This window comes from Budorcas taxicolor, chromosome 4 (genome assembly GCF_023091745.1).
Source record: "Budorcas taxicolor isolate Tak-1 chromosome 4, Takin1.1, whole genome shotgun sequence".
Lineage (NCBI taxonomy): Eukaryota > Metazoa > Chordata > Mammalia > Artiodactyla > Bovidae > Budorcas > Budorcas taxicolor.
In genome coordinates, this window is record NC_068913.1 from 78,629,858 (window position 1) to 78,759,233 (window position 129,376).

At 48.5% G+C, this 129,376-nt stretch overlaps 4 protein-coding genes across 7 annotated transcripts in view; 2 read left to right on the forward strand and 2 right to left on the reverse strand.

Annotated features, from left to right (window-relative positions):
• Nucleotides 1–10,232: 10,232 nt before the first annotated feature.
• ZMIZ2 (zinc finger MIZ-type containing 2) lies at nt 10,233–26,306 on the reverse strand. 2 transcript variants are annotated; one of them, XM_052638337.1, is made up of 20 exons: nt 26,213–26,306; nt 20,115–20,249; nt 19,837–19,951; nt 19,329–19,531; nt 18,898–19,090; nt 18,382–18,645; nt 18,054–18,230; nt 17,296–17,373; nt 16,923–17,091; nt 16,136–16,280; nt 15,848–16,058; nt 15,084–15,189; nt 14,716–14,873; nt 13,760–13,827; nt 13,427–13,495; nt 12,935–13,179; nt 12,264–12,433; nt 11,941–12,180; nt 11,585–11,620; nt 10,233–11,223 (listed from the first exon to the last, which is right to left on the reverse strand). In XM_052638337.1, exons 2-20 carry the CDS (start codon nt 20,162–20,164, stop codon nt 11,116–11,118), a joined length of 2,805 nt encoding a protein of 934 aa, XP_052494297.1. In that variant the 5' UTR covers nt 20,165–20,249; nt 26,213–26,306; the 3' UTR covers nt 10,233–11,115. The 2 variants fall into 2 exon arrangements, with proteins under 2 accessions (XP_052494297.1, XP_052494298.1); XM_052638338.1 differs by lacking the exon at nt 11,585–11,620.
• Nucleotides 26,307–38,154: 11,848 nt separating this feature from the next.
• On the reverse strand, nt 38,155–104,581 carry OGDH (oxoglutarate dehydrogenase). 2 transcript variants are annotated; one of them, XM_052639023.1, is made up of 24 exons: nt 104,494–104,581; nt 91,302–91,550; nt 77,145–77,336; nt 75,060–75,162; nt 69,157–69,201; nt 60,947–61,062; nt 57,816–57,970; nt 57,529–57,675; nt 56,928–57,018; nt 56,372–56,551; nt 52,188–52,316; nt 47,790–47,969; nt 47,300–47,452; nt 46,447–46,549; nt 46,157–46,285; nt 45,672–45,822; nt 45,276–45,403; nt 44,930–45,108; nt 44,396–44,467; nt 43,604–43,732; nt 42,909–42,981; nt 39,641–39,804; nt 39,302–39,456; nt 38,155–39,211 (listed from the first exon to the last, which is right to left on the reverse strand). In XM_052639023.1, the coding sequence occupies exons 2-24, from the start codon at nt 91,521–91,523 to the stop codon at nt 39,091–39,093; spliced, it is 3,117 nt and encodes a 1,038-aa protein (XP_052494983.1). In that variant the 5' UTR covers nt 91,524–91,550; nt 104,494–104,581; the 3' UTR covers nt 38,155–39,090. The 2 variants fall into 2 exon arrangements, with proteins under 2 accessions (XP_052494983.1, XP_052494984.1); XM_052639024.1 differs by lacking the exon at nt 69,157–69,201.
• Nucleotides 104,582–117,694: 13,113 nt separating this feature from the next.
• TMED4 (transmembrane p24 trafficking protein 4) lies at nt 117,695–120,473 on the forward strand. Its single transcript, XM_052638591.1, has 5 exons — nt 117,695–117,890; nt 118,083–118,183; nt 118,296–118,421; nt 118,852–118,998; nt 119,433–120,473. The coding sequence occupies exons 1-5, from the start codon at nt 117,764–117,766 to the stop codon at nt 119,580–119,582; spliced, it is 651 nt and encodes a 216-aa protein (XP_052494551.1). The 5' UTR covers nt 117,695–117,763; the 3' UTR covers nt 119,583–120,473.
• A 3,169-nt stretch (nt 120,474–123,642) lies between these two features.
• DDX56 (DEAD-box helicase 56) overlaps nt 123,643–129,376 on the forward strand; it is a 9,128-nt gene continuing 3,394 nt past the window's right edge. For both annotated transcript variants that reach the window (XM_052638693.1, XM_052638694.1), the window contains exons 1-12: nt 123,643–123,715; nt 123,806–123,967; nt 124,951–125,111; nt 125,257–125,427; nt 125,541–125,631; nt 126,136–126,380; nt 126,692–126,811; nt 127,263–127,376; nt 127,474–127,568; nt 127,988–128,061; nt 128,209–128,298; nt 128,993–129,098. In XM_052638693.1, the coding sequence (XP_052494653.1) occupies nt 123,656–123,715; nt 123,806–123,967; nt 124,951–125,111; nt 125,257–125,427; nt 125,541–125,631; nt 126,136–126,380; nt 126,692–126,811; nt 127,263–127,376; nt 127,474–127,568; nt 127,988–128,061; nt 128,209–128,298; nt 128,993–129,098 (1,489 nt within the window). In that variant the 5' untranslated portion in view covers nt 123,643–123,655. The remainder of the gene's footprint in view (nt 123,716–123,805; nt 123,968–124,950; nt 125,112–125,256; nt 125,428–125,540; nt 125,632–126,135; nt 126,381–126,691; nt 126,812–127,262; nt 127,377–127,473; nt 127,569–127,987; nt 128,062–128,208; nt 128,299–128,992; nt 129,099–129,376) is intronic.

Here is a 129,376-nt window from a genome sequence, read left to right on the forward strand (position 1 = left end):
AAAGAAGGAAAAAGAAAAAAACAAACAAACAAACACTAGGTAAAGTGACCCATCATCTAGAAAGATAACAGTCAATAGAACCAGACCCAGTGAAGGCCTGTGTCATAAGGCAGAGACTTCACTTATTTAAAGGTATTTATTTATTTACTTATTTGGCTGCTCCAAGTCTTACTTTCAGGTTTATGGGATCTGGTTCTATGACTAGGGACTGAACCCAGGCCCCCTTCACTGGAGTCTTAGCCACTGGACTACCAGAGAAGTCCTTGTTTTACCTTTTTTTAAAGTCAGTAATAATAACTAAGAATTGTATTTACAAATAATACATAAGATGCCAATTTTTAAACAGACTTTCTAAAAATAAACTATTTTTAAAAGCAGTTTTAGACTCACAGCAAAACTGAGGGGAAAGTACAGACATTTCTTGTATATTCCCTGTCCCCGCCCACCCATCCCCTGCTCTGCCAGCCTCCCCCATTATCAACATCCCTTACCAGAGTAGTGCATTTGTTACAGTTGATGAAACTACACTGACACCTTGTACTTCCCCAAACCCACAGTTTACATTAGGGTTCTCTCTTGGTGGTGTATATTCTATGGGATTTGGGGATTTCTTTGGCCATGCCTGATGTCTTGTGGAATCTTTGTTCCCTGACCAAGGATGGACCCATCTGTTCCGTCTACTTTGGAAGTACAGAGTCTTAACCACCAGAGCACCAGAGAAGTCCCTTCTATGGGTTTTAACAAACATATAAATACAAGTGTCCATACCTGACCTGCCTCTTGAGAAACCTGTATGCAGGTCAGGAAGCAACATTTAGAACTGGACATGGAACAACAGACTGGTTCCAAATAGGAAAAGGAGTATGTCAAGGCTGTATATTGTCACCCTGCTTATATAACTTCTATGCAGAGTACATCATGAGAAACACTGGGCTGGAAGAGGCACAAGCTGGAATCAAGACTGCCGGGAGAAATATCAATAAGCTCAGATATGCAGATGACACCACCCTTATGGCAGAAAGTGAAGAGGAACTAAAAAGCCTCTTGATGAAAGTGAAAGAGGAGAGTGAAAAAGTTGGCTTAAAGCTCAACATTCAGAAAACAAAGATCATGGCATCTGGTCCCATCACTTCATGGAAAATAGATGGGGAAACAGTGGAAACAGTGGCTGACTTTATTTTTCTGGGCTCCAAAATCACTGTGGATGGTGATTTCAGCCATGAAATTAAAAGACACTTGTTCCTTGGAAGAAAAGTTATGACCAACCTAGACAGCATATTAAAAAGCAGAGATATTACTTTGTCAACAAAGGTCCATCTAGTCAAGGCTATGGTGTTTCCAGTAGTCATGTATGGATGTGAGAGTTGGACTATAAAGAAAGCTGAGCGCTGAAGAATTGATGCTTTTGAACTGTGGTGTTGGAGAAGACTCTTGACAGTCCCTTGGACTGCAAGGAGATCCAACCAATCCATCCTAAAGAAGATTAGTCCTGGGTGTTCACTGGAAGGACTGATGTTGAAGCTGAAACTCCAATACTTTGGCCACCTGATGCAGACTTTGGCCACCTGAGCTGACTCGTTTGAAAAGACCCTGATGCTGGGAAAGATTGAGGGCAGGAGGAGAAGGGGACGACAGAGGATGAGATGGTTGGATGGCATCACCGACACAATGGACATGAGTTTGAGTGAACTCCGGGAGTTGGTGATGGACAGGGAGGCCTGGCGTGCTGCGGTTCATGGGGTCGCAAAGAGTCGGAGACAACTGAGAGACTGAACTGAACTGAACTTTTAAGGATTACACAGAACATTTTTATTGCCCTAAAAATCCTCTGTGCTTCACCTGTTCATCTCCCAGCCCCCAACTCCCGGCAACCACTGATCTTCTTACTGTCTCCATAGTTCTGTCTTTTCCAGAATGTCATATGATGAAAATCACACAGTATGTATTCTTTTCAGGTTGACTGTTTCACTTAGTAATGTGCGTTTAAGTTTCCTCTGTGTAGTTCAACTGCTTATTTCTTTTTAAAGATTTTTTTATTGAAGTGTAGTTGATGCACAGTATTATAAAAGTTGCAGGTGTACAACAGATGGCTCATTTTTTAGTGCTGAATAATATTCCATTGTCTGATTGTTCCACAGTTTATTTATCCATTCATCTATTGAAAGATATCTTGGTGGCTTCCAGATTTTGGCACTTGTGAATAAAGGTGCTATAAACATCTGTGTGCAACTTTCTGTGTGGACATGTTTTCCACTCCTTTGCATAAATATCAGAGTCTGACTGCTGGATTGTGTAGTAAGAGCATGTTGAGTTTTATAAGAAACCATCAAACTGTTTTCCAAAGTGAATGGACCATTTTGCATCCCCACCAGCAGTGGATGAAGGTTCCTGTTGCCTTGGTGTTTTATTTTTTATCATGAGTGTGTATTTACTGTACGAAAGCAGCATTTCCTGCTCGTGTTGCAAGAAAGTCAAGCAGACAGTGACGCTGTTGGGAGTAGGCAGCAGTTCCACTTCAGATTCTTCTTATATGGGCTCCTGTGGACAGGGTGGGAAAAAGAGCAGTCCCCAGCCTCTGGAGACCTCAGGCTCTGTGGTCCCACTCCGTCGCAGTCAGGAGGGATTTTGGCTACAGACTGGAAACACCAAACAACACCAGTTCAGGTCACATGGTTTCTTTTGACGTCAGCAGGGTTGGCTGGCCAGTCCATCTGGTGGAGCTTGCTCCACCCTCCTCCACCTCCTGGTCCAGTCCTGACCCCCGCCCACATCCAGCTGCAGGGGGGAAGAGCAGGACAGAGGAGACAGCCCCTTGAAGCCAGCCAGGGTCTCAGCACCTGAAGGGGCCATAAGGAGCTTCAGGGGAGCCAGGAAGGAAGCTGCTTCTCCAGGGGAGGGCAAGGTTACCGTGTCTAGGTCTTGCTCTGCCACCAAGCATCAAAGCAGAGGGCAGAACTCTTCCTCAATCAAACCTGCAAATGCCCCCTGGACACCTAAATGGAGAAGATGCCAACAAGAGCTCAGTGTGCTTGTGAGATGCTTAGCAATGGGGAGATGTGACAGCCCTTGGGGAGCGTGGGCCAGGCCACAGCACCTCCCAAAGGCAGCTTTGCATCCACTCTATTTGTTCCTGCCTTGATCTCTTTGACAAATGTTCTGGGCGTTGGAATAAATCGGGACACAGGAGAGATCTGGTCCCTGCCCTCATGGAGTTCACAGTCTTGTGGGGGAAGAACAGATAAAAATTATGATCTCCTCTGCCCAAAAATGTTTAATCAAGCTCTAGACTTCCATGGTAGGTGCCAGGACACACAAGAGATAAAGGAGAAAACTGAGCAATGGTAGGAGGGGACAGCCAGGTGAATGTGGGACATTCTATAATGTGGCTTGTCTGAACTGTTAAAAAAATATCAATGTAAGGGGAGAAAAGGCCAAAGACTGTTCTAGATTAAATGAGACTAAAGAGACACAGTAATCAGTTGCAAAAGTAAACCTTGATTGGATCCCAGATTGAAAAAGAAAGTGATAAAATGCTTTCAGGGGACTTCCCTGGTGGTCCAGTGGTTGAGAATCTGCCTTCCAGTGCAGGGGATGCAGGTTCGATCCCTGGTTGGGGAACTAAGACCCCACACAACCACAGTGTGACTAAGCCCACGTGCCTCAACTAGAGAGCCTGCACACCGCAACTGCTGCACCTGTGCGCTCTGGAGCCTGTGCTGCATAATGAAAGACGCCCCCATGCGCTGCAACTAGGGAAAGCCTGTAAGCCACAACAAGGACCCAGTGCAACCAAAAAAAGGGGTTGCATTTTTTGAGGGGGTCCTTTTTAAATTTTTAAATCGAAGGATAATTGCTTTACAGAATTTTGCGGTTTTCTGTCATACATTAACAAGAATCAACCATAGATAGGGGACACCCATGTCCCCTCTCTTCCGGACCTCCCTCTCCATCCAACCCTTTAGCCTGTTGCAGAACCCCTGTTTGAGTTCCCTGAGTCACACAGCAAATTCCCATTGGCTATCTATTTTACAAACGATATTGTAAATTTCTATGTTGCTCTCTCTATACATCTCTTCTCCCTCCTCTCCTCCCACCATGTCCATAGGTCTGTTCTCTATGTCTGTTCTCCCATTGCTGCCCTGAAAATAAATTCATCAGTGCCATCTCTTCAGATTCCATATATATGTGTCAGTATATGATATTTACATTTCTCTTTCTGACTTACTTCACTTTGTATAATAGGCTCTAGTTTTGTCCACCTCATTGGAACAGATTCAAATGTGTTTCTTTTTATGGCTGAGTAGTATTCCATCATATATACGTACCACAGCTTCTTTATTCATTCATCTGTCGATGGACATTTAGGTTGCTTTCATGTTCCAGCTATTGTAAATAGTGCTGCATTGAACATTGGGGTACATGTAACCAAAAAACTGGGGGCTGCATTTTAGGACAAATGGGACCTTTGAATGTAATAGGTGAGGCTGTGGAATTGCTGTTCATTTTCTTAGGTGTGATAATGGTAGAAGAAAACGTTTTTGTTTTTTTCAAGGTGCATGTTGGAGTATGTAGAGATGAAACGTTTGGAGGGGTGAGTTGGTTCCTTATATGGAGGGAGGGTAGGGGCATGTTCAGGGGTTGAGCTTGAAGGGTGGCTTAGGTGGTTTGCCTATCCCTTGGATGGTGTTGAGTGCAGGGGGCATATGCAGTACCCTGCTTTCGCTCCCAACACCCACTTTTTCCTCCCAGCTCTTCAAAAATGGCAGTTGGATTTTGGGGCTCTTTGTATCTTTTTGTCCATAATTTGCTCCAGCTGCACACGCACCCAGTTGTTTTTAGTCCCATATAGTTTCTTTGTATTTTGTTGCTCAAAGAGACGTTTGTCCAGGTACCAGCATTGCAGCGAAGGGCCCAGGATCCCAGCCTATCTCGCCCCAAGGTCCTTGGTGGTCCTTTCAGGATGGTAGTTTTGAACCCTTCTTTCGCAAGCTGGTTCTGAGTGGGTCACAGTCACCTGCAACTGGGTGGTGGCTAACACCCCATGGAGAAGGTTTTAATAGAGGAGCGCCCTGGCCAGAAAGAGCTGGGTGTCTCATTGGGGGAGCAGTGTCAATCACTGCTAGTCATAGCTAAGAATGAAGAAACAGGAGCAACTTACATGGAAATAAAAACATGAACTTTAAGGAAGGGGCAGCTAACCAAGGGATGATTCACTTATATCGGGCTCAAGTCCAGGCTGAATTAATCTCTGGTGAAAGAGGCCAGATCAGCGATAGCTGAGGGGGTGGGGGGAGCGGTAGAAAATTCTGTCTTCACTGCGACAGTGGATCCGCAGGTGCATGACCTTAGAGAACTCACTTCTGTATGTCAAGTTAAACAAATGAATCAGGCCAATGACTTCCAACACAAAAAGTAAACAGTAAAAAAAAAGAAAAAATCTTCAACAGTCCCTGGGCCGATGAAACACTTCCTTAATGCTGTCTAGACTTCTCCCTCCGACTATTGCCCTACCGTCCCTGCCTTCTCTTGTTGAACCTGTGGCAGGTAAGGACACTCTCAACGGCCACCCAAGCTTGGAAAGGCAGTGAGGCTGGGGCTGCAGTGAGTGGAGCTAAGAGGAACGAGGTGGCATGGCGGCCCCTCACTGCAAGGAGAGGACATGTGTGCATGCTGTGCGTGCTAAGTCACTTCAGTGGTGTCCAACTCTGTTTGATACTATGGAGTGTAGCCTACCAGGCTCCTCTGTCTGTTGGATTCAGCAAGAAAACTGCAGTGGATTGCCATGCCCTCTGCCAGGGGATCTTCCTGACCTAGGGATTGAACCCTCATCTCTTGCCTCCTCCTTCAGCAGGCAGGTTCTTTACACTAGCACCTCTTTGGAAGCCCCAGGGAGAGGACACAGACCACCAAACTTAGAGGGAGACAAGGCTGTCAACGGAGGGAGCCGCCTCTAAGAAACACTCTAAGTATTCCCTCCTTGTCAATGTTTACAGAAGTGGGAGGAACGTTGGTGTAATCCTTTACATGGTAGATTCACCCTTCAAGCCATGTGCCCCCACAACTTTTCTGTGTTGGAGGAGGTTTAATTATAGTTTCAATCTCTGGACTGGTAAGTCTGCTCATATTTTGTGTCTTGTTGGGCCAGTTTTGGTTATTTGTGCTTCTAGGAATTAGACCATTTCACCTAAGTTATATAATTTGTTGGTGCATGACTATTTATAATATTCTCTTACCCTCCTAAGGATAAGAGATCTTCATGGCCGAGATAGTCACGATGGTGTGATCACTCACCTAGAGCCAGACATTCTGGAATGTGAAGTCAAGTGGGCCTAGGAAGCATCACTATGAACAAAGCTACTGGAGGTGATGGAATTCCAGTTGAGCTATTTCAAATCCTGAAAGATGATGCTGTGAAAGCACTCAATATGCCAGCAAATGTGGAAAACTCAGCAGTGGCCACAGGACTGCAAAAGGTCAGTTTTCATTCCAATCCCAAAGAAAGACAATGCCAAAAAATGTCCAAACTACCACATAATTGCACTCATCTCACACGCTAGTAAAGGAATGCTCAAAATTCTCCAAGCCAGGCTTCAACAGTACATGAACCATGAAATTCCAGATGTTGAAGCTGGTTTTAGAAAAGGCAGAGGAACCAGAGATCAAATTGCCAACATCCACTGGATCATCGAAAAAGCAAGAGTTCCAGAAAAACATCTACTTCTGCTTTATTGACTATGTCAGAGCTTTTGACTGTGTGGATCACAATAAACTGTGGAAAATTCTGAAAGAGATGGGAATACCAGATCACCTGACCTCCCTCTTGAGAAAGCTGTATGCAGGTCAGGAAGCAACAGTTAGAACTGGAGATGGAACAGACTGGTTCCAAATAGGAAAAGGAGTACATCAAGGCTGTATATTGTCACCCTGCTTATTTAACTTATATGCAGAGAACATCACGAGAAATGCTGGGCTGGATGAAGCACAAGCTGGAATCAAAATTGCCAGAAGAAATATCAATAACTTCAGATAAGCAGATGACACCACCCTTATGGCAGAAAGAGAACTAAAGAGCTTCTTGATGAAAGAGAAAGAGGAGAGTGAAAAAGTTGGCTTAAAGCTCAACATTCAGAAAACAAAGATCATGGCATGTGGTCCCATCACTTCATGGCAAATAGATGGGGAAACAGTGGCTGACTTTATTTCTGGGGGCCCCCAAATCACTGCAAATGGTGACCACAGCCATGAAATTAAAAGACACTTCTTGGAAGAAAAGTTAAGGCCAACCTAGACAGCATATTAAAAAGCAGAGATGTTACTTTGCCGAAAAAGGTCTGTCTAGTCAAGGCTATGGTTTTTCCAGTGGTCATGTATGGATGCGAGAGTTGGACTATAAAGAAAGCTGAGTGCCGAAGAACTGATGGTTTTGAACTGTGGTGTTGGAGAAGACTCCTGAGAGTCCCTTGGACTGCAAGGAGATCTAACCAGTCCATCCTAAAGGAAATCAGTCCTGAATAGTCATTGGAAGGACTGATGTTGAAGCTGAAACTCCAATACTTTGGCCACCTGATTCAAAGAACAGACTCACTTGAAAAGGCCCTGATGCTGGGAAAGATTGAAGGTGGGAGGAAAAGGGGACGACAGAGGATGAGATGGCTGGATGGCATCACCGACTCAGTGGGCATGAGTTTGAATAGGCTTCAGAGCAGGTGATGGGCAGGGAGGACTGGAGTGCTACAGTCCATGGGGTCACAGAGTCGGACACAACTGAACAACTGACTGACTGACTGATTCTCCTAAGGTGAGCTCGTTAGTGATTTCTCTGAATTTCATTTCCTATTTTGGTCATTTGTTTCTTTTCCTTTAGTCAGTCTAGCTGAAGGTTTGTTCATTCTGTTGCTTTTCCAAGAAACAACTTTGCTGACAATGGTTCTCTATTGTTTTCCTATTCGCTCTTGTTATTTCCTTCCATGAGCTCTGTATTTAGCTTTTTCTACTGCCTTTGGTGGTAGTTAGGTTGACTGAGTCCTCTCATCTGTAGACATTTACAGCTATGAATTTCCCTAAACTGCTTTCAGTTTAGTCGCTCAGTAGTGTCTGACTCTTTGCGACCCCATGAATCACAGCACGCCAGGCCTCCCTGTCCATCACCAACTCCTGGAGTTCACTCAGACTCATGTCCATCCAGTCGGTGATGCCATCCAGCCATCTCATCCTCTGTCGTCCGCTTCTCCTCCTGCTTAATTGCATATTAAATTTTGGTGTGTAGGGCTACCCTGGTGGCTCAGTGGTAAAAAATCATCTGCCAATGCAGGAGACGACGGGTTAGATCCCACATACCGCAGAGCAACGAAGCCCATGAGCCACAACTATTGAGCCCATGTTCCAGAGCCCAGGAACCACGACCATTGAGCCCGTACAGCACAGATACTGAAGTCCAAGCGCCCTAGAGCTCGTGCTCCACAAGATGAGAAGCCACAGTAAAAAGCCTGCACACTGCAACAAAGTTTAGACCCCACTCGCCGCAACTAGAGACAAGCCTGTGCAGCAACAAGGACCCAGCACAGCCAAAAAAAAAAAAAAATTTTGCTTACAAAAAACAATTTGTGTAGTGTTTTATACTGTAAATCGTTTGTGGTTTCTCCTTTGATCCTTCAGGTTTTGAAGTGTCCATTTCCACATACTTGAGTTTTCCAGCAGACAACAGAGTCTTCTGTTATCTACATTTCACTGTGGTCAGACTACATTCTTTATATGCTTTCAACCTTTTTTTTATTGAGACTTGTTTTTCAGTCTAACACGTGGTCTCTCCTGGAGAATGTTCCACATGCACTTAAAAATAACGTATTCTGCTGCTGATGGGTGAACTGTTGTTAGGCCTAGTTGGCTTTTTTTTAAGATGTGTATTTGGTATGTACATTGTGCTTAGTCGCTCATTTGTGTCCGACTCTGTGACCCTTTGGACTGTAGCCCTCCAAGCTCCCGTCCATGGGATTCTCCAGGCAACACTGGAGCTGGCTGCCGTTTTCCTCCTCCAGGGCATCTTCCCATCTTCAACAATGCAGGCACATTCTTCACCTGCTGAGCCATCAAGGACTTACTGGGATATACAACATATGAAGCATGTGAAACTCATGAATCCACTGCTTCCCTTGAGGATCAGGACACCATTGATACTACCATTCTCCCTGGACATTCCCATGCTGTTCTGATGGGGAGCACTATGGCCAACATGTTGACCATCTTGCTTCATCACTGCCTCATGTGTGTGAATCCGTGAAATGTATATATTTGGTGTCATGTTTTATAGGAATGCCATCACATTTCATCAGCTCCCACACCTCAATTTCATCCTGCTCTGAGAAGATGCTGCAGTGACATTGGAGCTGGGGGCCCTGGTGGTGTGTACTTGCTCCTCAGACCCACGCCCCCCCCCACCCACCGTGGGTGGAGTTTGAGTAGCTAGTAGGTATCTTGGCTCATCCCCACCTCCTGGTCTCTCCACTCCACCCAATACCCAGAATGTTACAGGCTGAGGGTGCAGAGGCCCAGTGAGACCACAAGGTGGGACAACATTCCAGCTATGCCTAATGCCCCCCAGAACAGGTAGGGGAGCGCACTCCCCCACTCCTAGGGGTGGGCTGTGCTGGGCCTGTCCCTGACCCACTGCCTTCCTGTTCTTGGGGTGGGCTTCTGGGCAAACCCTGGGGGCACTGCTCCTCCCTAAGCCTTTCTCGCCTCCTGTTCCCTCGGGCAGAAACAGGGCTGCAGAGGGATAGGAAGGCGCACACCTGGGGTTTCAAGATGTCAGTGGGCGACTTGGCGTACCCCCATCCTGGACACTGCCCCGCATCCACTGTGGCCGGTCTCTGGGTGTGCTACCCCCTCTCCCCAACAGGGCTCATAAGCCTTTTCTGCTGGACTGGAAGGCCCATGGGGCCACGTGGGCAGTGAGCGCACAGATGAACCAGTGTCCAGCTGGTCAGGCACTCAGACCCTGCTCCTTGGCCCCACAGCTGGCTCCACGCCTGAGGCAAGCCCACACGGTGACGTGGTGGCAGATGTGTCTCCCAGTCCTGGTGACACTTCACAAATAGCTCTCTAGCCAGAGCCAACTTGGAAAATTCCAGGGACAAGGAAATTTACCACGGGTTACAAATAGCTGGGCCTTGCCTTGAGCAGGGAGCCCCGCCCATGTGTGGTAAGCAGGTTGAGCAGGAAGGAGGGACTGCCAGGCCCACCACGAGGGAGTCCTTTAATACAGACAGGCAGACAGGGGACACGACTTGGCCCTGCACCTAGAGTGTGGCGGCCCCTCCGCCCCGACCTGGCGTGGCCCCAGTGTGGACGTGGGAGGAGAGGTGGATTTAAAAAACACTGTGGGACCAATTCTTCACGCTTACAGAAAAGGGCAACTTGGGGGGAACAGGCTGCTGGAGAATCTGCACGTGGAGCTGAGTCTGAGCCCAACGGCCAGCAGGAGGGAGCCTGCTGCCCCCCACCCCTCCTGGCCTGCACATGGGTGAGGGCAGGAGCCCACGGAGACCCAAGCTGCACAGAGGGACCAGCCACCCTACATCTATTAGTGTTTCTACACTATGTACACTATTGTGCTTTAGAGCCCCCAACCCCCAGCCTCAGCCTGAAGCCCCTGCCATAGTGGGCTGGGCGAGACTAGGCCCCAGAACAGAGTAACCCACTCTTTGCTGGCCTAGGGCCAAATGGGTCATTGAAACAGAAAGGTCAACGCTGGACAAGATGCAGGCTGGTGGGAGCAGGCGGGGTGGGGGGGCCTGGGTGAGGCTGGAGTTCAGGGGTGGTGGGTATGCATGAACCAGGCAGGGCTGGACAAGCATGGGCTGGTACAGATGGGGGCAGGGCTGGGCATCTCCTCAAAAACAGTTCTGCAGCTGCAAACTGGGCCAGGGAGAACCCTGCCCCAGGGCTCCCCTCCCAGCCAGTGCAGTTCGGCCTCCAGCAGCCAGGTGTCAGGGGTGGGTCCCAGCTCCAGGTGTACACGTGGGGAGGGCCGCTGGTGTCAGGTGAGGCTGGGCTGGAAAGAATGGTGCGAGACATTGGTGGGCATGTCCCTGCCAGCCAGGTGGTCGACAGATAGGATCAGTTGTTCTCGAAGAGAGAAAGCAGGTCATCGTTGCTGTTCGTGGGGAGGTCGGGTGGGCCCAGGTAGGACAGCAGCTCATCGGGGTTAGTCAGTTCTGGAAGCAGCTGGGGACAAAGCAAACCTGATAGCAGCTCTGGCCTCAGACCTGCCACATCATCCCAATCGGGTCCCCAGGCCCAGCCGGGAAGTGGGGTGCCCCCCCCCCCCGCCAGCCTCCAACACAGGCTAGCACCAGAGCCCCTCAGTCTGCTCCTCACAGGGCCTCTTCCTGCCAAAGACTGCTCTGCAACCAGGAATCACTTGTGTTAAGCTGTCCAAGGACAACATGGGACACCCCAGCCCGTGAGGGGTCCTGAACACGAACAGCATGAATGCAGAAGGTGGAATTTTCTGCTTTGAGCTGTGCTTTCCACATTTTTTCACGTTGAACTTTGTATTCATTTATCAGGATGGAGGGACAATCACCTGTCTTTTATGCACTGGTTCTGGCTCGCACACCACCTGTGAGTCAGACAAGTCAAGTCAGACCCTAAGGCCGGTGTCATTGGCCATAAGCCAAGTCTTCCCGGGGACTCTGCATGTGCCACGTTGGCGCACAGGTCCCGAGAACCAGGTGCCTGGACACAATCACCCCATAGCTACTCTGGACACCTGACACTCAACAAAAATGCTGGCATCACCCAACCAGCTCTCCCCAAGTCTGGAAGCCATGGAGGAGTCACTGTCTTTGCTTCTATGAAGTGCACGGACCCTGGGGACAACAGATAAGCACCCCCGAGCCCCAGCTCCAAGTGCTCCCCAGCACAGGGCCCAGTACTCACGTCCAGAGCCGGTTCCGGGGCCTCCCCTGCCCCAGACATGGGGGCCCCCATCATGCCTGTGGCAGCACTGAAGGCCAGCTCGCTGAGAGGCCCCGAGTTCACTGGGCCCAGAGCTGGCCGGGATGCTGGGGGAGGGTTTGGATGATGCAGCTGGGGCCCTGGGGGGCCTCCAAGGTTAGGGGTGTGCAGCCCCGGGGGCCCGGGGTTATGGGCTGGGTCCAGGTGACCTGCTGGTGCCATCTGAGGAGGAGAGAATAACCTAGTAAAACAGCTCGAGGGCTCCCTGGGGGGACACCTCCACAGCCCCTCGACTTGACACTGACCTGGCCTGGGAGGCAGGGGCCGGGCTTCTCTGGCGTAAGGAGGTTGCTGGGAATGTCGGATTGGTAGGAGACAGGCGGAGGCCCTGGGGTGAGCTCAGTCAGGGTTGGGGTGCTGGGTGTGGTGGGTGGGAAGGATTCGGGGAAGGTCCCGGGTCCCAGGAAGCTGGAACCTGAGAGAGGAGAGCCAGATCCAGGTGAGGGCAGGGGGCTCATGCTGGCTGAGCCACGAGGGCAGACTGGCCACAGCACGGGTGGGACTCACTGCGCTCGCCCAGAGGATGCTGGCCTTTATGGAAGTTGCTACTTGGGAAAGGGCATTTCTTCTCGTTGTTGCTGGGGGAAGTGGTCATGACACTGCCAGGAGGCTGCGAGGGGACAGGAATGGGACCCACCACACCCAGATACTCCCACCCGCAGGGCTGGATGGGGCTGGTCTGGAAGTGTGCCAACACAGACCTCTGTTCCAAACCTCTGGGGAGGTGGGCACAGCCATAGCCTGGGCCCCGCTGCCCATCCCCCACAACCAGCTGGGCATCTGTACCCCCAAGTCCCCAACCAGGCCCCCAGGCTTGCGGACCTCAGAGCAACGTGTTCACAGGCGGCAGGCTGGTGGGAGAGGCTGGATCATCGCCCAGGGCCCTAATTTTCCAGGGCGAGTCCCCTGTACTCACCCTGGCTAGGGTAGTCGCCAGGGGCCGGGGCTGAGGCGGGTTGCAGGGGGGTGAAGGGTGCGGCACCCGGGCCCAGGGCGGCGATCATCTCCATCACGCTGGGCATGAGCATGTGGGCAGGGCTCACAGTGCGGCAGCGCTTCAGCACCGGCCCATCTGGCTCTTCCTTGACGTGTAAGTCAGGCTTCACCGGGACTGGCTTCCAGCTGCACGTGGGGTCGATGGTGATCTCCTCGTAGTCAGAGCTGGGTGGGGACAGTGGGGCTGGTTACCAGCTGCCCTGCAGCCTCTCCCGGCCCTGCACTGTTCCTAGGCCGACCTTCCACTCAAATGGTTGTGGCTGCCCAGCACACTCCACGTGGCTGTGGCATGCAGGTGGACATGGATTCTGTCCACGGCCTGGAGCCGAGCCTGCTCCATGCTGAGTCAGCACGGGGTGTCTCCGCGCCTGTCCCAGGGCTGCCCTCTGGGGCTGCAGGAAAGCAGACTTACTTCTGAATGTAAATGAGGATGCCCAGCATGTACTGGTCCACCTCCAGGCCCTCCAGCAACGCCGTCTTGCTGTAGGAAACCAAGGGGACACAGCTCAGAAGGCTGGCCCGACCTCACCTAGGGCACGGGCCCCGTCACATCTCCGACCCCTATGTGAAGTGACCCTGTGTGAGGTCGCTACCTCGAGCAGCACCAACCTTCCAGGCCTGTACTGTTAGCCCCACATCTGGGGCAGGCACTTCTCAGTGCTGATGGAAGGAAACGACTGTTAATAGTCCCTGAGGACGTGCCACCCACCCCCAGAGCCACGGGGACCGTCTCTGACACACTCACTTGCACACAGGGCACCTCCAGGTCCCTCGCTCACAGTTAAGCTGTAAATAGGACTCCAGGTCAAAGCACTGCAGAGAAAGGGGAGACAGTTACTCACACTGGGGCTGGGGGTAACCCGGCCCTGCAGTTCCAGGGACGTAGGGCTTATTTACTGCATGTTTGAGAAGGCGCATGTGCCCGGCTTTCACCGTGGCACCATCCTCATGTAAGAGATAGGATGCCTACAGAGCCCTCATGGGAATGACATGTGGCCAAAGCAAGAACTGGCCAACCCGTGCTGATAGGGAACAACCTCCAGGACATGGTGTGGAAGAAAAACATGACGTACAGCGATGGGTATACTGCTTATGTAACCAAAAGGTGGGGAGTGAGGGGGAGGGTGCGGGTACTTGTCTACCCAGTGCTTCTGCAGAAAGAACCTAAGGTGCTGCTCCTGGGGGCAAGGCAGGGAGCAGACTGTGCCCTGCATCCCCGATGCTGTTTGAAATCGGAGCCCCAGGACTTCCCTGGTGGCCCAGGTGGGTCCATGCTCCCAATGCAGGGGGCCTGGGTTTATTCCCGGTCAGGGAACTCTATCTCACATGCTGCAACTAAGAGTTCACATGCCGCAACTAAAGATTCTGCCCATAGTAACTGAAAGATCCTACATGGCCGCAACAAAGACTGAAGATCTGCACGCCACAACCAAGACGCAGTGCAGCCAAGTAAGTAAGTAAAAGAGCAAATAAGTAAAATACAATGAAGTCCCAAGAACCCAGTAAAATGGCTGTTACACTTAGGATAATATTAGAAGAAACAAAAACCCAGCCTGAGAGAAGAGGGCAGGGGAGCCAGGCTGCCCGTCCACTGACTGGCCTGCCCTGCCACCCACCAGCCGAGGTGCTCAGAGGCCACATCCGCCAAAAACAGTTAAACGGCAGCAAAAGCTTTGACAAAGCGCTGTGGTGACCACACACCTGTATGTGGCGACAGTCGTGGCCCCGGGCAGGGAGCTGGATCCTGCGGAAGGTGATGGGGCACTTGAGGGCCACCTTGATGGCCGTCTGCTCCACCCCATCCTCTCCGTTGGGCCCCGGGGTGCCAGGGATGGTTCCGCTGCTGAAATTCCGCTTTACTGACACCAACAGGGGAAAGCAGGATGTGAGCGAGGGCTGCCAAGCGGGACTACGCCACTGCTAGCTCAGCACCTCTGAGGACCATTCTGGGACTGACCGCTACCCTCTGCATGGAGCCCCGACCCAGAGGAGACAGCCTTGTCTAACACGGGGACGTGCCAGGTGTGGCAGTGGCCCCAGCAGAGCTGAGGAGCGCGAGGGCCACTCACTCTTGGTGATGCAGTGCTCGGCGGGCAGGAGGCGCTTCTTGAGGAGGCCCTGCAGCACTGAGCGGACGGATGGCCGATGCACCAGCTGCAGCACGAAGAGGTGGGACTGCAACGGGAGGGATGTGGTCAGCGAGGTGCGGCCCAGGGAGGCTCGTGCTGGCCCACTCTCCTCTCACAGCTAATGCACAGGCAGGCTACTGCCGCGCCTCCCCGGGCAGTCAGGAGCCCACACCCACACCTATCGGTAAAGCTCACAGTGTATCCGCACCAGTATTCAACCATGGCCTCTCTGTTGAAACACAATTATTCGAGAGGCCCCTGAGTGCACCCTGTCTGCAGCATCCACTGGTATCCTATGCTGGGTCCACGTGATACCCCAGGCCCACAGGGCCGCATTAGGGCTGCCTTGCCTCCGCTCCCTCCCACCTAAGCTGATCAGAGCTGTGCATCTAAGTGCCTCTTCTAGTGCTGGATCTGGAGCTGCCGGAACCCAGATGACTCCTTAACAAGAATTCAGGGTCAGCTGGGACTCGGGACTTTGTGAGCTTCTTCCAGGAAAGAGGCAAGCTTAGTTTGCTTCTCTTACATAATTAACATTTGATGCTTACATGAGCATCAAATCTAGTTACTGAACCTAACCAGAAAGCTGCCAGGACATTTTTAACTGAGACCCTTTTCTCAAAGGCCTATCACGGGAAGGAAGAGAGCCAGTGCCATCTTCTTCAGTGATGATGGCCCCATCCTGCCCTGCTATGGGCACTCACACAGCAGCAGGCGGTGACAGTGATCTGGATGGTGTTGCGGCCCGGCTGGCACACGTGCTTCAGGTAGAGGGGCTTGTGGGAGGTCTTGTTGTCACCGCGCTCGATGGTGAGCGGGGTGGCATTGACGCTGACCTGCACGGAGGCCGGCCAGTTGGTGTTCATCTGCCGGTCCTCGTGGTGGTAGCACTTGAACTGCAGTTCCAAGTCAGGCCTGCATGGGGAGGACGGACGCTGAGAGTCAGGGGGCGGCAGGTGGGGCCGCGAGCCGTGGGGCAGGCGTCCGCTCACCTCAGCATCAGGGTCTTGTAGACGGAGTCTCGGAGCTGGAAGGCATGGTTGCTCACCGCCAGATTGTGCTGCAGGCGGAAGGGCTCCAGGACAACCCCGTCCCGCACGGGGAAGGTCAGCCGCAGCTCGTCACAGGGGCCGCTGCCTGGAAGTAGGCCACGCAGGTGTGAGCAGGCCACCGGCCCTTGATGGCAACCAGGCCAGGCCTGCCCCTTCCCGCATCGTGGGGTCCATGGTAGAGGGGAGTGTGGCCCCTCCTCCCCTTCCATGGGGCTGGGGCTTAGGACAGCATCTCTCTTAGGACTCTGGGCTCGGCCTTCACCTCCAATGGCAACAGGATCTTGGTGTCCTGCTATTCTTCCCTGCCTCAGTCGCCTAGCCCAATGATCCCTGCATCATGACTCTAAGAGAACACGCTCCCCACCCAAAAAGGTGGTGCTTCTGGTGCTTTCAGAGGGAGCAGGAGGCAGAAGGGGTGTCAACGGGCCACCTGCTACCACCCTGGTGCTCAAGTCAGGGTTTTAAGACCCCAACTGCTGCTGCTGCTGCTGCGGTGGTCTCCCAGATATCAGGAGTGGGCTTCTGGGGGCCCATACATACCCTGGAACCATACCCAAAACTTTGGGTGTATGGCTATTTTTCTAGAGGTGATCTACACCTCGAATAGATTTGCAAAGAGTTCCATTAACAGAAAATAAAGGTGAAGCCTTCCCCTCACCCCTCAAGTTCCCTGGAGGACTCTCCAGAGCCCCCTGCCCACCTGTCCTGAGAGCAGACCTCAACTCACCGGGCGGCGATGGATGTAAGTTGCTCACATTGGGCTTGAGGTCAGGCAGGAAGGGAGACTTGACCTCCTGGCTGGTAGACATGTAGGGGATGCTGCTGCCGGGGGTCATGGGTGGTGTGGGGCTCCCAGGCAGTGGGGAGCTGGGGTAGCCAGGGATGGAACGAGCGGGCTGTGGGGTGGAGCAAACAGCGGAGGTGGACTAGTAAGGGGGTGCTTGTTCCTGGAGCACCCGCTGGGAACAGTCAGGCCAGGGATGGGCAGGGGACAGCCCCAGGGGGCCTTGGTTGGGCCTCCACATGTTCTCCTGCCTGAGTGCCCTCTCTCCCTGCACCCACCCTGTGAGCCTCCCGCCCACTTGCCCATCTGGCCATACCCCACTCAGGCCAGGCTGGCTGTAGCTGATGCTGCCCCCGTTGAAGCTGGCACCCTGCCCGTTGAACTGTTCTGCAGGCTGCAGGAGAGAAAACCGCGTGTGCCTGGGGCTGCTGCCTGCCTCTGAGCAGGGCCTGGAACTGATCCTAGGAGAGGGCTGGGGACAAGAGGACTTGGCACATGCATGGGTGGGTGTTGGCCTCTTTTCTTCTTTATACATTTTTTGGGTTTTCCAAATAGTCTACAGGGAGCACACACAGATTTCATAATTTACAGAGTCACCACTACAGAAAAAGAGCTGACCCCACACATCAAAGGGATTTACAGGGAAGCCACAGAGGCTGAAAGGACATAGGTACTCACATCTCCTCACCCTTCTCCAGCAGCACCTCTATCACTCAGGCCCTTCCTGACCCCTCTGGCCTGTCCCCTCGCTGGGCTACTTGGCAGCAAGCAAAGGGAATAGGGATACTTTTCCCTCAAGCGGCTTGGTACTTGCCTGATACTCCCTGGTACTCCCTATACCGTATCTCATGGTGCAGGAGCCTCTCACAGAGGCTCCTTTCAAACCTGAATGTCTATCCTGGAAGCTGCCCGACACTGGTCAGGACCCCTGTGAAGCTTGTGGCTGCCTGGCCACATGAGCACTCCGGGGCCCACTCCCCAGCCAGCCCTGGCTGCTTCAAGGTCTGTCTGTGTCCCACAGTGCTGGGCGCGGGGCCGGCTGGGGTCGCAGAGGCCGGGGTGAGCCGGCCCTACCTTGTAGTGTGGTCCCGCAGGGCTGGCGGTGGACAGGGACGGGCTTGTGCCCTGCTGCAGGGGCAGCCTGTGCCCGGGGTAGGAGGATGGAGCAGGGGGCTGCCCGGGGCCAGGTGCGTACTGGGTGGCAGCAGGTGTATACTGGCCTCCTGGCAGGTACTGCTGCCCAGGGTACACCTGAAGAAGGAAAGAGGCAAAATGCCAAGAAGAGGTGTTGGGGAAGCCGATTCCCACCAAGGGACGGCGGTGTCCCTCATCAGGCAAGGCCAGTTCTCTCACACACAACGCCTCTGATGGCCCTCGTGGGGAGGGAAGCCCAGCTACTCACCTCGCCTGAGTAGGCTCTCTTGACACCCTGTCGGGGCAGTGGCTGGGCCTGGGGGGGGCCCGGGTACCCTTGCTGGGGCAGGCGCTGCCCTGCATAGAGGGGCGCCATGCCCGCTGCCCGGGTGGGGTTCATGCCCATGGGGCTCATGCTGGAGGGGCCCATCAGCCCTCCCACGCTGGCCGGGTTCATGCTGCTGGGCACGCTGGGCCCTCGGGGACCACCGTGCTGCAAGAACTGGCTGTTAAAAGACTGTCCAGCCCCCATCTGGGAAAAGAAGACAAGAACCATCCAGACCTTACCCACCAATGTGGGCGCCACCCCCAAGCCCACCCCTTGCAGGCAGGCTGTCCCCAGCCCAGGTCCTCTCCCCTCAGCTCCCCACTCCCTTCCTGTCTCATCTCCATTAGCCCTGGAACACGGCCTGCGTGCCCCCAAATCCTCCACCCTGGTTGCCTGACAGGCCCGTCTTCTGGGCCAGCACACATGGGCCACACAGGAGGAGCAGCGGGGCCTCACCGCTCCGTACTGGCTCAGCTCCTGACTCTGCTTCTCCTGGAGGGCGGCCACGGTGGCGGTGGCTGTGGCGGTGGCCGTGGCAGCGGCAGCAGCCACTGCAGCAGCCGCCGCTGCTTGAGTGAAGTCGGTGGATGGCCGTGCGGCGTGTGAGGGGAGGCCCAGGCCCCCTGGACCCCCTGGGCCGCCCGCATACCTGCAAGAGACAGAAGGCTCGGCTCTGAGGCACTTCCCTGGCCTCTCCTGGGGGGCACACGGGACCTATAGGGAGCCCCATTCTTTCCCAGACACCCCATCATTAGCTCCGGAGCTGACACGAGCAGCAGAGTCACAGTAACTCCTGAGCACACAGTTCCCTGGTGCCCACCAAGCAAGAAGCATCGCCCCCCAGAGGGCTCCTGGCACGCCTGCCAGGGGAGGAGGGCCCTGCTTACCCGGTAGTGAAGCCAGGGCCCCCGGGGTAGCCCCCGCGGCCATACACCCCTTGTGGCACGTAGCCCTTGCTGGCACCACCCTCACCGAACGCCTGCTGTCCGAGGCACTGTGGGGAGCTCAGCGCGGAGCTGCCGCCTGCCATGCCGGGCATCACGGAGCTGCTGGGGGGGCTCCCTGCAGGGCCCATGGGGTTCCCCAAAACCTACAAGGAACCGAGAATCACTAAAGGAGACCATGCAAACAACCTGCTTTGTGCAGTGGTTCTAAAGCGCTGGAAAGAAGAGGCCTGGCAGGTGAGGAGGTGGAGGTGGGGACAGAGGGGAGGCGTGGTCCAGAGGGGTGGTGGGGAGCTGTGCACAGGTGGGGGTGTGGAGGCCAGGATCCCATGCCATGCATGGAAGAGCTACTCTCTGAGAATGTGGGAGACTCAGGAAGCCCTAGCTCCACGCCTCCAAGACCTGAGCTGGGCGGTGACGCCTTCCAGGGTGGGGCCAGGGCTGGGCTCACCTGGCTCTGTGCTGCGTTGCCGACTCCCCACACGGTTGTGACCACAGATAGCGATCCTGCTGGCTGAGTGGCACTCTGTTGCCAAGGCACCGCCTCATATGCGAATGGACCATCACTGCACAGAGAGGCACAGGTGGGGAGCCTGGGTCAGGAGGCCTCCAGTGCTGAGAACCCCACCGAGGAGGATCTGAAGGCTGAGAGCAGCAGGGTCCCACTCCACCACCACCCTCCCACGTCCTGAGGCCTGAAAGGGGAGGGCAGCCGGAGCCCCCACTCACCTGTGTGGTGCGGGGGGCAGGGCAGGTTTCATGGGGTTCATGGGGTTCATTGGCTTGGGAACAGCCTGAAGGCCAGGTCTGCGGGAGACAGGAAGCGGCCCTCACCGGTGCTCACGTGAGACTCGGCTGCTCTGGCTGCAGGGACAAGGGGGACAAAAGTGCATGGAGACACACCTGGGAGAACCAAGTCCTGTCCTGCCTCTGCTCTCACGGATGGAAAGTAGGGAGGGTGAAGGGGACCTGGGGGCCCATTGGGCGTGCGGGTGGGAGGTCAGGCCACCCTGGCATTGGCCCAACCTTACACTGCCCACCCTAGCAAACCTCTGCTCACCCCACCTCCCCTACATCTAGCCCAGAAGCCAGCATTAGCCTTTGCTGGTCAGGCCCTGCCACCAAGAGCCCCTGGAATACCTTTGGAAGATGGAAGGCGGCTTTCTGATCCCCAAAACCTTCCACATTCCCCCTCCCTACATGAAGGCGTGGATACACATAAAAGCCAGGGAGCATTCAGGACCCAACTGCCAGAATCCACCCCGGCCCCTCTGCTCCAACCACACACAAGGTCCCAGGGTGGAGGGCAAAGCCAGAAGCACATAGGGAGCCACCATGAGGCACTGCCCTGCCCCACGGTGGGCAGGCCGTCCAGATGCCAGAGTCACAGGGTCAGCTATCCTCCAGCCAGACTGGGGGGTGGGGGTGTGTGTGTATGGGACGCCTGCTGGAACTCAGGGTGGGGTCAGCAGCTCATCCTTGGCTGGCAGCCCCCACCCCGGGGCAGCAGAAGGGTGACATGTGCCCACTCCCTCGTTCTGAGGCCAAGGGGGCTGCCAGGGGCAGACCTAACCGCTACAGATCGCCTAACGTCCAGGGTGATGATGCAACAAAGCAGGGCCACACACAGTGCAGTGGGCAGAGGGCTGGTGGCGACCCTGTGGAGACACAGTGGACACTCATGGAGCTTGTGTGCCGATGCTGGAAAGGGGGGATGCTTCCCCCCACAGTGTGGGGCCAGCTCTCTTCCACTTGGCGCCTCAGAAAACCAGCGAGACAGTGGTCGGCTTCTCCTCCAGGCTGCCAACGCCTTCAGACACCGCTGCAAGCAAACCCTTCACCTACCAGGCCGAGGGCCCTTGCTGGCACTCCCAGGGCCACTTTCCACACACACCTCCACTTAGCCTAACCACCGTGGCCATGGTTCTCAAGGGGTCTCAGCCTCCTCCTCAGAACTCATATTGCCTCCCTCTGGCTCAGGAGTGAGAGGGCAGCCCTGGGACTACTTAAGTCCAGAGCTCACACTCCATCAGGACCTCACGGACAGGGCAGCCCCAGGGGAGGCAGGGTTACAATCACATCCTGTGCAAAATCCGTTCTGAAGGCACCTGGAGCTGGGGCTCCTCCACAGTCTTTCCACAGGACCCCAGAGCAGGTCAAGGAAACAGTGGGGACTATGACTTGGGCCCCAGGCCCCCCACAGAGCACTGGGGAAAGCAGGTTCTGGAACTGGAGCCAGGGCTGGGAGGGGAGGTGATGGATTAGACAAGCAGAGGAAGGAGGCATCTGGTGGGCTTGTCCACCTCACACCTGACCCTGCCCCCCTTCGCTATGCTCCTCCCCAGAGGAGTCAAGCTCCAGACCATGTGACAACCAGGAAGCAGAGGCCAAAAACGCAAGGGGCCGGTGGCTCCAGAAGGCTCAGGGGTCGCTGGACTCGGGCCTGGGAGCCAGAATCACCCAGCCAGGCAGGGGAAGGCTGATTGTCCCCAGGGGCGGCAACCACAAGGATGGTGATGCTGTAATGAGGGATGAGGGGGGCCTCCAAAAGATAGAAACTCCCCCCAGACCTGCTGAGTGGGGCCTGAAGCAATACAGGGGGTTTTCAGGACTTACAACATAGGCAAGCTACTGTAGACTGTGGTGTTGGCAGGGGGATTGACTCAGAGGTCAGTAGAACAAACTAGACAACTCAATAGAGACCCACACAAACATACCCAATGGACAAAGTTTTTGACAAAGATGCAAAAAGGAAGAAAGACAGTATTTTCAACAAATGGTGCCGGACCTATTGGACATGCAAAGGCAAAAGACAAACATAAACAAAAAACTCCCCTAAACTTAGAAATTTACTTGAAGTGGGTCATGGATTTTAAACGTATAGCACAAAATTGTAAGAACTTTCTTAGGTTTGACACCAAAAGCATGATTCATAAAAGGAAAAACTGAAAATTTCTGTTCTGCGAAGGACCCCACAAAGAGGATGAAAAGACAAGCTACAGACTGGAAGAAATATCTGCAAGCCACACATCTGACAAAGGACAAGTATCTAGAATATATAAAGAATTCTCAAAATGCAAAAGTTAAAATTAGAAGACAGGCAAAAGATATGGAGACATTTCACCAAAGAGGATGTACAGATGGCAAACAAACATCCGAAAAGATGTTCACCATCACTGGCCATCAGAGAAATGCAAATTAAAACCACACCGAGGTATCACTACACACCTACCACGATGGCTAAAATAAATAGTGTGATTTCTCTGGTGGTTCAGTGGCTAAGACTCTGCATTCCCAATGCAGGGGGCCTGGGTTGGATCCCTGGTCAGGGAACTAGATTCCACATGCTGCAAAGATCCCACAGGCCACAACTAAGACCTGTCACAGCCAACAACAAAAAAAGTGACACCATCAAATGCTGGCTAGGAGAAACTGGGTCTCTCATGCATGGTTGGTGGGAATATAAAATGGTACAGCCACTCTGAAAAATGATCTGCTAGTTTCCTATAAAACTAAGCATGCAGCCACTAGACAACCAGGGCTTCCCTGGTAGCTCAGGTGGTAAAGAATCCTCCTGCAATGAAGGAGACTTGGGTTTGATCCCTGGGTTGGGAAGATCCTCTGGAGGAAGGCATGGCAACCAGTATTCTTGCCTGGAGAATCCCCATGGACAGAGAAGCCTGGTGAGCTACAGTCAATGGGGTCCAAAGAGTCAGACAAGACTGAGCGACTAAGCACACAGCACACTATACAACCTAGCAACTGTATTCCTGAACATTTTTCTCGGAGAAGTGTAAACCTAGGTTCACACAAAAATCTGTATGTGAATATTTATAGCAGTTTTATTCCTAATAGCCAAAGAATGGAAATGCAGATATCCTTCAGTGATGAAGAGCTAACCAACTGTGAGCCTGGAGGCATAAAAAGGCAGGGCTACTGATACAGGCACCAACCTGCAGGAATCTCCAGAGAACCATGCTGCATGGAAAAAGCCAGTCCCCGAAGGTTACACGTTGTATGGTTCCCTTTACATAACATCCTTGAAATGACAGAATTACACAAATGGAGAGCACACGGGTGGCGGCCAGGGGTTAAACGTGGACAGCAGGGAAGCGAAGCCAGTGGGAATACAGAAGGTGGGCATGGAATATCTGTATCAACTGTATTGATGGAGTTGTACTCTCCTGTGATGTTGTGCTACACTTTTATAAGATGTTACCACTAGGGAAAAGTTACAGAGCTCTCTGTGTCATTTCTTGTAACATCTTAAGAATCTATAATTCTCTCAAACTACAAATTTATTTAATGTACAACCACCACCAGCTCTCTCTCCCCACAGAGATGCCCAGGGCCATCATTTCCCACACTAAAGCTGGCTGGATTGGCCAGGCCCACTTTGCTGTCCCAAAGGGAAGAGCAGGAAGAAGACAGACCCCCCTGGCCCGGGTCAGAGTCCCAGGGGAGGCTGTATTAGTTCACAAGTGCAGCTTCTCCAACGGCGGCTCACCAGAACTCGGCCCCACTTTGAGTTCAGAGGGTGGAGTGAGGCCCAAGACTTGCATTTCCAGTAAGTTTGCAGGTGCTGCTGCTGGTACCACAATTTGAAAGCCCCGGAGAGCTGGGGAGGAGGGGGGACAGGGCAGGTGCAGGGCGGGGGCCCCTGTGGAGGCTGCTGGTCTGGGGCCCAGCACAGCTTCCTACATCACGTGAGTCTGGGGAATTCCACCCCTATGACTTCTCTGCTGTGGACAAGACCACAGACATTTCCAGTTCCCCCCGCCCCCGAGCTTACTGAGCGGGGGCAGTGACTTCCTGCCAAGCTCCTGAACCAAGGCGGCTCTCTTCCCTGACAAGCCCCAAACTCTTCAGGTTGGGGACTGGGGGACCCTCTGCTCCTGACAAAGGGAGAGAGATGTGGTATGAGTGCAGACCCTCCTCCCACCTCCTGGCCGTGAGAGGAAGAGTTAAGAAGGAGCCTGGGTGTGTGCAGGGCCAGGGCCAGCCTCTGGCGGCTTCCTGCTGGTGGGGGGCTTTCCCTGTACATCAACTCTCACTGGAAGCCAGGACCTTGGCAGAAAGCCCTGGCGTGATGTCAGTCTAGAAGGCCACATGGCTTTCTGGGGGTCAGATCACATTTTCCTCCAGTAAAAGAGCTACAGACAACTCACTCCTCACATCCCCCTTTCCCAGGACCTCAGAGCATCTGCACTGCTGTCTCCAAAGGCAGACGTCACCATGGGTCAACCTCTTCTGCCCTCACTCCACGCTCCTTGCCTAGGCACCCAGCAGCAGCACGCCTCGCAACCACCCACCAGACCCCAGGAGGACAGTGCCAACATAGTCATAGAGCAGGGGCTCGCTGCCTTCTCTAGCACAGGGAATCCACAGTTCCCGATGACGGGCCCCAACTAGAGGAACACTGGAGTCAAACAGGCTCAGACGAGGAAAACGAACAGCTCAAGCGTCCCAGGAGGACATAAAAGTGGGGGCTCACATGCTCAAGTGGCTGAAGTCCTGCCCCTCGACTTGGAAGGCCACACACTGACTGGCTGAAGTATTCAGAGTTCATCAAAGGTGCCCAGGAAGGAGCATTGCTCAATGGCACAGGTGTGGGAAATTCCAGAGAACAGCTGAAGGGCTGCCCTGCCCTGAGCCTCAGTTTACAATGTGGAAAATGGGTATGTGGTGGCCACTCTAGGACTAAGAGAGGGGAGGGCACATGACCACCTTAAATCATCAGCCCCAGCTTCCATCCTGGATACAAGGGCTAGTGGACACTCCATGGGGAGGCCTGGCTGCCTCTGGAGATCAGTCCTATGATTGGGAGTCCTCCCCAGGCACAGCCTACCAGTCCTTCTGAATCTGTTATTCATTATCTCACCTTTCTCTTTCCAACCAGGAACCACCCTCCAGGTGTGACAAGTCCCCAAGGCCAGTACTCACTGGGTGAGGTTAAGAATCCTTCTCCTATCCTGTTACCTCTATCTAGCTTCTTCAAGGGAAGCCCTCTGGTTCTAGTGTGACAGGATTTGGTGGGTGAGTCTGTGATCGCCCTATCAACTGTCTTACAGATTGAGTCACATGTTCTGTGTATTTCCCTGTGAAATCTTCTGAGATAATACAAATGACTTAAATACATCACCATGGATATTCTGCAACTATCGGGAAGAGAGTATGGGGAACATGATGTAGGGGAGCAGGTCTAGGGGAGGCAAGAAAGGTTCGGAGGAGCAGGGTAGGGGGAGCAGGGTTGGGGGGAACAGGGCAGCGGGGAGCAGATGGGGGAGGCTAGGGTAGGACATCCCTGGGAAGGAGGGCTGGACACGCTCCCGCCTGAGCTTCAGTATGTCCTGTTGGGAAAACGGTATTTCCACCAAAATCTCGGCTGGGGGGCTGAAAGGTTAGGGTCGCCAGCCCCAGAGCACACCTTCGCGGGTCTCACATCGCGTGCCAATGGCACGCACGGCCCGGAGGGGCCCGAAAGGTGAGCCTTCAGGCCACAGCGCAGAAAGGAGGGAGCGGGGCCAGTTTGGGTGAGGGCCCGTGTGAGGCTCCTGCTCAGACACCTCGGGCGCTTGGACGGATTCCGGCCAGCCCCAACAAAGGCTCAGGTGAGGGGTGGCCTCGGCGCGCAGCGGGCCAGTCGGCCCAGGACCACGACGCACGCGCCGCAGGTGCGGCAGGTGGGCGGCAGGGGCGGCTCCAGCCCCGCCGGGGCCCCGCCGAGGCGATGCAGCCCCGGGCCCGGGAACGCCGCACCTGCCGCCTCCCGCACCTGCCGCACCTGCCGCCCCCGCCGCCCGCACCTGCCCGCCCGGTCCGCTCACCTCCTCGCCGCCCGGCCCGGCCCCTCGCCGCCGCGGCCCCCGGTCCGCGCTGCTCCATGCGCTCAGCCCGCCCTCAGCGCCGCCCGCCGCCCCGGGGCTGCCGCCGCCCGCGCCATCGCGCCGCCGCCCGCTCCGAGGGCACAATGGAGCCGCCGAGTCGCTCATGCATATGCATGACGCCGCGCGCCGGCCCCGCCCCCAGGCCAGAGCAGTGGAGCCCCGAGCCAGCGTTCAGGCGCGAGTGGCCGCGGGCCTGCGCAAGCTAAGGCGGCTGGCCGGCCAGGAGCGGGGAGGGGAGGGAGGACGGGTTGGGGATGATCTAGGCTCCCCGCCCCTTCCACACCTTTCCAGGCGCAGCGTCTGCGGAGTCACCAGCGCTTGCTCTCTGCTCTCCGCCGGGGCGGAGCAGAGGAGGCGGGGCCTGAAAGAGGGCAGATCCAGGAGGAGGGGTGGAACCTGGCGGGTGGGAGGCGGGGCCTGGAAGAGGGCGGAGTCTTGGCGGAGGCTGGGTCTGCGGAGGTGACCCCGTGTCAACGGGCCACTTCTGGGAGATGTCTTGTAGGAAAAACCACGCGGAATCACACAACTCATTCTCTTCACTGTTCTCTCATCTTCCTAGAGTGCGTCCTGTTGAAACATTGTTAGTCACTCGAGTTCTAGCCAGATGAAGCAACCTCTGTGGTCGGTTGGCATCATCATATGCTATTTTCAGTCTTTAAGTTATTCTCGGCTATTATCTACCCTTCCTTTAGGAAGACCACATTCTCCTGATTACCCACATTTTTTTTTACTGTAGTAAAATACAGTAACAAAGTTTACCATCCTAACCAGTTTTAAGTGTACAGTGGTGTTAAGCACATTCCCCACTATCACATATCCATCACCACCCATAGCTTTTTCATCTCCTAAAAGTGACACTTTGTACTCATCAAACAATAGTTCCCCATCCTCCTCCCACCCACATTCTACTTTCTGTCTCTGAATCTGACTCCTCTAGGGATCTGATAGAAGTGGAATCATACAGTATTTGTCCATTTGTGACTGATGTCATGAAAGTCCCTCAGTCATGTCCAGCTGTGACCCCATACTCTCTAAGCCAGAATACCGTAGTGGGTAGCCTTTCCCTTCTCCAGGGGATCTTCCCAACTCAGGGATCGAACACAGGTCTCCCATACTGCAGGTGGATTCTTTACCTGCTGAGCCAAAAGGGAAGCCCAAGAATACTGGAGTGGGTAGCCTATCCCTTGGACAACACGGTGATCAAACGAGTCAATCCTAAAGGATATCAATCCAGAATATTCATTGGAAGGACTGATACTGATTGGAAGCTCCAATACTCTGGGCACCTGGTACAAAGAACTGACTCATGGAAAAGACCCTGATGCTGGGAAAGATTGAAAGCAGGAGGAGAAGGGGAGGACAGAGGATGAGATGGTTGGATGGCATCACTGACTTGATGGACATGAGTTTGAGCAAGCTCCAGAAGTTGGTGATGGACAAGGAGGCCTGGCGTGCTGCAATTCATGGGGTCGCAAAGAATTGAACACGACTGAGTGACTCAGCTGAACTGAACTGAATGTCTCGAAGGTTCATTCACATTGCAGCTTGCATGATTTCTCTCCTTTTAAAGGCTGAACAGTATTTCATTTTTGTGTGTATACCACATTTTGTCTATCCATTCCTCCATTGATGGATGCCTCATAATTAACTTGTAATAATGCTGAAATTTCTTCCCTCAAGGCTACCTGAATTCTGTATCTTTGGAGAACCATTACTTCATTGAACAAATATGGTGGCCTGCTATACCAGGCACTGGGCTCTGAACACTCCAGTGACCATGATAGTAACTCCTCTCCTCCCTGCTCCCACTAGAAGGGACAAAAAGAAAGAAATGACTCACCAGGTAACAATCTGTCCATCAATGTGAGGGTTAGGAAGAAAAATAAAAGAAAAATGGAAGATGGGGGAATGCTGGGAAATAGGTTAAAGAGCAGAGGCAGATTCTCTGGAGAGCTGGCCCCAGAAGAGACCCACATGATGAGGGAGGCACACACCATGGAACATGACCTGCTTCTGCCTCCAGGAGGCTGTAAGTTTGGGGGAGTTACCGGCAAGTTCTGGGAAGAGGCCAGAAATGGCCACAGTAGGGTCCTGAATTAGAACTCTGAAGGCAGATCTGTTACCTCCCCAGTGTAGCAGCCCTAGGAGACGCTGTTTGGTGCCGGTTCCCTTCTGGATAGTGTTTTCATGTTTGACTATACAGATTGTTAGAAGATTCTCCCTTATTTACTGGAAAACATCTGCCTCCCTAAAGTCTTCCTTCTACAACTGTATAAAATGAGAATTTTGCCTTGGAATCTTCTGTTGAAAGATAAACATGCCCAGTTCTTTTCTTTTAAAAAAATATTTATTTTACTCTGCTGGGTCTCAGTTGAGGCACAAGGAGTCTTCCATCTTTGTTGTGAAATGCAGGATCTTTACTTGCAGCATAGGAACTCTTAGTTGTAGCAGGTGGGATCTAGTTCTCTTGAAACCATAGGTTCAAGAGTGGGACTTGAACCTATGTGCTGGGACTCAAACCCATGAGGCCAGTATTTGAACCCAGCCAAAACCCTGCATGGAATTAGAACCCAGCCAAAACCCATGGAACCTGATTTCAGGACCTAATGAAGCTCAGGTTCTTGATGTCTCATTGCAGAAAGAATCCAGTGAGAGACAAAGTGATAGATAAGAAGTGGATTTATTCAGATTCAGAGAGAAGCACACTAGACACACAGAGTTTGTGGGCCATTGCAGAGGGCAAGTGCTGCTGCAAAATGTGGCATAGTTAGTTTTTATGCACTGGGTAATTTCTTATGCTAATGAGTGGGAGGATTATTCCAACTATTTTGGGAAAGAGGTGGGAATTTCCAGGAACTGGGTCACCACCCACTCCTTGGTCTTTTGACAGTGCCTTGGAACTGTCATGATTTAGGTCATACCTGAATGGTCTAGTGGTTTTTCCCACTTTCTTCAATTTAAGTCTGAATTTGGCAATTAGGAGTTCATGATCTGAGCCACAGTCAGCACCCCATCTTGTTTTTGCTGACTGTATACAGCTCCTCCATCTTTGGCTGCAAAGAATATAATCAATCTGATTTCGACGTTGGCCATCTGGTGATGTCCATGTGTAGAGTCTTCTCTTCTGTTGTTGAAAGAGGGCATTTGCTATGACCAGTGCGTTCTCTTGGCAAAACTCTATTAGCCTTTGCCCTGCTTCATTCTGTACTCCAAGGCCAAATTTGCCTGTTAGTCCAGGTGTTTCTTGACTTCCTACTTTTGCATTCCAGTCCCCTATAATGAAAAGGACATCTTTTTTGGGTGTTAGTTCTAAAAGGTCTTGTAGGTTCTTCATAGAACCATTCAACTTCAGCTTCTTCAACATTACTGGTTGGGGCATATACTTGGATTACTATGATACTGAATGGTTTGCCTTGGAGATGAACAGAGATCATTCTGTTGTTTTTGAGACTGCATACAAGTATTGCATTTTGGACTCTCTTGTTGACCATGATGGCTACTCCATTTCTTCTAAGGGATTCCTGCCCACAGTAGTAGATATAATGGTCATCTGAGTTAGATTCACCCATTCCAGTTCATTTTAGTTCACTGATTCCTAGGATGTTGACGTTCACTCTTGCCATCTCCTGTTTGACCACTTCCAATTTGCCTTGATTCATGGACCTAACATTCCAGATTCCTATGCAATACTGCTCTTTACAGCATCGGACCTTGCTTCTATCACCAGTCACATCCACAACTGGGTATTGTGTTTACTTTGGCTCCATCCCTTCATTCTTTCTGGAGTTATTTCTCCACTGATCTCCTGTAGCATATTGGGCACCTACTGACCTGGGGAGTTCATCTTTCAGTGTCATATCTTTTTGCCTTTTCATACTGTTCGTGGGGTTCTCAAGGAAAGAATACTATAGTGGTTTGCCATTCCCTTCTCCAGTGGATCACATTCTGTCAGACCTCTCCACCATGACCCGTCCGTCTGGTGGCCTCACATGGCATAGCTTAGTTTCATTGAGTTAAACAAGGCTGTGGTCCATATGATCAGATTGGCTAGTTGTCTGTGATTGTGGTTTCAGTCTGTCTGCCCTCTGATGCCCCCCCACCTCAGCACCTACCGTTTTACTTGGGTTCCTCTTACCTTGGACATGGGGTATCTCTTCATGGCTGCTCCAGCAAAGCACAAGTGCTGCTCCTGACCTTGGATGTGGGGTAGCTCCTCTCGGCTGCTCCTGTGCCACACAGCCGCCGTCTAGTCAAGGCTATGGTTTTTCCAGTAGTCATGTATGGCTGTGAGAGTTGGACTATAAAGAAAGCTGAGCGAAGAACAACTGATGCTTTTGAACTGTGGTATTGGAGAAGACTCTTGAGAGTCCTTTGGACTGCAAGGACATGAAACCAGACCATCCTAAAGGAAATCAGCCCTGGGTGTTCATTGGAAGGACTGATGCTGAAGCTGAAACTACAATACTTTGGCTACCTGATGTGAAGAGCTGACTCATTTGAAAAGACCCTGATGCTGGGAAAGATTGAGGGAAGGAGGAAAAGGGGACGACAGAGGATGAGATGGTTGGATGGCATCACCGACCCAATGGACATGCGTTGGGGTAAACTCCAGGAGTTGGTGATGGACAGGGAGGCCCTGCATGCTGCGGTTCATGGGGTTGCAAAGAGTCGGACTCAACTGAGCAACTGAACTGAACTGAACTGGAACTGCCATATTGGGAGCTTACCAAACTGGGGAGTTCATCTTTCAGTGTTATATCTTTTTGCCTTTTCATACTGTTCATGGGGTTCTCCAGGCAAGAATAGTTAACTGATTTGCCATTCCCTTCTCCACTGGACCATGTTTTGTCAGAACTCGCCACCATGACCCATCCATCTTGGGTGGCCTTACACAGCATGGCTCATAGTTTCATTGATTAGACAAGGCTGTGGTTCATGTGATCAGTTTGATTAGTTTTCTGTGACTGTGGTTTTCATTTTGTCTGCCCTCTGAAGGATAAGGATAAGAGGCTTATGGGAGCTTCCTGATGGAAGAGACTGAGTGTGGGGGAAACTGGGTCTTGTTCTGATGGGCGGGGCCATCCTCAGTAAATCTTTAATCAAATTTTCTGTAGATGGGCAGGGCTGTGTTTCCTCCCTGTTGTTTGACCTGAGACCCAACTATGGTGGAGTTAATGAAGATAAGGCGACCTCCTTCAAAAGGTCCCGTGCACACACTGCCGCACTCAGTACTCCTGACCCTGCAGCGGGTGACCGCTGACCCACGCCTTCACCAGAGACCCTGGACACTCACAGGCAAGTCTGGGTCAGTCTCTTGTAGGGTCACTTCAGTATTCTTGCCTGGAGAACCCCATGAACAGTATAAAAAGGCAAAAAGATATGACACTGAAAGATGAACTCCCCAGGTTGGTAGGTGCCCAATATACTACCAGAGAAGAGTGGAGAAATAACTCCAGAAAGAGTGAAGAGACAGAGCCAAAGCAAAAACAATGCCCAATTGTGGATGTGACTGGCAATGGAAGTAAAGTCTAATGCTGTAAAGAACAATATTGCATAGGAACCTGGAATGTTAGGTCCACGAATCAAGGTAAATTGGAAGTGGTCGAACAAGAGATGCCAAGAGTGAACATTAACATTTTAGGATTCAATGAACTAAAATGGACAGGAAAGGGCAAATTCAGTTCAGATGACCATTATATCTACTAATGTGGGCAAGAATCCCTTAGAAGAAATGGAGTAGCCCTCATAGTCAACAAAAGCATTTGAAATGAAGTACTTGCATGCAGTCTCAAAAATGACAGAATGATCTCTGTTCATTTCCAAGGCAAACCATTCAGTATCACAGTAATTGAAGTCTATGCCTCAACCACTAATGCTTAAGAAGCTGAACGGTTCCATGAAGAACTACAAGACCTTCTAGAACTAACATCCAGAAAAGGTGTCCTCTTCATCATAGCAGACTGGAATGCAAAAGTAGGAAGTCAAGAGATACCTGGACTAACAGGCAAATTTGGCCTTGGAGTATAAAATTAAGCAGGGCAAAGGTTAACAGAGTTTTGTCAACAGAATGCACTGGTCATAGCAAATATCCTGTTCCAACAACACAAGAGAAGACTCTACACATGGACATCACCAGATGGCCAACGTCGAAATCAGATTGATTATATTCTTTGCAGCCAAAGATGGAGAAGCTGTATACAGTTAGCAAAAACAAGATGGGGTGCTGACTGTGGCTCAGATCATGAATTCCTTATTGCCAAATTCAGACTTAAATTGAAGAAAGTCGGGAAAACCACTAGACCATTCAGGTATGACCTAAATCAAATCCTTTATGATTATACAGTGAAAGTGACAAATAGATTCAAGGGATTAGATCTGACAGAGTGCTTGAAGAACTATGGATGGAGGTTTGTAACATTGTACAGGAAGTGATTTTCCCTAGTTTCTTCAGTTTAAGTCTGAATTTGGCAATAAGGTGTTCATGATCTGAGCCATAGTCAGCTCCTGGTCTTGAGCAAAGTAATGCTCAAAATTCTCCAAGCCAGGCTTCAACGTGAACCGTGAACTTCCAGATGTTCAAGCTGGATTTAGAGAAGGCAAAGGAAGCAGAGATCAAATTACCAACACCTGTTGGATCACTGAAAAAGCAAGAGAGTTCCAGAAAAACATCTACTTCTGTTTTATTGGATAGGCACAATAAACTGTGGAAAATTCTGAAAGAGATGGGAATACCAGACCACCTATCCTGCCTCTTGAGAAATCTGTATGCAGGTCAGGAAGCAACAGTTAGAACTGGACATGGAACAACAGACTGGATCCAAATAGGAAAAGGAGTACGTCAAGGCTGTATATTGTCACCCTGCTTATTTAACTTATATGCAGAGTACATCATGAGAAACGCTGGGCTGGAAGAAACACAAGCTGGAATCAAGATTGCCGGGAGAAATATCAATAACCTCAGATATGCAGATGACACCACCTTTATGGCAGAAAGTGAAGAGGAGCTAAAAAGCCTCTTGATGAAAGTGAAAGAGGAGAGTGAAAAAGTTGGCTTAAAGCTCAACATTCAGAAAACGAAGGTCATGGCATCCGGTCCCATCACTTCATGGGAAATAGATGGGGAAACAGTGGAAACAGTGTCAGACTTTATTTTTGGGGGCTCCAAAATCACTGCAGATGGTGATTTCAGCCATGAAATTAAAAGACGCTTACTCCTTAAAAAAAAAGTTATGACCAACTTAGATAGCATATTCAAAAGCAGAGACATTACTTTGCCGACTAAGGTCCGTCTAGTCAAGGCTATGGTTTTTCCTGTGGTCATGTATGGATGTGAGAGTTGGACTGTGAAGAAGGCTGAGCACCGAAGAATTGATGCTTTTGAACTGTGGTGTTGGAGAAGACTCTTGAGAGTCCCTTGGACTGCGAGGAGATCCAACCAGTCCATTCTGAAGGAGATCAACCCTGGGATTTCTTTGGAAGGAGTGATGCTAAAGTTGAAGCTCCAGTACTTTGGCCACCTCATGTGAAGAGTTGACTCATTGGAAAAGACTCTGATGCTGGGAGGGATTGGGGGCAGGAGGAGAAGGGGACAACCAAGGATGAGATGGCTGATGGCATCATGGACTCGATGGATGTGAGTCTGAGTGAATTCCGGGAGTTGGTGATGGACAGGGAGGCCTGGCGTGCTGCGATTCATGGGGTCGCAGAGAGTCGGACACGACTGAGTGACTGAACTGAACTGAAATGAAGGCCTTTGACTGTGTGGATAACAACAAACTGGAAAATTCTTAAAGAGTTGGGAATACTAGACCACCTTAACTGCCTACTGAGAAAGCTGTATGCAGGTCACAAAGCCACAGTTAGAACCAGACATGGAACAACAGACTGGTTCCAAATTGGGAAAGGAGTATGTCAAGGCTGTATATTGTCACCCTGCTTACTTAATTTTTATGCAGAGTACATCATAAGAAATACTGGGCTGGATGAAGCACAAGGTGGAATCAAGACTGCTGGGAGAAATATCAATAACTTCACATATGCAGAAGACATCACCGTTATGGCAGAAAACGAAGAAGAACTAAAGAGCCTCGTTGTCAAAGTGAAAGAGGGGAGTGAAAAAGCTGCTTTTAAATTCAACATTCAAAAAATGAAGATCATGGCATCTGGTCCCATCACTTCATGGTGGATAGATGAAGAACCAATGGAAACCATGACAGACTTTATTATGGGGGCTCCAAAATCACTGCCGATGGTGACTGCAGCCATGAGATTAAAAGACGCTTGCTCCTTGGAAGAAAAGCTATGACCAACCTAGACAGCATATTAAAAAGCAGAGGCATTACTTTGCCAACAAAGGTCCATCTAGTCAAAGCTATGGTTTTTGCAGTAGTCATGTATAGATGTGAGAGATGGACAATAAAGAAAGCTGAATGCTGAGGAATTGATGCTTTTGTACTGTGGTATTAGAGAAGACTCTTGAGAATCCCTTGGACTGCAAGGAGGTCAAATCAGTCAATCCGAAAGGAAATCAGTCCTGGATATTCATTGGAAGGACTGATGCTGAAGTTAAAGCTCCAAAGCTTTGGACACCTAATGCGAACAGCTGACTCATTAGAAAAGACTCTGATGCTGGGAAAGATTGAAGGCGGGAAGAGAAGGGGATGACAGAGGATGAGATGGTTGGATGGCATCACCAACTTGATGGACATGAGTTTGAGTAAGCTCCGGGAGTAGGTGATGGACAGGGAAGCCTGGCGTGCTGCAGTCCATGGGGTGGCAAAGAGTTGGACACTAAGCGACTGAACAACAACAACAACATGCATGTCCATAAAAGAGCTTGGGCAGTGGACAGAGTCCAGGCCTTAGTTGGTCGAACGCATGGGGGTCAGAGCCCATTCAATCCTTGGGTGGAAAGATCCCCTGGAGAAGCGAGTGACAATCCACTCCAGAACTATTGCCTGGAAAATCCCATGGACACAGTAGCCTGATAGGCTACAACCCATTGGGTCCCAAAGAGTCGGACACGACTGAGCGACTTCACTTTACTTTATTCTTGCCGGGAGAATCCCATGGCTACACAGTCCATGAGGTCACAAAGAGTCAGACAGGAGCAATTAACACACACACATGGGAGTCAGAAAAGGTTAACATTATCATTATCATCAACCTCAGGTTCCAGTTGATCTGATGGTTGAGTGCCTAAGGCGGGCTTAAATTCTGCAAAACAGCTCAGGAAAGTGCTTTCCAGTCTTTACCAGAGAACTAGAACTGGAAGTCTTCACCAGTGACCTGTTATCTCTTGCCTGATAACCATCAAACTTTTCCCCCTTGAAGTGAAGTGAAGTCGCTCAGTCGTGTCTGATTCTTTGCGACCCCATGGACTGTAGCCTATCAGGCTCTTCTGTCCATGGGATTTTCCAGGCAAGAATACTGGAGTGGGTTGTTTAAGGGCAAGCACTGTGACCAAGCTTACGTCACAAAATGGCTTCTGTTAGGGATTTCTCTGGTGGTCCAGAGGCAAACATTCCGCTCTCCCAATACAGGGGGCCTGGATTCGATCCCTGGTCAGGGAACTAGATCCCACACACTAGAACTAAGAATTAGCATGCTGTGACTAAAAGATCTGTGTGCTAATACTAAGACCCGGTGTAGCCAAAGAAAATCAGTTTTAAAAAAATGGCTTCTCTTATGCCAAGAAACCCATGCCTGGTTCATTTTGTTATCTGCTGTTCATTCTATCTTATCTGCTGACAGTAGTACCTGCTTCTTGTCCTTGGATGTAGCTCCATACGGTAGGCAAAATGGAAGTCCCCCCAAACACGTCCACATCCTAGTCCCTTGAATGTCTATCACCTCATATGGCAAAGGGTGTGAGCTATGAGAGGATGAGTTTATGCTGCGTTCTTCAGGTGGACCCTGGAAGCATTAGAGAAAGGCTGGGGGAGCTTAGACAGAGACACAGGCAGCAATGTGACCACAGAGCTGAGACAGCAGCGTGAGGCCACCGGCCTGGGAAGCTGGGACAGCATGGCAGACCCTGCCCTGGAGCCTGCGGAGGGAGCACGGCCCTGCCGACACCTCACTTTCAGACGCGGGCCTCCAGACTGGGTGTGAGTTCCCATGGTCCCCCACCCCCACTGCCGGTTTGCGGTACTGTGATTTGTCGTTACGACAGTCACTGGAAACTCAGATGCTCCTGCACTGCTTCTCTGGTTCTGGAAAGGTCTATCAGCACCTCCCACTGAAACCGTTCACCTCACCTTGGGACTCTAACCTCCATGGCTGGGACTCGAACCCCTTGGCTCCTCCTTGGCTCAGGCTCACCTGTCCTGGGTGCCCCTCCCAGGGACAGCCCCTCCTGCCAGGCATGCTGACCCCCTTCCGATACTCTCACAGGTGCAGATGGGAGATGGGCCTTTATATCCAGAAAGGCCAGGAATCTGCGTCAAGTGGCCCAGGCACACTCTCAGGCACACACATGCTTATGCACACACACACACACACACAGGCATGTCAGACACATACATGTGTGCACACACTGACATGCACGCTGGTCCAGGTCCCCTCGAAATCCCGTCTAAGGTCACAGGCTGCCCTCCTAGACTGTGAGGTTCCTTCCTTCCCACCATTGCTCTGATTTTAGGAACGAGGCAACTGATGACTGAAGCGGAACAGAGCTGACCAGAGTAGTCTCTGCCGAGTGTGGCCCAGCGTGGTCTGATTATGCCTCATCTTTCCAGAGCCTCAGGTCTGCTCTCCCTGGATGTGGGCAGGGCTGCAGAACCCCGCGGAGCCGTGGGAGTGGGAGAGACCTGCTGAATCCCTTGCCCCATTCCTGTGGCCCCAGCCCTGAAAGAAGGGCCCATGGTGGTGGCTCCCTCAGAAGCCCCGCTACCAGAAGTAACCAGACCCCCTGGGGCTCGACTCCCCTGCACCCCCTGACCAGACTGGAAGCAGTTAAGACATGAGGGCCCAGCTCCATCTCATGGCTTAGCTCTATGTGCTCTGGACTGGACTGTAACTCCCCAGAGTGCAGGACAGCTGCCCCCTCAGAGCATTGGGGGTCTCTCCAGGAAAGGGGCCCTGAGCCATTTGTTTTGTCTCTTTTGGCTCTAACCTGCCTGGCTGACCACATCAGATGGATGGGGTGCTGGTTTTGAAGCCCACAGGGACAGCTGTCCTGTCTCCCACTCCCTCCCCGCCACCTGGCTGAGACAATGGCAAGTCAGGAGGACCCTTGGGCAACCCCTGGACAAAATGAAGACATTCTGAAAAGGCTTCAAGGACAAGGTACCCTGGTGTGGCCCAGAAGATGGGGTGAATGTCAGGGGGCCCCGTGATGGAAGTTACCCTCATGTCCACACCCAGGCCTTTCCCTGAGCCCTCCTTCAGTGCTGAGACCTGTCCACCCTCCAGGGAACCAAGGCCGGTGTGGTGTAGTTTCAAGGCAGTGGGGCTCTTGTCAAGAGGGGACAAGGCCTTGTGAAGGCTAGGCTGGTATGATGGCTCCCCTCCCAAGGTCCAATGAGTGGCTTGGGCTCCTGAAGAGTGCTAACAGTGTCCTAGGGCGAGCCCACCATGCATGCTGGCTCAGATGGCTGAGTACTTTTACAGGTGGAGTGTGCTGGGGGACTTGGGAGCAGGGAACACTCAGAAATAAGGGTGCATCAGACACAATCTGCAACGGTAAGGATGGAGAGGCCAGGTGAGGAGGAGGACGGTGGCCAATCATCTGGCGCTGCTGGCAACCAGAGGTGGTCGGGAGGGGGGAGGTCCACCCGAGCCCAGCAGGGAGGAGAGCCGCTTCCCAGGCAGGGCAGAAATGCTGCGGTAGCCTTCTTCGAGGAGATGGCAAAGTAGAAAGAATGACACCATACACAGGCTCAAGGAGAACTCAGATTTTATGGGTCAAGCCAAATGCAATGCAAAGTTTCTTGTTACTTTTTTTAACCAAAATAAATAAATCAGATTTGTCCCTGTGACGGGTCAGGGGAGCTGGCCCCTTGGCCTTGTGCTGCCCTCACTCCTGCCCCTCCTCTCCCCCTCTGACCAGCTTTGGCACAGCAGAGAGAAGAATGCTTCGGAGTCTCCATCACGTTGAAGGGAAGAGGAAAGGAGGTGGCTTGGAGGTGAAGGGAGAGCAGGACCAGAGGAGCAGCCAGCACCCCGGCCCTGAGCGGCACTTTCGGGCCACAACCAGCCCCAGGTGGTGGAGTGTACGTGGCCCGCACGTGGCCGGGACCCTCTGGAGCAGTGGAAGTGGCCGCTGCAGAGTGGACCCTCCCGCTCTGTGCCAGGCCAGTCTCGGGCCATCTCCAGCAGCCGTCCCGCAGCAGTGCCCTTGGCCCACCGTGTGGTGAGGGTCCTGCCAGAGCCCACCCACCCCACAAACCCTCAGACAGTGATGGCTCCTGCGAGGGGTTGGGGGCTCAGCTTGGGGAGAGGAGGCCACCCGTGTCCAGGTGCGGGAACCCCTTGCTGGGTGACCAGGACTGCTGGCACAGGTGAGCTGGGGGGATGGGGTGGGGGCAGATCTCTCCCTCCCAGGACACCTGCAGGGGCTCCCTCCCCACCTCCCGCTCCCCACTGTCTCCATGAAGGCTGCTCAGCTGGACAGAAGCTGTAGAGCCCGGGGGGGTGGGCATCTGGCTTGGGGGGCAGCCAAGCACAGGATGGGGCAACAGCCTAGTTCCTAAGTGAGCACGGGGCGTGTGCGGTACGGACGGGCAGAGGTGTGGGCAGTGCAGAGGCACGATGCTTTAGTTGGAAGCAAGGGGCAGTCGTGAGGTGCAGGGCGGCCCAAGCAGCCCAGGCGGCATCTACGAGAAGTTCTTGAAGGCGTCCAGGTCGAAGGCTGTGTCCAGGAGGCGCTGCAGCTCCGTGAGGTGGGTCTTCTTGTTGCCGGTGGCTGGAGCTGCTGCTGGGTCCCGGCCAGCATACCTGAGGGCGGCGACAGTGAGCGGTGAGGGCCACTGAGGGGACCGGGGCTCGTCACCCTCCCAAGCCCCAGCCGACTGCCCGCGTCCTTACCACACAGGCTTGGCGCGGCTGATGGTGGTTCGCAGCCTGGGCTTCACGTAGTCGTAGTAGCCTTGGTTCTTGTGCTCCTCCTGGCACCAGGCCAGCTCAGCGTTGGGGTACTTCTGGACCTCCTGCAGCAGGAGGTCGAAGGGGAAAGGCGACAGCTGCGGGGAGAGAGAGAAGCTACTGTCAGGAGAAGATGCTCTGAGTGATGGGCGAGGCTGGTGTCCCCAGCAGGGAGCTCAGTGACCCCTCAAAGACGTCCATGCCAGAAACTCTGGGAAAGCTCGAGGGCCCAGACACCTGGAGGAGGACCGCCAGCACCGGTCTGGGAACCACACTCCCTACCTGCTCGATCCTGGTGATGGCCACCTGCTCCACCATGTCCCGCGCTTTGCGCTCTCGGGTGAGGTCATAGTACACTTTGCCGGTACAGAAGAGAAGTCTCTTGACGTTTCCTGGGTTCTGTGCCGCAGGGCCATCTTCTGGGATCACCCGCTGGAAGTGGGTTCCTACGAGAGAATCCCCATGGCCAGGGGGTTTGCTCAGGACTTGGCGGAGGGTGTCTAGGGCCTTCCCTCTATGAGGTGGGGCTGTACCATGGTTGACACCAGAACACAGGGTTTCTGAGGGTTAGGACACTACCCCTCCCACCAGCCTGTGATGTACTTGAATTAATCCACACTGAGAGAGCCTAACAGGCTTGGTAGCCTAACAGCCTTGGAGAGCAAGTGACATCAGTTCATTCTTCAGGACGATCTGCCTCAGACTTGGGGGACAGCTAGGACTAGTAGAGCACCCCATGACCGCTCTGCTCAGACTCCTCCTGAGTTTACAAACACCAAAACTTTCCACACTGGAAACTGGAGCAAATATTCAGATACTCATGGCCTGAACCATCCCTCTGGGAACAAGGCTGACTTCAGAAAGCTGCCCTGAAAATGAGGGGTTCACTTAGTAACACATATGCAGCACACGATATGCTCACACTCATGCTACACACGCAAATGCTAGGATTAGAAGGAAACTACCTTCACACACAAAAAGGCCAGATAAGAGACACCCACTGTGAACATCATACTCATTGGTGAAAAACTGAAAGCATTTGCTCCAAGATTACAAACAAGGCAAGATCCGTTCTCACCACTTCTATTCAACATAACACTGGAATTCTAGCCAGGGCACTTAGGCAAGAAAAAGAAATAAAAGGTATCTAAATTGTAAAGGAATAAGTAAAATCATGTTTGTTTTATATGTAGAAACCCCTAAAGATTCCACACACACACACACACACACACACACACACACACACACAAACTTGTTAAAACTAATAAATGAATTCAGCAAAATTATAGGATAGAAAATTAACCCTCAGAATTTAGTTGTATTTCTATGAACAATCCGAAAGTTAAAAAAAGAAAAAAAATCCTATTTGAAACAGCATCAAATAAATAAAATCACTTAGGAATAAACTTAACCAAGAAAATGAAAAACTTGTACACTGAAAACTACAGAACATTACTGAAAGAAATTAAAGATACCAATAAATGGAAAGTCATTTGTGTTCATGGACTGGGAGACTTAACACTCACGATTTTAATACGACCAAAGCAATCTACAGATTCAATGCAATCCTTATCAAAATCCCAAGGACATGGACATTTTTTTTCAGAAATAAAATCCATCCTAAGATTCGTGGTATCCCAAAGGATTCTAAATAGTCAAAACTATTTTGAAAAAGAAAAACAAAGTTGGAGGATTCACGTTTCCCAATTTCAAAACTTATTACAAAGCTACAATATCAGAGCATGGTATTGGCACAAAGACAGATATACAGACCAATGGAAGAGAAAAGTTCAGAAATAAAGCTTCATGTATATGGTCAGATGATTTTGACAAGAGAACCAATAACATCCAATGGGGAAAGGACAGTCTCTTCAACAAATGGTGCTGGGAAAACTGGATACCCATATGCAAATGAAGCTAGGCCCTCACACCACACAGAAACACTGACTCAAAATGGATGAAAGGCAGACCAAGAGCTGAAATTATCAAACTTAAACAATGAATTTGACAACGATTTCTTAGATGTAACTTCAAAGGCACAGGCAGCATAAGAAAAAAATAGAAAAAGTGGACTTTATGAAAATTAAAAAATTTTGTACATCAGAAGACAACACAGATAGAAGAAAATAGTTGCAAAAATCATACATCTGATAAGGCATCTATATCCAATAAATGGAGAGAAGTCGCACAACTCAACAACAAAATAAGCAACCCAATTAAAAAATGGGAAAGGACATATGACATTTCTCCAAAGACAACATACAGATGGCCAGTAAGCACATGAAGAGATGCTCAACATCACTAATCATTAGGGAGATGAAAATCAAAACTGCAGTAGGGTACTACTTCATGGTCACGAGGATGGCTATTGCAAAACAAAGAAAGAAACAGAAAACAGTGCTACTGTTGGCAAGTCGTGTGGAGAGACTGGAACCTTGTGCGCTCTTGGGGACCACCACGGAAAAGTGTGTACACTACAAGAGCCACCATACGACCCAGCAGTTCTGCTTCTTGGCATCTAGCCAAAGGGATCAAAAGCAAGGTCTTGAAGACTGGAACACCCTCGTTCATAGCAGCATTATTCCCAATGGCTAAAATGTGGAGGCAACCCAAGTGTCCACTGACAGATGAACAAACAAAAAGTGCGTATACCGTATACATACAATAGAATACTATTCAGCTTTTAAAAAGAAGGAAATTCTGACACATGCTACAACATGGATGAACCCTGAGGATATCACAAGCTAGTCACACAAAGACAAGTATTACACAATTCCACTTTATGCAGTTCCCAGAGGAGTCACCCCTAGAGACACAAGGCAGGATGGTGGGCGCCAGGGGCTGGGGGAGAAGGGGTGATGGGGGAGCTGCTTTTCTTCAACCAGGGATTAAACCTGTGCCTCGTGCGGCGGAAGTGCTGCATCTTAACCACTGGACTACCAAGGAAGTCCGGTGAGTATGTTTATTAATGCCACGTAAAAGTGGCTAAGATGGTAAACTTTATATAATGCATATTTCACCATAATAATAATAATAAAGGAAGAAAACCAAAGACAGGATTTGCCGTGATAGAAAGCTAAAGGGGGCTCCACGGCTGGCAGCAAGTGGGGATGTGCAGGGCTGCTGCATGCTGCCAGCCGCCTCCGTCTGCTGTCCGGGTGAAATTGCAATGCTGTGGGCCTCACCTCACACCACTGAGCTGGGTGTTATGGGGCAGGCCCTACCCAGCCAGTACCTTTCCTCTGTCCCTGGCTGCTGTCAGCCCCCAGGAGCAGTGCTTGGGCAGCAGGGTGCACTCTAACCTCGGACTCATTTCACTGCCTCTAAGAGAGACCTAGGGGTGCACCCAGCAGAGGCTGTGGACCCTGGTGGGACAAGAGAAGACATGCTGTTGGACCAGTCTGCACACAAGCTCTGACACCCTGGCTGTCGTGTTCAGTGCTCTTTACCCAGTAACCAAAAATGTGGCAAGGACCACAGTGAGACTGACAAGCCCCCTACAAAGCAGCAGTTTAGACCCCCTCCAAATGCCTAGCCCCCTCACGCCTACCTGGAAGCATCTCGTCAAAGTTGGACCTGGCCTCGGGGTGCCGCAGCAGGGACTTCGGGGTGAAGATGATTAACTGAAACACAGAAGCACAGGCTCATGACAGACCAGGTTCTAAGCATTCCAGAAGGAGGGCAGCAAGGGGCTTCCCAGGCCTGTACTCAGAACAGGCCCTCCTGCTGCCCTCCTGGCTCTGCAGTCAGGAGGAGTACAGGTCTGAGGTGAAAAGAGGAAGCAGGATGATGCTGTTTGCCCCTGGGCTCTCTTCCTTTGCCCTGAGATGCTGGGCTCTGCTCAGCTAGCCACCCTCTCTTCCAGGGCCCGGCCTAGTCTGCTCAGAACCTTGGCACCACTACCCTATACCTGGGAAAGACACCTGAGACTTTCCTGGGCGTCCCTGCCTGTGGCCAGGGCTGCCCTGTTCCATGGGACTGCCTGGCCCTGCACGGTGACCAGCAGCAGCAGGAGGCATTCTCTCCTTGGACCCTTCACACACACTCCCACTCACCCTTCAACACCCTGCCCAGGAGCCTGCTTCCTGAGGACCCTCTGTTCCTTCGGCCCCTGCAGGGGCTCACATCTCCTCCAAGCTCAACACACCACCTACAACCCCCCGCTCACATGTCCATCCTCCCATTGGGCTGGGGCCCTGGAGTCCTCAGGCCAGGCCTCTCTGAGCAGGGACACCCCCAACTGACCGGCTTCCGGAAGGGCAGGAGAATCTGGCGACGTAGCACGTGGAAGAAGTTGCCAGGGGTGGAGCAGTTGACGACAACCCAGTTGCAATCATACAGCTGATTTATGTCAAAGTTGGCTTCCTTAAGGTCCTAGAGCAAAGAGGGAAAAGGCCAAAGGCCCAAAGGCTCTAAGCACCCTGCTGTGGGAGGCACCGAGGCAGACAGCTTCAGAAGGCCCCGGGTCCCAGCCTCAGGCACCTCAGCTCCCTCTGAAATGCACACAAAGGGGACAGTGACGGAGCTCAGCCAGACAGCTCTAAGCTCTGAATGGAATTCTCAGTCCCACATTTATCCCTATGTCTCTGAAAACTACTGCCTGGCCTAGGACAGACACAGGGTTTAGCTAAAACCAGTTCAGACTTTCCTTAGAAACTGACTCCCAGTAATCTCCTCTCAGCTCTTGAAGTTTCACTAAAATCACCCCAGAGTTCTTTCCTCTAAAATGTTTGCCTGGGGAACTCCCTGGTGGTCCAGTGGTTAGGACTCAGCTGTCATTCCCGAGCGCACAGGTTCAATCCTCGTCCAGGGAACTAAGATCCTGAAAGCTGCAATAAGTAACTTCCCTGAATCAAAACACAGACAGCACTACTCCTAAAAGCTTCTGCTGCAGGAAGCAGCCTGGTGCTGTCTTCTATGTTCTGAAGAGGCCTCTCCAGGACACAAGCAGGCCTGGGCCCACCTGTGACTCCTGAGAGGGACAGCACACCGGTACCTTCAGAGGCACCCATAGACGCCCAGGTGGTGGCTGCTTACCGGCAGGACGTCTGGATCATCATTGCACATCTGCAGGAACCTCTCTGGCCTGGCGGAGGAATGTTCTGGGCCCTGGAACCAGACACACAAGTTACAAATCAGAAGCTTCCCCCATTCTGACAGCTGCATTCAGTACTTCTCTTCCTTAACCAACTTGCTCATTTCTGGTCTGAAAAACACCAAGGTATCTCTTTCCTGCCAATAGTTTAATTCCTTCTCCTGCCTACGGAGTGGAGGGGAAGTTTCCACATCAGGACAGGGCCCAGTACTCCTGGCTCCTCATGGCTTCCAAATCGGAGTGTTAAGAAAACCCCTCACAAGGCCTGGGGGAGGAGGGAGGGAGAGCACAGGGACTGCCTGAACCTGAGAGGGCCCCAGCCACACCCCCACTTCTTATCCAGAACAGAGCAGGGCCTGCCTCTTGCCTCCAAGGGAGGTGGGGAACACCAGCAGAGCCTGCACCGTGCCAGTCTCGGGACCAGGGTCCCAGACAGGCCCTTCCTAGGTCTGCCAGGGAAGGGGTAAGGGGCTCACCATGCCCTCCATGCCGTGGGGCAGCAGCAGCACGATGCCGTTCTGCCGCACCCACTTGGCTTGTCCTGGGCAGATGAACTGGTCGATGATGCACTGGGCCGTGTTATGGAAGTCACCAAACTGGGCCTCCCAGAGGACCAGGGCGTTAGGACTGGCCATGGCAAAACCCAGCTCAAAGCCTGCAGAGCAGGAGGAAGGGAGGAGACCGGACAGCAGTCAGCTGGTGGGTGGGAAGGGGAGGTGGGGAGGAGGGGGTGAAAAGGGAAGAAGGGGTGGTCGGGGAAGCAGTGGGGAGAAGGTGGCTGGGGAGGAAAGGGAGGAGGGCCTTGTGGGCCCCAGTGCTCACCCAGGACCCCGTACTCGGACAGTGAGCTGTTGCATACGGTGTAGGGGGCCTGGTTGGGCCAGAGGTGGTTCATGGGGATGCAGGTTCTCTTGTCCACGTTCTGGTCATGCAGGACGTGGTGGCGATGGCTGTGGCAGAACAGCACAGATTAGCAAGCAGCAGCTGGCCCTGCACACGGCTCAGACTAGACCCCATGCACAGCCGCCGCTGGGGGCACAGAGCCTGGTTCTTAACAGAAGCATCTAATCAGAGCAGGAATAGGGTGCTTCTGGGCCTGAGACAATGGGATCTAATGACGCTTCCTAGCAGTGATTTTCTTCTGGAAGACAAACACCACAGCCCTTCTTTCATGTCTCCTCCGCTCTGAAGGGCCCACAAGAACACCAAGGCCATTACCTAAAAGTGCCCCGCTCCACATCCTGGCCACTCAGCCGGATATGGATGCCCTCCTTCAGTAGGGAGCCAAAAGCCATGTATTCTGCCAGAGCCCAGTCCACAGTCCTGTTCTTCACCAGCTCCCCACGGGTCTTCAGGATCCGGCTCAGCCCTGCAGAGGCAGACAGTGTTCACCAGCCGCTCCGAACACCCTCTTAGGACAAGAGCTCCCTGTGGCCCCAGCTTCTGGGGTCCAGAGTTGCCACAAGAGTGGCGTCCAGACCAGGGAGGCTGTGACATCCCGGGCCTTCATCCACTGCTCTGCTGGCTAAGGACCATGACAGGGCAGGGGTGAGGTGGCAGGGTTACCCTCATCCAACCATCCTTGCTCGGCCTTGAATGAGGCAGGAACCTGAGCCAGGTGAGGACCAGTCTCAGGCCAGAGGGGAGTCGGCACTACTTCCGAAGGCCCGGGTGGTGGCAGAGGGGGCGCAGGGCACCCTCACCTCCGTGAATGGTGAAATCTTCCACAGGCACGGAGCTGGCCACGTTCCCAATGTGTGTGAGAATGTCCTCCGTCAGGCCTGTGGAGGGGCAGGTCATGCTCCTCGGCTGCCCATCCAGGGTGAAGAAGCCTGGGACAGAAAGGGCAGGCTGACATAGGAACCGTGGACATGTGAAATGCTGCTGAGAGGTGGTAGAGATCTTCTTCCCTTGAGAGTGGCAGTCAGGGGTCCGACTCTGGGACCCAGGGGGTGTGTGCGGAAGGGGTTCACCGGCGGCATGCCTTGCTCACCAGGCCAGGGGGAGTCCAGCCAGTGCTTGATGTGCAAGATCTTTTCATCCTTGGACCTGGTGAAGGCCTCCTCACAGATCTTGTCATACTTGGAGATCTCCTCCTAGAGGATTCGGCACAATGCAGCCGTCAGGGCCACTTTGCACAGGGCATGCCGGGCACCCAGCCAGCACACACTGAGGCAGCACACACCGGCACTTCCCCGGTGCAGAGTCCCTCGGACCCCATGGACCCCCGGGTTCTCCTCCCAAACACGCATCACCTCTGGGAGATCTGTGGGAAGCCTAGTACAGTGCTTCCATCCCAGTGGCTTCTTCTCCACTGCAGGCTGTGGGTCCTACTCACCTTCCCTCCAGTCTTCCTGATGAACTGGTCCAGTTCTCGGGCTCCAAGCACAGCCCCAGGAGGACTGAACCTGAGTGCCATCTTGGCACCTGCCCCTGATCCCAGCACCACCCTCATCCATAGGCCCCTGACTCTGCTTGCTCATGACCCACACCGCTTGTCTCTCTCCATCACCCTGCATGGGCCTTCCCTCTCATGACCAGCCAGAGAGACCAGCTCACAGCTGGGTCCCTCACCACCCTCTCACCCCCTCACCCCTCTGCACTGGGCTCCATACGCCTCAGAGGCCAAGGTGAAGTCCTCTCAGGTCCCACCTCCCTCATGTAACTAACTCCTCAGTAGCCTGGACCTTCCAGGTTATGTGCTGAAATACTGTAGTTGTAAATATTTCACACGTTCTCACTTGGATCCTAAGTGCTCTGCAGAATTGAGCACTGGCCCTGTGGCGGGTCTTCTCTATCCCTCCTTGGCTCCAGAAAGACCCACCAGGACAGAGCGAGGGACGCACCTCGTACTCAGGCTGGTTGACCACACCCTGCGACACCAGCAACTCTGCGTACTTCTGCAGCACAGGCTTCTGTTTGCGGATCTGCTTGTACATCAGCGGCTGGGTGAACATGGGCTCATCCATCTCGTTGTGGCCGTTGCGCCGGTAACACACCTGGGCACGCCGGGAGACCCCAGCATCAGGGCCCATGTTGGTCGGGACCCAGGACCTATGAGGACCTATCCCATTTCTCCTAGTTGACACCTCAGTTGACCTCTAGAAGTACGGTCCTATCTCCCTCTCCTTCACACAGTAGAATTGCTTTGACTGTCCCCTGAGATGAAACAAGAGTGACCTGGGACTATCTTGGGAAAGGACCCCAATTACCTTCTTGCCCAGGTTGGGTCACCCAAACCAAAGACATAGGAGCTCTTGGGAGGGGAAGGGAGGTGTACCCTGGCCCTAGGGAGCCCTAACCCCTCTCTCCAGGACACTAGCTAAGGTCACTCACCAGGTCCACCACCACATCCTTGTGAAAGGTGCTCCTCCACTCGGCTGCAACTTTGCACACATACATGACTGCCTCTGGGTCATCCGAGTTCACATGGAAGATAGGGGCATTCACCACTCGGGCCACATCAGTGGGGTAGGGCGAGGAGCGGGCCATGCGCGGGTCTGTGGTGAAGCCGATCTGCAAGGGACAGACAGCTTGGCCAGGGGGCTTGGGCACACTGATAAGCATGAGCAGGACAGAAGGAGGGTGGGCCAGGGCAAGCCTAACCCCAGGCCAATGGCACGGTGGGGACAGGGCTGGGGCGAGAGTGGATATGTCTGAGGGTGAGGGTGGGGCTAACGGCAGGCAGGGCAGAGCCGAAGGCCACCTGCTGGAGGTCACTTGGCTGCGTGTGGCCTACTCTTGAGACAGTCCCTAAAGGGCTATTTAAAAAAATATTTTTTTTTCCTATTCTGGTAACAAAATTCATACATGTTGAACAGAGTTTGGAAGAGAGTATGAAAAATTAAAATCATCTATATTCTACTGGTTTCGGTGTAAATATCTTGATGCTTTCCTTTCTAGATGATTTTCTTTGCATGCATACACATGCCAATATAAATACAAAATTTCAGATCCTACTATTTCTATAATTTTGCGCTCTGTTCACTGAGTATTTTTTCTTTGAAAAGAAAATTTAAAGGTCTCATCACTTAGCTACATTAAAACTTAATCATATATTTGTAATTTTATAATCTGCATTTAAAATTTATTTTTATGAACTACTTCAAACATCCAGAAAGTGTGATACTACATGGCCCTGAAAGTAGAGGACATAGTTTCCACACGTTGCTGGATGTATCCATATGTCCATAAACAATATATAGATAGCTTAGGTTTGTTGTTGCTGTTTAGTTGCTAAGTCGTGTCCAACTCTATGCAACCCCGGGGACAGTAGCCCGCTAGGCTCCTTTGTCCATGGAATTCTCCAGATAAGAATAACAAATGGATTGCCATTTCCTTCTCCAGGGGATCTTCCTGACCCAGGACTGTAACTCGAGTTTCTTGCATTGCAGGCAGATTCTTTACCATTGAGTCACCAGGGAAGCCCCTTCTTAGGCTTAGTGAAGTCGCTCAGTCGTGTCCGACTCTTTGTGACCCCATGGACTGTAGCCTACCAGGCTCCTCTGTCCATGGGATTTTCCAGGCAACAATACTGGAGTGGGTTGCCATTTCCTTCTCCAGGGGATCTTCCCCATCCAGGGATTGAAACCAGGTCTCCCACATTGTAGGCAGATGCTTTACTGTCTGAGCCACCAGGGAAGTCCTGATTATTAAAATTAAAAAGGCTTACTGGTATCATTTCAGGCTCACAAAAAAGTTGGAAGCTACAGAGAACTCCCAGATTCTTTATTCAGATTCAACAACGGTTCCCATTTTGCCCCTTTTATTACACAGGCTCTTTCCGTTACACACACGCACATTTTTTCTGAATCATTTTCAGGTAAGTTGTAGACCAAGACTGTCCCTAGTCCTTAAAACACGGACATAGCCTTACCAGCCACAGTGCAGTTCTCAGTTCACTCACTTTAATATTATAGAATATTGTTATAAGACCCCTCAGTATACACATTTCATCAACAGTCCTAATGATATCCAGCCTTTCCTGCCTCAGCCCAGTACTCAATCCAGCACTTCACTGTGCATTAGTTACCACCTCTCTGTGGTTGCCCTTAATCTGGAAGGCTCCTTACTGTTTTTGGTTTTCGTAACATTAACATTTTGGAAGAGTATTTCCATGTCTTTTAAACTATAGAGATATACATCCTATGTACCTTACATATGGTAGCATACTCTATATGCTGTACAGATTCTTTTCAACTTGCTTTCTGTTCAAATTTATATTCACGGTTCATCCAGGTTGAAACATGGACCTCTACTTTCCTAGCAGAGCTTGGTGAAATCTAAGTACTAAAGAGTACCACAGTTCATTTATCTGTTTTCCTGTCTGTGGATGTTATTTTCAACTTATTATTAATACACTGTTACTGTACACATTTCTACACTGGTTTTCTTCAGCAAACACTTGAGTTATCTGCAGTCCTCCTAGGAAGGGAAAACTAAGCCACAGGGTCTGAGCTCTACACTTGAATACCCCCAAGCGCTCTCCAAAGTGGCTGGGCCATACACCCTTCCCCAGCAGCAAGGATGCCTTGCATTTTTACTCACCATACTGTGACTGTTTCACCAGGATATTAAATACTTTAATGATTATATAATACTGTTTCCTACAGTTTTGCCAAAATTTATACAAAGACTTGTTGGTTTTGATAAACATTCTTATACAAAAATAGTTTGCATCTGATGGCTTCCTTAGGAGAAAAATGTAGAAGGGGAAATCCTAGGTGTGTTCTTAGAGAAACGAGAGCCTCAGCCAAGCAGGCCTCTCTTTTCCTGCTACAGATCTTAACTGACCTCACATCATGACAGATGGTACCAAAACCAGCAGAAAGACTGAAAAAAACATTAGTAAAACTGTAGGTTTTTACAGAAGTCTGAGAGTTCTTTATTTATGATGAATTGCTTTTACATAAACTCCTTTATCACACTGACTAAAGAAAAGATTAGAACTAGTCAGACACTGATGAGAACATTAAAAAATGATGTACCAGCGAGAATTCTGATGAACACTTACAGAGACCATGCACAATCCCATGGTCTATCTGGGACCCCCAAAAGGGAGATGTGGGCAGGCACCAGGTAAGATAGGAATCATAACATGCACGTTACAGCTAGAACCTCACAGAAAGTGAACTGCTTCGAAGTTTTGAGGTCTTCTTCCAATTCCTTTGAACGATCTTTGCTGTACTATTTCCAGACTGAAGACCATGCTGCTGGCAACTCAGCTCCTACCCAACAAGCACTAAAGACTATCTGTGCTTGGTCATCTGTATAAAACACCGTTCAGTGACACATTGTTTTTTAGACCTTTCTCTTTCTTTGGTGTTTTTCTAATAATGTTTTTTAAAAGAAGCAATTCAAATATCAACTCTCAAGCAAGCTATTCAACTCTCTGCTCAATTTTCTCCTGTGTAAAATGGAAATGATAGTACCTACCACATGGGTAAGACAGGGATCATGCTTTAAGTTACAGGATGTGAAGTCACTAATTTAGTCTGGCACACAGGAGGCACTCAATAAGCAGTAGCTGTTATATTGTATGTTACATTCATCCTTAATGCTCCTTATCTTGTTTGTGTTTGATATTGTACATTTTAAGTTCTTGGGCATTCACTATGTACTGACTACCAGATTTACTTTCATGTTTAAATTTTTCCTTCTTCCTTCCTCTTTCTTGCTGGGACAGTTGCAACTGTTTGTCTTCCTCTAACTCATTCCACATGTATCAACAAACCATCTTCATAAATCAAACTGTCTCGCCACTTCTTGGGTTTGGTCCTCTGAGGGCCTCTCAACACAACTGGAGTAAGACCCTGTTTCTTGGGGGCCATGCAGAAGCAGCTGATGGCTGCTTTCTCTCAAAAAAACCTTCAAACCTTAGATGTCACAGCTTCATTACCTCCCTTGGACAGAGGGGACCCTTCCCTGACTTGCTCTGCTGCCCCCTAACATTTGCCTACTTGACCTTGCATTTCCACCTAAAGGTCAAATCCTCAGAGAAACATCTGCAGGCTAACCCAATACCTGGAAGGCCTCCTGCTCCCCTCACCCAGAACTATAAGCTCTATAATGACAGGCAATGTGCCCTTTCTCTGCTTGTTACCTGACACAGCACCAGTACTTAAAGGAACTCAAATATCTATTATATGAAAGCTCACACAAGTTGGTGAGACGAACTCTCGGATGCACGGCACAGGAAGTAACAGATATAACGATGTTAAATGTTTTAGAGTTGGGCAGAGATATTTACTTATAAGAATGTTCAACAAGCGTTATTTGAAACTGAAAAATGAGAATCTTAGTTAAAAGTCTAACAACACAGCAATATGTTTTATGAAACCACCTATAGTGTATATTGTCATCAAAATTAATATTTTAAGAATATATAATGACATGAGAAAACACTGTGGTAAATAAGAAGTGGATGTAAAACTGTGTATGTAGAACCCCAGTTTTTTAAGAAAGAAAAGCCATCTATGCTTGTGAGTCTAGTAGAAAATATACTAAAATAATATCATGCTCTTAAAACAGCATAATTAAAAGCCCTCTACTTTAAAGAAAGTATCCTGTTTGTCCAAGTTTATTAATCAGAAAACAACAAATGTACTAAATGATAAGAACATGTCCCTGTAAGTAAGACTGATGTGAGCATAGAAGCCTCAGGACAAAGTCTGATTGCTGATGTGGCCTCCTTAGCCTTCTCTGTTGCAAAGACCCCAGAGCCACCCAGGTTACCTGGTTGTTGACGACCACGTGGACAGTGCCATGAGTCGTGTAGGACGGCAGGTCACTCAGGTGGAAGGTCTCGTAAACGATGCCCTGGCCAGCAAATGCGGCGTCCCCATGCAGAAGGATGGACATGACCTACAGACAGGCAAAGGAGAACCCTGATCTGACGCGGTCCTGGCCACCGTGTCCACAGGGCACGCGGGAGAGTGTATCATGACCCACTTTTCAAACAATGATGTAGTGTTTATTTATTTTTGGCCGTGCTGGGTCGTTGCTGCTGTGTGCGCTCCTCTCTAGCTGCAGAGAGTGGGAGTTACTTCCTGGTTGTGGTGCACGGGCTTCTCACTGCGGTGGCTTCTCTTGTTGCAAAGCACGGATTCTATGGCCCAAGGGCTCAGCGGTCGCGGCTCCTGGGCTCTAGAGCACAGGCTCGGTAGCTGCGGCACACAGGCTTAGATGTTCTGCGGCATGTGCGATATTCCCGGCCCAGGGACCAAACCCATGTCTCCTGCACCGCAAGTGGGTTCTTTACCACTGAGCCACCAGGGGAGCCCCAAAATGATGTATTTTGAGATCATTTCAAACTTAGGAAGAAAGTGGCAGGAAAGCACAGACCCCCAGGCCCCTCCCAGCCTCTCCCCTGTGATGTGCTCCAGGTGGTGTGCTCCATGTCCGCACACCTGCCACCCACCACCACCATCTGCTGCAAAGCCAGTGCCCACTGCCCCTGAACCCACCACGCAGGACCCTTTCATAAGGAAAGCAATGCTGGCCCAGAGCCCATCCTCCCCAGATCCCATGCAGACACACTCTCAGGGCCTCGCCTCTTCGGCTTCTCTGACCCGGAGCAGCCCCTTGTCTCTCCTGTCTCCACATTCTGGACAGGCCTTGGGCTCCAACGGTCCTTCGTGGACAGACTCAGGAATGGTGCATGCCATACCTTGGACACCCGAGGTGGCCTGCCCCATGTGAAAGCAGACAGGTAGTTGTCCAGGTTTCTCCCTTTAAACTCACCATTTCTCCTCGGTAAGGAGCACAGTGAGGAGAACCTTTACATCCTGCTCCTCACCACACCCCCACCCACCCAGCAGCCTCCGTGGCACCTCCTGGATGCTACCAGGTGTCACCCCTACCTTTATGCACTCGATTACGTAACAGCGTTCTCTCCTCGACTTTAATTTGTATTAACATGTGCTCACGGATTCCTGTTGTATTCAATGGGCTGTAACTGACTAATATCAGTAGTAACTTTGACGCTCACATCGTCCCGGGATGGACTTGGTGTGGGATCCCCATGCCGTCTGAACAGGCCCCGGGGTTCATGGTGTGTGTGTGTGTTGTGCCCCCTGCTTTCTGGCACAAGAGCTCTCAGCCTCCTGCCTAGCCCTGGAATCAGACATTTCTCTAAGGAGCCTAGTTCCTTCAGTGGAGGATCGCCTTTAAAACTATTTGTGTGCTCATCACTACTAGAACAAATCATCACTTCTAGGCTCTTTCAGCCCAGAGCCAAAAAACGGATACCAAGTTCACGTACAGAGATTTCTCAATTTATACACTGCACAACTACAACATCTCCAGTTCCAATCCTTTTTCTGTGCCTCCCTCCTTCCACATTTATAAACACCTCCTGCACTGTCAGACACCGTTCCCACTGTCCTCAACACATTACCTGCTGGCTTGCTACCCCCATGACCCTGCCACCCCTATTCGTTGACACCCTCTTGCCGTGTGTACTCAGCTCCTCTCACCTCCCTGGTCCTCACGCTAGGAAGGGAAGGTCCATGTGCTCTTCAGAGACAAAATCTAGATTCTTTTTGTAGCAGACCCTATGTGTCCTGCCATGGTAGATGCAGGAGCGCTCTCTAGGACAGGTAGAAATAGACACAAGCGTTGGGTTTGTACAGGGAGCTCCTCAGAGGAGGGAAGCTTTGCCAGGTCCCAAACAACCGGGGGACCCAGCGCCTCTCCCTGATCACCTCTCTGCAGAGCCTTCTCTATACAACCTCAGCCTCCTGCCCTTGGGCACTTCAGGCTAGCCTCCCCTCCCCTCTCGCTATTTCTCCTGATCGTCTGGTGAAGCTGTACTGGGCCACTCGCCAGGCTACCTGCCGTCCCTGCAGTCTCCAGTGTGCACCAGCTGCTGCAATCATACTCCTACCTACTCCTGGCAGGAGTAGGTTTCTGCCTGCAGCACTGGGGAGCTGTTTTCCCACATGAACGTCCCAAGGGCCAACCCTGAGCCAAGCTGGGTCAGGCTCAATCTTGCACCAGGTTACAGAACAACCTTGGCCACATTTATAGAAATTACATATTTTTTTTTCTGAAACACTGAAGGTTATGTAACAAATAATCCAGCTTCCTGGATTCTGGGTTTAACAGAAATCAGATAATTGCCTAGAGGTTTGGGATGAGTAGCAAGGATGGCAAGTGTGGAGGACTGGTGGGGTCTGACCCATCCACTAAGCAGGGCAAGGGTGGGCTCAGAGAGAGGGATAAGGCTGGGGGTCTGTGGGCACAGGCCATTCACACTGGGCAGGGCACACCTGTGGACCGGGCACTCCCTCAGACAAGCGCCTGGCGACCACATGGGGCTAACCAGACTCCTCTGGCCTCACAGGATTGATTGCTGTGATCATCTGAAGCATGTTAGGTATGCTCCATTGCTTTTCCCTAGTTATTTCATTACTTTTCAGGGTGTTTTCAGCATTCTGAGCAAGCGATGCCTGAATGGCTGTGTGCCTATAATTTATGAATGTGAATATCACATAATGTTTTCTGCAATCTTGTTCCCCTCCCTGGCCACAAATGCCTGGGTGAGTGTGCTAGCCACGGACAGCAGAAATGCTGGAGGTAGCAGTCACTGATGCTGCTCTCCTCCCCATCCCTCCCCTGCCACAGTGTCACTGGTGGCCTCGGGGGCTGCACAGGAAGCCACTTTCTGCCTGTTTGGAGTTTCTGTGGCACCGTCCAGGCTCCCAAGCCCAGGGAAGTAACTCTCATGTCCTAACATCCTCCCCAGGGGCTATACTCTTTCTCTGTGGTGCAGGAACCAGTTCCTATTCCCAATGCCACCTCCAGCTGGGACCCCATTACTCTCAAACCATCCAAATACAGTATGAATAGAGTCTTGAATTAAAGAACCTAGTAAACGAACAATTGGCTCCACCTCTCAAAAATCTGAGGTTTACCAGGGCATCGTTCAGCCAGGCTGCCTCCCACCTACTTCATTCTTGTGCGGCCCGTAGCACCTCCCCCACCCGCCACCATCTTTCATCTCCAGGGAACATTCTTTTCTTCCCATCTACCTAAGTCCTGCTGTTTCTTTAATTAAATATGACAACTGTCTGCTCTATCAATGAGAAGATTCGACTGCCTTTCATTCCACTTCCTTCCATACCCATGTATCCCTCTTCTGAAGTTCTTTACCAGTTAACCTGCAGCTTTATGTCGCAATGTGTATGTTCTATTAGCTTTCTCACATGTGACCCTGTTTCTAGGAAGAAGAGATGCTTGAGAGCATGGTGGTGATGCTGACTTCAAACACGCCCCAGAATGCTCACACAGACACTACAAAAAGTTGATTTTCCTCATTGCTTGGCTTTGAGGTTGTCATTAGAAAGAACTATATAATTTGTAAAAGACAGAATTACACTTTGAGATCAAACAAGGACAGTTACAATCCACTGAGGATTTCTATATACCAGCAGGCTGGCTAATCATTAAGCATTCACCATCACATATCTGGAAAATGCTGGTACTAGGGCCATCCAGACCTGGAGCTGTTCTCCACCTCTAAATGGTGCCACCCTAATATTCACTGGGCCATCTCTTCTCCTGTCTGTCAGCTTCACAATTCCTCCTTTAGGCTCACCCACACCTCTTCCTTAAGACCCTGTCCTCTTGTTCAATGACAAAACCTCTTTGACCATCATGATTATCTTGCAAGACTAGCTTCTCCACAGCTGTGGTAATGAAAGCAAACTACTCCCCACCTAGCCCTGGTGGTCACAACTTGGGAAGGAAGCATTATCTGTAACTGGGACTGGTTTACTATTGCTACTCTTTGGAATTCCACTCAGAACATTTTGTTCAATTCCAGAAATGTGAGGTCTGGGGCGTGCCTGTGGCTGTGAGCCTGTCCTGGACTGTCTGGACTCAGGACTGCCCCCGGCCAGCCCACATGGTCTCACCTTCTTCCCCTCAGTGTCCCCGCAGTAAAACTGCTCAGCTTTGGTCTTGCCCATCACCACGGGATCAGCAGCCTCCAAGTGGGAAGGGTTTGCCACCAGCGACAAAGTGATATTCCTGTCGGTCACACGGTTGATCCGCCGGTGATACATGCCCAGGTGGTACTTCACATCTCCAGAACCCTGCCGGCACAAACGGTGAGGCTTTTACCTAGGCAGGGAGATGCTTACTCTCTGTGACAGCCCTGTCCTGTGTTATTTCTACACCCAGAACTCTCATTCCTAGAAGGACGGAAAGGCTTTTTCCAGAATGGTTCCACCCAGGGTATAAGGAGGAGATCCCTCAACTAGAGGGCCACATCCCCACCCACGGTGGGGAGAACTGTGGGGGCTGCCAGGCCTCTCATCTCTCTCTTCTCTGGGAGGTCAGCCACTTCCTTTTTTTGTGAGTGGTATAGAGGATCCCAGACCCCATAAGTCCTTCTAGAGAAATAAATGAAGCCAGGGTCTGGCGTGGGTTGGAGCTATGCTAGTTTCTAAAAGAAATCAGGTGTCTTACCTCATCAGCTGCCTCCAGCTTTGAGTCGAACTGACAGAAAATCTGCTCCAGCTCCTTCCTGATGACGTTCGCAAGCACATTCAGTCTCCCCCTGGACACATGGGAGTGAGCAGGGTCTGAGCTGGGCCCTGGGCAGCAGACAATGCTGTTTTATCCCCTTTCTCCCCTGAGGGACAGGTAGTGCCTCAGTCCGCAGCCCAAGAGGAGCTGAGACCAGAACTGATGGGGGACACTCGGCCTCTGCTTGCCTGGCATCCAAGGCCATGACGAGGTAGGAGGAAGAAAAGCAGAAATCAGAGAATGCTGCCAGCCTGCAGTGAACGCTCCATCCTTAGCCTCCTCTGCCTCCTCAAGCTGAGGTCTCTGCTTCGTGTACCAAGCCACCTTCCCTCTAGGTTAACCTCCCTCACCTGTGATCCCACATGGTCACGAGGCCAAGATGTCTGTCTACAACCACATGTGGCCTCGAGTGTGACAGTGACCACCCAGTGAGGGGTTGCTGTGACGATGGTCACTGGGGGCAGAGATTAGGGTTACTGTATACCAGGCTTGCCCAGTGCCCTGCCTCTGTGCTCCGGACGCTCACAGGGTGGCCAGGTACCTGTGTGGCATTCCCATGATCACGTAGTCCACTCCGTTCTCACTGGACTTGTCAATGATGGTCTTGAGGGCAGGAATCAGTACCTCGCAGCCTTCCAGACCAAAGCGCTTCTCAGATGACCACTTCCGCTGCAGGAACTCCTCAAACCTGGACAGAAACTAAGCCACCCTGAAGAGGCGTGTCAGCAGGGACAACCTTGCTCTCCCAGAGCTGTGGCCACGCCCCAAACCCACCCAACCCCGTCAACAGACTGTACCACACAGAGGGGGGCCAGTGCAGCCCTGTACCTGGTAGAGCGCACGAGTCGGGCCAGCAGGGTCCGCTTCTCCTCGTTGGTGAACTGCATGACCCCGGGCGTCTCAAATTTCTGCCGGATCCACTGGCACTGCTCCAGGTCATTGATGAACATGAATTCTACCCCAATGTGCTGGCAGTAGGCCATCTGTATTTAATGCACACACACACAAACACACAGTCAAGGGGATGTTCACCCCGGTATGTTGACTGCCCACTTAGCCAGAAGGCTGGGAGGAACAGGTGGCCTCCACTTCAGATGCAACAGAGCTAGCTGTGACCTGGGGCACCAGGCCTGGCCCCGCGACCTCCTTTCACTCTGAACTTGGCCATGAAATGCTTCCTCCACGTAGCATGGAGCCTAGTGGGCAGGGAGGGAGAGTGAGAACCCCTGGGTCAAGGTATTCTTTCATGGTGGGAGGACAGAATCACCAGCCTGGGGACAAGGAAGCTGCTGGGCAAGGCAGCTTCTCTGACCTCAAGGTCAGACTGTGCCCAGCACTGTGAGAAAAAAAGGCCCTGTGCCACTGGTGGATATCATAGCTCAAAGGCCACTTAACTGTAGCAGGCTTCCAAATTCTACATTCTTCTCTGAACAATTGACTCCGCTTGGGGATATCAGGTTCTACAGAAGCATGACTGCACATATACAAAAAGAAGGGTCCTGAACAGAGCAGGCACTTCGTGACACCACTCACGTGTCACAGCTGGGAAGGAGGCCGTGTGTCCTGTTGAAAGCCTAGGGTGACCTGGGCAGTATGCATGCCAGGAAATCAGAGTGAGAGAAAACAGCAAAGGCCCGGGAGAACCGAGTGTCAGAGAGGCAGCCCTCTGGGAGTCCGTCATGGCGACTGTGCTGAGCAGCCTCTGGCAGGGTACTGGGCTGAACTGGGGGCCCTCTCTCGTCTCTCCTGACACTGACCAGACAGAGGCTCCTGCTGGGGAGTCATCTGGAGGGGCCCACACAGCCTTCCTCAGCCAAGTGATCAGCACTTCTCTCCCCTCATCACCTGCTGTCTGTCCTGGGGTCAGAATGAGGGGCCAACAGCAAACCCTAGTCAGTGCTGGAATTAAAGAAGATATGCCCTGGTGTGCCACTAAATCTTAATTAATTAATATTTTGGCCATGCCACACGGCTTGTGGTATCTCAGTTCTCCAACCGGGGATCAAACCCTGGCCACAGTAGTGGCAGTGCTGAAGCCTAACCACTAAGCCACCAGGAAACTCCCAACAGTGAGTTTTAGGCCCACAAATGCCCTTACACGCCTTTGCAGCAGCCATGCCGACCAAGCATGCTGGGTTCTGCTTGGTGGTTCTGTCTGTGACCCTCTTTGGTTTTCACAACTAACATGGAAACTGGCTGGCATGGTGTAGGGCAAAGTTGGGCCTGGGATCCCACCAGGGGGCCCAGACCTGGCACCAGGCCCCTGCTCTCTTACGCCCGCCTCCAGAGCAGGGCTGAGCACCTCTGCACATTAGCTCTGTGATAATGAAAAAAAGGGACATTTGCCTGGACTCAAATAAAGGCCAACCACAACACTCTCCCTATCACCCTAGCCAAGAGATGAAAAGAGGAAATGGAGCTGGGAAAGACCTTGATGTTTAAGGTATTTTCACTAACCCCAAACGCTATTTCCCTGATGATTCTTCACATGATAAACTGGGAACTTCTAAACTGGATGTACAAAAAGACAAGGGATAGGGTGTGAGGGCCTGCCTACCCTGACTTCAGAGCCAGGGAGGGTCACCACTTCCACCTGAGCTGTACAGCATCCTGATGTACTGAGCTGCAGAAGATGGTGTATTTCTGCACAAACACACTTGAGAAAACACAGCCCAGACACAAAGTTTGTAAACATGAACCTGGAACCTTCCTCCATGAGCTTAAAATGGATGAGTCTTCCTTGGGACCCAAGTTGAGTTGCAAGCCTAGTAAAGAGGAAAGGAAAGGGTGGAAGGAGAGGGGAGGGGAGGGGAAGAGGGAGAAGGAAGGGAAAGGCAGAGGGAATGGGAGCTCCCTCCTCATCTTTACACACCCAGGCAGGAGAACCCTGCCCATGCTCCTTATGCTTGACTTACGCCTGATGGGGCAATATTTCCATTACTGAACAATTAAAAGCTCAAAGGAACTATTAGGTCAAAACCAGTACGTTTCCATCATTACCAACATGAATTCAGCTATTAACTTGGAACACATAGTTACTGGGCTCCTGGATCATGTTTTGTCTTTCTTGTGTTGGCTCAGTCCCCAGAAGGGAAGGGCAGGGAGTTTTAGGTGCGGACTCTTAGATTCTCTATGTTAGGAAGAGAAGAAATGGCACTTGTTCAAAATTTTCAAAGAGCTACAACTTGACTATTATGTCACAGGACCAAGAGCACACTAAGTTCTGTCAGGTCACATAGCAGCCTAGTGTACGCATGTTATCACGTGTAAACATACCTAACGCAGCATCGTCAGGTAGCTTTACACAGTATCTGTAAACCGTGAGAATGGGTATTCCATGTTAGGACAGGTTGGAATGGGAGGCTCTCTTGGAAGAGCCCTGGATGTGGGGCCCTCTGGGGACAGGGGCGCTATGGCTGAGAACCCTGGAGTACAGGCCCAACTGTCCCACAAGAGCCCAACTCCTGGGCTCTGGCACTGACTGAAATGAGAGCCGCACAGGGCTCTCTACCCCTTTCAAATGCTGGGATCAGGACAAATGGGGACTCAAGTAGTCTCCTGCAAACACAGTTATGTATCCTAATCTCTAGGAGATTTGTAAAAATGCATATTTCCAGGCTCCAAAACCGGAACTGACTCAGTTGGTTGTGGGTGGGCCAGGGCTTTCCCCAGGTGTTCCTATTCAAGCAGGTTTGCAGAAAGCAGTCTTTGTTTACCTAATGCTTTAGGACATATATTTTTTTTAATCTTAGAAGCAAATTCTGCCTTTTTTTTTTATGGTTGATTGTAAAAATACAAAAACACGGATTTTCATCAATAAAATAGCCAAAAGAAAAAGTTTCTTCCCTTATATTAAAAAAATATATAGGATCAAGGGAAAGGAAACCACCTAGTCTGGAGGCTTCCGTAAGTTTTCTCAAGTTCCCTGGAGCTTTCGGGAAACAGCCCAGCTTTCTCACCTCCAGGCGTCGGATGATCTCCCGCAGAGGAAGAGCTGACTCCTGCCCTCCAATGAATGTGGTGGTGGGCAGGTGGAAGACCTTGTCCAGGTCAGACTCGTCTAGACCGTAGAATCCTGTCAGGGGGAGGAGAGAGGGGCACAACCACACGGGGGCCACAGTTTAGGAAAACGGGAAGGGACTCCCCAGAGGAGAGAAAAGAGAATAGAAAAATCATAAAACCTCTGTTATATGTGAAAATAAATACTATCTTATAGCCAGAGACATGAACTTTAGCAACAAACCAAGCTGAGTATATTACTGGCATCATAGGAAAATGAGAATAAAATTCATATTACACATATATTAGTCCAGTGCACCAATTACTCATAATTTAGAAAAAAATGTATTTCAAGGTCCCAAAGACACAAAGCAGTTTAGGTTTGAAAAGGCATTAGGTAAGTCAATTAGAAAGCAAATGAAAAATAGTTAAGGAGAAAATTCAAGTAGAAAATGAGGAACTGGATTAGAACTAGGTCACCTATGTCTTAATGGCAACAACTTTTGTTGGTGGTGAGTGACAGGAAGCTAGGAGACTGAGAAGTGAGGGACAGCCAAGGGGCCTGCAGGGAGAGCTGCCGGGCAGCAGGGCAGAGGCTCCCACAGCCATCTGATGAAGGATGGCACCTTCTCCTGGAAGAACTCCCAACTGCACATACAGAACCATCCTCCAAACAGCACTTGGCATTCACAGATCTGATGCTCGCTCTCCCCAGTCAAATACTGACACATATTTACTGACTAATCGCGAAGAAATTTACTGTATCACTACCACCGAATCGTCATTGCTATCTGCTGAGCACCACGAGCATGGTGCCTCTCCATCTGAAAGCATATTTCAAGCTGATAAACACGTGGTGCAGGGGCTTTTTCCTAGGCATCACATGCTTGTTTCATGTTGCAGTAATTATCAAAGGGGAAGAGACATGCAGGAAAACTGTCAGGGGACACTACGTTAGGCGCCCCACCCCCTGAACACTGGCTGGAACGAGGGAAACCGCAGTTCACAGCCCCAGACTCCATGAAACACGAAACTGGAAGCAAGCGCCCACGGTCTCCAAACCTGACTGTGCCAGATCAGACATTCTCCCATTTCTTGACCTAATTAAGTGTAAATAACACACAGGGCCCAGTAAGGGACTCAAGCAGTTGCTTGTAAACACAGCTGTGTATCCAAATCTCTGGGGAATCTGGGAGAGTTGTAAAAATGCACATGTCCAGGCTCTAATGCCAGACCTTGACTCAACTGGTCATGGGTGGGCCATGAAGCTCCCTTTCCCAAGCTGGCTTGGGAATGACACCCTCTATTCATCTAATGCTCTTGGGAATGACTACTTTGATTCATCTAATGCCCTAGAATCCTTTTTTTTTTTTAATTTTAAAAGCAAAAGCAAATTCTGTTTTTTAATTGCTCCTCCCCCTTTTAAAAATTAAAACAAAAACAACCTGGCCTTTTCACCTTGGGGTGGTGGCAGTGATGGTTGAGGGGCTTGGTTACGCTATGCACCTGTTTCCTGCTGTTATTCTATCGAGAATGAGGATGGGCCGTCACATGGGTCTGATAAAGCATGGCCCTGGCCATTCATAGCCCAGCTCTCAGCGTTTAGGAGGAAAACCAGAGTTACTTGGGGGAGGCACTTTTCCTAGCTGGTAGAAACACTCAGCGGTGGGGGCTCAGGGAACCAGAGCATCCAAAGAGAGCATACTCTGTCGGGAACACTTCGACTGTGGAGTTAACCAGGTGACCTATGTGTCCCAGAGAAGAACGTGGGCTTGTGGAGCCCTAAGCCTCACCGTATGTGTGATGCTTCACTTCCCCCACCCTGCACTGATCATTCTTGGACTCAGTTACTTGGATCATTACTGAACTTTAAAGCTGCTAGCCCTGCTTCTGAGTTCCTCAGTCATTTGATAACTTAAATCTACAGACGTCAGCTTCTGGAAAGGTAGCATAGACATATTCCTACCTACTCTTCCACTAAGTGCAACTAAAAACCACAGATATCGCATACAAAACAAATGTAAGATGATTCCAAAGGGTGGAGTAAAAGGCCAACCAGCCAAGGTTCTTTGGGTTTCCTTCTGGGCTCCCATATCCCAGACCTGGAGCAAAGAACATGGAAACTTCTACCAGTGTAGATTTTAAAAAGCCCCAACAAAAGCTGCTCTCTTTAAAGAACCAGGAGAAGGACAGCCTAGCAGAACAGAAAACTTCTAGATCATAATTGCTCTATTCCACCCAAGCATACATATCACACTGTAGCCTCATCGACACCCATGCCAGGCTACAACGTACTCTGACCTCTGACCCTACTTAAAGCTCTCAAAGAAGGCCCAAGAGGAAGCCCACATTTTCATTCCCCCTGGGAGGGAATGCACTAATCCATTCCCCTACCCCAAAGTCAACAGAGACTTTGGGGCCCAAAACATCCATTCCCACTGGGGAGTAACTAGCTGGGCCCCTCCCTACCACAGCAGTGTTCGGAGGAGCCCTGCTATAACAAACATTTAAACAAGATTCCAAGTCTCGTAATACCCAAAATGTCCTGGTTTCAATATTTTAAAAAACCACTTATAACAAGGACCAGGACTATATCAGATTGAACGAGAAAAAATAATTGACAGCCACTAGCACCAAAATGACACAGATGTTAGAATTATCTAATTAGAATTATCTCTTTCTCAAGGAGTCATTGGGCTTCCCTGGTGGCTCAGACGGTAAAAGCGGCTGCCTACAATGCAGGAGACCCGGTTCAATCCCTGGGTCAGGAAGATCCCCTGGAGAAGGCAATGGCACCCCACTCCAGTACTCTTGCCTGGAAAATTCCATGGATGGAGGAGCCTGGTGGGCTACAGTCCATGGGGTCGCAAAGAGTCGGACACAGCTGAACGACTTCCCTTTCACTTTCAAGGAGTCATCAAATTATTTCAGTGAGCAATTAAAACATGACAGACATGAAAAAAATTAAGTCTCAGTGAAGAAAGTCTCTTCAATAATTGAAGATACAAAGAAGAACCAAATGGGAAATTCTGAAATTGCAAAATATAATAAACCAAATGAAAACTCAGTATGGCATTAGCAAGGGACAGAGGATCAGTGAACTTAAAGGCAGAACAATAGAAATGAATCAATCTGAAGAATACAGAGAAAACAGATCAGGAAGAAAAAAGGGAACAAAGTCCTGGGGACATGTGATGCTGTGACAAAAGATTTCAAAGTTGTGTTGATGAATCCCAGAAGGAGAAGAAAAAAAAAGGAGGCTGAGAACTTTTCAAATATGGCAAAAGACTTAATCCACAGACTCAAGAGGCTCCGTGAACTCACAGAATAAAGCCAACGGAATCCATGTTGAAATGTGTTACAATTAAACCTCTGAATTTAAAGATAGAAAAAATCTTGAAAGCAGCCAGAATATAGTGACACTTTGCCTAGAGGGCAAAACAACTTAAATAACACTGGATTTCTCTACAGAAGTCATGGAAGCCAGAAGGAAGTGGCACCACACATAAAGAGCTGAAAAAAAGAACTGGTTCCCCAGAATCCCATATATAGTGATAATATCCTATAGAAATGAAGGAGAAATCAAAACATTTTTAAATGAAAAAAAAACTAAGAGAATCTTTCATCCTAAATGAATGGCTAAAATAAGTTGTAAACAGAAAGGAAATGATTATCAGAAGGAATGAGACAGGGGACTTCCCTGGTGGTCTAGTGGCTAAGACTGTGCTCCCAGAGCAGGGGGCCTGGGTTTGATCCCTGGTCAAGGAACTAGATCCCATGTGCTGCAACTAAAGATTCCAAGTGTCACAACTAAGACCCAACACAGCCAAATAAATAAATAAAAATGAAGGAATGAGACAGGAGGAAGGAAGAAAGAATGTGGAACTAAAAAGTACAGGTAAACAAAACAAGACTTTCCTTCTCCTCCTGGGTCTTCTTAATTATGTTTGACGATTGAAGCAAAATTTGTAATACTATCTTATGCTGTTCTAAACACATGTAGAGGAAATATTTAAGACAATTACATATTATACATGGAGAGAAGGAAGGGATATAAAGGGAGGCAAGTACACTTCACATGAACTGGTAAAATGATGACATCATTAAATTGTGACAAGTTATGTATATGAAATATCATATACCTACACAACCTCAGATATGCAGATGATACCACCCTTATGGCAGAAAGTGAAGAGGAACTAAAAAGCCTCTTGATGAAAGTGAAAGAGCAGAGTGAAAAAGTTGGCTTAAAGCTCAACATTCAGAAAACGAAGATCATGGCATCTGGTCCCATCACTTCATGGGAAGTAGATGGGGAAAACAGTGGAAACAGTGTCAGACTTTATTTTGGGGGGCTCCAAAATCACTGCAGATGGTGACTGCAGCCATGAAATTAAAAGACGCTTACTCATTGGAAGAAAAGTTATGACCAACCTAGATAGTATATTCAAAAGCAGAGACATTACTTTGCTGACTAAGGTCCGTCTAGTGAAGGCTATGGTTTTTCCTGTGGTCATGTATGGATGTGAGAGTTGGACTGTGAAGAAGGCTGAGCACCGAAGAATTGATGCTTTTGAACTATGGTGTTACAGAAGACTCTTGAGAGTTCCTTGGACTGCAAGGACATCCAACCAGTCCATTCTGAAGGAGATCAGCCCTGGGATTTCTTTGGAAGGAATGATGCTAAAGCTGAAACTCCAGTACTTTGGCCACCTCATGCGAAGAGTTGACTCATTGGAAAAGACTCTGATGCTGGGAGGGATTGGGGGCAGGAGAAGGGGACGACAGAGGATGAGATGGCTGGATGGCATCACCGACTTGATGGACGTGAATCTGAGTGAACTCCGGGAGTTGGTGATGGACAGGGAGGCCTGGCGTGCTGCGATTCAGGGGGTCGCAAAGAGTCGGACACAACTGAGTGAATGAACTGAACTGCACTGAACACAACCACTAAAAAGGCTAAAAGACACTAAAAACACAAAGAAATATGATCAAAAGGACTTTATACAGATAAAAATGGAATTTTAAAGTATAGGTTTAAAAACCCAGAGGAAGGCAGGAGAAAGAAAACAAAGAAACGTAAAGGGACAAACAAAACGAAGGATAAAATGGTAGACTTAAGCCCTAACATGTCAACAGTTAAATATACATGATATAAGTACACTACTTAGATGACAAAAATTGACAGAGTGAATTAAAAAAGCATATGCTTGCCTACAAGAAACCGCCTTCTCTTTCATCAGTAATCTATAAGGTCTTAATCTTAATCTATAAGGTCTTACCATAAGGACTTAGAGAAAGAAGAAAAAAAAAAAGAAAGCCAACACAAAGAAAGCAGAAGTAAAGAAATAATCAAGATAAGAGCAGAAATCAATGAAATTGAAAATAGCAAAACAGGAAAATCAATGAAACAGTTGATTGGTTCTTTGGAAAGATCAGTAACATTGACAAACTTGTAACAGGACTAACAAAGAGAGAAGACACAAATTACCAATATCAGAAGTAAAACAGGGTATCACTATAGACCCTCCAGATACAAAAAAAGATACTAAGGGAATACTATGAACAACAGACACATTTGACAACTCAGATATAAACAAATCATTCTTAGAACAGCACAAAGTGCTGTTATCCACCCAGTATGAAACAGACGATTTGAATGGCTCTGTAATTATTTAAGAAACTGAATTCATAAATATAAAAAGCTTCTGAAAAAGAAAGCTCTAAACCCAGATGGTTTTGCTGGGGAATTTTACTGAATGTTTAAAGAAGAATTAATACCAATTCTACACAATTTCTTTCAGAAAAGAGTGTAGGAAGAAAACTTCTCAACTTACTTAATGAAGTTAGAATTACCCTGATACTAAGAACAAAGACAGTCAGAAAAAAAAAATTATAGACCAATATCCCTTATGAATATAGATGCATATATATATGTGTGTGTGTGTATATGTCTGTACACACAGATACAGCAATATGCAAATAGAATTATATACTATAACCAATTGAGGTTTATTCCAGCAGAGTTTGGTTCAACATTTGAAAAAACAATATAATCAGGAACAAAGCAAGGATATTCATTCCCATGACTCTTGTTCAACATAGTACTGGAAGATCCAACCAAGCATTAGGCAAGAAAAGGAAATAAAAATGATATGATCATCTATCCAGAAAATCCTAAACAATCTACCAAAAAAATTAAAGTCCTAGAATAAGTGAGCTTAGCAAGGTCATAGGATACTACATAAACACAATCAATAGCATTTCAAGATATTAGTAATGAACAGGTGGACATTAAAATTTTCTTTTAAAAGGGAAATACTGACAGGTGAATCTAATAAAACATGTACAGAACCTGTATGCTGAAAACTACCAAAAGCTGATGAAAGAAATCAAAGATGATCTACATAAATAAGACATACTATGTTCATACATAGTAAAGATGCTAATTTTCTCTAAAATTGATCTATAGGTTAACACAATTCTTATCAAAATGTCAGTAAGAGCTTTCATAAACATAGACAAGCTTATTCTAAAATCTACAAGGAGATAGGCCTTAGAGCAGCCAAGGCAATTCTGAAAAAAAAAAGGAAAATAAAGTTCAGCAGCTATAGTAATTAAGATGATGTAGCACTTGTGGAGAAAGACACTTATTAAGGGAAAGAATAGAGAACCCAGAAACAGACTTACCAAATAAGTCCAACTGATTTTTGACAAAAGTGTGAAAGCAATTCAATGATAAGAAAGACAAACTTTTCAGTTAATGGTGCCGGAGCAGATGACATTCACAGGCCAAAACCAAACCAACCTTGATCTAAATTTCTTATCTCATTCAAGAAATGAACTCAAAATGGACCACAGACTTAAATGCTAAATGCAAAGCTATAAAACCTTTAGAAAAATACAAAGGAGAACATCTTCAGGATCTAGAACTAAGAAAAGAGTTCTTAAACTTGATACAAAAAGCAGGATCCACAAAAGGAAACATTGATACACTGGACTTCTGAGTTTAAAACTTTTGGTCTGTAAAAGACCCTATTAGCCAAAGAACAGAAATGACACAAAGGTCCTTCAGTGAGAAACTGGTTAAAACAACTGTGGGACACCTATGGCAAGGAATGTTACTCAGCAAATAAGAAAAAACTAGTGTTAGAAAATCATGCTGATTGAAAAATACCAATTCCAAAATGTTACATATTGTGATTTGTAAAACATTCTTGAAATGACAAAACTATAGCAATGGAAAACAGGACAGTGGTTGCCAGGGGTCAGACATGGGGGGAGGGGATGGAAGGAGAGTGAGTGTGGCTGCAAAGGGGCAGCTGAGGTGATGCAGACATTTGCGGCTTGACTGCTGTCTATGTCAGCATGCTGGTGTGAGGTACAAGATGGTACCAGCGGGAGAAGTGGCTGAAAGGCACGTGAGAATGTCTCTCTTATTTTTCATATCTGTATATGAATCTACGATTATCTCAAAATGAAGAGTTTAATTAAAAATGGAGTCTCACAAATATTATCAGTAAGATGGAAGAAAACGAGAACTTCTGAGTGACACCTGGCATGGAAGGAAGACTGGCCACTGGGGTGAGTGACAGCAGGCAGAGGACCCCTGGGCACCCCACTCTGGATTCTTCAAAGGTGCTCTGCCCAGAACCAAGGGTTATTAAGAATTCCTTACTTCATTAAGTAACTTTTTATCAGCTCTTTAAACATGGGAAGATCAAAAGAGAAACTGTGTCAAAAATGCCCAGGAAGCAGAATCTGAAAGAATCCAGAGTCCAGTCAAAGGCACAGCGCAGAACATGGAGGAAAGGATGTGCCAACATGCAGAACGTAGTGTGGCCTCAGGTCCCCGCTGGCTACAGCAGGAGCTAGAGACAGCCTACGCTAGAGATGGAAGCTCAGCGAAGCGACGGTGAGACACATGTGAAGGTGAAAATGCTCTTCAGAACACAAATGGACAGAAGCAAAAATGACATGGTAAGTAGCTCTACCTGCTGGGTAACAGCTAAATGATAGGGAAAACATATCTCAAAATAATGAACAAACTTCAAAGCACTCGACAAGAGTTGTGGCAACTTTCCCCAAATTGCATGCTGGGGAAAGTTGCATGTCCTGTTCAAATGAAGTCCTCAGCTCCAGAAAAGTGAAAGGCTCATTATTTTCATACCTCCTACTGTTAGCATTCGAAGTCGTTCCTTGAAAACTGCAAGATCTGAGAGGCAGAGTGGGATAGCATGGGTGAGCGCAGAGGGAAAAAGACAGGTGAGAGTTAGTTTTGATAAAAAAAAAAAAAAAAACCCCAAACACCCAAACCCTACACCACTGCAGTAACGGGTAGCACAAACACTGTCACAGACACACACACTGAAGGAGAACAGAGGGGTGAGTGGGTATGATCTGAGAGTGACTTTGGTAAACATGGAAATGGTTCATGAACAGCTGGAATAAGGTGAATCTGAAGGAGGGAGAGGCTGCTTCCTGAAACTGAGAAGCCACTGTGTGGTGGGGGCTGAGACCTCCTCACGTCCCCATCCTGAACAAGTAGCTGACACAGAGCTCTCCTGGGAAGTTGAATCCACCCAGTCTAGGCTGATTCGAGATGAAAAAACTGGGGAAAAGAAAATGGAGAAGCCTAGTTTAAAGGCCCATTCCTCAGAGCTGGAGCATCAGGTGGCAGACTAGACCCTAAAGCTCAAGCTCCTTCTAGATTCTAAAGAGTGGAAGATGGGACCTTGGACTCCCTTCTTGAGAAGGCAGAACCAGGATGGAGGAACTTGGCTGCTGAGAACGCAGGCTGAGAACCACAGGCCTGCACAGCTGTACACACTCCTGCCCACACCTGGAGGCTTGCCTGCACTGGTTAAACTCAAGCTGTTGATCTGGACACGCAATACACTTGCTGACCCTGCTTTCCCGGATACGCGGGCCTGATGACCAAGGGGTCAGAGCCAGGTCACCAGCACTGTGGCTGCTCCCCGCCTTGGCAGTGCATCAGAAGGCCAGCCAGTGCATCCTTGGATGCTGATGGCAAGAACTCTGACTCAGAGAGGACGCAGGGACGCCAGCTCTGAGTGCATAAAGCTCTCCTCGCCCCTGAGGACAGTGAAAGACCACCAAAGACCTCAGAGCCAATGGCTCTTAAGACAATGGAACACCTGGGTTCTGCACAAAAGCAAGGACACACTGCTTAAGGCAAGGATGAAGACTCTTCATTTATTCCTTTTAATCCTCAGAATCAAGACATAGAACCATCCCAAGCAGCCATCAGTGCTGCCTATAGGACTCCCCCCAGCCTCAAAATGAAATGTGAATGCATATCTGTTAAAGAAATCTAAAGGCAATAGGATCGAAAGTTTATAACTGTTCACTCTGGGTACTGGGCATGTAGTTTTATCTGTACTTCTTGAGTATTTTAAAAATAAAATGTGAACAAAAGACACAAACCAAAGGAAAGTGTTAACAGTAAATATTCTGGTTGTCACTTACAGACAGCACATGGGATTCCCTGCACCTGAGCACTTTAAAACATTTTTTTAAATTACTTCTTAACGAGCACAAGACACTCTACTGGAGAGACAGAGCGGCTGGGACTTGGCCAAGGTGTTTCCAAGGGAAACACAGTTGGCAAGAAGCAGGGATGTGATGCTAGGCCCGGCTGTGTCTTGGTCTGCCAGCTCCTGGGCATACAGGAAGGAGGACACCCCTGCAGGCAGACGTGCATGTGCCCACCATGACCTTAGCTTGGCCTGCCCACCTGAGTCACTCGGGCGATCTGATCCCAACTCTTCACTTGGCGATCTGGTGGCACCACAGGCTGCACACAGCAACCAATAAATGCTATGTAAATTGGTTGCCACAGCTCTGAAATTACTAAAGTAGATCAAAATTCAACCCTATTTTTAGCTCATTCTTCCCAGCCATCAAGGAGACAACATTCAACCGGAAAGAGCACTGTGGAAGGTCAGAAGGGTGGGGAGACTTCATGTCCTGCTGTGCTGGGGATGAACTAATTCACTTACAGTAGCAAAAATGTTGCCATAATTTGGACTTCTGAATTGACCTTTTAACTATGTAACTCAAGTTCATTTCCTAAGACTGACAATTTGCAAACACTAATGGTAAACAGAAGTTTCATGCCTTCTTTAATTTTATTCATAGAATTTGTTTTGAGTTCTCCTTAAATATGTTTCAATCTGACATTTAAGTACATTTCAATCTTTTTTTTTTTTTTTTTTTTGGTTCACTGTGAATAGTTATACTATAGAATCCAAAGAGAAACCACTCCATGGCATTTTAAAGCTGGAATCTAACTCAAATGCTGCACTTAGAAGAGAGCAAATTGAGGGTGAGAGTGAACAAGAACTTTCTCCACATCCTCACCCTGCCCAGGGCAGTCCCACTTGGCCCAGAGACAAGACTTCCCGATGCCCCTTCCCCACCCCAGCAAAGCAAGGACTGGATGGCCAGCACAGGACTGGAGGCCCGGAGGTGAGAGTGCACAGGCCGCCTGCAATTGATTGGCTTCTACTTAAGGTGGCAACAACTCGGACCCCTGTCAAAAGCCACACTCTTGATCCTTCCTTAGGGTCAACCAGGAGAGGCCTTGCTAGGAAACGTGATCTGGCTTGGGGACTGCCAGCACCTCCCTAGGGAGGAATGTGGATCATGTGACCAGGCATCTCAGGTTGGAGCTCCCAACCCTCCTCGACTGAGTGTGTGGTCGACTCAGCCTGGCTCAGTTAAGATGCACTTCTGGGGACCTGGAACCCAGCCCCTAACATAACACATCCTGGCAAAAGGGCTCCTGCTCCTAGAAGTCACTGCACAATTCTAGAGTATAACCCATACCTAAAACACCCAAACTGTTCTAACGTTAATTTTAAAATTTTCGTAACAAATAATCACTAACCACCATCTCGACTCTATCTGTGCTGCATTCACAGCACAGTCCGTGTGCACACGTCTGACGGTAACCCGGACAGGCTGGGACCACCCTGGAGCTCTGCATGGCGCCAAGTCTGCTGTCTACCTGCTACCTGTTAATTCTCTCTTCTCTCCACCTGTCACTGCAAGGGTTGTGAGTATCTGGGCAAGAACTCAGTAGAAACTTTTCACATTTTCCACTTAATTTAAAAAGTTCTGAGGGGCCATCAGCCCTGCTCGCCCTGCATATCTGTGCTGGCCAGCACTGCCCTTGGGAACGGCTTCCTGCCTTCAGCCGGGGCTGGAAGCTGTTCCTCTACCCCTGCGCTGCCCCAGTCATACTATGAAGTGCTCTCAGATGGATGGGGAGTAGTCACCGCCTGGGCCTTGGTTTCCCCACAAGCGATTGAAGAGATTGTGCTACATCTACCAGAGAGAGGAAAGACAGCTGGAAGTGTCGTGAGAAGTATGCAAGCTTGAGGACAGTGCTGTGTGGCACAGCACACCCCTGTAGTCACTCACTCACCCAGACCAACATGCGGGCCACGCTCACCATGCCGCGTGAGCTAGCCTGCTTTGTTGTCACTCAGGCTTCACCCTAGTCATTACTACTAACTATGGCACTGACTCTGGGTTATTTGCTCCATTGCTCTATTTCTAAATATCTATTTTTTCCAGAGACATCAGCAGCTATTTATCTCAAAAGACTGTTAATAATCACACTAGCTCACACCTTCATGGAACTTAGTAAGCTCCAGGCACTATTTTAAGGAGTTTATTTAATACTGCAACAACCTTACAGGGGAGAAGACAGAGCTAGTCCTGGCAGAACCCGGCTTTCCACGTAGGAAGCTGGCTTGAGCCCAAGCCTAAGGGTTGGATGAGATGATGGACAGGAAAGCACTCTAGGGACTGTCCAGTGTCCCCGAACAGAGCACTCCTGTTGATCCAGTTGTTTTTGAAAGACCTACATACATCAAGGTATCAATACATACTGGGTTTACACTATTTCCATGACTTTTCTATCACACTATTTTGAATTCTCAGAATGAAATGCATTTTTCTCCTGCAAAGGAGGGGGCTGCTCCTCAACTTTCTCCTGACATTTCTGATAGGCTCCCAGCCAGGGGATGAGCTCAGAAAGCTCTGGGGCCACCCCTGTGTGTCTCTGGTTTATAACATCCTCCTGCTGGTTCACCCTTGCTGTATTGACCCTGCACCTTAACGGAAGCACAGACACTTGGGGCACTGTTTTAGAGCTGACTGTAAGGGGAGATCAAGTGGCCTAGAAAGGACCCGAAAGAACGACAGAGGCCCTACCTCTGCACCTGCCCCATGAGAGCTGTGAACTGAGGAGGTGGGCAGCATCAACAGGGCTGGGGGCTCTCAGGCTTCACAGACTCCTGGGCTGGGATGGCCTGGGGGCCTCCAAGAAACCCTTGCCAGAGCTTGTCGCCATGGTGCATCCCACCCTGACCGGCCTTAGGCAGGACAGACAGGAGCTCTAGGCTCCCCAGGCAGTTCCAGTGAGTTGGGAACCACTGGGAAAGGTCTGATCAGATATCAAGAACCTGGCAATCAGGAACGGCACAAGAACAGGGGAGATGCAGCGTTGGACACCCTCCACCCCCGTCCCATGCCTTTCTTGTTTAAATGCTTGACTGTGCACAGAAACACCAGCCTCTGTGGCCCATGCCCTGCCAGGCCCCACAGTCAGAGTCCTTCTCTGGAGAGACAGCCCCAGGGCACAGGACCTTGAGCTATTTCTCAGGCAACCAGTGCTTGGGGGCTCACAGGCCTCCCAGGTTGGGTGGGGGTGGGAGGTCTGCCCTGGCCCAAGCACCTGGAGGGGACTTGTGGTGCCGATGGGCTTCAGCACAGGCGAGTCCCGGTTGTTTGGGGTCTGGGTGCTTTGGGGGCTACATGGTAAGGAGGAGGAGAGAGGCTCCAAGTATCCTGGGGGACAGTGGAGAGAAAAGCCCACCTCTGGGGTGCACAAAGCTGTCACCACTCAATAAAGCAGCAGTATTCAACTCACATCCTGCCAACAATCTGGACTGGCCCTATTTTATATTCAGAAGAGTTGATCTAATCTTTCTTCCAAAACCTTTGTGCAGTTACAAAGTAGAGGAAACCCTGTATCCCCTAGGACTGTTTCCGAAATGAAGACAGAGCAGAGACAAACCTCTAACAGCCATCCTGGGGCCAATGCTATTTGAACTCCAGTATTACCACAAAGAGTCGGACATGACTGAGCGACTGAACTGAACTGAACTATTACCTGACTAGCGCCTGACCTCTCAACTCACAACCCAGACCCGCCTCTGGGGGGCGTTAGAAACTATTATTCGGAGGAGGCAAATTCTGTCCCCTCCCAGAGCAGTGTTAGGCAGGTAGGTAATCATCAGTTTTATTAGCATGCACAGTGTTCCTCCTAAACAACCTGGCCATTTAAAATTAGTCACGTCATCACTTCTGTAGCACAGGTTAGCAGCACGGTGACTTAGAGCAGGTTAACCTCTGAAAGCGACCACAGGTGTGAGCCCTGCCCGGCCCCTGTGCTCACGACAGAGGGGGTGTGGGGTCATGGCTACAACCGCCTGTGTGCCACATGCGCCTCCCTGCACGCGGGATGCCTTCCAAAGTTTCCTCAGTGTGATCACCAGCATTTGAGAATCGAGACACCTCAACTGCACCCCTTGCTCTGGAATTTGCCCCGTCAAAGGCAGGCTGCACTGTGCTTCAGGGCGTGTGACGGTTCTGAGCAAGACCCCATCTGGGCACAGGCTGCACTGCCCTGAGGTTTGGAGCCTGGAGCCAGATGTGCTAGCCCCTGGACTATCTTGGGGACCCGCCTGCCTGGGTGGGTCATGTCTTTTCTGTGCCACTAACCTTTTCTGCCCCCAAATTTCACTTTACAATTTTCAGGCTTAGACAATTGAGCTCATATGATCTGGCTGGAAAGCTGAGATTAAAAATAACTTGCCCAAAACTCACTAAGGCTGCATGACTTATAAATGTCAAGTGATCAGAACGAAGGAAACTTAAGAGTCTTTCCCTTTGGCCTGTGGACGTCCTGGCTGCCACGAGCTGGGACACACAGAGAGGAGCCAAACAGCGCAGCACTGGCCGCTCTCAGACCCTCACCAAGTTTGTCTGTGGATGAGATAATATCAGCGGGCACGGAGGAGTCCAGATCAGCATCCAAAATTCCCAGGGGGTCCAGCTGTGCTACATGGTGCCCTCGTATCTACGAATGGGCCAGCGATGGAGAGGGAAGGACACACACAAAAGGACAGGAGAAAAAAAAGAGGGAAGGGGTAAAAAAAAAGTAAAATTACATTAAAATTAGTGTTTACAGATTCATTCTCACCCACGTTTGAAGAAACAGTTACCGGAGCATCATCAAAATTTACACAACTAATTCCGAGAGGATCAAGTTTTGCAATGTGGTGACCCCTGACCTGGAAGCAATAATACAAGCAGTCATTAAGCAGGTCCTGTGGGCTGTGAGGGGGTTAAAAGTTACATTTGATCAAACCTTTCCCTGACAGCACCAATTAACCCAAAAATAAGACTTAGAATAGTTTATTTTAAAGCACTATTGGGCATTAAGGCTTCCCAGGTGTTTCTAGTGGCAAAAAAACCCGCCTGCCAGTGCAGGAGACGTAAGAGACACAGGTTCAATTCCTAGGTAGGGAAGATCTCCTGGAGAAGGGCAAGCAACCCACTCCAGTATTCCTGCCTGGAGAATCCCATGGACAGAGCAGCCTGGAGGGTTACAGTCCATAGGGTAGCAAGAGTCAGATGTGACTTAGCATGCAGGCATTGGGCATAAAAGCACTTCTATAAAAACGGGATAAACTCCTCATGTTATGATAAACCTGGCAATCTAAAAGGACCCATTTCCTGGGATCCTGACACAGTGTTCCTGGATAAACAGAAATGGGAAATGCCTGGGACTCTGACTCGAGTGTGAAACCCACTCAGCTGAGGAGAGCCTGAAGTCCCTCAGGAAGGTGTGGTGGCACTGCTGTGGGGTCAGGGCAGTAAGCACCAGAGCAGGCGGCAGCACCAGGGACTGCAGCATCTGATCGGCACCGTTTGCAAACAAATGGACAGGGAAAGCTCCTCCCAGCTTCCAAATTTGTGTCTTTAAGTCTTGGACATTTTATTCAGTTTCCTGCTAGCAATTTGGGAAGAGGAACAACTGTTATGAAGTCCCTGAAAGACTGCAGAAATGACTGAGGCTGAATGAGTCAGGCAGTGGTCAGCACACTCCAGCTGTGCCTCTTTTCTGTAGAAACAGCTGCTGTGAACAGCACCTGAGAGCACACAGCTATCTATTCTCACTTGCCCTGGGGAGAAAGCCTGACTTGCCAGGCTCCCCCAGGAGGACAGATCCACTCTGTGCTGCCTGTCCTGACACTTGAGGCAACTGACCAGGTGGGCAGAGGAGAACAGTCCATATGGCCGTTTCCAGAAAAGAGAACAGTGGAGGGATGAGGACTCCACAGTGGGCTCCCCTGCCAGGTTGCAGCGATGCCAGGAGAGGCAGCAGGGGAGCCCAGATACTGGGGGCTCCCAGAAGGGCTGCTCTGGGCCCAGATGTTCCTCTTCTCCTGAGAACTACTCACAGAGCAGATGGTAAGATCTGAATCCCAGGCTCTTCTCCACGCCAGGCAGATATCCTGGAAGGGGCTTCTGGGCTCTGAGCAAGGCCATGGGATCCACTGGTTCTGCCTGACCCTCCTCCAATAGGAATGCTCGTGGAGAGATGGCCCCTCTGCAGGCTCGGATGCCTTTCCCTGCTTCCATGGGCTCTGCTTCTGTCCCCAGACCCTACAGGTTCACCTTCTCTTTTTGTACGTGGGCGTTAGCAACTGAGACGGGGCCGTGCCTGAGGGAGCAGCACACCCTCGGGGTCACTGCTCCCTCCTGGGGATCAGCAGTTCCCTGGCCACGTGGGCATAGAGTGAGCCTCCCTGCCCACAAACCATTCCTGCCAACTCACGGAAAGAAATACGGACAGGCGCCATGGCTGGCAGGGGATCTGCTCACATGGCAAAAGGATGTCTGGGCTCCTTTTCTCTTGTCATATTTCATTTTTGCCTCCCTCCACCCCAGAGCAGGGAGCGAGTACCTAGCGTTTGGTGGGGGGTGAAAGTTAAACAACCACCTTCACTGGGTCAGTGGGGTGCTGTCACAGATGGCTGCCCACCGCCACCTTACCTGGTAAGCCCTGATGAGCGACTGCACCGCCAGGTGATCCTCCACCAGCTTGTCCACGTTGGGCTGGGCCTCCACCAGGGGCCGCGCTCTGGCCACAGCTGACAGGGAGCCTGGGCTCAGGGGGAGTGGGCTCTGGTAGGCAGTGCCTGGGGGCGCTCCGGCATTGGTGTTTCGGAAAAAAATGTCCCATGACTGAAGACAAAGAAGGAATACACGTGTCACTCCACTGCTCCCCGAAGGCCTAGGATGCATTTTTAGTCAAAAAGAGAACCTCTCTTGGCAGGTCAGTCTTTTTTCTTTTGGCAGGTAAGTCTTGATTATGTCCATCTACCAGTAGGCTGGTTGGGTCAACGTCTTCATACTCTGGACAGCCTGCTTCTACACTCCGAGGGTGGGTCTCTCAGGGGCTGGGTCCCTGCTTTCATCATTCCCTCCTGACGGGCCTCCTCACCCCCAACCCCATGATGCACATGCCCTCCCATCAAAACCTCCAAGGCCAGGCACCTCTGTCCCACTTGAGTGTGCCAACTGCTTCCACACGGGCAGCCCAGGAGTGGGTGACTGGAGGCCTTCTTGCCCCATCTGTCCCCTCCTGGCAATCTAAGCAGACCAATGCTCTTGGCACTCCTGCCTGAAGGGCTACAACTGCCCCAGATCCTCAAACCCCCTTTGAACCTCCTGAGGGGGACAGAAGGTATTTAGGGCTGCTTTCTAGACCCCAGGGGCTTGGCACAGCCTGCAGGGCCCAGGCCTACCTGCTCATGCTCACTCCCTGAACACAGAACAGAATCAGGGCTTCACAGAATGTGTGAAGCCGCAAGGGCCCCTCACTGACTCCTATAGAAATAGCCATTTCTGTACTTAAGGAGGTTGCTCGGGAGTTAAGAGCTCAGGTTGTGTTGTCAGGGGCAGAACCTTAATTCTGAGCTCTGAGATCTTGGCTAATAACCTAAATTTATGTGCTCAGTTTTTTTCATCTGTAAGATGAGGACAAAAAGGAAAAAAATCTCTATTCTTCATAGTTTTTTAAAAATAAAGACTAAAGGCATTCACAATGCCTACACAATCTGGTAGGCAGTTCATATTACTGGTAGTAACTGATAATACTACTGGCTTCAATTTCCTTTTATTTTTTTTTTTGGTCCATGCTGTGTGGCTTGTGGGATCTTAGTTCCTGACCAGGGACTGAAACTGTGTCCCCTGCAGTGGAAGTTTGGGGTCCTAACTACTGGAATGCCAGGGAACTCTCTGACTTAATTTATAATTTGCACAGATACTGTGAACTGTAATAGTTTATCTCAGATGAAGATGTGAGGTTTTAAAGAAATGTAGAGGTCAGAAAAACTAAGGTTTAATAAAACTTCATTGCAAAAAAAATATAGTAAAACTCAAGCTAAAGTTTAGACCCTGGAGAAGGAAATGGCAACCCACTCCAATATTCCTGCCTGGAAGATCCCATGGATGGAGAAGCCTGGTGGGCTGCAGTCCATGGGGTCGCAAAGAGTCAGACACAATTTAGCGACTAAACGACAAGCAGCAGTTTAGAAACGTGCAAACACTGTCTTTCTTCTCTTCCATGCGTTTTTCCAGTTTCTAAGATTCTTCTGTCAATGAACTCTGGTGAGACTCCTTGAAAAATCTGGAGAGGAGAAACTTCACTAGATTTGTGTGCACCTTCCTAGTGAGTGTGACCAAGATATTGTTCAGATGGGCTTGTCTGGGAGCTTGCACAGGTACCAAATGGGTCTGTGTCTGGGCAGAAACCTGGAAATTGGTCCTGAAGGTCTGGCTTTTTCAGGCAGGTTCTTTATGACGCGTAGACAGATGACTTGGACGGTCCAAGAGACAGCTGCGTGTCACCACCAGTCACAACCCTCTTAGGATGGGCACAGGCCTGGAACATCACACAGGGCAGCCCGGCCTCCCAATAAAAGTGTTTCTGAGGGGAGTGCTCCAGAACATTTATATCATTCTACAATAAGAACATATTCCTTTTGTATTCAGAAAAATTAAATTTAAAAAAATCCAACTATTAGGAAGACAATTATACAACATGGTAAATACATGAAAAACGAGAACTGTATACTTTTTACGTGAATTTTCTCAGTAACAATTTTAAAATGCTTTACCAAATCTCACTATTCAAAGTTTTACTGTTTTTACCATTCTGGCTACTTTTTAGTTCGTCAGTTGATGGTAGAAGGGAGATCTGGGGTTCTCTTGTGGCGCCAGCCATAACACTGACTGTAGAGAACCTCACATCATGCAACCTGACAACCAAGGACATTCTTCATCTGGGGCATGGAACCCCAAGACCAATCTCTCCCTCTGAGGTCTCTAACAGGTGTAAAAGCAGTATGTCCACCAGAGAAAGCAACTGACTTACTCCTGTGAGTGAAAAAGAGAGGCTGTCTCAGGATCAGCAGCCTAGGGCAAGGTAAGCCTGACCCGAGCTCGGCATCCACCAAGTTCCTTATGAGGGCCTAAAGAGGAGACATGCTGGACACCCCTCATTTCTAACTTTGTGGAGCTTGAACAGCAGGCCATGCAAGCTCCATGTACTCTGGGAGCAGCTCTGGCCCAGGGCTCTCTCTGGCTCCCACCCATGCCTCCAGTAACTGAGGGCCTGGACTACAAGGAGCCCTGCTGACATAGCAGGCAATAGGGCAAGAGTCAGACCAGCCTTGCACGCCAAGAACCAAGAGCTTTGTAAAACTCAATCTAGTTTCTACTTTGCCCCCAGCTGGTTCTGGCACTGGAGTCCTTACCCTTACCTGTGTCCACACTAAGTCCTGCTGTGGACACACACCGTTGGGCTCTAAGCGGGGGTGGGCTGTGCCCTTGAGGGCAGGGCATGACCCTGAAACCAAGGAGCCTCTGGAGAGCAGCACACTTTCTTCAAGCCTTAAACACCGTCTTCTGCCTCACAGAGCATATGAAGACGTGTCTGAAATGCAGTGGCAGTTGCCCAACAAGACGACCTTGGATAGAGAAGGTCCCCTGGCTGCACGCCGACCCCTCATCCTGAGGGGCACCAGCTGGTAAAAGATCCAGAGCCAAAAGGCACAGCAAAAACCACAAGTTATCTCTCTTCAGAAAAATCAGCTTTGACTAACAAGAACAGTGGTGGCAGCTGCAGGGGTAGGGTGGGGGGGCAAGTTATCACACTGATGATCTGAGTACCTAGCATGCCAACCACACCCTCCTGGGAAAGGTGCAGGCAGGCACGACTGACACAGAGCGGCCACCAGGCAGAGATGCTGATCAGGTTAAGTGAGTCAGAGCAGGGCAACCCAAGGATAAACAGCGTCTCTCAGGCTGGCTTACCCTTGCCAAATCCAGCAAACAACAAAATCAAAGAATTTCCAGGGCTGACACCCAGAGGGCACAGGCCAGGCAGACAAAGGCTATAGGACCTTCCAGTCCAGGACCAGGGAGGTGGGGGGGAAATCGCAGTTATCGGGCCTCCTCTCTCTGACCTTCTTTTGTGCTTGGGATAAAACTCCAGGTGATTTTCAATTGGCTGAGGACAACAACGACGGAAATTCTGCTCAAGCTGGAGGCAGTCAGAAAAAACTGGTTCATACCGGTATTGCAGAGAGCTGGGAACCATTGGGAAAGAATATGCCAGGAATGCAGCGTCCTCCTTTCCTGTAATTCACCCCCACCGCCCGCACCACCAGCAAACAGCAGCTGGTGCGCAGTTCTGCTCCCCCGCAGCTTGGCCAGACCCTCCCCTACAAGTTCCAGGCAGGAGGGGCAGGCACCTGCACTCAGGTGACTGCCCAGCCAAGGAGCCCACCCCAACAACCAGCAAGCCCCCTTCACCAGATCTGATCACTTGGTGACAGAAAATTGTTGGTTGCACAGTTTGCAAAACCTTTGCATTGCAACTTAAAGCAGGTAAAGTTTAATGAAGTCAGACCTAAAAAAAACCTGATTTTAAAAAGGCTGTGAAACATTATAAAGCAATTATACTCCAATTAAAAAAAAAAAAAAGGCTGTGACAGTGAAGGTCATTTTTCGGCTTGCAGGTTTCACCAGCTTTGGGACTCTGAGCCATGCTTCCTCTCCCTGCTGCACTGTTCCCCACCTCCCCCACACCTGACCTGGCTTCTGCATTCATTCAGTCGTCTGCACACCCCAGCCCACCCCCCACCCCTGCTGCCCAGGACACTCATCTCCGAGATGTGATGCGTGGCTTTGTCACTATCTGGAGAGGACTTCCCTTTGGATAATCACAGCCCTCATGTGTACACACCTCAGTTTGACACATTTATTTACCTGTGTGCCAGTTCTCTCTCCCTGGCAGCAGCCAGCTTCCCTCCTGCCAGAACCAAGTGTCTGCAGACCTGCTGCACGGACAGGTGACCATGAGGCTGAAGTGATGGGTTAGTGCGAGGCCCCTTTCCAAATGAAGAAACAGGTGACCATGAGGCTGAAGTGACAGGTCAGTGGGGGGCCTCTTCTCAAATGAAGAGACAGGTGACCACAAGGCTGAAGCGACAGGTCAGTGGGGTCCTCCTTCCAAATGAAGAGAGATCTTCAAGAAGAGGATGCCTGTGTGGCCCCACGTACCCCCTGCACCTAGAGCTTCACAGCCTTGATACCATGGAGGTGAGCAGTCCTGGCCCTCAGAGGAGCTGTGGGGCTGGCCACCCACCTCCTGTGAGTGGGTTCAAAGCCACCAACTTGTTGCTGAAACAATTTAAACCAAAACATGATAGATTTCAAGTACAAATAAGGATAACATTCTGGTTGAAATGAAACCAGAATTCTGTTTACTTTTCGATAACTAAAGGCATTTAATTGGAGTACATGAAGCTTTGTTTTCAAAAGCCCTCACTCCAGGTTTATGGAGCAGGTTTTATACTGCTCCATAAAACCTCCCAGACTTCTTACACAGGCCTCATGGGTTTCCCCTGAAGTCACCAGTCTTCTTCTCCCCTATTAGGGGGAGCTTGTCAAAGCTCCAAACACTTCTCTAACGTCTAAGGAAGTTGGTCCGGTGCCTGGCACATAGGAGGTGCTCAACATCCTGCCCAGTTAAGGTCAGACAGGACCAAGCCCCTTCACGTCCTGGTAGGTGTGGTATCACATGCAACATCAGGTGCACTGGCAGGGCTGGTGTGATGTGAGGTGCTGTGCTCAGTGGGGTATCAAAAATGGTGCTGGGGGTGTCAGCTGTGGTGCTGGGGCGGTTTCAGATGCAGTTACCTGGGATGCCCGGCACACTGTTTGGAGAGGTACTAGGTATGGTGTCAGGTATAACGCTAAGTGCTGTGCTCAGTGGGGTATCAGGTGCAGTGCTGGGCGTGGCGGCAGCTCTCAGGATGTGGCACGGCCAGAGTCCTCATCTCAGACAAGGTGCTGACCGCAGTGAGGGTGGCAGTGCTGACCAGGGGACACGCGCGGCAGCGGTTCAGTGGGGCAAGCAGACTTTGCCCTGTGGATTGTCAGCAGATTGTAAGAGCCTCGGGGCCAAGCTCCTGACTGTGAAGGTCACAACAGAGACTTGTTCACGAAGGGTTTGGTTTCAGAGGGGTCGCAAACACACTACCACGGGCCCTTTCCCCCACCTCAAAGGCTTTCCCATGTGTGTCAGATATGTGGGCCAGCGTGAGTGTGTGACCTCACAGGGCCACACACACGTTGAGCCCACCAGAGGGGGCCTGCCTGCTGTCTGCCCACTCATGGGGGACTGGGAGCCCCAGTCCTGCCCCTGCAGGCTGGGCGAGGGTGCAAGTCACTTTAGCTATCTGTGCCTGATTGCTTGCCTATAAAAGTACGGAGCACAGACTACTTAGGAGGACAGCCCTGTATTTGTGTAGCGTTTTACACCCTTAAAAAAAGCACCTGCAGGTATACTCATATTTGTTCAAGAAACTGATGATCAAAGCTTAACCCGTGTTACTAATGCTTCTTCTAGCTGCTCAATTCTGTGACTCTGCATTCTGGACCAACCAGACTGCTTTCTCTTGTCCAAAGTCCCCTTCTGATGCCAATCCTGCCGTCCCCTCCCTCACTACAGAACAATCCTCACTCACGTGTGCTAGGCACCCTGGTACGGAACATGATGTCACCTAATAGCCGCCACCACCCTGTGCTGGGCTCTCTGCCAAGGACCCTGACGTAAAACCGCCCTGGGGCAGTGGGTGCAGGAGCTTCTGGCCATCTCTTGGATCGACCAAACCCCAGGCTCAAAGGCCATCACAACTGATAAATGAATGACTGCCAGGTCTGGACGTCAGACCCCAGCACTGTCACAAACAACCGTTTCACTGTGTTCTGATGCTGACAATGCTTTTTAACTGCCACAAACATGAGATTCAGGGGAACAAGTGACCAGGGAAAACTCATGCATGGCCAAACAAGGGTTTGGCGGGTTCAGGCTAATTAAGTCAAATAAATGGACAGGCAGTGGCTCCAATACTTTGGACACCTGATGTGAAGACTTGACTCACTGGAAAAGACCCCGATGCTGGGAAAGATTGAAGGCAGAAGAAGGGGACGACAGAGGAGGAGATGGTTGGATGGCATCACTGACTTGATGGACATGAGTTTGAGTAAGCTCTGGGGGTTGGTGATGGACAGGGACCTGGTGTGCTGCAGTCCATGGGGTTGCAGAGTTGGGACACAAATGAGTGACTGAACTGAGTGGCTCCTGGGGCCACAGACGGTCACCCATGACTTGCTGGCCAACAGATATGGCTCCTCAAGGATCCCAGGGCCCTGGAGAGAGTGGGTGCCTCTCTGAGGCTGTCTCCCTCATCACCCCACACAGGGCTCCTCCAGCTTAGAAAGTGTACATTAATTCCTAAGCACCCAGCTTTCTGTGCACACCAGCCCAGCTACTGTATGGAGCCAAATGACTCGTGTCTCTGCACCGGGCAGTGTCTACCACCCTCCTGGTGTGCACCATCTGTGCTAACTGCTGGGCTCCATGCCTTTTCTGAAAACACCACATGTGACTGTCCTAACGTCCTGATGAGACAATGCCCAGGGTGAGGGGAAGAGGAGGCCCCTGGTGGACAGCCACAGGACCTTCACCAAAGGTTTGTGCTTCAGAGCTAAGCAGTCTTGAAAGCCATGCACAATGCTGGGCTTCAGACTCCTCCAACCAAGGCAGGCCTTGTTCAAACCATCCCTAGCTGAGGACAGGCAGAGCCATGCCCCGACCCAGCTCACTGCCCACCACCATGTCTAGGAGGAACCAGGATCTGGGCCTGCTAGACCTGTCACCACAGAACTATTTCTATAGTTAAAACCAGGGGCTCTGCTTGGGGATTCCTCAACCACAGAAGCCAAGTGAACTGTGCTTGACTAGAGCAACGCCGTGTTTTTTTAAAACCACAGTGTTACACAGGCAAGAGAACATCTCCAGACAAGTTCTAATATCTTCTCTCTGTATTCTGTGTTGGTAAAATGTCAATAAACACACAGGATTAGCAAAGAAAAGCCATCCTGGCTTAGCCCTAACTGCTGATAGGGGAATGATGCTTCCTGAGTTTCCGCCCCAGACTAAGGGTGGTGGCCCCATCGTATCATTATAGAAAGCACTGTGGTAAGCTGCCCAGTGGCCACACGTCCTCCCAGGTCCACACAAAGGCCCCCTGCAGTGGTTGTGAGGCTCCTTCATTGGAGGCATGTCCCTGGGGACTGACCTGAGATTTGTTTTGACCTCAGCCATGGGTGGGAGTGGCAGTGTGTAAGTTCCGGGTGGGGCATCCAAGGCCAGCAGGCTCTCCTCCCCTCCCCTCTCCTCTCAGAGATAAGCTGAGGCCTTGTGAGGCGGTCACTCAGGTCCCTGGATGACGGCAGGGCCTGGCAAATAGCTAGCACCAAACGCCAGATGTGAGGAGGTCCTTTGTGGGGCTGCAGCCTAGCTGAACCACAGCTGCAAGGGAGCTGGGAACCAAGAGAAAGACTTTGCTGGTGGTGTTCTGAGTTGTTAGCTTTTAGGGTTATTTATTTCATGAACACTCACAGGAACCAGATTTTTATTGCAGGAAAATATTATATGCAGGACATCTGTGACCACTCTCACGAGCAGTCTTCCTGGGATTCCTCAACAAGTGAGAGCCCATGCCCTCTGCCTGGCTGTCTGCAGCCAACAGTGCGTTCTGTCAACTCAGTGTTACAACTTCCAAGGGCAGCCATGTAGGACCACACACGCATCTGATCCCCCATGAGTCTAGTGGGCACCCGACCTGGAGGACCCAGCCCAGCCAAGCCAAGCCTTGGGCCCAGGGAGAACTGTGAGTCTGCGAGTCATGACCACTTAGAGACAAGGCCCTAAACTTACAACCTGCTCACAGACAGCAGAATCCAGAGCCTGGCAGACCCTCAGTGGGGCCTGGCACAGATGGAACAGGAAGAGCCAGTGGCCTAGAGGCTCTGAGCTGATGCTGATCACCAACCACCACAGCTCCTTTCTGGGAAAATCCCCAAAGGATCCCTCCCTCTGACAATGTTTCCTTCCTTCCTTCCTCAGAAAGGAGGGGCTGGGAGAGTGGCTGGGGTGGAGCTCGACGCTCCCTTCTCAAGAGCGGACCCAGCCCCAAGGATGACACTCCTTTCTTGCTTCTGATGTTCTCCTTCCCCTTGCGGTCACTCTGGACCCCTCTCTGCAGTTATCACTGCCATTTAAAAACCCACTATTTTTGCTTAGCATACAGTACGAAAGGGTAATCATTAAAAAGGCATGCTCCCAAAGATGCAGCATGCTTTTATTCCAAGTCTGCCCTCTTCTCGCCACAGGCTCAGCTCTGTCAGTGCCCGATGCCCTCACCTTCTTCCAACCGCCGAGGGGTCCATGCCCCCACAGCGCTTCACAAAATAAGCAAACACTCCTCTGCTTGACCCCTGGAGCCTCTCAACGCATGCTGCAGCTCAAACTTTTGGTTTTCACATGCTGCCTTTGGCTCCAGGCACCGAGCCCCGCAGGACCCTCTCCGGTGTTCACTGAGGGCCCCCCGACCCTCTGTCCCTCTGCAGTGCCTTTCCTGGGCACAGGCACACTGTCCCTGGTCAGGCCCCTTCCTTATCCTTCAAAGTTCAGTATGACTGGTGCTTCCCTTCAGAAGCCAGTGGGATTTACCCTGTGCTCTAACTGTGCTTTGCTTACAGAATTTTTACAGGCCTGCGAGCTAGAGGGCCCTGAATGCTCACACCTCCTGACAGCAACTCAGTCCTCCAAAAAACACTGTCACGAGCTGCAAACTGCCACACACGTAAAGTGAAGGTGCTGCTTCATGACCCCTACACCTTTCAAAGGTGCAAATTTTATTTCCCTGATCACATAAACAGAAATCCTTTAAGAGTAAAACACCATACTGGAGTTATATTCTTAGTGGTTAAGTTGATTTAACACAAAAAGTCACCAGGGTTGAGATTCCTCCTGATGTAGGAAGCTCAGTATGGAGAAACTTCAAAATGCAATTGAACAGCCTTGCTCACTGAAAGCCCATTAAGCATACCATGTGCATGTTTTCCTTCAAGGCCAGCAGAGAACTAGAGCGCACCATGGCTGTTTTTAAAGTGCAGCCAAGGCAGTTTCAAGCGGCAGGATGAAAAGGAATGGTGTCACCGCATACTGGGGACGACACATATCTGTTTCTGCTTTGCTTGTCTGGTTCAATTACAGAAAATTACAGGATTGTGTTTCATAAGCAGGGAAGAAAGGAGAACAGCGTGGGCCTGAAGGGCGGCATGGCAAAGCTCAAAGAGGTGGGACCGGGAGTCTGGAATTCGCACCTCGAGTCCTTACAGAGGTCCTGTTGTGACCATGCTTGACAAGAGAGCTGTTATTACACTCAGCAGCAGGCTGGCAAAAGGCAGGAGAGGAAATGGACTCAGTTAGCAGAGGAGGAAGACAGGCTTTCAGGAACTGGGCAGAGGTCACTCAGAAGGCCAGGCAGGGGAAGCAAGCTCTAATGGACAAAGGACAATGTGCCGGCACAATCAGAAGGGGCAGGGAGGGCACCACGGGGAGGAGAAGGCACAGGGCCTGAGCCTGGGTCCTCCCAGGCAGGGCTGACACCACATGATGCCTGTGGGTGGGGTCCTCTGAGGGTTCAGCAGCTCTCAATTACCTGTTTGTCTAAAACACTAACAAGAACAATATGGCTTTGACTCTGTATTTTAGATGTAATTAAAAATAAGACGTCACAATCTGACTTATCCCCAACACGGCCAAGACCTTAATGAGTGGGGGCTTTGGATGCTGACAGACCAAGCCCGGCTGAAGGTTCCTAAAGGTCATGTAGTGAGCTGCACTTGACAAGGTGTTTAATACTGAAGCACAGAGGCTGGACTGGAGAAGACGATGGGGAAAGAGATGGCTGTCCAGGAAAGGACCACACCAAAGGATAGGAAGACAAGAGTACAAAGGCAGATCCAGGGCCGATCAGGTAACTGGGCACAGAGGTGCAGGGAGTGCCCGGGGGCTTTGCACCCCTGAACTGCTCGATTACTACAAACATAAATTTCATAATTAGATATCTAGAAACAAAAGTCTTCTTTAAAAATAGGGATATGACAAAACTATAAAGTAAATTACAAAGTCAAAAATGAAATACAGACTGAGAATCAGACTACAGTATTAGAGAATTACCTTGCCAGTTTTGTTAGGTATGGTTAAGAAACCACTCCCTTGTTAGAGTCACTCAGGTACATTTATGACAGAAATAATAATGGTTTGAGATTTGCCTTAATAAACACAATTGGGAAGTATTTTACAAAACAAACCAACAAACAGAAAAATAAGTAGGGAAGGAATAGATTTTTAAGGACTGGGAAACTGTTGAGAGCTACTGAAGTTGGGCACTGCGTCTCCTCGTGGAGGTTCATTTTACACTCCTGTCAACTGGGGGGAAAAAGCACAATGTTAGAGTTATGAGTTATATTTTATTTGGAGCAAAATGAGGACTATAGCCAGGGAGTCAGTATTTCATATAGCGCTGAGAAACTCCTCCAAGGAGGTTGGGGGGTGGTCAGTATATTTGTAATTTTGGTGAAGGGAAGAGTATATGCAACCAAGCACTTATTTTTTTGCAGAAGGCTGATCTAATCTTGTGAAGGTTACTGCTAGTCACAAGGAGCAGATATCACTATGAAGGAATTTAGTGCTTTTCTAGATATGAGGAGATCAAAGAACTGGGTTCATAAAATCTTCCCTCGAAAATAATCTAACTACCTGAAGATCTGTCCTGCCAGTTCTTTCCGGAGCCCAGAGCGCCTGCTTTCTGACCTCCTCCTTGAACTCCTTTCAAGCAGTGTTGAAGGTTAGCGGCTGCAAAGGCTCATAATTTGATCTTTGGAAAGGTAGACAGCAAGTGCAAATTTGCAGCTGACACTCCTACTACATGTTAGAAAAGGTCATAAAAAGTTTAAGAAATAACAGGCGAGCAGAGAGGCAGAGATGCTAAATGTGTTCTGTTTCTGCTGAAAAAAGTCCAGTCCTAGCAGCTCCCCGTGAGCCCTCTGCAAATGAAGGGAAGAGCACAGCAACCGAACCAGCTCTCAGGCAGGGAGTCTGATAGGCCCCATCTGACACAGAAATGAGAGATCAGAAAGATGATCAATCCAAATCTTCAAAGCTAATTTTCTTTGTATCTCCGTATTTTTTTCTAATACAGACCAAAATAAAGCATTTTTAACAAAATCAACCATTTCCAAGATCTTTTGTGTGTCATAGATGCCTCTGAAAATCTGAGCAAAGCTCTGGAACGTCTCTATCAAAAAGTAAGCACACATCAGTTACTGGGCCTAATTCAACGTGGAGGGGTGATCAAGTCCACTTTGCTGGGAAGCCCGAGAAGGGGCACTGCCACTGTGAATGCCCACTGATTTACACCATCCTGCCCCTCTCCCTCTAGGATACACTGAGTCCCCTGGAGAACCTGACAACAGAAATCAGCAGATGAAATCTGGCCCAAAGATGCCAACCTGCAGGTATTCTCTTATTAAACTACAAAGTCCTTTTTGGAGATCCTTTCCCCACACCCCTGAAGAGTCTCGTGGAGCCCGAGGAACCAACCCTCACTCTAGACTCTTCCTCAGGAAGCTGCCTCAGTTTTGTCAGTAGGCCTCTCACTGTGCTGTCCTCTCTCAGGACAGATGGACTCCGTGACCATTCCACCCGGCCTGAGAGCCCCCAAGTGCTTCCCAGTCATCACATGCTACCTTTCTTGATGCTATGTGATAAAAATACTTTTCAAGAATTGGTAGGGGGGGGGGGGAAAGAATTAGTGGAGCAAAGAGCATTTTTAGGGTGGTGAAAATACTCTGTATAATATATTGTAATGGTGGTACATGTCATTATCTATTTGTTCAAAGCCACAAATGCATACCACCAAGAGTGAACCCTAATGTAGACTATGGGCTTTTGGTGATGATGACATCTCAGTGCAGGGTCATCAACTCTAACAAATGTTAAGTCTGGTGGGGAATGTTGATGGTGTGGGAGGTTCCATGTATAGGGGCAAGGAGTGAGTATATGGCAAATCTTTGTACCTACCCCCCAATTTTGCTGTAAACCTAAGAGTAAATCTTAAAAAAAAAATTTAAGCAATAATAACAATAATGATATTAACACAAATACTAATAATGGTGACAGTCACTGTGATGGTTTCAGCTCCACTTTTCAGAGCTCTACACAGCAGAGTGGTGTGCTTCTTCACTGCAACCCATTCCCGTGACGCAGGGCATCCATACTCGGACACCCCCAAGCCTAGATCCATATTATCTCGTAAGAGCTCATTCCAGTGTTATTCCCCCCTAAGCTGAACAGAACTTAAGAAAACTTGTTTGGTTCTACAAAGAGGTTATATCTGAGAAAAGGAAGGTGAGGGACAGCCTGGACACGAGACGAAAGTCTGATTCTAAAACCTCTGGGCTAAGTTTATTTGAAAGAGAACCTTGCAGCAACTGTCCTCAGAAACTGCTAATATCTGCCATCACCAGCAGGGCCAGTTTTATAGCGCACTTCTTTCTGGGTAGTCCACTTGTCTACCGTCTTGGGAGACACACCCCAGAGCTCCTCCCGTAGGAAACCAGGTTTCATCTTGCTCATGGAGCAATGCAGCGTCCATGTTGCCATGAAAACAGGGAAGGGAAAGACCTGGCCAGATGTCCTCCTTTGCCAGGCAAGAAGGTTCAGACCAAGAGGTGGCATTCCTGATAAAACAGGGCTGGAGGCTCCCTCAGTCACACAAACATATCCAATCCTAAATGTCACTAACACTGCAGGGTAAAGAGTAAAGTTTATACTCGAAGGCCTGACAGAAGCAGGCTGCTTCCTGAAGACAAGTCCCTAAAACTCACAAGGAAGGAAGAGGCCAGATCAACAGAGATGGCAGCCAGCCTCTGATGGGCACTTCCTCTGTGTAGATCCTGAGCACCTTGCATATACTGTCTCCTAAGATCTTCCCACACCCTGCAAATGGGCCACAAGGAGCTAAGCAGCTTGGGAACCCACCCTCCAGCACCTGCACTGGGCCAGCTGCCTGACCCGAAAGCCAAGAAACAGTTATCAAAACTCATAAATATCACTGGCCAAAAGGCTCTGAAGAAGTTCTGCCACCAAGCATGCTCTGTATCAAGTAAACACATGAAGGGAGAGGTTCTAAGGAACAGCCTCATACGTCAACATAGAAAAATTAGAAGAAGCCTTCACAGAATTTACTTTTAAATACAGGAGAGGGACATAAACATGCTGATCTAAAATGTCATTTGTAGAGAAATCTCATGAGATGGTTTTCAGGTGCTCCGAGGACAGTGGGATGGACGAGCTTCCTGAAGGTCCCTCCTTCCGTGTGCTTCCGCCATCCTGCAGCAGCCTTGGTGATGTCCTGGGAGTGGTGCAAGTGCTTCGTCACCCCTGTGGGGGTTTAACATTTTGGCTGTTCCGTGGAGCAAGGCCTTGAGCGCGCCGCACATGGAGAGAGGGAACTGCCCCTCCAGAGAAGGTGGTTCCTGCTGGGCCTGGGCCAACAGTTGAGTTGGGCTGATGCAAAGAACTCGAGTCGGTGGGGCTTCTAGCCGCCTGCCTAACTTCCTTCTTGAGGGTCCTCAGAACACATGCACTTACCTGGACGGCCAGCCACCACCGGCCAAGACTCCAAACACGAAGACACCTGCTCCTTTGAGCCTTACCTTGTGTACACTTTTGGGGTTTTCCAACCAAGCATAGTACATTTCCTCCACATAGTTCGAACTAGTCCCGCTGAGGAAAGGCTCTGCAGCAACGGGGGCAGTATAGCACCGTATCTGCCCAAACGTCCTAGCTGCTGCTGGTCTGTTTTGTGAAAATGTCTTCACAGTCTGGGAAGCCGTTAACGGCCTCAACTTAGCAGCACAAGTCCTTAAGTGAAACATTCTTGTCCTGAAGTCTCTCACGACTGTCTGCACCAAAAAAAAGGAAAGAGAAGTTAGAAAGTGCATTTTAGCAGACAAGGCTACTGGGGGGAAAACCTCTCAGACTCTGGCTGGAGGAGAAAGCGTCTGTAAATGCATGTGTGGCTGCGTGTTCTGCTTCAGAGAGCATGGCAGAGCGTGAAGTAGTCAAGTGGACCAACCTTCTACATACAGGGCCTGCACTCAATATGGGGAGGCAAGAGCACAGCTGCAGAGGTCATGGTCTTCACCTGCAACTTTTGATCTAGTTTGAGGGCTATGATATATCATGACGGGGTGCTTCCCTGATGGCTCAGCAGTAAAGGACCCGCCTGCAATGTAGAAGATGCAGATTCAATCCCGGAGTCAGGAATATCCCCTAGAGTAGGAAATGGCAACCCACTCTAGTATTTTTGCCTGGGAAATCCCATGGACAGAGGAGACTGGTAGATCCCTACAGTCCATGGGGGTCGCAAAGAATTAAGACATGACTAAGCACATGTAAGTTTATATGTTGTGTAAAACAACTATAGGAAAAGGCAACAAGGATGAATTAAGGATTAGGTTAGTATTAACTGCAAAAGGAGAAATACTTTCTAGTCTATCCGGAGATTACCGAGCCCTAACGGACTCTTGGTATTCTGGAGAACACAGAGACACTGGGAAAATATTTTTCTCACCCTCAAATAATTTATCTTTGAGCAGAAGAAAAAAATATACTAAAAATAATTACAGCAAAAGCACTGAGCACCTGAGAGACACAGAAAATACCAACAAAACTCCCTGCGAGAACCCACTTCTCCTAAGTGCGCCTTTCCAGCAGCCAGGAAAGTTTCGGGAAGGGCACAGACAATAGGGAGGACTTCGCTCTGAAGAGGAGGGGAAGGCAGGGATTCTACATATAAGAATCAGTAGGAAGAAAGATCAGACAGATGGAAAAGTCTGAAGAACACAGGGGAGGAGCAAGAACTGTCTTGGCTGGCAGGAGGAATGGACTAGCTGGACAGCCGCGTTTCCTAAAACTGGAGCCAGGAGAGGGCCAACAAGGGAGGCAGGGGGCTCTGCAAGACAAAGGCACGGACGAAACGACCACAGAAGAGTCTACCTACCTCACACTACTCTACACTCAGCAGCTTGACCTGTTAGGGCTCTTCCGAACCCACCAACTCCCTCAAGGCAGGCCTTAGCTCTTCTGGTTTATAGGTCACCTTTCTGAGTTTGTTTATATTTTCCCCAAGGTTGAATGGATCTTGAGTTTGATGGTCGTAATTTTACTAAATCTAATACATAACTTTAACTACACTCTCCACTTTACAAAAGCAGCTGATGCACCCACTAGACCATGAAAGAGTTTAGACTCTCTGGGTTGGGAAGATCCCCCGGAGGAGGACATGGAACCCACTCCAGTATTCTTCCTGGAGAATCCCCATGGGCAGAGGAGCCTGGTGGGGCTACAGTCCATAGGGTCGCACAGAGTTGGACATGAATGAAGTGACTAAGCAGCTGCAGCGGAGGGTCTTGAACCACTTCCAATCATGTGTAAGCATTCAGATGTCTCTGGAAGGGGACAAGGACACTGTGCTGCTTCTCTTCCCACAAAAATCCCAGCTGCCCAGTGGTCTCTTCCAGTCATAGCAAAAGAGGCTGGGGAAGGGAGGGGAGCCGCTGGGCACAAGTGAGGCTCTCCATAGCCCTCTGCCCTGGGAAGTGATGACTGATGGTCTAACAAACAGCTGGCCTTAAAGCAAGTGCCCTGGCTGTAAAGTGGGAATCACATCCCACCTCCACTCCTGCCTGAAGGAAATCCAAGCTCTGAGACAGGCTGAGAATTACCCAGAAATAAATGTTACTTAAACTATCCTCTACACCGTTTGTAAGAACCCCTTCTCTTGACCCAAATATGATCAAGATATGCATAAAGGACACTGGCCTGTTTGGCTGCTTGGAAAAGACAGGTCAGCAAAAGCAGAATTTAAAAGCTAAACAACAAACAAAAACTTCCCCTTAAAAATTAAATGCAATCTTTAGGATGCTATCTTAACTCCGTTTTAAACAAAAACCTTAAGTAACTTCAGTAGTTCTTCCTACTGCCAACTCTATTCCAATTTTCTCAGCTATTAAGTTTAAGGCAGACAAAAAGCTATCAAAGACACTGATGGCAAAAATACTGTTACCATTGCTTTCCACATTAATTAAAAAAAAAACAAACTCAGGCCGACACTCATCTTTTTCCTCCAGTGTCATTATTATCCAGGCAGCTTGAAATACTCTGAGTTGGAGTATTCTCCTAGAACACAGCAGTATCATCACCTCCATTAACAGTCATTATTCAGTTGCTGCAATACTCAATTAACAGGCATCACACTGACAAGTACAAAACTGTTCATTTCATCTCTTCTTCCTAAAGCAGTCCTTCCAATATGATACAGTAAACAAACCACGTTACCAAGTTATCTACAGTCATAAAATCTGACAAACAGCTCAGTGCTGCCCAGCACAATTACTAACAATCTTCAAACTTCCCTTAAGATGACTCATATGAGTCATAGGAAAACTTTGCCTTCAGCAGACAGCTCAACATCCCCCTGCCTCCACCCCAGGATGACCAGGAACAGCTGTTCCCTATCCGCAATCTGAGAGACCCACAGAGCAGACATCAGGTATACATTTCAGATTCTGGAAGGTTCAGATTCCATCCTTCCAATTCCAGAGTCAACATTAAGAACAGTGCATTTCTGGTAGGAATGCTGAACTGTTCAAACACTTTCATGAAAGCTTTGGGTTGTTAAAAAAGCCCAAGTGTTCTTCTGACTTGTGGTTGAGAACAATATTTCTACTTTGATAGGGGTGCCAAATATTCTTAGTGGGGAAAGAACAGTCTTTTCAACAGATGGTGCCAGGGCAACTGGAAATCCACATGTGAAGAAATGATTTTGGACCCCTGTCTTACACCATACACAAAATTAACTCAAAATGGATCAAAGACCTACATGCAAGAGCTGACACTGTGAGACTCTAAGAAAGTTTCTAACTTCCAAAATGGAGTAAATCTTCAGAACCTTGAGTCAAACAATGTGTCTTAGGACACCAAAAGTACAAACAACAACGACAAATTGGACTTCATCAAAATAAAAACTTCAGTGCTTCAAAGTGAAAGTCGCTCCGTCACATACAACTCTTTGTGACCCCATGGACTATACAGTCCATGGAATTCTCCAGGCCAAAATAGTGGAATGGGTAGCCTTTTCCTTCTCCAGGTGATATTCCCAACTCAGGGATCGAACACAGGTCTCCCGCATTGCAGGCGGATTCTCTACCAGCTGAGACACAAGGGAAGTGCTTAGTGCTTCAAAGGACACCATCAAAAAGGCAGTCTAAAAAGGAATACATGCAAATTATACAGCTAATAAGGTACATGCATGCAGAATATAAAGAACTCATGACTCAAAAATGTAAATATAACTATAATGAAAAGTAACCCAATAAAAAAACTGTCAAAGGATACAAATAGACATTTTTTCAAAGACACACAAACGATCAGTAAAAATGTTAAAGCATACCCAAAATCATAGTCATAAGGCAAAAAACTTTGCAAATCAAAATCACAACAAGATAGGACTTCAGGCCCACTAGACTGGATATAATCAATATAAGCAAGTGTTGGAGAAAACATGAAGAATTAGAACCCTCATAGAATCCAGGTGGGAGTGTAAACTGGTGCAGCCACTTTGGAAAACAGTTTCTTGAAAAGTTAAACATAGAATTACCATGTGGCTCAGCAACTCCACTCCTAGGTATAAAACCAAGAAAAACAAAACATATGTCCACACAAGCCCTTGTACATAGATGTTCACTGAGGCATTATTCATACTCGCCAAAAAGTGGAAAAACTCAGAATGTGATAGACCATACTATGTAATAGGATTAAGCAATAAAAAGGAATGAAATACCAATACACCCTGCAACACAGATGACCTCTGAATATATTAAGTGAAAACAGTCATTCACACACAAAAAACACAATATTGTATGACTTCATATATATGAAATGTTCAGAACAAGCAAATCAATACCGACATAAAGCCCAGGGTTGGGGGCAGTAAGGATCAGACAGGACTACTAACGGGTATGGGCTTTCTGCATTGACGGGTGGATTTTTTGAGCCACCAGGGAAGCCCAGATATGGGTTTTTTGGGGGAAGGGGGAGATGAAAATATTCTAAAACTAGATTATGCTGATGGCTTTACGACCTTATGGTATACTGTAAGACATTAAATTGTACAGTTTAAATGGGTGAATTATATGGTATATGAATTATACCTCAATAAAGTTTTCATTCTTTTATCTTTGTCAACAAATATGCCCAACCCTAAACTTTATTGATTCTTTTTTTGGCTACACAGAATGGCATGCGAGATCCTAGTTCCCCGACCAGGGATTGAACCTGGTGCCCCTCTCCACCTCCATGCAATAGAAGTGTGGAGCCCCAACTGCTGGACCACCAGGGAAACCCCTCAATAAAGTTGTTTTTTAAAAAGTCTGAGAAGAAACATGAATCTGTCAATATCAACAAAGTACACAAAGTGACACTCTTTGTAACCATTAATTTCAAGACAGAAGTATATAATATATACATTTGAGAAAAAGAACATTTAAAAAAAGGCAAAAACTAAAGCAAAATTTGTTTTTAAGGGTTAAGTGCTCTGCCCTTAGGAAAATAAAACAGAACTTTATCTGTGCCTGAACATTCCCCAGTTAGGCAGCACACACTTTACCCAAGGTCACCTCCCCATTCACAGGATGGGGAGATAAACTGACTTCTGACGTCTATGACCATCATGCTGGCTAGGCAGAGGAATAATTAGAGGTAAAAACAGCTTGGACAGTTTCTCAGGACATGAGTCTTTGAGGGAAAAGCACATGCATAGTTAAATGGTTGTTACCACTGTATGTTGCCTGAGAACCATTTTAAAAGAACAACTTACCTTGAAAGGTGGTGTTTTTTTGGGGGCGGGGGGCGTTTCAGACTCAAGATTCTCATAGCAAGTCAAGAAAACAATGCTTGCTACATACCCACGGCTATTACTCCAATATTCTAGCTTTAGCAGTAATACAAAGACATTAGGTATAGAGAGGGCACAAATACCAATTCTCTTTTACTGGCTGAGAATCTAAGGAGAATTCAACATCTTTCACCTGTGATGCCTCATCAAACAAACTGAGAGAGGGAGGTAGTGCAGGTTACTCTTAAACTGCAAAGGTATTCTGCCATCATTAGATGAAAGTGGTGGCTGAGCCTGCAGGGCAAGCAAAGCAGAATGGCCCTTACTATGCCAGCCTTAAATGTGTCACCTGATCCATGGTCAGTTTCCTCTGCCATAAAGTGAAGGGAACAATCAGTCCTGCTTTCTCAAAAATGAAAGAATTTTACACACTTTAAAAATACTTTTATGACTAAAGGACAATTTATCAGAAAAACAAAAAACCAACCAACCAGCCAAATAAACAAACAAAAAACAAGAAAAGCAACCCTACAGCTAATGCTTTCTCTTAAAAAAGCTGAAGTTTCCAAGGTAAACCTAAACAGAAGTAAACTTGGAGTGGGTAACTGACCAGACTGTTAGGAAGGACTTCCACCTCTGAACCAGGAACCCTAAACAAGCTTCAGTGCCCAGGCCTGAAGACTGAGCTGTCCTTCCCTAGACTGACACTGTTACCAGAGGTGCCCTGACTGCGGTGGTGCATAGTATAGGTAAGCTGGCATCTTTTAAAGGTGTTGGTTAAAGTACAAATTATTAAAATTTTATGAAAAGCAAGGGCAGTTGTCAATATTTATTAAAAACTTAAAAAGTATATACAGAACTTCTGTTTCCCACTACATGCAGCTAAAAATAAGAGATGTTTCATTAAAAAAAAACAAACAACACACAATTCTGAAAGGTGGAGAGGAGACAGACTTGGGAAGGGACCTTGGGACCCAGAAGGCTCAGAATTGAGTTCTCCTTTTCTTTTTGCCTCATATATTCCAGGCTAGGTGCTGAAGAAGTTGGCAACACAGAAATGCCAACTACTGTAGACTCAAAAAAAGCTGCAATGTAAGTCTGCCCTCTCAGGCCAGTGGACTGAGAATGGGGCAGTCTAGCAGGACAGAATTTTCAGACAATAACCACTCTACTGCAACCAAACCCACAGAAAACATGGTGGCCTGCTCCCACTCCACTTGGTAGTATCAGAGGAGATCAGCGACTTTCATCCCCACCAGTGACAATGACCCCCTCCCCCCCAGCAATATTAGTAGAGGCCAAGAGGGAGCCTAGATTTTACTGCTCAGCAGCACAAGGCAGGGTGGAATCTCCTTTTCCCAGGCAGGGTGGAATCACAAAGGTCTAACTGAGAAATTACACCCACACAGCAGTGACAAGGAATCCCTACCCACAGATACCAAGGAGGCCAGGTGAGGAGCCTCCACCTCCATCCAGTAACAACCAGGCAGCACCTCCTATCCCCTCAGCAGTGTCAGAAGCCTGTTCTGTTGTGCTCACCAACACTAAGATGACACACATTAGAATTATGTGGCAAAGTTGCAGAAGAGCCAGCATCAATATGCTTCCACAAGCAACTATGAACATGCTTGAAACAAATGAAAATAGCCCCAGTAAGGAAAGAAGATATAGAGATGAACCAAATGGAAACTTCAGAACTGAAAATTACAGTAACTAGCATAAAAAACCTGATAAATAAGTTAAACTAAAGAAAGAAGAAACAATGAACATGAACAAACATGAACAAAAGGAATTTCCCATTCTGAACAAGAGGAAATAGACTGGGGGAAAAAACCAGGGCCTCAGGGACATGGGACTATAATAAAAGACCTAATGCTGCATATAATGTCATCAGAGTCTCAGGAGGAGCAGAAAGGGGAAGGGGCTGAAAACATATTCAAAAAATAACGGCTGAAAGCTTTCCAAATCTAGCAGAAGACATAAACTTACAGATTCAATAAGCTGAGAGAACCCCAAACAAAATAAACCCAAAGAAATACATTCCACGGTACAGCATAAGCTTTTGAAAACTACAAACAACTGAAATAGTATATTTCTCACCAGAAACTATGGAGGCCAAGAGAAAATGGCACAATACTTTTCAAGTGCTGAAAGGAAATAATTGTTAATCCAGAGCCCTATATCCAGCAAAAACATCCTTCAGGAAAAAGGGGGGAAATAAAGATCTTAGATGAAGAAAAACTAAAAAAAAATCTGCTGGCAGATTTATCTTAAATGAATGGCTAAATGAAATCCTGTAAACAAAAAGTAAATGATAAAAGGGAAACTTGTAATATCATGAAGAAAGAAAGAACAAAAACAAAATATAGGTAAATATAATTTCCTTTCCTCTAGAATCTTGTAAATGATGTGTGATGGATGAAGCAAAAATTACAACACATCTGATGTGGTTCTAATGCTGTGTCTGTAGAGGAATTATTTAAGACAATTTTAAGTGGAGTAGGATAAAGTGATGCAAACAGAGATATGGTTTCCATATTTCACTCAAAATGATAAAATGATGACACTAGTAGACTGTGATAAATTATGTACATACAATGCAATACCTAAAAATCCACTAAAAAAGCTACACAGATACCCTAAAAAACACTACATATAATTAAAAGTGGAATTTAAAAATGAGTTCAAGTTAAAAAAAAAAAATGTGTTCAAGTAACCCACAAGGGGGCAAGAAAAAGAAAGCAGAGGAACAAAAAACAGAAAAGAAAATAAAGAATAAAATGGCAGACATAACTCCTAACATATCAATTATTACACTAAATGTAAGTGATCTAAATACACCAGTTAGAGACAGGCAGAATGGATAAAACAACAGGATCTGATAATATAAGAAATTTCAAATGTAACAATGCAGGAAGGCTGGAAGTGAAAGGATGAAAAATTATGTATCATACAAACATTAAGCAAACGAAAGCAGGAGTTTATTTCATCATCTAATAATAACACTATTATCAGACAAAATAGACATCAGAGCAAAGAAAATTACCAGAGATACTAATGACAAAAGATTAATCTACCAAAAAAATATAGCAGTCTTAAATATGTATGTACCAAACAACATAACTGCAAAATATGTGAATCAAACTAATAAAAGTGAATGGAGAAAAAAACAAATTTAAATTATAGTTGGAAACTTCAACTCTTTCAACAAGAAACAGAAAAGCTGGATATGAGGTCAGCAAGGAAACCAAGAAACTCAAAAGTACAAACTACTACAACTTATCCAGTTTGAAATAGCTATTCAACAAATTTCATGTGTAATTTAAAAGCTCCTGAGAAAGCAGACTCCAGGAAATTTCCTGGCATTCCAGTGGTTAGGACTCTTTACTTCCACTGCTGGGGGCATGGGTTCAATCCCTGGTTGGAAACTTAGATCCACATGTGGCAATGCCAAAAACAAAACAAACGAAAAACAATGCAATCTACCATACTGACAGGCTTGAAAAGAAAAACTGCATGCTCATATCAACAGATGCAGATAAGGCACTTGACAAAATTCAACCACCATGATAAAAATTCTCAGAAAACTAGGAATAAAGGGGAACTTTAACTTGATAGTAAGTCTCCACAAAAGCCTACAGCTAGTACATACTACTTAATGGTGAAAGAGTGACTGCACCTTTTAAAAACTGGAAGCAATGTAAGGATGTCTACTTTCATCCCTACTATTCAACATACTAGTAGCCAGTGCAATAAGCCAAAAAAAGAACTAAAAGAAAAAAAGGAAAAAAAAAAAAAAGGAACTAAAAGGCATACAGATCAGAAAGTAAGAAATAAAACTACTACTATTTGCAGATCACATAATCGATTTTCTATGTACAAAACTTTAAGGGACCTACAAAAACATTTATAGAATAAGTGAATTTGCAGGGATTCATAGGATACAAGATAAATATATAAAAACCAACTGCATCTCTACAAACTATCAAAGGACACAAGAAAAAGAACTTTAAAAAAGGCAACAGTATAAGTATAACAAAACATGTACAAGGCTTGTATGCTAAAAACTACAAAATACCAATGAATAAAAAAACCTAAATAAATGAGAGACATACCTTGTTCATGGACTGGAAGATTATCTCCAAATTGTTACACAACTCTAGCACAATTCCTATCAAAATCTCAGTAAGAATTTCTGTAGATAGAGGTAAGATTACGCTAAAAAATTTCTAGGCGAAGGCAAAGGAATTAGATTAGCTGAAACAACAGTAGTGGGAAGAACCAATTTACTTACTTTCAAAATTTATTATGTAGCTTCAATAATTATATTGTATGGTACTGACGGTGAGACAGACAAAAAGACTGATGAAACACAACAGAGAACTCTAAAACAGATCTGCACAAGCACAACCAACTGATATCTGGAAAAAATGTAAAAGCAATTCAATGGAGGAAGAACAGTCTTCTCAACAAATGCTGCTAGTTGGGTATCTACAGTGGAAGGAAAAAGAAAAAAGAGAGAAAGAATAAACGGAAAAGAAAAGAAAGGAATCACTCAAGCTAGAATTCACACCTTATATAGAAATCAACTTGAAGTGGATTATAAATTTAAATGTACAACACAAAACTATAAAAACTTATAGAGAAATATGTAAGAGAAACGAGAGCGAGGTGGTCTTTAACTTGCTACTAAAAGCACAACCCAGAAAAGACAAAGTTCATAAACAGGACTTGACCAAAATTTTAAAAGTTTTTGCTCTCCAAAAGATCCCATTAAGAAGATGAAGCTACAGACAGGAGAAAATATCTGCAAACCACATGTCCAACAAAGGACTAGAACGCTTAAGAAATTCTCAAAATAAAACATTAAAAACTGCAAATGATCCAATTACAAAATGGGCAAAAGATATGAATAGGTATTTCACTGAAGAGGCAAATAAACACATTCAGTATCACTAGCCAGGAGGGAAATGCAAATTAAAACCACAATCACTACACATCTATTAGGCTAAAAAATTTTTAATGGTATTAAATGCTACCAAGAATATGGAGTAAGTGGGTCACAAACACATTATTGGTGGGAATGTAAAAGAAGAGTCTGTAATAGAATGTAATAGAAAAGTCTGTCTACTTTAGAAAAAACTAAACATGAAACCACCCTATGACCTGGTGATTACACTCCTGGGAATTTTTCTCAGAGAAATGAAAACTTCTGTTCACATAAAAACCTGTATATATAACTCCATATAAGAGTGCTATGTGGGGCTGTTCAACACAAACATAATAATGTACTTTTGTGAATGAGAGCTGGCATGTCAAACGCATCCTCTAGAAAAATAACTGGTGTAATATTAAGACTTGTTTTCTAAAGTTGATACCGTGGGTTATTTTTGTGAACAGTCTGATGTTTGGGACCTTTTTTTTTTTTTTCTCAGAATAAAAAAGTCGTTATTAAACCAGGAATCTGAAGGAAAAAGAAACCCCCAAAACCTGTATATAAATGTTTGTAACAGCTTAACAGTCAACGAATGGAAACCACCCAGATGTCCTTCAATGACTGGAGACTTAAATCAACTATGGTACACCAATAGCCTGGTACATCAATAGCATCAAAAGCATAAAAACAAAACTACTGATATAGGCAACAACCTGCATGCATTTTCAGAGAATCACGCTTAGCGAAAAAAGCCAACCCTAAAAGGTTACATACTGTACGATTCTCGTTATGTAACATTCCTGACATGTCAAAATTATAGAAATGGAAAACAGATTTAGTGGTTGCCAGGAGCTGAGGAACTGCAGGCAGGATGGAAGTGGGTACAGCCATAACAAGATAACAGGAGGGACCCCTGGCATGACGGAAAGGTTCTCTATCTTGACTGTTAATCAGTGTCAATACCTGGTTGTGATTATAGTACTGAAGTTTTTGTAAAAATGTTATTTGAGAAAATGGGTAAAGCGACACTGGGATCTCTCTGTACTATTTGTTGTAATTGCATGTAATAGATTTGCATGTACAATTTCTCAAAATTACAAAATTCTAGAATAAATTTCTCAATAACTGTACAATTATTCCAAAATAAAACTATCTAAAAATTTTAAAGACAATGGTACAGTACTTTTCTCAAATGGGGCAGTAAGGAGTAAGACTAATTAAAAGCAGACCTGCTACATATCTTATATATCTATATCTATATATCCTGCATATATATTATGCAAGATACGCATATAGCATGGTAAATATTGCACTTTTAATAAGCTGTGTGTTCAAACTGAAATGAAATCAATAGAAATTAATGTATTTCTGAAATTAAAATTAGTCTTTAACTAAATTTTGGAGATGGCTGCATACTATGAATACACCACAAACTAGTGAATTGTATACTTGAAAGAGTGAACAGTATGGTACATGAATTATATCCCAATAAAGCTGTTAAAAGGAAAAAAAAAGTACTTGAAATGTGGAAAATGCTCTTCAAAATTTTACCAGGACACTCTAATCTTTCTTCAACTTTCTAAGATCAGCTAATTTGCAAAGCTAGAATAGTACTATACATTTTCAGACCGTGAGGGTCTTGCACAAAAAAACTTCAGTTTGACTACTGCACCTCTTGTCACAGTGCAAGCAAGACTTCATCCAGGCCATTTATCCTAAAGCTGCTCAGAGCAGTAAACCTGGGAGTCAGCCTCTAGTCCCCGCTTCAAAGTACAGGTAAAACAAAGAAGAGAAACCCCAGGACAAAACAGAGTTCACACCTCAGGTCTGAGTCAGCTCTCCTCGGTTATGGGTGAAGGGCAGAGAGAACAAGTTCTTGTCTCTACTCAGTGTCTCGCCACCAGTTTTCTACTAAGCTTCGGTACACGACTTACACTGACATCACCTAGCTTTGCGAAACGGAAAAGGTACACTAGTGTGTTCCTTGAGGAAACGCGCTTCATCTCAACATGAACTACCATATCCCTGGAAGAAAGAAGCGTACTGACTACAGTAGGGTACTGCAAGCTAGTCTACCCATTAAGGGTGTTGCCCCCAAAGAGTTCACAGAAGGATGGGTACTGTGGGTACTAAGCATGGAGGGATCCTGAGTATATGAGCACTAAGCAGGCATGCAGCAGAGTAACCCATCCATTAAGGGGTTAATGGATTAGAAGAGCACAGAGAATAGAAACGATGAGTGCTGAGTACAGTAAAGGTAACCGAGGATAGTGGAGGTACTAAGTGCTGGAGGGTAATTCACTCAAGGGTTCACCCAAGAAGAGCGCAGGGAGGATGGGTATGGGGGTACTGAATACACAGGATACTGTGGGGTAATCCGCTCCTCAAGGGCGTCACCCCAAGGAACATAGGAAGGATTAGTACGATGGGCACTGAAGACAGAGGGGTACTGCAGAATAATCTGTTCCTCAAGGGGTCGTCCCAGGGGCGAAGGGTCAGTCCGGACAGAAGCTGACCAGCGTCTTCGCGCTCTGGGAAAAACGAATGCCCACAAATCACAGCCGGTTCGTCAAGGGCGCGCCACCCTTCCAGCCATCCAGGCGGGGAGAGGACACAGCCTGACGACTCCCACGTGACGCCTCCTCGACCTTGGGGGTCACCCCGGCCGCTGCGCCTGTTCCCTCACATCCGCCGCGCAGCCCACCCCCCATGCCCGTCACAGCCAATGGCTTGCCGCTCCGCGCCCCGCGCGACCTGTGCGCACGCCCGCACCCGCCAATCTCCGCCCGCCAGGGGGCGACCCCGCATCATTGGCTGCCACATCCGTCTGTCAGGCTCCGTCCCACCCACCTCCCCCAGTCAACCCCGCTCCAGCCAGCTCCACTCCCTGTCACTGGGGCGGCGGCGACAACGAGGGCGCGGCGGCCTTGCCCCATGCCAAGACCCTCGCCGCCTGCCTGACCGGAGCGGAGCCTCCCAAATCCGGCTGGACCCGGCCGCCGCGCAAGCCTACCTGTCTCCGGCTCAGCTCCACCCGAATGAGGCGCCGACACCCCACTCCGGGGCACCAAACTCTCGGCCCCGCCTCAGCGTGTGGCGTCAGCACGCCGCCCCGCCCGGAGACGAGAGGGGCCGCCCCTACCTCGTGAGCGGAGTCTTGACGTCACAGAGCCGCGCCCACATCTCCTGTGGCTCGGCCTTGGGGCGTTAGCGTTAACTCCGAGGTTGTGGCTTGCTTTTGGCACGTCGGGTCCTGACCGGCTTGTACGACAGTTCTGAAAGGGGGTCTGCGTGTTGCTAAGTACTGTCTCCTGCAGTAGGCTGTCAGGAGTCCTTTGATGGAGAACTGACCTGGTATGTGATGTCAGAAACAAACCTTGGTCGGTAGTGCGCGCTCGAGGCGCCGCAGGCAGTGACCCGCGGAATGAGAACCAGGAAGTCCTAACGCTGACACTAGGTTTTCCCAAAGTAGGCAACGGGCTCGCGGGAGCCTTCACTTGGTGCAAGGATGGTTTATTATGCCATTTCATCAAATACCAAGTGGTCATCCGCTTTTAGAGGTTATTTTACTTACTGCTGAGAAAGGGGGGGAAAAACCCCACATTTATTGAGTGAGTGAAGTCGTTCAGTCGTGTCCGACTCTTTGCGACCCCGTGGACTGTAGCCAACCCGGCTCCTCCGCCCATTGCATTCTCCAGGCAAGAATACTGGAGTGGATTGCCATTTCCTTCTCCAGGGGATCTTCCCGACCCAGGTATCGAACCCAGGTCTCCCGCATTGCAGGCAGACGCTTTAACCTCACCTCAATCGTAGATACAGCACTATTTTCAACATGTGGAGGACAAAAATCTCAATTTTGTTGAAATATGGTAAGTTGTAAGCAATCACATACTGAGAAAGTCCTTTCAGTTCTTCAGTCTTTATTAGCAAGGGAAAAGCCTAATTTAATGCTAAAGTGTCTTTAATTTCACTTTTTCTTCCTTCCCTTTTCTGACCAAGATAAACCTTAGGCTCACAACTTTCGGTGGACAATAATATACGTAGAAGTTACTTGGTCTTCCTGATTTGTGATAGGTTATCTTTGAGATATATGGCAAGTAATAGGTTTTCTGATTTACTGTAATGCTGAAATGTTTTCTTTTGTAATAAAAATGTCCATTTAAAAACTATAGTAACTAGATACTAGTATGGGAAGGTGGCATCCAAATGACGGACAGTAGGGAAAGGCTGTTCCACACTGTCTTGAATTGTTTCTCCGTGTTTGTTCCCCTTAACTTGAAGGCAAGGATTGTGTCATGTGGCATAGCCGGGGATACTGGAGTTACAAAGGGCAGTCATGTGGTCATAGGGATCTGACCTTGAAAGCTCCATAGAGGACACAAGTGTCTGAATCTGGGCGGAAATTCAGACAGAATTTGCCACCTGCTGGCAAGTATGATACAGACTTGTAGCAAAATTTCTTAAGTGAAGTAAGTGAAAATTGCTTAGTCGTGTCTGACTCTTTGGGACCCCATGGACTATACAATCCATGGAATTCTCCACCCCAGAGTACTGGAGTGGGTAGCCTTTCCCTTCTCCAGGGGATCTTCCCAACCCAGGGATCGAACCCAGGTCTACCACATTGCAGGCCGATTCTTTACCAGCTGAGCCACCCGGTAAGGCCACATTTCTAAAATAGAAAGGCAAAGTAGAGGTGGGTTTTTCTTTTTCCTTCTTTTGTTTTTTAAGTAGGAAGTAAGGGGCTTCTCTGGGGCTCATTAGTAAAGAATGAGCTTATTGCTCCTGCAACGCAGCAGCCTCTGGTTCTATCCCTGGGTCAGGAAGATCCCCTGAAGGAGGAAATGGTAACCCACTCCAGGATTCTTGCCTTAAAAATCCCATAGACAGAGAAACCTGGCGGGCTGCATCCCAGAGGGTTGCAAAGAGATGGATACAACTGAGTGACTGAACACACACACACGTAAGTGCTTGTGAGAACAAAGTTAGGCTGATACGTATTCTGAGGATTTGAAGACTAGGAGAAAGTGAAGGAACCAAGGAACAAACCAATATTTTTTTTTCTTTCTCTTTTTATTGTGGTAAAATATAAGAAAAAATTTGTCCTTTTAAAGTACAGTTTAGTGGCATTAATCATTTTACAATATTGTGCAACCATAACCACTATCTGTTTTACCATTCCTAGAAATTCACAGGAAGCTCAGCTTGATGCTCTGTGATGGCCTAGATGAGTGGGATGTGGGTGGGGAGTGGGGGGAAGTTCAAGAGGGAGGGGATATACGTATGCATACAGCTGATTCATGTCATTGTATGGCAGAAACTAACACAACATTGTAAAGCAATTATGCTCCAATTTTAAAAAAATAGAGAAATTCTGTAACCATTTAGTAATAACTTCCCACCCCCCTCCCTTCTTCCTTCTCACTGAGTAACCTCTATTATACTTTGTCTCTATAAACTTGATGACTCCATCTACCTCATATACGGTATCATATGAGGTACTGTATATATCTCATACAGATAGCATTTGTCCTTTTATGTCTTGCTTATTTCACTTAGCATGTTTTCAGTGTTCATCCATACTGTAGCATGGATCAAAATTTCTTTCCTTTTCATGGCTGAGTATTATTGTTTTATGGATATACTGCGCCTTGTCTATCCATTCATCAGTTGATGGACATTTGGTTTGTTTCTACCTTTCTGCTTTTGTGAATAGTGCCACTGTTACTGAACTAAACTTGGGTCTACTTGCCTGACTGGCAGCAAGACCAATCTACTGACATCAGTTTGTGGTGAAAGAAAATACGGTGTTTATTGCAAGGCCAAGCAAGGAAAAAAGGCAGCTTTTGCTCAACAGATCGGAACTCCTCAATGGCTCTCAGGAAAGGTTTTGTTTGTTTTTTAAATTTTTATTCTTTATTTTTGTCTGTACCACGTGGCTTGCCTAGTTCCCTGACTAGGGATTGAACCCATGACCCCAGTAATGAAAGTACAGAGTCCTGATCACTGGACTGCCAGAGAATTCCCAGGGAAGTGTTTTGAAAGGCAACACTAGGGGAGAGAGTCACAGGGTGTCTGGAGGCCATTCTTCTGATTGGTTGGTGGTGAAGTAACTAGGTGCTATTTCAGGAGTCAACATCAGCCTTCTGGTTCCAACTGGCCTGGGCTCTGTGTGCTTGTATTCAGTATGCAGTTAACGTCTTCCACCTAGTGGAGGTTTTTGTATCTGCAAAACAACTCAAGGATATGGTTCAGAATACTATCGACAACTCTTGAGGAGGAGCTATAAAGGTCCTTGACTTTGTCTTATGGTTAAATTATTATTAATTTGCCTTGACTGTTTTCCTTTGTTTTTGCTTTTTGTCACTTCTCTGATTAAATTTGCTCTTTGGAATTTAGGGTAAGCCTAGGGGCTAAAGCTTCTCTACAAACAAGAGACAGGGTAGGGCTTCCCTGGTGGCTCAGTGGTAAAGAGTCCACCTGCCAATGCAGAAGACATGGGTTAGATTCCTGGTCCAGGAAGATCCACATGCCTATGAGCAACTAATATCCCACATGCCTATGGGCACCTGGAAGCAACTAAACCCATGTACCACAACTACTGAACATGTGTTCTAGAGCCTGTGAGCCACAACTACTGAGCCCGCATGCTACAACTACTGAAGCCTGCACGGCTTAGACCCCATGCTCCTAACAAAAGAAGCCACTGCAATGAGAAATCCATGTGCTACAACTATAGAAAAGCCTGCTCACCACAGCTAGAGAAAAGCCTGAACAGCAGTGAAGACCCAGCACAGCCAAAATTAAACAAATCAAATTAAAATCATTAAAAAGAGAGACCGGGATACTGGAGTCTGTCCCTGGAAAGTCCCACAGGGTCCTGCTTGGTTTCACTACAAAGATCATTGGCTTACAAGTGTCTGTTAAGTACTTGTTTACAGTTTTATTGGGTATTTCCTAGGAGCATAAGTGGTTGGTCATATGGTAATTCTATCTCCAGCTTTCTGAGCAAGTGCTAAACTATTTCCCACAGGGGCTATACCATTTTACATTCGCACTAGCAGTGCATGATGGTTTCAATTCTTCCGCATATCCTTCAGTACTTAATTTCTTTAAAAAAATTTATTATAGCCATATTAGTATGCCTGAGGTGATATCATTGTCTTGTTTTGCATTTCCCACAAGCTGGTTTTAGAAAAGACAGAGGAACCAGAGATCAAATTGCCAACATCTGCTGGATCATCGAAAAACCGAGAGTTCCAGAAAAACATCTATTTCTGCTTTATTGACTATGCCAAAGCCTTTGACTGTGTGGATCACAATAAACTGTGGAAAATTCTGAAAGAGATGGGAATATCAGACCACCTGATCTGCCTCTTGAGAAACCTATATGCAGGTCAGGAAGCAACAGTTAGAACTGGACATGGAACAACAGACTGGTTCCAAATAGGAAAAGGAGTACGTCAAGGCTGTATATTGTCACCCTGCTTATTTAACTTCTATGCAGAGTACATCATGAGAAACGCTGGACTGGAAGAAGCACAAGCTGGAATCAAGACTGCCCGGAGGAATATCAGTAACCTCAGATAAGCAGATGACACCACCCTTATGGCAGAAAGTGAAGAGGAACTCTTGATGAAAGTGAAAGAGGAGAGTGAAAAAGTTGGCTTAAAGCTCAACATTCAGAAAACTAAGATCATGGCATCTGGTCTCATCACTTCATGGCAAATAGATGGGGAAACTGGAAACAGTGGCAGACTTCATTTTTGGGGGCTCCAAAATCACTGCAGATGGTGACTGAAGCCATGAAATTAAAAGACGCTTACTGCTTGGAAGGAAAGTTATGACCAACCTAGATAGCATATTGAAAAGCAGAGACATTACTTTGCCAACAAAGGTCTGTCTAGTCAAGGCTATGGTTTTTCCAGTAGTCATGTATGGATGTGAGAGTTGGACTGTGAAGAAGGCTGAGCACCGAAGAATTGATGCTTTTGAACTGTGGTGTTGGAGAAGACTCTTGAGAGTCCCTTGGACTGCAAGGAGATCCAGCCAGTCCTTTCTAAAGGAGATCAGCCCTGGGTGTTCTTTGGAAGGAATGATGCTGAAGCTGAAACTCCAGTACTTTGGCTACCTCACGCGAAGTGTTGACTCATTGGAAAATACTCTGATGCTGGGAGGGATTGGGGGCAGGAGGAAAAGGGGACGACAGAGGTGAGATGGCTGGATGGCATCACCGACTCATTGGACGTGAGTTTATGTGAACTCCAGGAGTTGGTGATGGACAGGGAGGCCTGGTGTGCTGTGATTCATGGGGTCGCAAAGAGTCGGAAAAGACTGAGCAACTGAACTGAATTGAATGACTAATTATGTCAGTTTTTTTAGGTGCTTATCGGCCATTTGTATATCTTCTTTGGAGAAAGTTTAAGTCGTTTGCCCTTTTTTGAATTGGGGTTTTTGTCTCATTGTTGAGTTGGAAGAGTTCTTTATATATTAACCCCTCATCAGGTATATGAGTTGCAAATATTTTCTCCCATTCTGTAGGTTCTTTTTACTTTCTTTATAATGTTCTTTAATGAACAACAGTTTTAAACTTTGAAGTCCATTTTATCCATGTTTTTTGTTATTGTTGCATAGTTCATCATCTGTCATAGCCAAGAATCCATTGCTAAATCTGAGATCATGATGATTTATCCTTCTAAGAATTTTATGGTTTTAGCTTTTATATTTAGGTTGTCTATGCGTTTTGAGTTAATTTTTGTATATAATGTGCAGTAGGAATTCAACATCATCTTTTTGCACATGGCTTAAAGCTCAACATTCACAAAACTAAGATCATGGCATCTGGTCCCATCACTTCATGGCAAATAGATGGGGAAACAGTAGAAACAGTGACAGACTTTATTTTTTTAGGCTCCAAAATGACTGCAGATGGTGATTGCAGCCATGAAGTTAAAAGATGCTTACTCCTTGGAAGGAAAGTTATAACCAATCTAGCCAGCATATTTAAAAGCAGAGACATTACTTTGCCATCAAAGGTCCGTCTAGTCAAGGCTATGGTTTTTCCAGTGGTCATGTATGGATGTGAGAGTTGGACCATAAAGAAAGAAAGCTGAGAGCTAAAGAATTGATGCTTTTGAACTGTGGTGTTGGAGAAGACTCTTGAGAGTCCCTTGGACTACAAGGAGATCAAACCAGTCCATCCTAAAGGAAATCAGTCCTGAATATTCATTGGAAGGACTGATGTTGAAGAACTGTATATGATGTGCAGTAGGAATCCAACATCATCTTTTTGCACATGGCTTAAAGCTCAACATTCATAAAACTAAGATCCAATACTTTGGCCACCTGATGTGAAGAACTGACTCATTGGAAAAGACCCTGATGCTGGGAAGGATTGAAGGCGGGAGGAGAAGGGGATGACAGAGGATGAGATGGTTGGATGGCATCACCAACTCAATGGACGTGAGTTTGAGTAAACTTTAGGAGTTGGTGATGGACAGGGAGGCCTGGTGTGCTGCATTCCATGGAGTCTCAAAGAGTCATACATGTCTGAGCAGCTGAACTGACTGACCAGGGAGAGATTGAACCCATACTCTTGCCAGTGAAAACATGGAATTCTAACCACTGGACCCATCAGGGAATTCCCGTTGCCTGTAATCTATATTATTTCCTTTCTTCTGCTAGCTTTGGGTTTAGTTTGCTCTTTTTTCTTTCTCTCTCTTTTTTAGTTCATCAAAGTGTAAAGTTAGGTTATTGATTATTGTTTTTGCCACATGGCATTACCCTAACCAGTAATTAAATTCTTGCCCCCTTCATTGGAAGCACAGAGTCTCAACTACTGAACCACCAGGAAATTCCCTTTCTTCTTGTTTAATTTAAGCACACTTTTCAAACTATAAAATTTCCTCTCAGCACTGCCTTCACTATAGCCAATGTCTTTTGTTCAGTATGTTTTTTCACCAAAATATGTATTCTGCATTCATTCAACAAATATTTCTACTGGGTTGGTTCTAGGTGCTGGGAATATAGAAGTGAACACAACACAGGCAATATCTAAAATGTCATAGTGCTAACATTTTATGGTAAACCAGCAAGGTAGCAATTAATTTGAAATCTGTGAAACAAGGTACTGTGATAGAGAATGGCAGTTGCATTGCTTTTGTTTTTGAAATATATTTTATTAAATAGGTAACATATTCACTTGGTTCAGAAATCAGAACAATATTGTAAGGTCTAGTTTGCAGAGTCTCCCTTGCACGTCTGTTACCATCCATGTCATAGTCTGCTGGCCTCTCAAACCCCATTCCTGCCAGAGGTAGCTCTTTATTTGTTGAATCATGGAGCAGTCAAGTATTCCAGGATGAGAGCAGAGGTGGAGGGAATTCAGGGGCTTGGAGAGTGGCCATTTACCAACTAGGACAGAGGTATTTCTATATTTTAATTGGCACAACCATGCTGGTGTATATTTGCTGAATATTCATGTTACCTATAACCACTTACAGTCTTATATAGTCTTCTAGCATTTTTTCATGCAAATACAGATGCTAAAGATAGCATATTAGGTACTCTCTTCTGTACCTTGCTTTTTTAACTTTAGCAAAGTATCCTGGAAATGTTTATATATCAGTCCATAAAGACTGTGTTCGTTTTTTCCAGTTATTTGATAGTTCATCTTTGTCCCATGTTGTATTGGCTGGGGCAGTTCTTCTGGAACTGAATGGCCTCATTCTATTAATTGGAGGCTCAGGCTGGACCTTTTATCAGCTGGATTCCAGAGAGTGAAAAGGGAAGCTACAAGGCTTTTTAAGGCCCAGGTACCAGAGCCATACAGCTTTTTTTCCATTGTATTGAATGGGTCAGTGCAAGTCACGGGACCAGAACCAGATTCCAGGGGAGAGGAAATAGATGCCAGCCCTCAGTGGGAAGAGCATGTGGACATGGGGATCGGAGGGATTGTTTGGGTAAGGTCTTTGTAGACATTCTACCACATGGTATGCCGTGCTGTGCTTAGTTGCTTCAGTCGTGTCCAACTCTTTGAGACCCTATGAACTGTAACCTGCCAGGTTCCTCTGTCTCCATGGGATTCTCCAGTCAAGAATACTGGAGTGGGTTGCTATGCCCTCCTCCAGGGGATCTTCCTGACCCAGGGAAGCGACTGAACTGAACTACCCAATAGGCAACTCCCCATTCTCCCCATCCCTGCTTGTAACGACCATTCTGTCTCTGAATTTACTACTCTATATACCTCATATAAATGGAGTCATATATATTTGTTCTTTGTGACTGGCTTATTTCACTTAGCATAATATTCTCAAGGTTCACCCATATTGTTATATTGCAGAATTTTCTTTCTAAGGCTGGATATTATTCCATAGTATGTATATATCACATTTTGTTTATCCTTTATCCACCCACTGATGAACATTTGAGTTGCTTCTACCTCTTGGGTATTGTAAATAGTGCTATGAATATGGATGTACAAATGTCTTTCCAAAATCCTGCTTTCAATTCTTTTACAGATCTATCCAGAAGTGGGATTGCTGGGATATAGGGTAATTTGGGGCTTCCTCAGTGGCTCAGCGGTGAACAAACTGCCTGCAATGTGGGAGGCTTGGGTTTGATCCCTGGGTTGGGAAGATCTCCTGGAGGAGGGAATGGTAATCCACTCCAGTATTCTTGTCTGTAGTATCCCATAGACAGAGGAGCCTGGTGGGCTAGGCCATAGGGTTGCAGTCGGACATGACTAAAGCGACTGAACATACATGCGTGTGATTTTATTTTTCTGAGGAACCTCAATACGACTTTCCATAGTGGTTGAGCCATTTTATGTTTCCACCAATAGTTCACAAAGGTTCCAGCTTCTCCACATTATCAACACTTGTTATTTTCTGTTATTATTTTTGGCTATGCTGGGTCTTTGTTGCTGTGTGGGCTTTTCTCTACTTGTGGCAAGCAGGGGCTTCTCTTCATTGCAGTGTGCGGGCTTCTCATTTTGATGGCTTCTCTTGTTGCAGAACACAGGCTCAGTGGTTGTGGCACACAGGCTTAGTTACTCTGTGCCATGTGGGATCTTCCCAGACTAGGGATCAAACCTGTGTTCCCTGCATTGGCAGGCAGATTTTTTTACCACTGAACTATCAGGGAAGCCTTGTTATTATTTGTTAATAGTAGTCATCCTAATCTGTGTCTCTCATAAAGACACTTGTCACTGGACTTAGGGCCCACATAGATAATCCAGGATTATCTCATCAAGATCCTTAATTATATTTGCAAGATCCTTTCTCCAAGTAAGGTGACATTCACAGGTTCTGGGGACTCAAACATTGACATGTCTTTGGGGGACCACCATTCAACTCATTATACTGCCTTTATTCTCCTCCCTGATACTTTCCTCCATCTGACATGCTATATATTTACTCATATATCTTGTTTATTGATAGACATTAATCAAAATAAATCTGCAAGGACAAGGATTTTTGTTTCGTTCACCAGTGTGTTCCCAGGGTTTAACAGTGTCTGGTACAAATGGCTACTCAGCAGATACTGGTTGAGTGAATGGCTAGCTAGCCTAGGTCAAGGCTTGCAGGAATTTCTTCCTCCCACCTTTGAAGGGTAAAGGTCTGGGACCAGGGGAATTAGATTACCTAAGACAGGTTTCTTCCTGTGGGGAATGCAATCTTTTTTTTTGGTTGTGCCATGCAGGATTTTAATTCCCCGACTAGTGATTGATCTCCAACCCTCCTACAGCAGAAGTACTGAGTCTTAACCACTGGACCGCCGGGAAAGTCCCAATAATAATATTACCCATCAATCAGGACCAATTCCAGGGTTCTTTTTAGGAAAAAAAGAAATACAGATACCATTTTTTGCTAAAGTGATTTAAAATTCCTTGGATAAATGGTTGATTTTATGCCTATGGCAGGAAATGTACAAAATGGAAAACAAGGAAGACCCTACAGACTACTACAATTGTGTCAAAAGGGTATAGCAAAACAATGTTTTATTGGAGAATTTGAGCATTAAAAAGGGTAATTGGTTTAACGCACTGAAACACACTTACTGTAAATCCTCACTGGCTCTAGATTTGTTTGAAGGATATACCAAGGGCAGAGAAACATGTTAAATATCACATGAAGAAACAATCAAATTCAGAATCTGGAAAATTCTATGGGTCAAATGATCAAGTTGCTTCAATAAGTAGATGGTATCACCATCATCAACAATGGAAAGGGAAGGGGAATTGCTTATCCACAGATTTGGCTTCCTGTGGTCCACAGCAGTCTGAAAATATTAAATAGAAAATTCCAGAAATAAATAACTCATAAATTTTAAATTGCTCACGGTTCTGAGTAGTATGGTATATCTTGCTCTGTCCTGCCTGGGACAAGAATCATCTCTTTGTCCAGGCATATCCTGCCTGTTTATAGTGGCCCTCTTAGTTATCAGACTGGCTGCACCACTATCACAGTGTTTAGGTTTAATTAACAATGACCCCAAAGTGCAAGAGTAGTGATGTTGGCAATTCAGGTAAGCCAGAGAGAAGTTGCAAAGTGCTTCCTTTAAGTGAAAAGGTGAAAATTCTCAACTTACTAAGAAAAAAAAAAAAATTCTTATGCTGAAGTTGTTAAGATAAATGTTAAAGGGTCAATCTGTGGAACTGTAAAGAAAGAAAAATTCTTGCTGGTTTTGCTATTGAACCTCAAACTGCAAGTTACAACCACAACATGATTCCTGCTTAGTTAAGATGGAAAAGGCATTAAATTTGTACAACAAAACATTCTGATACCATATTCACATAACTTATTACAGTATAATGTTCTATTTTGCTATTATTGTTAATTTCTCACTGTGCCTAACATAAATATTACCATGGATATGTATAGAATAAAACACACGGTGGGGGGGGGGCGGTGCAGGGGGAGAGAGAGAGAGAGATTTTGGCACTATCTGTGGTTTCAGGCAGTCACTGGAAGTCCTGGACCATATATACCCCCTTTAGATAAGGTGTAACTACTATATATCAAAAGAGGTTTAAAAGAGGTATCAATGAATGTAGTAAACAGACCTTTTTAACAATCCAAAGTTTATTGAGATGGCGGTGGGGGAACTGAAAATATACTAAGTAGTAGACTTATTAAAGAATTATTTTTGTTTTGGGTGTGATAATGTTATTTTTAACAGTCCTTATTGGCTTGAAATACACTGGAATATTTATAGGTAAAATTATATGATGTCCAGGCAATCTTTAACACACTTCAGGAAAAAAATGCAGAAATGGATAAGGCGGCAAAATTTTGATTGCTGTTGAAACTGGTTGCTAGCATATGAAAGCTCATTGTATTCTCCTAATAAAAATTTTAAGACAAACTTTCAACCTTCCTTTGCTCTAATCCCATACCCAGTAAGGACCTTTCTGGCTTCTTTTTGGCCTTCCTCTGTCCCACAAGAGGAATGCTCTCATTAGGAGATGTAAACATGCCTCATAGACCTCCTCATTCTAAGTTTTCCTCAAGACTTTCCCTCAATTTTCTTAGCCCAGATACTCATTCTCAAGTTGCACCAGTTTGTTCAAAGAAAAGAAGGTGAAGGGCACAGAACCTTGGAAAAGGGAGGAACCTGCAGAGGTCGTCACTTAAACAAGACGACTGTCCCCTACTGAATATGGATGAGACCAGAAGTTGTCCGCATGACTGACTGCTGATTGTGGCCAGACTGTGACTTGTCCATTTCATTAAAGCTGAGCCATATGCTAATATTTAAAAATCAGATTTCATACTTAAACTCAAATTTCCAGCTGCTAAAAAAAAAGATCTTATTTTCCGTCCTCACCGCACAACTGCTGCTGCTCAGGAAAGGTTTCCTTGTAAAACTTCTTTAATGCCACTAGGACATTTGTCTTGGTTCAGTCCTACTTTTTAAGAGATAAATAGGAACATATCCAACACTATGCAGATTCCTGGGTGGGGAAGACCCCTGGAGAAGGAAATGGCAACTCACTCCAGTATTCTTGCCTGGAGAATCCCATGGACAGAGGCTGGCAGGCTACAGTCCGTGAGGTCGCAAGAGCCGGACACGACTTAGTGACTAAACCACCACAACACTAAGCACGATAAGAATGATTTTTACAGTTTGTATTTAGGAAGGATGGGAAGCAGCAGAACAAGCTCTGGGCCCCCACCTGTACTTGTCACGGGCCCATCAGACCCACGAGGCTGGATTTTGTTCTGCTTCACATCTCTCTCCACTGTGAGCCCTAAACCACTGTGAAACAGTGGAGCAGACCCACACCCCAAGGGACTGTATGTTCCAAATCTTCACCTAGAAGACAATGAGCAGTTGGACAAGTTAAGAGAGAACAATAAGGGCTGGAAACACAGGCGGAGACGCCGCCAAACCTCGCCCTATGGGTGCAGTCTAGTGACCACTGGACCGTCTCTATTCGTCCCTCCTCCCACACATTTCTCACCTTTAGCCCAATCTCCACTTTCTCTTCCTGGTAGGCACCCCCGGGTGACTATCTGTGAGCACTTCGGTGTATACCCTAGCAGAGGAGTCTCAGAAAATAATCATTGCCACACCGTCATCTCAAGCAACAAAACCGATAAACTCCTAAAATCCGGAACACCTAAACCTGTTGGCCCCCCAAGGCTTGGAAAACCGTTTCCTGTAGGTCTGTTTGGAGCCCCACCCAGGTGAGGCTTCCACCCCGGGGTCATGGCTTCCAGAGGCTAGGTGACGCCTGAGGCTCCTACACGATTTCTCACACCGGTATCCACCTAGTCGGGGTCTTGGGAATGCTCTGTGGGTCCCCGGACTCCGACTTTCCTTTCCTCGGTGGACCTCCAGTTCGGAAGCCTACGTCAACCCAATCTTCCGGATACGGGACCCAAACCTCTGCGCAGGCTGACGGGGTAAGCACCAGGGGCGAAGGAGGTGTCAACGTTTCCGTACTCTAGCTCTGCCACGCCGCGTTTGCTGGGAGCAGGGCGCAGGTGCGCGCATGCGCACCGAGCTGAAGCCTCTTGGCAGTTGACCGAGCCCACTAAGCCTCCAGAGAGCGGGAGGGACCAGCCAGTCTGCGTGTGCGCACCCTCCCCTCGGCCCTGTAACTTGGCCTAAAAGACGCGGGCGGGGCGGGGCGGAGCGGACGCAGAACTGGAGTCACCGCGCAAGCGCGTCCTGCGCCTGGCCTTTCTGCGTCGTCAGGGAGCGGGGCGCAGGTGCGCGCATGCGCACTGGGCAGAGGGCGCGCGTTGGCAGGTGTCTGGGCTGGGCGTCGGCGGGCAATGGGGTTGCCGGCGTTGCTGCTCCTTGCGCTGTGCGCGGCAAGCGCCCGGGGGCTTTATTTCCACATCGGCGAGACCGAAAAGCGCTGCTTCATCGAAGAAATCCCCGACGAGACCATGGTCATCGGTCAGGCGGGGCGAGGGTGGATCGGGCCCTGAGTTGTCCCCAAGACGCCGTCGGGCTCTCCGCTCGCAGCGGCACTCTAAGGACGCCGGACGGTGACCGGGCGAGCAGTGCCCTCGTCTGGCGTCCCGGGAGCCGCGGAGTGTGGGAGCTGGACGGACTAGGCGGGTTGTGACTGCTTTGTCTGTTCCGCAGGGAACTATCGCACCCAGATGTGGGATAAGCAGAAGGAGGTCTTCCTGCCCTCGACCCCCGGCCTGGGCATGCATGTGGAGGTGAAGGACCCTGAAGGCAAGGTAGGGCCATCTTCACTCGAGCTCTTGGGGTGGACAGAGCTCATAAGACACGAGCTTGCACTTGGCGAGGTTAGAGTAAAGGTGTGGGCTTTCACTGACTACTCTGTTGCAGGTGGTGCTCTCCCGGCAGTACGGCTCAGAGGGCCGCTTCACCTTCACTTCCCACACTCCTGGTGACCATCAGATCTGCCTGCACTCCAACTCTACCAGGATGGCTCTCTTTGCTGGCGGCAGACTGGTAACAGTTTTCTCTTGGCCATAGCTCAGAATCTGTCACTTGGTTCCAAAGTTTTATTAAAGAACCTGCCTGCCAATGCAGGAGACCAAGAGATGCAGGTTCCATCCCTGAATCGGGAAGATCCTTTGGAGAAGGGCAGGGCAACCCACTCCAGTATTCTTGCCTGGAGAACCCATGGACAGAGGAGCCCAGCTGGCTGCGGTCCACAAGGTCACAAAGAGTGGGACATAACTGAAGCGACTTAGCAAGCATGCACATCATTTATACTCTTTGTGGCACAGTTACAAGTAAGAAATAGACGTTGCCCTTCTGTCCCACAGGGATAAGAGTATGTTCCATAGCCTGCAACAGACCATCAGAGGTTGCATCACTTAGACATCATAACCTCACAATGGCTCTGACTTTGGGGTCCAACCTTATTTCCTCCTAGCGTGTGCACCTAGACATCCAGGTTGGGGAGCATGCCAACAACTACCCTGAGATTGCTGCCAAGGATAAGCTGACGGAGCTACAGCTCAGGGCCCGCCAGCTGCTTGATCAAGTGGAGCAGATCCAGAAGGAGCAGGATTACCAAAGGGTAAGGGCACGTCACTGTACTTGGCCATGGCAGTTGACCTTTATACCCATTAGACCTCCTGGAAGTTTTTTCTTGGGGCTTTCCCTACTTGGGAAGTAGGCTGTTCAAAGACTGGAATAGAGGGTATCAGTGCAGAGAGCCATTTTTCAACTCTGTAAATAAAATGTAGAGAGGACAGTTCATACTCTAGCAATAGCCATTGCCTGCCTCCTTATTTTGGGATCTTGCTTGAAATGGTTTAAGAGTGTGATTTCTGTCCTAGCAGAGAAGCTCATGGAGGGGCAGCATGTTGGGGCACTCCCAGGGGAATCAGAGGCAGTATTTCAAAAGGTGTTTGGTCCCATAGTTGAGCAGTGGCATAGGAGGGAAGGACCTCACAACAGCTGAGACTGTCTCTCCCGCACATTTAATCCTGGGTCCATTGTCCCATGCAGTATCGTGAAGAGCGCTTCCGTCTGATCAGTGAGAGCACCAACCAGAGGGTCCTGTGGTGGTCCATCGCGCAGACTGTCATCCTCATCCTCACGGGCATCTGGCAGATGCGTCACCTCAAGAGCTTCTTTGAGGCCAAGAAGCTGGTGTAGTGTCCTCACCACGTGCCCCTTTGCTGTCGCCTCAGTTATTTGGTACTTTCCCCACCCAATATCTTATCCACCTGGATTCTGAGGGAAAAAAAGTGAAAAAAGAATATAAGCCACATTGGTTCCATGGCAACAAAGCATTCAGATCAGCCACTTGTTAACACTGGTTTTCAAGGGCACAGGACACTGGTCCAGGCTTTCAAAGATCTGTCTTGGGGTTTGTGCAGAGTTGGAACTGACCCAGGACTAAGTCTTGCTTCTTTTGCCTCCAGTGATTCCCCTTTCTCATAAAATGAGCAAATGAAAAACCCTCCTACTCCCTTAACCTTTCGTCTACTTACAAAGTAGGCAACCAAAATGCTCCACCGAGGAGGCCTGCCTCACTGCTCTGCTGTCAGTCCTGGGTTCACTCAGCAGCTTTGTGAATGTAAATAGGGCTAAAGGCCCCAGAGGATTGAAAAGTTTTTCTATATATTAGAACTATTTTTTGATAAAATTATATATTTTCCTTCCTAGTTGAAGTGTTACTGCCTTTGTGTGACTAGCTGAAGACACCAGTGCAGTCCCTTCTGCATTGTTTATGCACACATCCTTGATAACTAACTGCCATGGCAGCTCCCAGGACTTCAGCTCTCAGGGGCAGAGAGCAGATGTCACAGCTGCTCCCAAGGCCTAATCAGAGGGCCAGGCAGGAAATTCTCCAGGACACCTGTGGTTTCCATCACACAGGGCCTGAATTCAAGAGTGAGGCAGTGACAGCTCACACAAGGCAGAACAGTCTTACCCTCCCGTTTCCCTTAACTTTTATTTAAGCTGTGGTAAATGTTTTCCTTGCGGGAACCGGATTTGGTTCTTTATACAGATTTTTCCAGTGAAATAAAACGTGTTGTAGTAGCTGTGTTTGAAATGAAATAAAGAGGCCATGGGCAGAGGGGAGGCACCAAAGGAGATGGAAGAAAAGCTTTTGGTCTGGGTGCTTCTGCAGCTGACCGGGAGTGGACCTCTGCATGTGGGCTTGTGAGACTAGGGTGCGGGAACAGACAGTGGTGGCTCAGCCATGCACAGAGGGCAACCACGGATGCCTGTCAGCAAGGAATCCTGTGAAGAGATTAAGTATGTTTCTTAGCTTCCTGGAATCATAAGTGTAAACACATCTTAGCATACTTCCCTCATGCCTTTCTGCCATATAAAACTTAATACCATTAGTTGCCCATTCTTGACATTTTCATGGTTTTATTTATTTAAAATACATTATTTATCTGACATACAAAACTAAATTCTTCCCTTCTTGTTTTTATCTTTCATACTATTCTACATGTGTATCTATTTTTCCTTACAAAAGTATAAGCAATTTAGTTTTGTAGACCTTTTCACTTAATATTTTTGTAAATATTTAAGAAATTCCAATTTGGGGTGACCATGTTAACGGTTCAGTGTGGTGAAACACCATAAATGACTCACCCAAAATTATTTGGATACTTAAGATAATATTCTTCATGTTAGAATTAATGGAAAATGAGGTGGCCAAACTAGTTCATGTGTAGACCTCTGGCCTGAGGCTCTTTAGGAGCATGGGACATGTCAGGAAGGGAACACACGTCTGCTCTGTGGCTGTTAACTAGGAATCTACCCAGCAAAGCACACTGGTGTCTAGGCTGTAGGAATACAGGAAGTAGTCTGTCCATCTGTGCATCTCAATTATGCTGATGGGTCAGTATGTACTCGGTTTCTCTTGCGAATTTTTGATAGGGGAATGGAGTGAAGACAGAGGTGGGAGTGTATCACACCTTTACACTGATGGGGCAGTTGGAATCTTGATTGCCAGAGGATAGGCTAATTGGTGGCAGATGTGAGGAAAAGTTTCCACATTGGTGTGTGGTATTCACAGACACCACAGAGCCTAGGAAATTTTTTAAAAAATAATTCAAGCTACATCCAAGGAATTCTGGGGACCTTTTTCCCCAGTACTACCCTGATTCCATTCTGAAGTTCTTGCTTTCTTAGGTTATGAAACATCCTTACCAAATAGCCTTCTATCCTTACACAAAAAGGCTGTGGGGGCACAGGGGTCTTTCTACTCACCCCATTATCCCTGGCCCAGTCCCCATCTCCATGTTTTGGAGCCTCACTTTACCTGTGGTGCTCTCAGTTCTCACCCTAATAACACCCAGAGCCTGACTTCTGGATCTCATGCTGGGCCCATGTCAGAATAGATGCATAGGGTCACCTGAGAAACTCAGCCATATAGATTCCTGAGCAACATTTACGTCCAGTCTATGTTTGGTGTGGTGTGGTAGGCAGAATGGGCATCCCTGGTGGCTCAGACGGTTAAGAATCTGCCAGCAATGCAGCAGACCCAGGTTCAATCCCTGGGTCGGGAAGATCGCCTGGAGAGGGGAATGGCAACCCATGCCAGTATTCTTGCCTGGAGAATTCCATGGACAGAGGAGCCTGGCAGGCTACAGTCTATGTGGTCACGAAGAGATGGACATCCTGCATCCCCATTAACACACATGGTAGGCAGACTAATAACTTCCCGATAATGTCCAGCTAGATGTACTAATTCCTGAAACCTGTGAATATGTTACCAAATGTGGCAAAGAGAAGTTAAGGTTGCTATCATCTGCTTTTAAAATAGGGAGATTATCCTGGATTATCTGGGAGGGCCCAATGTCATAACAAAGGTTCTTGAAAAATGCAAGAGGGAAGCAAAAGAAGGTTGTAATGATGTGACCCAAGGACTCAACCCTCCATCAACAGCTTTGAAAATAGACCAAGGGGGCCACAAGTGAAGCTGCGAAAGGTAAAAAAAACAAAAAACAAAAAAACCCACCACGATTCCTTTAGAACCTCCAGAAGGGAGTGGAGCCCCACCAACCTGATTTAAACTTAGAGAGGCTTTGTCACACTTATGACCTACAGAACTGTAAAATAGTAAGTCTGTGTTAAGCCACCAAATTTATGATGATTTGTTACCGGAGCAATAGCAAACGGATATAAGTGGGGACCAAAAATCCCCGCCCCCCTTTTTTCGGCTGAGTCTTATTGCTTGGGGAATCTCAGTTCCCAAAAAGGAAATGAATCCAGGCCACAGCAGCGAAAAGCCTGGAATCCTAACCACCAGACCCGCAGGGAACGCCTAAGAATTATTATTTTTAACCAAGCTGTGCGGGCAACACAGGTTGCTACCTTTGGGAACCCCAGAGCAACCTATCTTCCTCTTTTCTTATGTTACTCATTCTTCCAAACTTCATTCTTGGACAGTTTAATTGTTATAGCCTGTCCTTGTTCTGCCTGTGACCCTAAACCTTAGCCCAGCCCCGGTGGACTCTATTATATGCTGGTACACCCAGTGTCACTTGCTTTTTACTCTGAAAGCCATTGCCGCGTTTCAGATTCCCACCACTGCTACAGGCAAACAACCCTGGAACACATATGCTGGTGCACTTTTCCTAAGCATAGTCGGTGGCAGAGCAATTAATGCTTGCACATAAACCTGACAGAGATCCCCCAGATGCATAATGGCAGGAAAGGGCGCAGGACTCACCAGTATTTCCCAAACGTGGTAAGGTACCACCCGCGGCATCCCTTTTCTTAGGTAGTACACAGGCGAGCATTCTAAACATTGATGTATTTGCCAATATAACTACAACTAATACTGCCATAATTGCTAGGGCGAGGCTGTTAAAAATCAAGCGCTAGATGAAGGTAAAGCCATAAATGCAACCTGGTGGAGAAACTGGAGGATTGTGTGGCCGGTGTCGGTGGGCGGAGGGGCGCACAGAGGGGACCTCACCCACCTCCACGGAGCCCCGCCTCTGCCGCAGGTAACCCTAACCCAAAACGCCATTTAGAGGTAGTGTCAGGGGACGGGCAAGGACCCGTGGGCTCTCCGCCGCCCGCCACCTCTCCCAAGACCCCACAGCTGGAGCGCAGCAGCAGCCGCAAAGCCCAGCCGGAACACCGGAAGCCATGGCCAACTCCTTTGAAACTGATTGGCTGCTGCTTTGACCGGCTCACGCGTCGTGTCGTGCTCTTCCTGTCGCGCCTGCGCGCTGTCACTACAGAGCAGCAGCATGGAGGATCCAGAATCATTGGGCTTCGAACACATGGGCCTGGACCACCGGCTCCTACAGGTACCGGGGAGGGCTAAGGAGCCGAACCGACGGTGGATGGGAGCGGTGGCAGAGCAGCACGCCGCCTGAGCCGTCCCTGGTCTCTCCTAGGCCGTCACCGATCTGGGCTGGTCGCGACCCACGTTGATCCAGGAGAAGGCCATCCCGCTGGCGCTGGAGGGAAAGGACCTCCTGGCTCGCGCCCGCACCGGTTCCGGAAAGACCGCCGCTTATGCCATTCCTATGCTACAGCTGCTGCTCCACAGGAAGGCGGTGAGTCGGGGGAGGGGCCCCAAAGGCTGAGAAAGGGAGATTCGGGGGTTTGAGTTGCGTTGTGCCCTCTTGGAAAGCTGTGCCGTCCATCCTCACGCACCCGTCTTTTCCAAGAACCGGGTTTTCTTTGGATCTCTTACATATGAAGGCTGGTCTAAGAGAATCTAATTATTTTCTGGTAAACGCTCTGGGCTGGGATTCAGGTTACTTGGGTTCTAGTCCAGGCTTTACGACCATTATTCTTTGTACTCAGTTCAGTTCAGTCGCTCAGTCGTGTCTGACTCTGTGACACCTGGACTGCAGCAAGCCAGGCTTCCCTGTCCATCACCAACTCCCGGAGCTTACTCAAACACACGTCCATGGAGTCGGTGATGCCATTCAACCATCTCATCCTCTGTCATCCCCTTCTCCCACCTTCAATCTTTCCCGGCATCAGGGTCTTTTCCAGTGAGTCAGTTCTTCACATCAGGTGGCCGAAGTATTGGAGTTTCAGCTTTAGCATCAGTCCTTCCAATGAACATTCAGGACTGATTTCCTTTAGGATTGACTAGTTTGATCTGTCTGGCTGTTCCAGATCCTAGTTGAGGCATCTTCCTTCTTCTTTATGGCATGCGGGAATCCTTAGTAGTGCCATATAAACTCTTAGTTGTGGCAGGCAGGATCTAATTCCCTGACCAGGGAGCACAGAGTCTTAGCTACTGGACCACCAGAGAAGTAACTGGTGGTTCACCAGTAACTAGCACATTTTAAGTAACTTTGTAACGATAAAGTAAGTTATCCTTTTTGAGTTCAGTGCCTGGGGAAAGGGCCTTCTGATCTACATTCAGAGGTGGGTAAAGTAAGTGAAGGGGTGATCAAAACACAACTGGATTGTTGTGTTGAAGTCATAGTACATGATCAGATTGCCTGGAAGAGGTAGAGAAAAGCATCCTGTGGCCATGATGATAACTGACTGGCTGAAGTCTTTAATTCGTGTCTTGCAGACAGGCCCCGTGGTGGAGCAGGCTGTGAGAGCCCTAGTCCTTGTGCCGACTAAGGAGCTGGCGAGGCAGGCCCAATCCATGATTCAGCAACTGGCTGCCTACTGTGCTCGAGACATCCGGGTGGCCAACGTCTCAGCTGCTGAAGACTTAGCCTCTCAGAGGTGGGTTAGAACAGCAGGGCTGTGACGGAATGAATCTACACTGGGATGTGGGATGGGGTTTGTGTGCAGCAAAAATGAGGGCTGATTTGGGGTGAGGTCCCAGCTGCTATCTTCTACTTAATATTGAGGTGTCGCCTGTCTACAGAGCTGTGCTGATGGAGAAGCCCGATGTGGTGGTGGGGACCCCATCCCGCATATTAAACCACTTGCAGCAAGACAACTTGAAGCTTCGAGACTCCATGGAGCTGCTGGTGGTTGATGAGGCTGATCTTCTTTTCTCCTTTGGCTTTGAGGAGGAACTTAAGAGTCTTCTCTGGTAAGGAGAGGGGGTGGTGAATACACAGTAGGGCCTGGAGCGAGGGGGCCAGTTCAGCTGCCCCCATTAGAGGCCTTAGAATTGGAATCTGATGGGGCTCTGTTTCATTTTAGTCACTTGCCCCGGATTTACCAGGCTTTTCTGATGTCAGCTACTTTTAATGAGGATGTGCAAGCACTTAAGGAGCTGGTACTACATAACCCGGTAAGGGCCCTGTGGGACCATTGGGAGACTCAGAGGACTTGCTCCTGTCTTCTCAAAGGAACCCTTTGTTATTTGGGGTCGGAAATTCCTCATTTAGTGTTCCTGGTTCTGAGGCACTAGAAGTCCGATGTTAGGCCCTCCTGTATCCTCCAACCTAAAGTCACTATGTAGTCCCAGGTATCTGCTGGCTTCAAACCATGCTCTGCCTAAAGGCCTGATCAGGGACCCCCCCAAAGGGCAGAAAGGTTGCTACTGTAGGGGTTTTCTTCTCACTATAGTCATTTATAGTGGGTTTCACTTTGATCTGTGCCCCAAATTGTGTGTAGTTTTATGTCCTTTGTAAACTGCAGTAGTTAGTATACTTTGAATTCTGACATTACACAGTTGGAAGGGTACCCAGGGCACCCTCCACTAACACATCAGCGCTGTGGTTGGCGAGCCAGCGGCTTGCAGTAGCATTTCTGTCTTCTTTTTTTTCCTGACCACAGGCCTGTCCTCCCCTAGGTTACCCTCAAGTTACAGGAGTCCCAGCTACCAGGGCCAGACCAGTTACAGCAGTTTCAGGTGGTCTGTGAGACTGAGGAAGACAAATTTCTGTTGCTGTATGCCCTGCTCAAGCTGTCGTTGATTCGGGGAAAGTCTCTGCTCTTTGTCAACACTCTGGAGCGGAGTTACCGGCTGCGCCTATTCCTGGAGCAATTCAGCATCCCCGCCTGTGTGCTCAATGGAGAGCTCCCACTACGCTCCAGGTGTGCCGACTCCCATGTCTAGGTTGAAGATGAGAATGGAAAAGGGGAGACACAGTCGCTCTTCCTGTTTCTTAAGTGCTTAGTGGATTGAGGGCTCCGGGCTTGACTGACCTTCAATGACTATCTCTCACAACTCTGCAATACCAGCTATAATTCCATCTTGACTTGACGAGGTTGAGGCACAAAGATTAAGTTGGGGAAGAATTGAATAAGGGGAAGAGTCAGAAAGGATGACCGTCATGACCAGGCAGAGTAGGAGGAGAGGCCTCCGGTGCTCTTAGGTCTGACTTTCGTCTGCTCTTGGGCCACAGGTGTCACATCATCTCACAGTTCAACCAAGGCTTCTACGACTGCGTCATAGCAACAGATGCTGAAGTCCTGGGGCCTCCAGTCAAGGGCAAGCATCGGGGCAAAGGACCCAAGCGGGACAAGTGAGTCCACGTTTATCTCCTCTCAGCCCTTGCCAGGGAGACCCACCTTTCAGAAGACTGGGAAACTAGCATGTGGGGCAGGGAGTGCAGGGCGCACAGGCCTATGCTTCCTGGCACACTGTCATCCTGTGAGGAAGGTGGCTCAGCCTCCACTATCTGTGACTTGCAGGAAGGATCTTTCTTTGGGGGAAAGGAAGCCACCAGTCTCTCTTTGTCTCTTGGGTGGGCTGGCTTGGAGTGGTTCTCGGGTTGCCCTGTGGGCAGTGAGTTCCAAGGTTTGGCTGCCCCCACTACCCTAGCTTCAGTTATGATGTTTAAGAATCTTACTCATAGCAGTGTCTTGTAATTCCATACCAGGCTTTGTTTAGCGATCATGCTGATTAAATAAGTTTGAGAACATGGCCTCTGAGGAGAGGAGGGCTCAGTTTGAGGTTGCCATGTTTTCTTACAGGGCTTCTGATCCGGAGGCAGGTGTGGCCCGGGGCATAGACTTCCACCACGTATGTGCTGTGCTCAACTTTGATCTTCCCCCAACCCCCGAGGCCTACATACATAGGGCCGGCAGGTAGGAGAACTGAGGCGTAGCAGACTGGGCACCTGGACTGTGGGCACACTGTGGGACACACAGCCAGAGACACGGGCTGGGTTGTCTCTCCTTGCAGGACGGCACGTGCCAACAACCCCGGCATAGTCTTGACCTTCGTGCTGCCCACAGAGCAGTCTCAGCTGGGCAAGATCGAGGAGCTTCTCAGTGGAGGTAAGAGCCCTGCCCTCACTGACCTGAGAAAGGGCCAGGCTTCTGTGGTGACACTTTAAACGTCAAGGTCTGGTGCTCCTTAGTGCTCCGTGGCTGTCATTGCACATACGTCATTTGTGGCTGGAGTGGCCTCAGAGTAGGCGAGTGGGCGAGTGGGCAGATCCTAAGGCTGAGAGATGTGACAGGACCTGAGACGTGGGGACAGGAGACTTCCCTGGCTGCAGCAGGGTGGATCCCCTGTCGTGAACTGTCCATGAGGCCCAGGGTTTTTGCTGCATGTTTGCGTGTGGGGAAGGAGTGGGCTGGATCCCCGGCTGCCTCACCCCACGGAGTGGACGTGGAGCTTCTGAGCAGAAGGCCTGCATAGACCCTGCCCAAGCCTTCAGTCTGCAGGACCCTCACTGCAGTCTTCTCCACAGACAGTGGGGCCCCTGTCCTGCTTCCTTACCAGTTCCACATGGAGGAGATCGAGGGCTTCCGCTATCGCTGCAGGGTGAGTGGGGCCCTGTGGGGATGTGGGTACTTGGAGCTCCTCTAGGACCCAGAGTTAGGCCCTTGTTGCTCAGCACCCTGGCAGGAGGGCGGCCTCAGGCAGCCCTGCCATGTTGACTTTTGATGTCCCCCTGATGTCTGCCCCCAGGATGCCATGCGCTCAGTGACTAAACAAGCCATCCGCGAGGCAAGGCTGAAGGAGATCAAAGAGGAGCTCCTGCACTCAGAGAAGCTCAAAGTAAGGGGCTCTGGTGGGGGTAGGGGCAAAGGGGAGGCTTCTGGAGGCCAGCGGCAAAGCTGTGAGTGTGAGAGGCAGTGAACTGGGCAGCAGACTGTGCCTTTAGCAGGTCATGCGGAGGAAACAGGCCAAGAGTGAGTAAGGATGCCAGCTGTCCTGCTGGGAGGTGAATCGGCCTAGTTTCTGAGGTGGACAGTGGCTGTGTCCATCAGAAGCACAGCTTCTGAGGTTCATTCTCTTGACACAGTAGTTAAGAGTTGTGTGAGCTCACAACTGTATGGGTAGGTACGTTCTGTTATGATTCCCAAGGTGGAAACACCAGGGAGTCCACCCTAGGGATGCAGTAAACCAAGTCAGGTGCATTCATGCAGCGTGCATTACACAGAAAAGGAGGAGGCAGCTGTTTATATGTCAGTTAGAAGGTGCATGGCTATGGAGTGCTTCCTGGTGAGGAGGATGTGGCATGCTCCTAACTGCCACCACCAAATAGGGAGTGAGAACAGGGACACGTCCCTGAGCTACCTCTGGGAGGGGGCCCCAGTGACAAGGCAGTGGGAAATCTCAGTCTTAACAATTGGAACACCGGCTACCTGTTCAAAAACTCCCTCGTTTAAAAAAAAAACAAACAACAACCAACCCATGAAATTCCAAAAGGAGGACTGACCATGCAGTGCCTGTTTTTCTCCCCTGCCAGACATACTTTGAAGACAATCCCAGGGACCTCCAGTTGCTGCGGCATGACCTGCCCTTACACCCCGCCGTGGTGAAGCCTCACCTGGGCAACGTCCCTGACTACCTGGGTGAGCAGGGCTGGAGGCAGGCTGCACATTCATCCCTGGGCTGCCGTGCACTGGGGTGACACAACCATGGGATCTGGGCAGCGAGCATGTACACAGACATAACTCTGCACAGTCCCCCTGGGTAGGCGTTGCTCTCTCTGTTGGGGAGACAGGAAACCAGGGCAGCACTCTGCCTTCAAGGCCAGGGGTCTCACGTCTAGAGTCCGGTCCTATGAAAGAGCAAGTCAGTACCTGGCCAAGCAGCCTCCTGTGTGTAGAAGGGAGTGACCGAGTGTGGT

Coding starts and splice junctions, on each gene's coding strand:
- ZMIZ2 (XM_052638337.1), bottom strand. CDS start 20,164: ATGAACCCCATGAACCCCATGAAACCTGCCCTGCCCCCCGCACCACAC. Junction 15,190..15,847: donor CTGTCACCGCCTGCTGCTGT/GTGAGTGCCCAT, acceptor CTCCCGTTGCAG/TCCCACCTCTTCGTGCTGCA. Junction 11,621..11,940: donor CCCCGGAACCGGCTCTGGAC/GTGAGTACTGGG, acceptor TCTGACTCACAG/GTGGTGTGCGAGCCAGAACC.
- OGDH (XM_052639023.1), bottom strand. CDS start 91,523: ATGTTTCACTTAAGGACTTGTGCTGCTAAGTTGAGGCCGTTAACGGCT. Junction 46,550..47,299: donor TCAACCAGCCTGAGTACGAG/GTGCGTCCCTCG, acceptor CGAATCCTCTAG/GAGGAGATCTCCAAGTATGA. Junction 43,733..44,395: donor ATGATCCAGACGTCCTGCCG/GTAAGCAGCCAC, acceptor TCTTTGCTCTAG/GACCTTAAGGAAGCCAACTT.
- TMED4 (XM_052638591.1), top strand. CDS start 117,764: ATGGGGTTGCCGGCGTTGCTGCTCCTTGCGCTGTGCGCGGCAAGCGCC. Junction 118,422..118,851: donor TCTTTGCTGGCGGCAGACTG/GTAACAGTTTTC, acceptor ATTTCCTCCTAG/CGTGTGCACCTAGACATCCA. Junction 118,999..119,432: donor AGGAGCAGGATTACCAAAGG/GTAAGGGCACGT, acceptor TGTCCCATGCAG/TATCGTGAAGAGCGCTTCCG.